The sequence below is a fragment of the Oncorhynchus mykiss genome, chromosome 20, assembly GCF_057628025.1.
Source record: "Oncorhynchus mykiss isolate SJ-2025 chromosome 20, ASM5762802v1, whole genome shotgun sequence".
Taxonomy (NCBI): Eukaryota; Metazoa; Chordata; class Actinopteri; order Salmoniformes; family Salmonidae; genus Oncorhynchus; species Oncorhynchus mykiss.
The window spans coordinates 8,445,028-8,558,117 of record NC_143041.1 but is presented as its reverse complement, the minus strand read 5'-3'; the positions used below and the strand labels follow the sequence as shown (position 1 = coordinate 8,558,117).

The 113,090-nt window shown below is 44.1% G+C and overlaps 7 protein-coding genes and 1 long non-coding RNA gene across 35 annotated transcripts; 4 read left to right on the top strand and 4 right to left on the bottom strand.

Moving 5' to 3' along the window:
- The first annotated feature begins 38,276 nt into the window (after nt 1–38,276).
- On the top strand, nt 38,277–45,373 carry LOC110499213 (neuronal pentraxin-2-like). Its single transcript, XM_021576200.3, has 5 exons — nt 38,277–39,079; nt 40,168–40,387; nt 41,953–42,197; nt 42,482–42,661; nt 44,117–45,373. Exons 1-5 carry the CDS (start codon nt 38,624–38,626, stop codon nt 44,351–44,353), a joined length of 1,338 nt encoding a protein of 445 aa, XP_021431875.1. The 5' UTR covers nt 38,277–38,623; the 3' UTR covers nt 44,354–45,373.
- Nucleotides 45,374–49,175: 3,802 nt separating this feature from the next.
- On the bottom strand, nt 49,176–51,425 carry LOC110499222 (protein VCF1). Its single transcript, XM_021576214.3, has 3 exons — nt 50,576–51,425; nt 49,947–50,070; nt 49,176–49,858 (listed from the first exon to the last, which is right to left on the bottom strand). Exons 1-3 carry the CDS (start codon nt 50,590–50,592, stop codon nt 49,622–49,624), a joined length of 378 nt encoding a protein of 125 aa, XP_021431889.1. The 5' UTR covers nt 50,593–51,425; the 3' UTR covers nt 49,176–49,621.
- Nucleotides 51,426–54,743: 3,318 nt separating this feature from the next.
- On the top strand, nt 54,744–56,168 carry LOC149974333 (uncharacterized). The gene is made up of 2 exons (XR_016489300.1): nt 54,744–55,837; nt 55,944–56,168. It is a non-coding gene; the product is annotated as an uncharacterized LOC149974333 (long non-coding RNA).
- Nucleotides 56,169–57,835: 1,667 nt separating this feature from the next.
- LOC149974332 (monocarboxylate transporter 7-like) lies at nt 57,836–69,543 on the bottom strand. 2 transcript variants are annotated; one of them, XM_090212073.1, is made up of 7 exons: nt 69,353–69,506; nt 69,021–69,124; nt 62,067–62,321; nt 61,517–61,660; nt 61,285–61,413; nt 60,049–61,062; nt 57,836–59,860 (listed from the first exon to the last, which is right to left on the bottom strand). In XM_090212073.1, the coding sequence occupies exons 2-7, from the start codon at nt 69,076–69,078 to the stop codon at nt 59,550–59,552; spliced, it is 1,911 nt and encodes a 636-aa protein (XP_090068199.1). In that variant the 5' UTR covers nt 69,079–69,124; nt 69,353–69,506; the 3' UTR covers nt 57,836–59,549. The 2 variants fall into 2 exon arrangements, with proteins under 2 accessions (XP_090068199.1, XP_090068200.1); XM_090212074.1 differs by lacking the exon at nt 69,021–69,124 and having other exon boundaries at nt 69,353–69,543.
- LOC110499210 (arylsulfatase G) lies at nt 62,641–79,522 on the top strand. 21 transcript variants are annotated; one of them, XM_090212089.1, is made up of 14 exons: nt 68,633–68,903; nt 69,027–69,159; nt 69,854–70,096; nt 70,382–70,569; nt 70,698–70,745; nt 70,886–71,003; nt 76,273–76,419; nt 76,719–76,773; nt 77,087–77,283; nt 77,367–77,447; nt 77,566–77,674; nt 77,827–77,947; nt 78,081–78,171; nt 78,347–79,522. In XM_090212089.1, exons 7-14 carry the CDS (start codon nt 76,401–76,403, stop codon nt 78,625–78,627), a joined length of 954 nt encoding a protein of 317 aa, XP_090068215.1. In that variant the 5' UTR covers nt 68,633–68,903; nt 69,027–69,159; nt 69,854–70,096; nt 70,382–70,569; nt 70,698–70,745; nt 70,886–71,003; nt 76,273–76,400; the 3' UTR covers nt 78,628–79,522. The 21 variants fall into 21 exon arrangements, 19 of the variants coding, with proteins under 19 accessions (XP_021431872.3, XP_036811942.2, XP_090068207.1 ...); XM_090212084.1 differs by having other exon boundaries at nt 68,724–68,903; nt 76,677–76,773; XM_090212085.1 differs by lacking the exons at nt 68,633–68,903; nt 69,027–69,159 and adding an exon at nt 62,678–62,741 and having other exon boundaries at nt 76,677–76,773.
- On the bottom strand, nt 79,366–88,744 carry LOC110499214 (WD repeat domain phosphoinositide-interacting protein 1). Of its 3 annotated transcripts, none has more exons than XR_016489299.1 (13): nt 87,440–88,744; nt 83,965–84,047; nt 83,127–83,296; nt 82,906–83,002; nt 82,714–82,811; nt 82,380–82,472; nt 81,877–82,249; nt 81,716–81,786; nt 81,464–81,571; nt 81,132–81,296; nt 80,925–81,032; nt 80,532–80,680; nt 79,366–80,382 (listed from the first exon to the last, which is right to left on the bottom strand). XR_016489299.1 is itself a non-coding variant. In XM_021576201.3 (12 exons), exons 1-12 carry the CDS (start codon nt 87,514–87,516, stop codon nt 80,264–80,266), a joined length of 1,338 nt encoding a protein of 445 aa, XP_021431876.3. In that variant the 5' UTR covers nt 87,517–88,744; the 3' UTR covers nt 79,366–80,263. The 3 variants fall into 3 exon arrangements, 1 of the variants encoding a protein (XP_021431876.3); XR_016489298.1 differs by having other exon boundaries at nt 82,104–82,249; XM_021576201.3 differs by lacking the exon at nt 81,877–82,249.
- prkar1ab (protein kinase, cAMP-dependent, regulatory, type I, alpha (tissue specific extinguisher 1) b) lies at nt 86,727–97,961 on the top strand. 3 transcript variants are annotated; one of them, XM_021576203.3, is made up of 11 exons: nt 86,727–86,887; nt 90,432–90,669; nt 90,865–91,032; nt 91,278–91,369; nt 91,504–91,565; nt 91,672–91,718; nt 92,136–92,294; nt 92,561–92,621; nt 94,959–95,080; nt 95,162–95,243; nt 95,483–97,961. In XM_021576203.3, exons 2-11 carry the CDS (start codon nt 90,496–90,498, stop codon nt 95,653–95,655), a joined length of 1,140 nt encoding a protein of 379 aa, XP_021431878.1. In that variant the 5' UTR covers nt 86,727–86,887; nt 90,432–90,495; the 3' UTR covers nt 95,656–97,961. The 3 variants fall into 3 exon arrangements, with proteins under 3 accessions (XP_021431878.1, XP_090068218.1, XP_021431877.1); XM_090212092.1 differs by lacking the exon at nt 86,727–86,887 and adding an exon at nt 88,829–88,932; XM_021576202.3 differs by lacking the exon at nt 86,727–86,887 and adding an exon at nt 88,831–89,002.
- A 1,262-nt stretch (nt 97,962–99,223) lies between these two features.
- Nucleotides 99,224–108,719, bottom strand: LOC110499209 (FAM20A golgi associated secretory pathway pseudokinase). 3 transcript variants are annotated; one of them, XM_021576193.3, is made up of 12 exons: nt 108,573–108,719; nt 106,994–107,477; nt 105,118–105,296; nt 104,903–104,953; nt 102,876–102,954; nt 102,661–102,753; nt 101,383–101,498; nt 101,029–101,209; nt 100,718–100,827; nt 100,434–100,515; nt 100,285–100,344; nt 99,224–100,091 (listed from the first exon to the last, which is right to left on the bottom strand). In XM_021576193.3, the coding sequence occupies exons 2-12, from the start codon at nt 107,386–107,388 to the stop codon at nt 99,812–99,814; spliced, it is 1,626 nt and encodes a 541-aa protein (XP_021431868.1). In that variant the 5' UTR covers nt 107,389–107,477; nt 108,573–108,719; the 3' UTR covers nt 99,224–99,811. The 3 variants fall into 3 exon arrangements, with proteins under 3 accessions (XP_021431868.1, XP_090068201.1, XP_021431867.1); XM_090212075.1 differs by having other exon boundaries at nt 106,994–107,301; nt 108,573–108,658; XM_021576192.3 differs by lacking the exon at nt 108,573–108,719 and having other exon boundaries at nt 106,994–108,502.
- Between the last annotated feature and the right edge of the window lie 4,371 nt (nt 108,720–113,090).

Genomic DNA, 113,090 nt, shown 5'->3' with positions numbered 1-113,090 from the left:
GTTCAGCATGTCTCTCAGGACATCATTGACTAATGCCTGAAAGACAGCTGGAGCGTTAGCGAGGCCGAAAGGAAGAACCCGGTATTCAAAGTGCCCTAACGGAGTGTTAAACGCCGTCTTCCACTCGTCCCCCTCCCTGATGCGCACGAGATGGTAAGCGTTACGAAGGTCCAACTTAGTGAAAAACCTGGCTCCCTGCAGGATCTCGAAGGCTGAAGACATAAGAGGAAGCGGATAACGATTCTTCACTGTTATGTCATTCAGCCCTCGATAATCTATGCAGGGGCGCAGAGACCCGTCCTTCTTCTTGACAAAAAAAAACCCCGCTCCGGCGGGAGAGGAGGAGGGGACTATGGTACCGGCGTCAAGAGCTACAGACAAATAATCTTCGAGAGCCTTACGTTCGGGAGCCGACAGAGAGTATAGTCTACCCCGGGGGGGGGTGGTTCCCGGAAGGAGATCAATACTACAATCATACGACCGGTGTGGAGGAAGAGAGGTGGCCCTGGACCGACTGAACACCGTGCGCAGATCGTGATATTCCTCCGGCACCCCTGTCAAATCACCAGGCTCCTCCTGTGAAGAAGAGACAGAGGAAACAGGAGGGATAGCAGACATTAAACATTTCACATGACAAGAGACGTTCCAGGAGAGGATAGAATTACTAGACCAATTAATGGAAGGATTATGACAAACTAGCCAGGGATGGCCCAAAACAACAGGTGTAAAAGGTGAACGAAAAATTAAAAAAGAAATGGTTTCACTATGATTACCAGAAACAGTGAGGGTTAAAGGTAGCGTCTCACGCTGAATCCTGGGGAGAGGACTACCATCCAGGGCGAACAAGGCCGTGGGCTCCTTTAACTGTCTGAGAGGAATGTCATGTTCCCGAGCCCAGGTCTCGTCCATAAAACAGCCCTCCGCCCCAGAGTCTATTAAGGCACTGCAGGAAGCTGACGAACCGGTCCAGCGTAGATGGACCGACAAGGTAGTGCAGGATCTTGAAGGAGAGACAGGAGTAGTAGCGCTCACCAGTAGCCCTCCGCTTACTGACGAGCTCTGGCCTTTTACTGGACATGAAGTGACAAAATGACCAGCGGAACCGCAATAGAGACAGAGGCGGTTGGTGATTCTCCGTTCCCTCTCCTCAGTCGAGATGCGGATACCTCCCAGCTGCATGGGCTCAGCACCCGAGCCGGCAGAGGAAGATGGTAGTGATGCGGAGAGGGAGGCGACGGAGAGCGCGAGCTCCTTTCCACGAGCTCGGTGACGAAGATCAACCCGTCGCTCAATGCGAATAGCGAGTTCAATCAAGGAATCCACGCTGGAAGGAACCTCCCGGGAGAGAATCTCATCCTTTACCTCTGCGCGGAAACCCTCCAGAAGACGAGCGAGCAAGGCCGGCTCGTTCCAGCCACTGGAGACAGCAAGAGTGCGAAACTCAATAGAGTAGTCTGTTATGGATCGATTGCCTTGACATAGGGAAGACAGGGCCCTGGAAGCCTCCTCCCCAAAAACAGATCGATCAAAAACCCGTATCATCTCCTCCTTAAAGTCTTGATACTGGTTAGTACACTCAGCCCTTGCCTCCCAGATTGCCGTGCCCCACTCACGAGCCCGTCCAATAAGGAGAGATATGACGTAGGCGACACGAGCAGTGCTCCTGGAGTAAGTGTTGGGCTGGAGAGAAAACACAATATCACACTGGGTGAGGAACGAGCGGCATTCAGTGGGCTCCCCAGAGTAACACGGCGGGTTATTGATTCTGGGCTCCGGAGATTCGAGAGCCCTGGAAGTGGCCGGTGGATCGAGGCGGAGATGGTGAACCTGTTCTGTGAGGTTGGAGACTTGGGTGGCCAGGGTCTCAACGGCATGTCGAGCAGCAGACAATTCCTGCTCGTGTCTGCCTAGCATCGCTCCCTGGATCTCGACGGCTGAGTGGAGAGGATCCGAAGTCGCTGGGTCCATTCTTGGTCGGATTCTTCTGTTACAGTGCGTGAATGAGGACCCAAAAGCGAATCAACTTAAACAGAGCTTCTTTAATTACCAAGCATAGGTAGGCTCAGATGGACCGGCAGATTCCGACAGGACAGGACAAGGTTACAGCAAACATGACGACAGTCTGGTTCAGGCATGAATGACACAAACAAACAAGAATCCGACAAGGACAGGAGCAGAAACAGAGAGAGATATAGGGACCTAATCAGAGGGAAAAAAGGGAACAGGTGGGGAACGGGGTGAATGGGTAGTTAGAGGAGACAAGGGACAGCTGGGGGAAAGCGGGGGAGAAAAGGTAACCTAACACGACCAGCAGAGGGAGACAGGGTGAAGGGAAAGGACAGAGGCAGGACAACATGACAGTACATGACAATTACAGATTTGAACAATGCAACATACAGTACATGTTCCTCAATGAGGATCGGCCAGCCCCCCCACTCAATCACCATCAGACAGCACATCACATCTAGCACCTTCTTACAGTTTCCCACCACTCTCTCAATGTGTTCTGCCCTGGTCAGCCTAGTGTCAAAATACACTCCAAGGAACCTGAAGGCCCCCACCCTCTCCAAGTTTCTCCTATATAACCTCAAGCGTACCTCATCTACCACCTTCCTCCTGATGAAGAACACTTTACTTTACTGACTTTATTGTCCCCCTATGGGGAAATTGTGTTGCAGTGTCATGTACACGTTTAAAGTGGCGTTTAAATAACAAAACAAATTGACAATACAACTTTCATAACAGTTACATAACAATAAAAAGAGACTAGCCTCACTGGGTCGATAGGAACATTAGCCCGAGCTATTTAGGAGGGATTTCACACCTGGCACAAATGATTGTCTAGTTCTGTTTTTCCTGCCGAGGGGTGCCCTAAACCTGCGCCCAGAGGGGAGTAGTTCAAAGTCCAGGTACAGGGAGTGGCTTGGGTCTAAAATGATTTTGTGAGCCTTGAGGAGGGCCCTGACCTTAAAGACCTCATCCAGGCCTGTATGTTTGACTCCAAGTACCTTGCTTGCTGTGGTAATAATCCTTCTCAGCATATTTCTCTAGCTGACAGTGAAATTGCCAAACCAACAAACAATACAAAAAGTTAAAATACTCTAAATGAAAGATTTGTAAAACAGAGTCAGTATAGGACAATTAACATGAAAAGAGCTCAGCTTTTTGAGAAAGTACAGTCTCTGTTGACTCTTTTTGTGGATCAGGTCTGTACATTTACTCCACTGAAGCTTCTTGTCCAAGAGGACACCCACATATTTGCATTCCTCTACAATCTCTATGTTCTGACCTCTGATAGATGTTGCCGAGGTAAGTGTTGTATGCTTCCTTACTGGTATTGAGGACCAAGAGTGATTGGTCACACCACTCTACAAAGTAATTTAGGACCGGGCCATGGTGTTCCTCGTTATCATGCAACAGGCTGATCAAGGCAGTGTCATCAGTGAACTTAACGAGGTGTCTGTCAGGATGGAAACTAGTACAACTATTAGTGTACAAGAGGAGAGGGGACAAAACACATCCCTGAGGAGAGCCTGTGTGGGTGTTGCGTATGTCCGACGCGTGGGGACGTATTTTGACCCGCTGTGACCATTGGCTCAGGAAGTCCAACAGCCACAAAACCAGCCCCCCCATCTAAGGGGAAGTCTCGAAAGAGTCTGTGCCAGAATGTAAGGCTGGATTGTGTTGAAGGCAGAAGAAAAGGCAACAAACAAAACCCTGACATTGGATTTGGCACCCTCTTGATGTCTGTAAACCATGTTGAGGAGAGTAAGAATGGCATCATCAACTCCTCTGCTGGGCTTCACAATTTTCTCAAGGCATTTCATTTCTAAGGATGTCAAGGCGAAAGGGTAGTCATTCAGCACAGATGGATTAGATGTGATTAGACACGGTCTGAGTTCTCTACAGAGAACCTGAATCCTGACATTAATGCCCATCGCTCTACCTCATCAATTGCTTCCTGTACCTTCCTGACTATGTATGGCACATTTCTTCCCCTCTTCTGTAAGGCGCCTTCATCTGCAAATGTTTTATTTTTTTATTTGATTTATTTCACCAGGTAGGCAAGTTGAGAACAAGTTCTCATTTACAATTGCCAAGATAAAGCAAAGCACATACGACACATACAACGACACAGAGTTACACATGGAGTAAAACAAACATGCAGTCAATAATACAGTAGAAACAAGCAACATTTATTGGATGCCAACCGCAGTTAAACCTCACGAAGAAGAAGAACGGGATGGCAAAATCATAGTAATATTCAAGGAATGACTGGCTTTCCTTCAAAACGTTGGTGCTATTTACAAATAAAAACACTATGAAAAATAATATTTTGATATGTGGATATGTCACATTTTGCAGGAACAGTAAATAGTTTTGTATATTCCATTACGCCCACTGTTTACTGTACCACTACAGCAGCCTAACTAACGTTAGAATGCTAGCACATTGTATGACATCACAGTCACTGAACAGAAATCGTATGTCATCGTCAGACTAGACTTGAGCTTTACAGTCCGTTGATATGATTTCTTTCACACTGTATCACCACGGACCCACCCTGTGTGTCCTGTTTGTGCTAAAGACAAAATTGATGCTTTGGCCTCCCGAGTGGTGCAGTGGTCTAAAAGAACTGCATCACAGTGCTTGAGGTGTCACTACAGACCTGGTGTTTGATCCCAGGCTGTGTCACAGCCAGCCGTAACCAGGAGACCCATGAGGCGGAGCACAATCGGAGTACAGTGTTTTCCGGGTTAGGGGAGGGTTTGGCTGGCCGGGATTTCCTTGTCCCATTGCGCTCTAGCTACTCCTTGTGGCGGGCCGGGGGCCTGCAAGCTGAACGGTGTTTCCTCCGACCCGTTGGTGCGGTTCGTTTCCGGGTTAAGCGAGCAGTGTGTCAAGAAGCAGTGTGGCTTGGAAGGGTCGTGTTTCAGAGGACGCATGGCTCTCAACCTTCGCCTCTCCTGAGTCCGTAGGGGAGTTGCAGCGATGGGGCAAGACTGTAACTACCAATTGGGGAGAATTGTTTTTTTTTATATAATTGAGGCTATGACATGACAGCAATCCTTGCTAAATGTTCTATTCTGGGCTTCACCTGGCCATGCCTGATGATATCTCTCTCTCTCAGGTTCCCACTCTGATGAAAGCAACAGCAGATGATGAATCGCCTTGTCCTGGCTACCTCTTTGAAGAAATCGGAAGTATCCTTTTAACCCATGTTGGGCATGGCTGGCCATGATGATATCAGCACTGTGTTCTGATATGAAAAATAATTTAGTAAGATTCACCTCTTTTCAAAGTCAACTCAAAGACAGTACAGTTTGCATCCTTTACCCTCCTGGCTGTGTAGAAATCTCCCAGGAGTCCACTGGGTGTGGTCAGTTCCTGTTGGAGTACCTGTTGAAGAGGCTGGAGGTAGAATCCTGCCATGTCAAAATAAAGGTGAGCTCAGCTAGCCAGGTTAGCAGGATTTCACCTGCATTAAGAAACCCCAAACCCTGAATTTTACCATAGTTTGTTAACTGAGGCTGAAGAGGAATCATGTAGAAGAATGAAGCTAATCTTCACCATATATAATATAATCTATTTATCTGTTCCTCCTGAGCCTTATCCCTCTTCCATTTCCATCGTTTCTGTCCTTCCAGGTTCTGAAGATCTTCGTCCATCTCTGTGGCCACGGATTGCCTCACTTTCTGACAGAACTTGGACGGAAATCCACCTTCATCCAGCAGGCCTCAGGTGAGATGATGGACATGACGATGATGATATGACCAGTAACACACCTCACTGTCTCCATTTCATCTTTCTATTTCTGACAGTAGCATTTCAGATAGCTATGAGTGTTATACTGAATGTGTTTTTCCCTTCAATTTAGTGGTCCCCCTGATCCCATACATGGCATTGCTCTGTATCAGAAAGTGAGGGCCACAGCACAGGTGGCCAAGAGAATGAGAGACACTGTCTAAGCCAATCACTATCCCTCTATGTATCTCACACACACACACAATGCTAATCCTGTCATTATCTGTCTCCAGGACATAGACAGGTTACTTTTCACAGACACAGCCTCTCCCCAGAGCAGCAAACTAGCCATGCCCAACATGGGTGAGTACATTATATTGTTGTTATTCCATGTTCTGCATGTCTACCTTACATTTACATGTTAGTCATTTAGCAGGTGCTCTTATCCAGCACTACTAACAATTAGTGCATTCATCTTAAGATAGCTAGGTGTGACAACCACACATCTCAGTCATAGTAAGTAAGATTTTCCTCAATAAAGTAGCTATCAGCAAGGTAAAAGTTAGTAAGGGGGGAGCTGTGCGATTATTTAAGATAAAATCAAATCAAATTTTATTGGTCACATACACGTGTTTAACAGATGTTACTACGAGTGTAGCGAAATGCTTGTGTTTCTAGCTCCGACAGTGCAGTAATATCTAACCATTTCCCAACATATACCCAATGCACACAAATATAAGTAAGGAATGGAATTAAGAATATAAACATATATGGATGAGCAATGTCAGAGAGACTAAGATACAGTAGAATAGTATAGAATACAGTATCTACAGTGGGACAAAAAAGTATTTAGTCAGCTACCAATTGTGCAAGTTCTCCTACTTAAAAAGATGAGAGAGGCCTGCTTTTTCATCATAGGTACACTTCAACTATGACAGACAAAATGAGGGAAAAAAATCCAGAAAATCACATTGTAGAATTTTTTATGAATTTATTTGCAAATTATGATGGAAAATAAGTATTTGGTCACCTACCAACAAACAAGATTTCTGGCTCTCACAGACCTGTAACTTCTTCTTTAAGAGGCTCCTCTGTCCTCCACTCGTTACCTGTATTAATGGCACCTGTTTGAACTTGTTATCAGTATAAAAGACACCTGTCCACAACCTCAAACAGTCACACTCCAAACTCCACTATGGCCAAGACCAAAGAGCTGTCAAAGGACACCAGAAACAAAATTGTAGACCTGCACCAGGCTGGGAAGACTGAATCTGCAATAGGTAAGCAGCTTGGTTTGAAGAAATCAACTGTGGGAGCAATTATTAGGAAATGGAAGACATACAAGACCACTGATAATCTCCCTCGATCTGGGGCTCCACGCAAGATCTCACCCCGTGGGGTCAAAATTATCACAAGAACAGTGAGCAAAAATCCCAGAAGCACACGGGGGGACCTAGTGAATGACCCGCAGAGAGCTGGGACCAAAGTAACAAAGCCTACCATCAGTAACACACTACGCCACCAGGGACTCAAATCCTGCAGTGCCAGAAGTGTCCCCCTGCTTAAGCCAGTACATGTCCAGGCCCGTCTGAAGTTTGCTAGAGAGCATTTGGATAATCCAGAAGAAGATTGGGAGAATGTCATATGGTCAGATGAAACCAAAATATAACTTTTTGGTAAAAACTCAACTCGTCGTATTTGGAGGACAAAGAATGCTGAGTTGCATCCAAAGAACACCATACCTACTGTGAAGCATGGGGGTGGAAACATCATGCTTTGGGGCTGTTTTTCAGCAAAGGGACCAGGACGACTGATCCATGTAAAGGAAAGAATGAATGGGGCCATGTATCGGGAGATTTTGAGTGAAAACCTCCTTCCATCAGCAAGGGCATTGAAGATGAAACGTGGCTGGGTCTTTTAGCATGACAATCATCCCAAACACACCACCCGGGCAACGAAGGAGTGGCTTCGTAAGAAGCATTTCAAGGTCCTGGAGTGGCCTAGCCAGTCTCCAGATCTCAACCCCATAGAAAATCTTTGGAGGGAGTTGAAAGTCCGTGTTGCCCAGCAACAGCCCCAAAACATCACTGCTCTAGAGGAGATCTGCATGGAGTAATGGGCCAAAATACCAGCAACAGTGTGTGAAAACCTTGTGAAGACTTACAGAAAACATTTGACCTCTGTCATTGCCAACAAAGGGTATATAACAAAGTATTCAGATAAACTTTTGTTATTGACCAAATACTTATTTTCCACCATAATTTGCAAATAAATTAATTAAAAATCCTATAAATGTGATTTTCTGGATTTTTTTTCTCATTTTGTCTGTCATAGTTGAAGTGTACCTATGATGAAAATTACAGGCCTCTCTCATCTTTTTACGTGGGAGAACTTGCACAATTGGTGGCTGACTAAATACTTTTTTGCCCCACTGTACATATAAGATGAGTAATGCAAGATACGTAAACATTATTAAAGTGACGAGTGTTCCATTTATTAAAACGGCCAGTAATTTCAAGTCTGTCACACCCTGATCTGCCTCACCTGTCCTTGTGCTTGTCTCCACCCCATCATGGTGTCACCCATCTTCCCCATTATCCCCTGGGTATTTATACCTGTGTTTTTTGTCTGTCTGTGCCAGTTTGTCTCGTTTTGTCAAGTCAACCAGCGTGTTACTCCATGCGCCTACTTTTTCCTTTTCTCTGTTTTTTGCTAGTCATCCCGGTTTTGACCCTTGCCTGCCTCGACTCTGTACCCGCCTGCCTGACCATACTGCCTGCCTGACCATACTGCCTGCCCTGACCATACTGCCTGCCCTGACCTCGAGCCTGCCTGCCACTCTGTACCTCCTGGACTCTAACCTTGTTATGACCTTTTGCCTGTCCACGACCATTCTCTTGCCTGCCCCATGGATACTAATAAACATTAGGAATCTGCCTCCCGTGTCTGCATCTGGGTCTCACCCTGTGCCCTTATAGTCTATGTATATAGGCAGCAGCCTCTAACTGCTAGTGATGGCTATTTAACAGTCTTGAGATCGAGAGACTGAAAAACATCTGTCCCGGCTTTGATGCACCTGTACTGACCTTGCCTTCTGGATGATAGTGGGGTGAACAGGCTGTGGCTTGGGTGGTTGTTGTCCTTGATTTTTTTGACCTTCCTGTGACATCGGGTGGTGTAGGTGTCCTGGAGGGCAGGTAGTTTGCCCCCGGTGATGCTTTGGGCAGATCGCACCACCATCTGGAGAGCCCTGCAGTTACGGGAAGTGCAGTTGCTGTTAGTGATACAGCCCGACAGGATGCTCTCAATTGTAAAGGTTTGTGAGGGTTTTGGGTGCCAAGCCAAATTTCTTCAGAGGTTGAAGAGGCTCTGGTGCACCTTCTTCTCTATGCTGTATGTGTGGGTGGACCATTTCAGTTTGTCAGTGATCTGTACGCATAGGAACTTGAAGCTTTCCACCTTCTCCACTGCAGTCCCGTCGATGCTGTTTCCTTAGGTCCACGATCATCTCCTTTCTTTTGTTGATGTTGAGTGTGAGGTTATTTTCCTGGCTCCCAGAGCCATCATCTCCTCCCTGTAGGTTGTCTCATCATTGTTGGTAATCAAGCCTACTACTGTTGTGTCATCTGCAAACTTGATAATTGAGTTGGAGACGTGCTTGGCCACCCAGTCATGGGTGAACAGGGAGTACAGGAGGGGGTTGAGCACGCACCCTTGTGGGGCCCCAGTGCTGAGGATCAGCGGAGTGGAGGTGTTGTTTCCTACCTTCACCACCTGGGGGCGGCCCATCAGAAAGTCCAGGACCCAGTTGCACAGGACTCAATGAGGAGAACAGGGCCACAAACTTAATGATGAGCTTGGAGGGTACTATGGTGTTGATTGCTGAGCTATAGTCAATGAACAGCATTCTTACGTAGGTATTCCCCTTGTCCAGATGGGATAGGGCAGTGTGCAGTGTGATTGCATCGTCTGTGGATCAATTGTGGCGGTAAGCAAATTGAAGTGGGTCTAGGGCGTCAGGTAAGGTAGAGGTGATATGATTCTTGACTAGTCTCTCAAAGCACTTCATGATGACAGAAGTGGGTGCTACGGGGCGATAGTCATTTAGTTCAGTTACCTTCGCTTTTTGGATACAGGAACAATGGTGGCCATCTAAAGCATGTGGGGACCAGTGATGGGTCATTCACGAACGATTCGGCTCTAAGAGCCGGCTCTTGTAGGTGAATGTTGGGAGCCGGCTCGCATATCAGAAGAGCCTAATCTATTTATAAAAAAATTAAGATATGAATAATCAAAATATTTAAATGAATAGAATTAACTAATGCAAAGAGCAACATTTTTTGTAATAATTATATAGGCCTAAATGCTCAAGCGCGCACACACATTCTTTCTAACTGTCTGCTCAGACTAAAAGCCCCACCTGTTGTTCCTGTCAGACATGCAGTGTCAACCAATGAACCAAATATGCCGAGCCAATTCACTCAGTCACACACTTAGCAGCCGATGAGAGAGAGGAAGGACAGCTGTGAAAACAACAGCTAGAAAATGAATCAGAAGCACAGTAGCATTTGGATGCATTTTAATAATGTAGACAATATTAGAGCAGAGTGTAGAATTTGCCAAAACAAAATCTCATATAAAGCCGGTTCTACGCTCAACCTAGACCGGCATATGCGAACTGTGCACCCAACTGTGAAGCTAGCTGTAGCGGAGCTTCGAGAAACTAGCGGGCCTGCTAGTGATAGTGGTGGAGCCAGCACCTTCACACGTGGAGATGTATCCACTCAGTCAAGTAGGCCTACTAGTGATAGTGGTGGAGCCAGCACCTTCACACGTGGAGACGTATCCACTCAGTCAAGTAGGCCTACTCCGCGACCCACAGCAACGCAGTCTTCTATGGACCAGTTTATGCCAAAGTCTATGTCTGTAGAAAAACAAGGCCAAATTGCTATTGCATTGGCTAAAATTATTGCCACCGATTTCCAGCAATTTTCGACCGTGGAGGACAGAGGTATTAGAAATTATAGCAATAGTCTAAATCCAATATACACAATTACAAGCAGGAAAACCCTTTCAAAATCACTTATTCCACAACTGTATGAGAGGACACAGGCTTCAGTGCGGGAAAGAGTCCAAAAAGCTACTGCAGTTTGCCTTACCACTGACTGCTGGACATCAGGGGTAACCACTTCTTACATGTCAGTTACATGTCACTTCATTGAAGATTTTTCAATGTCTAGCTGTCTTCTGGACTGCTTTGAGTTCACAGACAGACACACCTCAGAGAACGTGGCAGAGGAACTGTTGAGAGTGGCAAGTAGATGGGAAAAGTGGTCTGTTGTGTTAGCAACAATGAGGCTAACATAACCAAAGTCATGAACATTTTTAAATGGACCCATCATCCATGTCAATCAACCTGATTGTAAGAGATGCTCTGAAGGTGATGAAGCCCACTGTGGACAAAGTGAAAGCAGCTGTGGAATACTTCCACAGGAGCACAGTAGGTGCTAAAAAACTAAAGTCTACACAACGCCAGATGGGGATGCCTGAGCTGAGGCCTAAACAAGACTGCACTACAAGGTGGAATTCAACATTTTATATGTTGAAGCGGTTTCTTGAGTCAAAGGATGTCATCATCTCTTCCCTGGCCATTGTCAATGCACCTGTTGATACTCTAACCCAAGAGGAATAGGAGGTGGTGGAGGAGGTGTGCAGAGTCCTGGAACCCTTTGAGCAGGTCACTGTGGAGATCAGTGGAGAGAGGTACAGTAAGCAGTTATTACTACATCATTATTTAATCCAGTATTGTATATGAGCAGTAGATGAGAATGTAGTATCACTAGACAAAACATGAACCTGAACTAATAAGTTACTGTTCTCGCTCTTCAGCTATGTGACAGCCTCAAAAATGATACTCCTGTGTAAGGGTCTGCAGCGAATCACAGCCAGCCGCCAGAGGGAAGCAAATGTAACCACAGGACATGTGACAGAGTTAATGCACACCCTATGTTCATCAATGGACAGAAAGTTCCACAGAATGGAATATAATCACGTGCTATCAGAAACCACTACACTTGACCCCAGGTTTAAGAAGTTAGCCTTCAGTGTTGCCAGAGCGATTAAGGCTCTTCAAAGAATAGCCTCAGCAGTAGGGAGGGACAGCCCCAGCAGTCAAGCTGGCTCAGGCACCAGGGCAACGGGAAGAAGAGGGATCAGATGGAGCAGAAGCTCCAGCAGTATTGCCACACACATCTGCTGTTTGGATGCTGTTTGACGAGAGAGCAACTGGGGATGCAGCACGAAGGATCACTCAGCAGATGCAATAATGGAGGTCCGATCCTATTTGGAGGAGTCCAAAGATCTGCAGATCCTCTGAGCTGGTGGAAGAACAAGGCCTCTGTCTAGCCACGGCTTACTAAAGTCATGACAGGGAGACTCTGCATAGCGGCCACATCCGTTCCCTCTGAGAGGGTCTTCTCGAAAGCAGGACAAATAATTACTGAGAGAAGAAACCGCATCAGCCCCTCGAAAGTGAGGCAGCTTGCATTTCTGAATTCAAATCTCTCATAAAAGCTAAATATGGTCAGCATTGCTGTCTGCTGCTGGTTATAACATGGCAATAAAGAAGACAGGGAAAAGAAGGACCAGTGGAATATTTTAAGTGGGATGCTGCAGTTTTGCACATTGCAATTTATTTTTCTTTGATATGGTGCAATATTCTATTATGTTGTTCAGATTATATTCATTTTGAATGGTTAGATTTATATGCTCTTTGTTTATAAACTGTCACGACTCCCACCGGTCCCAAAGGAGCGTGGTCGAGGGCCTTGTAGGCATCCCGGAAGTTGTAGTAACAGTGGTCGAGTGTTTTAGCAGCGCAAGTACTACAGTCGATATGTTGATAGAACTTCGGCAGCCTTTTTCTCAAATTTGCTTTGTTAAAATCCCCAGGGACAATACATTTAGCCTCAGGATATGCAGTTTCCAATTTGCATACAGTTCAGTGAAGTTCTTTGAGGACCGTCCTGGTATGTGCTTGAGGGCGGATATAAATTCAGCAAAAAAAAGAAACGGCCCTTTTTCAGGACCCTGCCTTTGAAAGATAATTAGTAAAAATCAAAATAACTTCACAGATCTTCATTGAAAAGAGTTTAAACACTGTTTCCCATGCTTGTTCAATGAACCATAAACAATGAATGAACATGCACCTGTGGAACGGTCGCTAAGACACTAACAGCTTACAGACGGACGGCAATTAAGGTCACAGTTTTGAAAACTTAGGACACTAAAGAGGCCTTTCTACTGACTCTGAAAAACACCAAAAGAAAGATGCCCAGGGTCCCTGCTCATCTGCGTAAAAGTGCCTTAGGCTTGCTGCAAGGAGGCATGAGGACTGCAGATGTGGCCAGAGCAATGAATTGCAATGTCCGTACTGTGAGACGCCTAAGACAGCGCTACAGGGAGACAGGACGGACAGCTTATCATCCTTGCAGTGGCAGACCACGTGTAACAACACCTGCACAGGATAGGTACATCCGAACAACACCTGGGGGACAGTTACAGGATGGCAACAACAACTGCCCGAGTTACACCAGGAACGCACAGTCCCTCCATCAGTGCTCAGACTGTCCGCAATAGGCTGAGAAAGGCTGGACTGAGTGCTTGTAGGATGTTGTAAGGCAGGTCCTCACCAGACATCACCGGCAACAACGTCGCCTATGGGCACAAACTCACCATCGCTGGACCAGACAGGACTGGCAAAAGTGCTCTTCACCGATGAGTCGCGGTTTTGTCTCACCAGGGGTGATGGTCGGATTTGCGTTTATCATTCAAGGAATGAGCGTTACTTCCTGCAGGCTCGTCTTGACCTAACCCTCCAGCATGACAATGCCACCAGTCATACTGCTCGTTCTGTACGTGATTTCCTGAAATACAGGAATGTCAGTGTTCTGCAATGACCAGAGAAGAGCCCGGATCTCAGGGACACATTATTCCATTTATGTTAGTCACATGTCTGTGGAACTTGTTCAGTTTATGTCAGTTGTTGAATCTTGTTATGTCCATACAAATATTTACACATGTTAAGTCAGCTGAAAATAAACGCAGTTGACAGTGAGAGGACGTTTCTTTTTTTGCTGAGTTTACATGGCCGTGACTATATCCAAAGAAAATTATCTTGGGAGATAATACGGTCGGCATTTGAATGTGAGGTATTCTCGGGTGAACAAAAGGACCTGAGTTCCTGTATGTTATCACAATAACACCATCAATTACATGTATTTATTAAGTCCTTTTCACCTCAGCCGATGTCAGAATGTGCTATACAGAAACCCAGCCTAAAACCCCAAACAGCAAGCACGTAGAAGCACGGTGGCTAGGAAAAACTCCCTAGAAAGGCAGGAACCTAGGAAGAAACCTAGAGGGGAACCAGGCTCTGAGGGGTGGCCAGTCCTCTTCTGGCTGTGTCAGGTGGAGATTATAACAGTACATGGCCAATATGTTCAAACGTTCATAGGTGACCAGCAGGGTCAAATAATAATAATCACAGTGGTTGTAAAGGGTGCAACAGGAGTAAATGTCAGTTGGCTTTTCATAGCCAATCATTCAGAGAGAGAGTCGAAAACAACAGGTCCAGGACAAGGTAGCACATCCAGTGAATAGGTCAGGGTTCTATAGCCGCAGGCAGAACAGTTGAAACTGGAGCAGCAGCTCGAACAGGTGGACTGGGGACAGCAAGGAGTCATCAGGCCAGGTAGTCCTGAGGCATGGACCTAGGGCTCAGGTCCTCCGAGAGAAGAGAGAAAGAGAGAAAATTAGAGGAAGCATACTTAAATTCACACAGGACACTAGATAACACAGGAGAAATTCTCCAGATATAATAACAGACTGACACTAGTCCCCCGACACAAACTATTGCAGCATAAATACTGGAGGCTGAGACAGGGGTGGGTCCGGAGACAGCGATGTTACCCCCGGACAGGGCCAACCATGCAGGATATAACCCCACCCACTTTACCAAGCATAGCCCACACACCACTAGAGGGATATCTTTAAACCACCAACGTACTACCCTGAGACAAGGCCAAGTATAGCCCACGAAGATCTCCCCCACGGCACGAAACCGAGGGGGGAGGCACCAACCCGGACAGGAAGATCACGCCAGTGACTCAACCCACTCAAGTGACACACACTAGAAATTGTAGGGACAATAAGGAGGCCTGCGTCTTGTGACCGTATCATGAAACATACACCCCTGCCCTTCTTCTTCCCAGGGAGATACTTATTCCTGTCAGCGCAATGAACTGGGAACCCTGCTGGCTGGACCGACTCAGACAGTACATGCCGAGAGAGCCATGTTTCCGTGAAACAGAGAATGTTACAATCCCTGATGTCTCTCTGGAAAGAAACCCTCGCCCTGAGCTTGTCAACATTATTATCCAGAGACTGAACATTAGAGAGTAATATACTCAGAAGCGGTGGGTGGTATGTGCGCTTTGCCTAGAAGACCACTCTGAGTACCTCGCCTAAGCCGGCATTGTTTTGGGTCGGCCTCTGGAATCAGTTCAATTGTCCTGGGGGGTGCGAACAAAGGATCCGCTTCGGGAAAGTTGTATTCCTGGTCATAATGCTGGTAGTGCTGGTGAGTTACCGTCGCTCTGATATCCAATAGTTTTTCCCTGCTGTATGTAATAACACAAAACATTTTCTGGGCTAACAATATAAGAAATAATACATAAAAAAACTAAATACTATAAAGTTTCCTAAGAGCTAGAAGTGAGGCAGCCCTCTCTGTCGGTGCCATTTCCACTCTACTCTTTGAAGTGGTAGGGTTTCAGATGTTTTTGGAAGATGGGCAGGGACTCTACTGTCCTAGCCTCAGGGGGAAGCTGGTTCCACCATTGAGGTGCCACTGCATTGATGTTTGCAGAGAACGACAGGGTGTTGTACTTTGCGCTCTGGGAGGGGGACACCGTGGAGTTGTCAACCTGATGGAGAGGTCTTGGAGCGGGCAGGCCTTACCCGGAATGAAGAGTAGCTCCGCCTTGTTGAGCTTGAGGTGGTGGGCCAACATCCAATCTGAGATATCTGCCAGGAACGCAGAGAATCGTGCTGCCACTTGGTGTCAGAAGAGGGGAAGGAGAAAAGTAGGTGTGTCATCCACATGAGAATGATAGGAGAGTGTTGTTGTTTTACGTGTGTGTTGTAACTCAAGCTTTTTACGACGTGTGTGAATATGAGTTTATGACTCAGTGACCGTCACACTCTTAACACACTCCTTAAATCACACCTCTACTTTTATCTCCTCTGGACGAACAGACAGGAAGATAGCGCTATTACCCACAGCCACACACACACACACACCCTCTGGCTCATAGACCCCCACAGCGCACATTTGTTCTTTAACGGTATCCGTTAGTCTGTGTGCTGTAATAATGCCCTAGATGTGAAGGTTGGGGTTAGGTTGAATGATTTTTCATCTTGTGTGGTAAGGCTAGGGGAGGGAGGGGTTGGGTCAGGAGGAGGATGGCATTGGTACTGGCTTGAAACACAGGTTCTGTAAGTGAAGCTTGTACTAGATTAGATCAGGGGTGTGTATGTTTGTGCTTCATTTGGGACAGGGCCATGGGCAAGATGGGTTGAAAGATGGTGTGGAGATACTGACTTCTGATTGAACAGGAAGGCTAAGCCCTGTCTCTGTACTGTATGTATGGTGTGGAGGTGCAGGAAGAGGTGGAGAGAAAGATGAGAGCGGATGAGGACTGTTAGCCTGGCTGACGCACAGACCCACGTGGTACACTGTCAGCTAGAGTATGTCGCTTTAGCCAACCAAGGGATTGTGTGTAACTAAATGTTTCTCTATGATCTTATGTCTGTAGTGGAGACCATCCTGGGACTGACTGGAGCCACCATGGGCTCCCTCATCTGCTTCATCTGCCCCGCACTCATCTACAGAAAAATACAGAAGAATGGACTCACTGCACAGGTACCACACACACACACACTATATTGTAATTACTTCACCACCATGGCCTATTTATTGCCTTACCTCCCTTATCCTACCTTATTTGCACACACTGTATACAGACTTTTTCTACTGTATTATTGACTGTGTTTGTTTATTCCATGTGTAACTCTGTTGTTGTATGTGTCGAACTGCTTTGCTTTATCTTGGCCAGGTCGCAGTTGTAAATGAGAACTTGTTCTCAACTAGTCTACCTGGTTAAATAATTGAAAAACACACACACACAATCCCTACTAACCCCATCACTGTCCAAAATACCTCTCTCTCTCTCTTTCTGGTGGTCTTCTGTAGCTCAGTTGATAGACCATAGCGCTTGCAACAACAGGATAGCGTGTTTGATTCCTGGGACCACCCATATGTAAAATGTATACACACCTTTGGATAAGCGTCTGCTAAATGGTATATTTTATTATTATATAATCTTTCTCTCTCTCCCTCTATAGCTGATGTTATGGGTGGGGTTAGGCATCCTGCTGGTCAGCACCCTTACCACGTTGTCAATCTCAGCCAGTGAATCCACCCCCAAGCAGGCCCCTCCTCCCCCTGCATCGGGGTCCTTCCTGATATTCCTGATTTACGGAACAGTACAGCCCACATATTACTATTATAGCCACAGGCCATGTTCCATCGCCGAGTGAACTTTCCATTCTATTCTGTTCTTTGTTATTCTATTCTAATCAGTTCCAAATCTGCAATGTTCAAAACTCCAAAGTTCACATTTTGATGTCATTGTTGGAGAGAGAGGTGCAGAAAAGTGAGAGTATAGAGAACAAGAGCCAAAAGGTGAAAGCAATCTTAAAACAAAGAAATATGGAACCGCAGATAAATGGGGGAATATATTGGGTTTTTGACTGACAGACAGCTAGACAGACTGACAGACGGGGGTAGAGGATAACCACTTGATAATATCGAAGAGAAGCAGGGTTTGACATTGATGGAGCCAGAATGATGCCCTTCAAACTCCAGTGGTTTCTCATCTTCCCCTTATCCCCCCACTCTCTCCCCCTTTCCTTCTCACCTACTCCCTCTCCTCTTCCCCCTTTCCTGGGCAGCTGAAATGCCTGCTAGCTCTTTCCTGTAACAGTGGTATCAGATGGAGGTGGCATGGAGGGAGGGGTTGAGAGGTACAGACAGAGGAAATGAGGGGAGAGATGAGTGAGACAGGAGGGCTGGGGTTAGGGGCTTGAGGGGTTTTGGTAGGAGGAGAAGAGGGGGATCGTAAAAATTAGAAAGAGCTCTACACATAGGAGCGAGGACAGTTCACACAGCCCCATTCTCTGCCTTCTGTTTTCCTCTTTCTACCTCTTCCTCTCTCTCTCACTCCCTCTGACTGATAGTCACACACTTCCTTCCAAACCTGGTTCCTGTTTGTTGAAGATAAGTGAGGCCAGTGGAACAGTTTCTCTCTCTCTCTCTCTCTGTACCCTCTCGTAATTTTCTCTCCATTCTCTCCTGATTTTCTCTTAGACTGTACTGTAGCAGGTATTGTATTTATTGCATTAGTGTTGCATCTCTTTATAGTTTAGATCTCTGCTACCCTCTAGTGGATCTCACACTCACAAATATTAGTATATAGATAAAAAATTATGTTCTACATTCTCTCTCTCTATCTCTAATTTCTCTCCCCCTCTCAGCAGTAGAGAAGCCAGTGGCAGTGAAACAGCCTGAGGTGAAGCCTGTGTTGGCGGAGAGGCCTAATGCCCCAGCTGCAGTAGAGCCAGACCGTCCAGTGGAGAGACAGCAGGAACAGGCTGAGGCCCCCCAGATCAAAGCACCTGAACAAGCAGTAACAGACATTAAAAAGAAGGAGGGACAGCTGGACAGCCCAAAGCAGGTTTGGAACCAGGGAGAACCCGTTGGAACCATGGAGAATCTGTTAGAACCCTATGGAACCAGGCAGAATCCAGTAGACTAGAACATACAAGAAAACCAGTAATCTATAAGTGATAGATTTTTTCAGTTTATTCCGGAATACTATTTACATCAATATCTGAAGACCCATGTGTTATACCTGTTTGTGAATTCCCTCTCCTCCCTCCCTTAAGGTGTGGTGGTGCCTGAGGTGGAGACTCATCGGCACGAGCCGCCCATCCACCATGACGAGGTCCAGATAGAGAAGAGGAAGAACGTTGCTGAGCTGGAGGATGCTGCACAGCTATTTTCAGGTCTCTCCAGAGATTTTCGATTGGGCTCAAGTCCGGGCTCTGGCTGGGTCACTCAAGGACATTGAGTCTTGTCCCGAAGCCATTTCTGCATCGTCTTGGCTGTGTGCTTAGGGTCGTTGTCTTGTTGGAATGTGAACCTTCGCCCGCAGTCTGAGGTCCCGAGCAGGTTTTCATTAAGGATCTCTCTGTACTTCGCTCCGTTAATCTTTCTTTCAATCCTGACTAGCCTCCCAGTCCCTGCCGCTAAAAAACATCCCCACAGACAGGAGGGCAGCTCTGGCAGCTCCGGACAGGAGGGCAGGCTCTGGCAGCTCCGGACAGGAGGGAAAGCTCTGGCAGATCCGGACAGGAGGGCAGGCTCTGGCAGCTCTGGACAGGAGGGCAGGCTCTGGCAGCTCCGGACAGGAGGGCAGGCTCTGGCAGCTCCGGACAGGAGAGCGGCTCTGGCAGCTCCGGACAGGAGGGCGGCTCTGGCAGCTCCGGACTGGAGGGCGGCTCTGGCAGATCCGGACTGGAGGGCGGCTCTGGCAGATCCGGACTGGAGGGAGACTTGGTTCTGGGAGCAGGCACAGGACTCACCAGGCTGGGGAGACCTACAGGCGGCCTCTTCCTTGGCCTAGGCACTGGATGCACTGGGCCGTGGAGGCGCACTGGAGGTCTCGAGCAATGAGCCTGCACAACCCGTCCTGGCTGGATACCCCCTGTAGCCCGGCAAGTGCGGAGAGTTGGAACAGGCTGCACTGGGCTGTGCTGGTGAACCGGGGACACTGTGCGTAGAGCTGGTGCCGTATAACCCGGCCCGAGGAGACGCACTGGAGACCAGATGCGCTGAGCCGGCTTCATCCCTCCTGGCTCGATGCCCACTCTAGCCCGGCCGATTCGAGGAGCTGTGAATGTAACGTACCAGGCTGTGAATGTGCACTGGAGACACCGTGAGCTCCACCGCATAACACGGTGCCTGACCAATACAACACTCCACCCGGTAAGCACGGGGAGTTGGCTCAAAAAAATTCTGGGTCTGCCTCTCGTGCACTTTTCCTTGAGCCAACTCCTCCTCGTAGCGTCGCCGCTCCGCTTTGGCTTCCTCCAGCTCTTCTTTAGGACGACGATACTCTCCCGGCTGTGCCCATTGTCCCTTGCCGTCAAAGATTTCCTCCCATGTCCAGGAGTCCATTCTTCCACGCTGCTTGGTCCTTTGGTGGTGGGTAGTTCTGTAACGACTCTCCTCTTCGTCTGATGATGAGGAATAGGAATCATCGGACCAACACGCAGCGTGGTAAGTGTTCAATGTCAATTTAAACTAATATCCAATAAATGTCCAATAAATGTCCAATAAATAAATCCAATAAATGTCGTTCCACTTCATGATTGTGTCCCACTTGTTGTTGATTCTTCACAAAAAAATACAGTTTTATATCTTTATGTTTGAAGCCTGAAATGTGGCAAAAGGTCGCAAAGTTCAAGGGGGCCGAATACTTTCGCAAGGCACTGTTCACATATAGTCACTGTTCTATTACCAATGGCAGTTCGGATAGGTAATTTCTGACACACAAACAGGTACAATGTTGAAGTTTAAATAGGTCAGATAAAACCTACCCAATTATGGTCCCTCCATCAAACAACTGAGGCTGCAGTCTGGCATCTACAGTCTATCTGTATAAATAGGCAGAGTTGAGGCAGAGTTTACCAGTGACACATGGAATGAAAAGAGTGTACTGGATATTTCTGCTGTACTGTATTATTAGTAATCACTTTCAGTCGCACATTGTGGATGTGTTGAGTGCCAGGTCTCTCTCGACTCAGAGACGTCAGTCTCAAGCCTGTCTGTTTGTCAGGACTCTGTCACATCCTCTTGCAAGTCTCCAAGTGCTGGCTCCATAGATTCTATATATTAATGTTTTATTTAACCTTTATTTAACTAGGCAAGTCAGTTAAGAACAAATTCTTATTTACAATGACGGCCTATCAAAGGCAAAAGGCCTCATGCGGGGATGGGCTCTGGGATTAAATAAAAATATAAATAAATACAATATAAATATAGACACACATCACAGCAAGAGAGACTGGTAAAATGTTAAACACAGTGATCAGACTGGTTCCACTAGGCTAGGTTATGAAGGTGAATTGGGATAAAACTACAGGTCAACTGTCACCAACCCGACTCAAGTGTCCTCCCTCTTCCATTTATAGGAATGCTCACAGCGAGGCCATGTCTGCGTGATGCTGAGGGGCCCCTTACTGGTCTTCTCTATGTTGCAAACAATAGACAGCCAAGTGGTAAATTGCATTTTGTTATTAAGAAAGGCAAATGCTTTTTGATACCGCACTTCACAACCAAAATGACTCTACTACTTGTATCTGCTTGTTTGGGTAATTACCCTACTAATTTATCAAACCGTGTATTTTTTATGCAACGTTTCACATAACAGACATTACCGTTGTTGATGAAGCCATATGTGTCTTCATGGCAGTAACTCAGGTCAAGCTAATTCTAGGTCGTCACTAATTATCACAGCAAAGTCATAAATGTGATTTTAAATGTAACCGTTGCCCACCAAGCTAGTGTTAATGTTGCAGAGTTGGAGACCGACGAACTACCACCACTTTTCCGCATGTGTCACGCCCTGACCTTAGAGAGGTTTTTTATTTCTCTATTTGGTTAGGTCAGGTTGTGATTAGGGTGGGCATTCTAGGTTTTCTGTTTCTATGTTGGTGTGTTTGATTCCCAATCGGAGGCAGCTGTCTATCGTTGTCTCTGATTGGGAATCAGATATAAGTTGTCAGTTTCCTTTTGGGTTTTGTGGGATCTTGTCTTTGTTTGTTGCTTTATGCACGACTAGCTTTACGTTCGGTTTGTGTTCATTGGTTTTTTCCCGGTGTTACGTTTTCAAATGAAGAGAGAATGTACGCCTACCACGCTGCACCTTGGTCCGGTCATTTATCAACCGACGACGAGCGCAACAGGTCCTTCAGCAGGGCTTGCAAGACATAGAACTTTGTCTGTGGAGGCATGCTCAATCCGTATAGGGCTTTTCAGTATTAAACGGCCATGATCCTTTGAACGCATTAGGGCAATGAAACAACAGAGCCCCGTTCAATGAAGGAAAGCGAAGTGGGCAGAGACAATTTGCCCATGGACCTTGGCCAAAAGGAGCACAATTTGTTGACATAATTGTAATCCATAATTGTAATCCAAACCCAACCTTCAACCTTCCCCGCTCTGCCCTTTCATCGCCTTTTACCCGCTCTCCTGATCAATTGCTTTATGCCTCTCTCTAATGTCAATGTGCCTTGTCTACTGCTGTCTTGGCTAGTTTTTATTTCTTTATTTCACTGTAGAGCCCTCAGTACCGCTCAAAATGCCCTTAGATAGCTCTTTCGTCCCACCCCACACACATGCAGAGACCTCACCTATGTTAATTGATGCCTCCAGAGACGAAACCTCTCTCATCGTCACGTAACGCGTAGGTTTACCTCCACTGTACTCACATCCTACCACACCCTTGTCTGTACATTATGCCTTGAATCTATTCTACCATGCCCAGAAATCTGCTCCTTTTATTCTCTGTCCCCAACGCACTAGACAACCAGTTCTTAAAGCCTTTAGCCGTACCCTTATCCTACTCCTCCTCAGTTCCTCTGGTGATGTAGAGGTTAACCCAGACCCTGTAGCCTCCAGTTGCAGTCCTATTCCCCAGGCGCTATCATTTGTTGACTTCTGTCAATGCATGTTAACATCAGAAGCCTCCTCCGTAAGTTTGTTTTATTCACTGCTTTAGCACACTCCGCCTACCCTGATGTCCTAGCCGTGTCTGAATCCTGGCTTAGAAAGGCCACCAAGAATTCTGAAATGTCCATCCCCAACTATAAAATTTTACGTCAAGATGGAACTGCCAAAGGGGGTGGAGTTGCAATCTACTGCAGAAACAACCTGCAGAGTTCTGTCATGCTATCCAGGTCTGTGCCCAAACAGTTCGAGCTTCTACTTTTAAAAATCCACCTTTCCAGAAATAAGTCTCTCACTGTTGCCACTTGTTACAGACCCCTTCAGCCCCCAGCTGTACCCTGGACACTATATGTGAATTAATGGCCCCCCATTAATCTTCAGAGTTTTACTGATAGGTGACCTAAACTGGGATATGCTTGACACCCCGGCCGTCCTACAATCTAAGCCAGATTCCCTCAATCTCACCCAAATGATCATGGAACCTACCAGGAACAACCCCAAATCCGTAAACTTGGGCACTCTCAAAGATTCCATCCTGCCCAACCTGCCCTCTAAATACACCTCTGCTGTCTTCAACCAGGATCTTAGCAATCACTGCCTCATTGCCTGCATCCGTAATGGGTCCGCAATGGGTAGGCGGTCAAATGACCACCCTTCATCACAGTCAAACGCTCCCTAAAACACTTCAGCGAGCTGGCCTTTCTAATCGACCTGGCCCGGGTATCCTGGAGCTGGTCATGGGTGCACCTCAGCGAAGCTCAAGGTCCTAAACGATATCATAACCGCCATCGACAAAAGACAATACTGTGCAGCCAAATTCATTGACCTGACCAAGGCTTTAACTCTGTCAATTTCAGCATTCTTATCGGCAGACTCAACAGCCTTGGTTTCTCAATTGACTGCCTTAATAACTGGTTCACCAACTACTTCGGAGGGCCTGTTGTCTGGACCTCTGGCAGCCTCGGTGGGCCTGTTGTCTGGACCTCTGGCAGCCTCTATGGGGGTGCCACAGGGTTCAATCCTTGGGCCAACTCTTTTCTCTGTATATATCAATGATGTCGCTCTTGCGGCTGGTGATTCTCTGATCCACCTCTACGCAGACGACACCATTCTGTATGTCAATTCTTTGGACACTGTGTTAACTAACTTCCAGATGAGCATCAATGCCATACAACACTCCTTACATGGCCTCCAACTGCTCTTCAATGCAAGTAAAACTAAATGCATGCTCTTCAACCGATCGCTGCCCGCACCTGCCCGCACCTGCCCGCTCGCCTAGCATCACTACTCTGGACGGTTCTGACTTAGAATACGTGGACAACTACAAATACCCAGGTGTCTGGTTAGACTGTAAACTCTCCTTCCAGACTCATACTAAGCATCTCCAATACAAAATGAAATCTAGAATCGGCTTCCTATTTCGCAACAAAGCATCCTTCACCCATGCTGCCAAACATACCCTTGTAAAACTGACTATCCTACCGATCCTTGACTTCGGCGATGTCATTGTAACGGTTTTCCTGTTGTGAAGGAGAGGCGGACCAAAATGCAGCGTGGTGGTTATTCATGTTCTTTAATTTATAAAGACACTATACATGAAATAACTAAACAAAACAAGAAAAGTGAAAACCTAAACAGTCCTATCTGGTGCAAACACAGAGACAGGAACAATCACCCACAAACACACAGTGAAACCCAGGCTACCTAAATATGGTTCCCAATCAGAGACAATGACTAACACCTGCCTCTGATTGAGAACCATCAGACATAGAAATAGACATACAAGACATCCAACATAGAATGCCCACTCAGATCACACCCTGACCAACCAAAACATAGAAACATACAAAGCAAACTATGGTCAGGGTGTGACCTGCGCTGGAGAGGAGGAAGGCTCTGGCAGCGCTGGAGAGGCGGGAGACTCCGGCAGCGCTGGAGAAGAGGAAGGCTCCGGCAGCGCTGGACAGGCGGGAGCCCCTGTAAGGATGAGCCGGAGAGACAGCCTGGTGCGGGGGGCTGCCACCGGAGGGCTGGTGCGTGGAGGTGGTGACGGATAGACCGGACCGTGCAGGCGCACTGGAGCTCTTGAGCACCGAGCCTGCCCAACCTTACCCGGTTGAATGGTCCCGGTCGCCCTGCCAGTGCGGTGAGGTGGAATAGCCCGCACTGGGCTATGCAGGCGAACCGGGGACACCGTGCGCAAGGCTGGTGCCATGTAAGCCGGCCCAAGGAGACGCACTGGAGACCAGATGCCAGCCTAAAACCCCAAACAGCAAGCAATGCAGGTGTAGAAGCACGGTGGAAAGGAAAAACTCCCTAGAAAGGCCAAAACCTAGGAAGAAACCTAGAGAGGAACCAAGCTATGAGGGGTGGCCAGTCCTCTTCTGGCTGTGCGGGTGGAGATTATAACAGAACATGGCCAAGATGTTCAAATGTTCATAAATGACCAGCATGGTCAAATAATAATACTCAGTAGTTGTCGGGGGTGCAACAAGTCAGCACCTCAGGAGTAAATGTCAGTTGGCTTTTGTCAGTTGAGTATCTCTACCGCTCCTGCTGTCTCTAGAGAGTTAAAAACAGCAGGTAACACGTCCGGGGGACAGGTAACATGTCCGGTGAACAGGTCAGGGTTCCATAGCTGCAGGCAGAACAGTTGAAACTGGAGCAGCAGCACAGCCAGGTGGAATGGGGACAGCAAGGAGTCATCATGCCAGGTAGTCCTGAGGCATGGCCCTAGGGCTCAGGTCCTCTGAGAGAGAGAAAGAAAGAAAGAAAGAAAGAAAGAAAGAAAGAAAGAAAGAAAGAAAGAAAGAAAGAAAGAAAGAAAGAGAATTAGAGAGAGCATACTTAAATTCACACAGGACACAGAGATGGCCGCCTCGCTTCGCGTTCCTAGGAAACTATGCAGTTTTTTGTTTTTTTACGTGTTATTTCTCACATTAGTACCCCAGGTCATCTTAGGTTTCATTACATACAGTCGAGAAGAACTACTGAATATAAGATCAGCGTCAACTCACCATCAGTACGACCAAGAACATGTTTTTCGTGACGCGGATCCTGTGTTCTGCCTCACAAACAGGACAACGGAGTGGATACTATGCAGCAACCCAAAAAAACGACTCCGAAAGAGAGGGAAACGAGGCGGTCTTCTGGTCAGACTCCGGAGACGAGCACACCGTGCACCACTCCCTAGCATTCTTCTTGCCAATGTCCAGTCTCTTGACAACAAGGTTGATGAAATCCGAGCAAGGGTAGCATTCCAGAGGGACATCAGAGACTGTAACGTCCTTTGCTTCACTGAAACATGGCTCACTGGAGAGACTCTATCCGAAGCGGTGCAGCCAACGGGTTTCTCCACGCATCGCGCTGACAGAAACAAACATCTTTCTGGTAAGAAGAGGGGCGGGGGCGTATGCCTCATGGCCAACGTGACATGGTGTGATGAAAGATACATACAGGAACTCAAATCCTTCTGTTCACCTGATTTAGAATTCCTCACAATCAAATGTAGACCGCATTATCTACCAAGAGAATAAGAATAAGAATAAGAATAATTCGATTATAATCACAGCCGTATATATCCCCCCCCAAGCAGACACATCGATGGCTCTGAACGAACTTTATTTAACTCTCTGCAAACTGGAAACTATTTATCCGGAGGCTGCATTCATTGTAGCTGGGGATTTTAACAAGGCTAATCTGAAAACAAGACTCCCTAAATTTTATCAGCATATCGATTGCGCAACCAGGGGTGGAAAGACCTTGGATCATTGTTACTCTAACTTCCGCGACGCATATAAGGCCCTGCCCCGCCCCCCTTTCGGAAAAGCTGACCATGACTCCATTTTGTTGATCCCTGCCTACAGACAGAAACTAAAACAAGAGGCTCCCACGCTGAGGTCTGTCCAACGCTGGTCCGACCAAGCTGACTCCACACTCCAAGACTGCTTCCATCACGTGAACTGGGAGATGTTTCGTATTGCGTCAGATAACAACATTGACGAATACGCTGATTCGGTGTGCGAGTTCATTAGAACGTGCGTTGAAGATGTTGTTCCCATAGCAACGATTAAAACATTCCCTAACCAGAAACCGTGGATTGATGGCAGCATTCGTGTGAAACTGAAAGCGCAAACCACTGCTTTTAATCAGGGCAAGGTGTCTGGTAACATGACCGAATACAAACAGTGCAGCTATTCCCTCCGCAAGGCTATCAAACAAGCTAAGCGCCAGTACAGAGACAAAGTAGAATCTCAATTCAACGGCTCAGACACAAGAGGCATGTGGCAGGGTCTACAGTCAATCACGGACTACAAGAAGAAATCCAGCCCAGTCACGGACCAGGATGTCTTGCTCCCAGGCAGACTAAATAACTTTTTTGCCCGCTTTGAGGACAATACAGTGCCACTGACACGGCCTGCAACGAAAACATGCGGTCTCTCCTTCACTGCAGCCGAGGTGAGTAAGACATTTAAACGTGTTAACCCTCGCAAGGCTGCAGGCCCAGACGGCATCCCCAGCCGCGCCGTCAGAGCATGCGCAGACCAGCTGGCCGGTGTGTTTACGGACATATTCAATCAATCCCTATACCAGTCTGCTGTTCCCACATGCTTCAAGAGGGCCACCATTGTTCCTGTTCCCAAGAAAGCTAAGGTAACTGAGCTAAACGACTACCGCCCCGTAGCACTCACATCCGTCATCATGAAGTGCTTTGAGAGACTAGTCAAGGACCATATCACCTCCACCCTACCTGACACCCTAGACCCACTCCAATTTGCTTACCGCCCAAATAGGTCCACAGACGATGCAATCTCAACCACACTGCACACTGCCCTAACCCTGGAAAAGAGGAATACCTATGTGAGAATGCTGTTCATCGACTACAGCTCGGCATTCAACACCATAGTACCCTCCAAGCTCGTCATCAAGCTCGAGACCCTGGGTCTCGACCCCGCCCTGTGCAACTGGGTACTGGACTTCCTGACGGGCCGCCCCCAGGTGGTGAGGGTAGGCAACAACATCTCCTCCCCGCTGATCCTCAACACTGGGGCCCCACAAGGGTGCGTTCTGAGCCCTCTCCTGTACTCCCTGTTCACCCACGACTGCGTGGCCACGCACGCCTCCAACTCAATCATCAAGTTTGCGGACGACACAACAGTGGTAGGCTTGATTACCAACAACGACGAGACGGCCTACAGGGAGGAGGTGAAGGGCCCTCAGAGTGTGGTGTCAGGAAAATAACCTCACACTCAACGTCAACAAAACTAAGGAGATGATTGTGGACTTCAGGAAACAGCAGAGGGAACACCCCCTATCCACATCGATGGAACAGTAGTGGAGAGGGTAGCAAGTTTTAAGTTCCTCGGCATACACATCATAGACAAACTGAATTGGTCCACTCACACAGACAGCATCGTGAAGAAGGCGCAGCAGCGCCTCTTCAACCTCAGGAGGCTGAAGAAATTCGGCTTGTCACCAAAAGCACTCACAAACTTCTACAGATGCACAATCGAGAGCATCCTGGCGGGCTGTATCACCGCCTGGTATGGCAACTGCACCGCCCTCAACCATAAGGCTCTCCAGAGGGTAGTGAGGTCTGCACAACGCATCACCGGGGGCAAACTACCTGCCCTCCAGGACACCTACACCACCCGATGTCACAGGAAGGCCATAAAGATCATCAAGGACATCAACCACCCGAGCCACTTCCTGTTCACCCCGCTATCATCCAGAAGGCGAGGTCAGTACAGGTGCATCAAAGCTGGGACCAAGAGACTGAAAAACAGCTTCTATCTCAAGGCCATCAGACTGTTAAACAGCCACCACTAACACTGAGTGGCTGCTGCCAACACACTGACACTGACTCAACTCCAGCCACTTTAATAATGGGAATTGATGGGAAATGATGTAAATATATCACTAGCCACTTTAAACAATGCTACCTTATATAATGTTACTTACCCTACATTATTCATCTCATATGCATACGTATATACTGTACTCTATATCATCGACTGTATCCTTATGTAATACATTTATCACTAGCCACTTTAAACTATGCCACTTTGTTTACATACTCATCTCATTTGTACATACTGTACTCGATACCATCTACTGTATCTTGCCTATGCTGCTCTGTACTATCCCCTTACACTGTGTACAAGACAGTAGTTTTGGAATTGTTAGTTAGATTACTTGTTATTACTGCATTGTCGGAACTAGAAGCACAAGCATTTCGCTACACTCGCATTAACATCTGCTAACCATGTGTATGTGACAAATAAAATTTGATTTGATTTGATTTGGATAAGACAGGAGAAAGACTCCAGATATAACAGACTGACCCTAGCCCCCGACACAAACTACTGCAGCATAAATACTGGAGCCTGAGACAGGAGGGGTCAGGAGACACTGTGGCCCCATTCGATGATACCCCCGGACAGGGCCAAACAGGCAGGATATAACCCCACCCACTTTGCCAAAGCACAGCCCCCACACCACTAGAGGGATATCTTTAGCCCACAAAGACCTCTGCCACCTTTCCGTTCACCTTCACACTCCTGGGCCAGACTACACTCAATCATATGACCTACTGAAAAGATGAGTCTTCAGTAAAGACTTAAAGGTTGAGACCGAGTCTGCGTCTCTCACATGGGTAGGCAGACCATTCCATAAAAATGGAGCTCTATAGGAGAAAGCCCTGCCTCCAGCTGTTTGCTTAGAAATTCTAGGGACAGTGTAGGTATGTACGGCAGGACCAAATCGGAAAGATAGGTAGGAGCAAGCCCATGTAATGCTTTGTAGGTTAGCAGTAAAACCTTGAAATCAGCCCTTGCCTTAACAGGAAGCCAGTGTAGGGAGGCTAGCACTGGAGTAATATGATCAAATGTTTTGGTTCTAGCAGCTGTATTTAGCACTAACTGAAGTTGATTTAGTGTTTTATCCGGGTAGCCGGAAAGTAGAGCATTGCAGTAGTCTAACCTAGAAGTAACAAAAGCATGGATACATTTTTATGCATCATTTTTGGACAGAAAGTTTCTGATTTTTGCAATGATACGTAGATGGAAAAAAGCTGTCCTTGAAACAGTCTTGATATGTTCGTCAAAAGAGAGATCAGGGTCCAGAGTAACGCCGAGGTCCTTCACAGACGACTGTACAACCATCAAGATTAATTGTCAGATTCAACAGAAGATCTCTTTGTTTCTTGGGACCTAGAACAGGCATCTCTGTTTTGTCTGAGTTTAAAAGTAGAAAGTTTGCAGCCATCCACTTCCTTATGTCTGAAACACAGGCTTCTAGCGAGGGCAATTTTGGGGCTTCACCATGTTTCATTGAAATGTACAGCTGTGTGTCATCCGCATAGCAGTGAAAGTTAACATTATGTTTTCGAATGACATCCCCAAGAGGTAAAATATAGAGTGAAAACAATAGTGGTCTTAAAATGGAACCTTGAGGAACACCGTCATTTACAGTTGATTTGTCAGAGGACAAACCATTCACAGAGACAAATTTAAACTTTGCAGTCAATTTTGACACTAGAATAAGTATTTCTGACTCATATCAATGCCACATGTAGGCCATTTAAAAGGGATTATTTGCCTTTTAGGGGCACTTGCTCTTGAAGTATTTTTTCTCCAATTTATGCTTTGGCCACAAATACGAGCATTATTTGGGTATGAGTTAACAGAATATGAACTTTTAGTGTGATTTTCCCTTGACAGTTACTGTACTTTAAAATCAAAGAACCCATTAATTATTTGAAATAGCCTACAAACAGTCATTTCAAGGGTTAGGCCTACACCAAGAACCTGGTTGTTACATACAGTGGTGTAAAGTACTACTTAAGTCGTTTTTTGGGGTATATGTACTTTACTTCACCGTTTATATTTCTGACTACTTTTTATTTTACTACACTACATTCATAAGGAAAATTATGTACTTTTTACTCCATACATTTTCCCTAACACCCAAAAGTACTAGTTACAATTTGAATACTTAGCAGTACAGGAAAAAGGTCCAATCCACACACTCATCAAGAGAATGTCCCTGGTCATCTCTACTACCTCTGATCTGGTGGACTCACTAAACATAAATGCTTCCTTTGTAAATTATGTCTGTGTTGGAGTTGGCCCTAGCTGTCAAAAAAAAGGAAAACCGAATGGAAATTGTGTATGAGTATGACAATTTAGTACTTTTTCCACCACCATACTTAAGTACATTTAAAATGTGATACTTTTAGACTTTTACTGAAGTAGTATTTTACTGGGTTACTTTTACTTGAGTCATTTTATATTAAGGTCTCTTTAATTTTAGCATGACAATTGAGTACTTTTTCCACCTCTGGTTAGATATTTATATTAGCCATCATCCACCATCAAGCCATTGATGTATGCTACAGTATCTACCAGTAATTAATAGATTTTTGAAAGGGGATGATCTTTGTCTTGAGCATGGTTCCACTGCATGTGCCTTTTCTAAATGGTTTTTGTATCTGGCTTTGTGAATGGCTATTTAATTAGTCTGAATGTACAATCGCATCTGTTTTAGTGCAGTGGAGGAGGCCTCGGACTCAGCACACAGGCTTCAAATGGATTTTAGTTCAGGATCCATTCAGCACTTTTCCAGGCGTGGATGGGCTGTCGGTGCACAGAGAAATAACAAGGTTTGGGGGGGGAGTCCTATGAATGAATGTGAACCATAGGGCCTAATATGGTTTTATATAACATTGACTAACTTTAACAGTGATGTCGACCTGTAAAGATCTTTGACTGAAGCTCATTGTGGTGTTGTGCTCAGCTCATCTCATCTCATAATGAGACTTGTTGTGAAGGCCCTAACCTACCTGGAGTGGGTGATTCAATAGCTCGCTATCCATCTGCTCTCAAAAAACACTCATCACTCCATTACATTAGTGCACCTTTTCAGTGTGCAATAGCCTATATACCCTCTGGTGAGTAGGCCTATGGGATAACCTTGTAGCTGTCTCTCTTGTTGAAAGACTCTGCTCAGCTTCGATCCCCTGAGTGATGTCATCCTGAAAGGCTTCTTGTGTGCTCAATCATTCATGTGCACTGTGCACATCTCATACAGATATGGCAGTGTCTACACTAGATTTCTTATGTGTGGTTTTTCTGAACAACTTTTTCCTAGCGGCTTTTCTTTTCTCTCCGTCTCTGAGGTGTTATTTTTCCATCCATAAATGATTGGCAGAAGGCAGCTCTGACTGACCCTGATGCCCCCCTCACCCCATAAGTAACTGTTGGTTGTCGACTCTGTGCAATGACTAGGTGTTGAGGACAGAGGAGAGACTCAAAACAGGAGTAATAATTGGTCAGCAGCCAATCCCCAGTTGCTAGAACTAGGCCTATACCTACCTGATTGTCTCTTCCTCACCTTGTGAAGCCAAGGTGTTGATGGCGGACCACTGTAGCTATAGCAAGGTCCTCCTGTACTTGCTCTGCCAATCACTTCACTGTGTCATTTTCTTGATATTTTCTCTGTGCTTTTTGGCAGATAAGATATTTTACCAAATATATACAGTGGGGCAAAAAAGTATTTAGTCAGCCACCAATTGTGCAAGTTCTCCCACTTAAAAAGATGAGAGAGGCCTGTAATTTTCATCATAGGTACACTTCAACTACGACAGACAAAATGAGGAAATAAAATCCAGAAAAACCCATTGTAGGATTTTTTATGAATTTATTTGCATATTATGCTGTTCAGCAACGTTCCCCATCCAACCTGACAGAGCTTGAGAGGATCTGCAGAGAAGAATGGGAGAAATTCTCAAAATACAGGTGAGCCAAGCTTATGACGTCATACCTAAGAAGACTCAAGGCTGTAATCGCTGCTAAATGTGCTTCAACAAAGTACAGAGTAAAGGGTCTGAATACTTATGTAAATGTGATATTTCTGTTTTTTTATATATAAATAAGCAAACACGTCTAAAAACCTGTTTTTGCTTTGATATTATATTATTATTATATATTATGTTTGCAGATGGATGAGGGGGAAAAAATAATTGAACAAATTTTAGAATACGATTGTAACCTAACAAAGTGTGGAAAAAGTCAAGGTGTCTGAATACTTTCCGAAGGTACTAATATGTATATATCAAATCAAATCAAATCCAACTATTTGTCACATGCGCCGAATACAACAAGTGTAGACCTTACTGTGAAATGCTTACTTACAAGCCCTTAACCAACAGTGCAGTTCAAGAAGAGTTAAGAGAATATTGGGTGCTGGTCAGTCAAAAATAATGACAATATTTTTTATTTATTTTTTATTTCACCTTTATTTAACCAGGTAGGCTAGTTGAGAACAAGTTCTCATTTGCAACTGCGACCTGGCCAAGATAAAGCGTAGCAATTCGACACATACAACAACACAGAGTTACACATGGAATAAACAAAACATACAGTCAATAATACAGTAGAACAAAAGAAAACAAAAAGTCTATATACAGTGAGTGCAAATTAGGTAAGGAAATAAATAGGCCATGGTGGCGAAGTAATTACAATATAGCAATTACAAACTGGAATGGTAGATGTGCAGAAGATGGATGTGCAGGTAGAGATACTGGGGTGCAAAGGAGCAAAATAAATAAATACCAGTATGGGGATGAGGTAGGTAGATAGATGGGCTGTTTACAGATGGGCTATGTACAGGTGCAGTGATCTGTAAGCTGCTCTGACAGCTGGTGCTTAAAGCTAGTGAGGGAGATGTGAGTCTCCAGCTTCAGAGATTTTTGCAATTTGTTCCAGTCATGGGCAGCAGAGAACTGGAAGGAAAGACGACCAAAGGAGGAATTGGCTTTGGGGGTGACCAGTGAGATATACCTGCTGGAGCGCGTGCTACGAGTGGGTGCTGCTATGGTGACCAGTGAGCTGAGATAAGACGGGGCTTTACCTAGCAGAGACTTGTAGATAACCTGTAGCCAGTGGATTTGGCGACGAGTATGAAGCGAGGGCCAACCAAGGAGAGGGTACAGGTTGCAATGGTGGGTAGTGTATGGGACTTTGGTGACAAAACGGATGGCACTGTGATAGACTGCATCCAGTTTGTTGAGTAGAGTGTTGGAGGCTATTTTATAGATGACATCGCCAAAGTCGAGGATCGGTAGGATGGTCAGTTTTACGAGGGTATGTTTGGCAGCATGAGTGAAGGATGTTTGTTGTGATATAGGAAGCCGATTCTAGATTTAATTTTGGATTGGAGATGCTTAATGTGAGTCTGGAAGGAGAGTTTACAGTTTATCCAGACACCAAAGTATTAGTAGTTGTCCACATATTCTAAGTCAGAACCGTCCAGAGTAGTGATGCTGGACGGGCGGGCAGGTGCAGGCAGTGATCGGTTGAAGAGCATGCATTTAGTTTTATTTGCGTTTAAGGGCAGTTGGAGGCCACGGAAGGAGAGTTGTATGGCATTGAAGCTTGTCTGGAGGTTAGTGAACACAGTGTCCAAGGAGGGGCCAGAAGTATACAGAATGGTGTCGTCTGCATAGAGGTGGATGAGAGAATCACCAGCAGCAAGAGCATCATTGATGTATACAGAAAAGAGAGTCTGTCCGAGAATTGAACCCTGTGGCACACCCATAGAGACTGTCAGAGGACCGGACAACAGATCCTCCGATTTGACACACTGAACTCTATCAGAGAAGTAGTTGGTAAACCAGGCGAGGCAATCATTTGAGAAACCAAGGCTGTTGAGTCTGCCAATAAGAATGTTGTGAGTGACAGACAGAGTCGAAAGCCTTGGCCAGGTCGATGAATACGGGTGCACAGTAATGTCTCTTATCGATGGCGGTTATGGTGTCATTTAGAACCTTGAGCGTGGCTGAGGTGCACCCATGACCAGCTCTGAAACCAGATTGCATAGCGGAGAAGGAATGGTGGGATTCGAAATGGTCAGTAATCTGTTTGTTAACTTGGCTTTCGAAGACCTTAGAAAGACAGGGTAGGATAGATATAGGTCTATAGCAGTTTGGGTCTAGAGTGTCACCCCCTTTGAAGAGGGGGATGACCGCGGCAGCTTTCCAATCTTTGGGAATCTCAGACAATACGAAAAAGAGGTTGAACAGGCTAGTAATAGGGGTTGCAACAATTTCAGCAGATATTTTTTAGAAAGAGAGGGTCCAGATTGTCTAGCCCGGCTGATTTGTAGGGGTCCAGATTTTGCAGCTCTTTCAGAACATCAGCTATCTGGATTTGGGTAAAGGAGAAATGGTGGGGGCTTTGGCGGGTTGCTGTGGAGGGTGCCAGGCAGTTGACCAGGGTAGGGGTAGCCAAGTGGAAAGCATGGCCAGACGTAGAGAAATGCTTATTGAAATTTTCAATTATAGTGGATTTATCGGTGGTGACAGTGTTTCCTTGCCTCAGAGCAGTGGGCAGCTGGGAGGAGGTGCTCTTATTCTCCATGGACTTTAGTGTCCTAGAACTTTTTTGAGTTAGTACTACAGGATGCAAATTTCTGTTTGAAAAAGCTTGCCTTAGCTTTTCTAACTGCCTGTGTATATTTGTTCCTAACTTCCCTGAAAAGTTGCATATCAAGGGGGCTATTCGATGCTAATGTAACGGATGTGAAACAGCTAGCTAGTTAGCGGTGGTACGCGCTAAATAGCGTTTCAATCGGTGACGTCACTTGCTCTGAGACCTTGAAGTAGTAGTTCCCCTTGCTCTGCAAGGGCCATGGCTTTTGTGGAGCGATGGGTAACGATGCTTCGTGGGTGACTTGTTGATGTGTGCAGAGGGTCCCTGGTTCACGCCCGGGTATGGGCGAGGGGACGGTTTATCAGTTATACTGTTACACTAATGCAGAACGCCACAGGATGTTTTTGTGCTGGTCAAGGGCAGACAGGTCTGGAGTGAACCAAGGACTATATTTATTCCTAGTTCTACATTTTTTGAGAGGGGCATGCTTATTTAAGATGTTGAGGAAGGCATCTACTTCATGAGGATATCTACTTCATGAGTTTGAATCAAGACTGTCACATTTACGGCAAGCTTTCCATGATTGAGGTAGTAACTGATGGTAGTGTCTTCATATATATATATATATATACTGAACAGAAATATGAACACAACATGCAACAATTTCAAAGATTCTAATGAGTTAGAGTTTATATAAGGAAATCGGTAATTTGAAATGAATTCATTAGGCCCTAATATGTGGATTTCACATGAGTGTGAATACCAATATGTATCTGTTGGTCACAGATACCTTTAAAAAAAAGGTAGGAACGTGGATCAGAAAACCGGTCAGTATCTGGTGTGACCACCATTTGCCTCATGAAGCATGACACATCTCCTTTGCATAGAGTTGATCATTCTGTTGACTGTGGCCTGTGGAATGTTGTCCCACTCCTCTTTAATGGCTATGCGAATTTTCTGGATATTGGCTGGAACTGGAACACGCGGTCGTACACGTCAATGTTCAATGGGTAGCATGTCTGGTGAGAATGCAGAGCATGGAACTGGGACATGTTCAGCTTTCAGGAATTGTGTACAGATCCTGAAACATGGGGCCGTACATTATCATGCTGAAACATGAGGTGATGGATGAACGGCACAACAATGGACTTCAGGATCTCGCCACTGTATCTCTGTGCATTAAATTGCATTGACAAAATGCAATTGTGTTCGTAGGCCGTAGCTTATACCTGCCAATACCATAACCCCACCACCACCATGGGGAACCCTGTTTACAATGTTGACATCAGCAAACCTCTGTCCCACACAACGTCTGCCATCTGTCCGGTACAGTTGAAACAGGGTTCATACCACGAAGATCACATTTCTCCAGTGTGCCAGTGACCATCGAAGGTGAGCATGTTCCACTGAAGTCGGTTACGATGCTGACCTGCAGTCAGGTCAAGACCCTGGTGTAACGGTCGTCTGTGGTGGAAGAAGGTGAGGACCAAAGCGCAGCGTGGTAAGTGTTTATATTTTTTATAAAATAACTGAACACTGAACAAAACAATAAACGACAAACGAACAGTCCCGTAAGGTGAATGGAAAAAACACTAAACAGGAAATAATCACCCACAAAACACAGGTGAGAAAAGGCTACCTAAGTATGATTCTCAATCAGAGACAACGAACAACACCTGCCTCTGATTGAGAACCATACCAGGACAAACACAAAACCACAACATAAAAAAAAGTTTAAAAAAAGACTACCCACCCCAACTCACGCCCTGACCAACCTAAAACAAAGACATAACAAAGGAACTAAGGTCAGAACGTGACACCTGGTGAGGACGACGAGCACGCAGATGAGCTTCCCTAAGACGGTTTCTGACAGTTTGAGCAGGACTTTTTTGGTTGTGCAAACCCAGAGTTTCATCAGCTTTCCGGGTGGCTGGTCTCAGATGATCCCGCAGGTGAATAAGCCGGATGTGGAGGTCCTGGGCTGGATTAGAGTGGCCTTTTATTGTCCTCAGCATTATAAATAAATAATATTTTTGTGTGTATGGAACATTTTTGGGTTCTTGTATTTCAGTTTATGAAACATTGGACCAACACTTCACATGTTGCGCTTACATTTTTGTTCAGTATATATACAAAGATTTTCTATCTTCACCAGCTGAGCTCTGAACCATAATGTCAGTATGCCACACTGTGTCATAGATCACTAATTGGCTGGTTAGTGACTGTTTTGGATGCCACATTCAAAGCCAATCCCACCCGTGGTACATAGCTTCCTGTCTTCCTGTCCGTGCTCCTCTCTTGCTGTTAAGGTGCTATTGCCTTTCAGATTTCTCAGTCAGACGAGGCATGTGATTCTGCTAATTGTTGTCCTGTGTAGCACAGTTGGTAGAGCATGGCGCCAGGATTGTGGGTTCGAGTCCCACAGGGGACCAGTACAAAAAAAATATTAAAATCAATGCAGGCGCTCTGGGTAATTGTGTTTGCTAAATGACGTAAATGTAATGGTTTACCCGCACATCCTTTGTCATGAACATTGGTAGATCACCAGTGTTCTTAAGGCAGGCTGACATAATCAGTGTGGATGGTGGCAATGCTAAACGAGCAACAGTGTATATCCTTCTATAGTCCGGTTAGACATCTGTTCCCTTGTCAACTCTACTCACCTCGTTTTCCATCATTCCATCGACTTTCCTATCCTCCTTTCCATCATCTTTCCGGCAGTGTCTAGTTTTATCACACCAGGCGGTTCTCGATTTGTCCATGGGTGGTATCAAGATTATTCATAACCCTCTCGCTGTGCCTGTCTGTATAACAAACTACCTATCCTTTCACCCGTGGCCCCAGCAGCATGTAAGTCAAAAACTTTCCTCCAATCAGGAACTGGAGGAAGTAACCGTCTAAGCGCAGGGTTATTAGGCTATTGGATAAAGAGCCTGCCAGTACAGGTTTGATGGAACTGAACCATATATGTGAAGCCTTTTCCTAATTTATTTAATACTATTGTTTTTCTAAGGATATAGAATGTTGGACTAGTGGACATTGTTTAGCTCATCTATTTCAATTGATTGGTCAATGATAATCTAGTACCAGGTAAACACACAACTCAAAAATTACCTGTCCATCATACAGACCCTACCTTTATGGACTGTAGTTACGTCAACATGCTACAACCAATCCAATCGCGCCATATGTCTGAAGGTATTCTTCTTAACACACGGTCGCTGTCCTTTCAGCACTAACGTGCGTAAAGCCAGGGATACTTAATGTAAACCCAGACTTCAGGTGGTTTTACCATTTCCTAAAACTTTATTTTTCAGAATTTTCTGTCGTATGGATTGAGAACGTTTTGAAACTAAATATATCGATTAATCCGAGATTGACTATGGTATTCCTAGAAGATTCTAGTAGACACCGCTTTCTCGGTGTGCTTTACGCACCGGATTTGAAACGCTTAATCATCGGTTAGGTGTCCCCGCGATTACCCAATAACCTTATTTCACTAAAGCTTAACGACCAAAATACTGCCGCAGGTATGTTATTTCTTTTGAGATTGTTGTGTTTTTACGCACTGGGACTGGGCTATGGGAAGCTTGTACGTGGACAGGATGACACCCCGGGCACGGGAACCCGGCTCCTATGCCGAGTCATCCCAGTCGGCGCCGACACTTGTTTGGTCCCCGTAGGTCCCGAACCCAACGCAGCGGCACAGGAGGAAGAGTTGAGGAACACAGTCATGCAGCTCCGGGAAACGATTCTCCAACAGAAAGAGAATATAGTCAACCAACTTGGGACCATAAACGAGCTGACCGCAAAGCTCTCCCTTTGTGAGTCTGCCTCAGATGGAGGGAAGTATGATAACGGTGGATCTTGGAGTAAAAGCAAAGATAACCAGAACACAATGGGAGATTTACCCAGAGATCCCAATGATACAATCGACAACCTCGGGAAGACCATGCAGAGTCTGAAGGACCGACTAGAAAACCTAGAGGTAAGGCGCATGAGTGGATAGTAACCACATGACTCTGGTTCCTAAATAATGGAAAGGGAATGCTGAAAATGATCGGTGTGAATTAAATACATCTGAAATAGGCCTAATGTTTGTTTTACATTGTTGGCCCTTGCTTGATTGTCTGCTTATTAAGTCATTGAATCTAAAGTAAACACCGGTTCCTGTGGTCAGCGTTGAGTAGCCATTAACTTTGCTCCTATTTTGACCTGTAGCCTATCCATCTATTTTTGCCACCATGTGGAGGCGTACCCTAAATGGATTAGCCTTCTATCTCATTTACCCTCCAGTGATTAAGTTCCCTATGTCACCTTAATCAACAAATGTTGTATTTCCTCTTAATGGCACAGTAACAACTACAGTGAACAAAATATGTAAACACAACAAATAAAGTGTTGGTCCCATGTTTGATGAGCTAAAAACAAAGATGGAAAATAGAAAGGAAAACACCACACACTGCTGCTCAAGCTCCCTGGTGATATTTATTTATAACAATGTTTCGAACATTAGGCCTTCATCAGGCATCCATGTCCCAGGTTGGGGTGGAAGGTCCTATATATAGGGGCAGTACTCAATGACATCACTTCCTGAAACAGGAGGTAAAAAATATATAACATAGGTTCCCAATATTAACATTCAATCTATCAAATTATATGTTCATGCACAAGGAATGTGATCAATATTTACAGTAATATACATATATATATACACATACAATATTCAATTAGGATTTTAAAAAAAGACAATCGTTTGGACATTTTGAAACTATAAAAACGGTTTTACGTTTAACTCCTCGTTAAGGCCAAGAGGAGACAGTGTGTTGAGCCTGTAGATCCAAAAAGATTCCCTTTGAAGAACTTTCCTGTCAATGTCCCCTCCAGTTTTCCCTTGTCAGTTTATGTGGCCCTTTTGAAGACATACTGGTCTACACACAGTGCACTCGATTTCCACTCAGCCAATGATCTTTGAAAATTACACTCTTTGCATAAACCTCTGCTGATTGTCTTTGACCAACTTGCGTTTCCTCCACTTATTTAATTGTTTTGTGACATCTTCATCTTCCTCCACAGCAACAGCAGCAGAGAGCCAACACATCGGGAACGTCATTCCCCAGCGAACTCAGAGACATGCTGCAGAGCAGGCTGGGAGATCTGGAGAAACAGCTTCTCAGTAAGGTCAACAACCTGGAGGAAGAGAAGTCTCTGCTCTACAACGAGACCGCAGCCCACAGGCAGAAGACTGAGAGCACCCTCAACTCCCTGCTGACCAGGATTAACGAGCTGGAGAAAGGTAAATAACTGGAAATATATGACAGACCCACTCACACATGACTGGAAGCATACCACCCTGCATGGCTTGCCTCTGAAGCTAAGCAGGGTTGGTCCCGGTTGGTCCCTGGATGGGAGACCAGATGCTGATGGAAATGGTATTGGATGGTAGGTAGGGGACAATGCCCTGAGTAGGGTGCCATCTTTTGGATGGGATGTTAAATGGGTATCCTGTCTCTATGTGGTCATTCATCTTCTTTGGGATCAGTGTCCCTTCCACGGGATGGTTGAGCTAACATATGCTAATGTGATTAGCATGAGGTTGTAAGTAACAAGAACATTTCCCAGGACATAGACATATCTGATATTGGCAGAAAGCTTCAAATCATGTTAATCTAACTGCACTGTCCAATTTACAGTAGCTATTACAGTGAAATAATATCATGCTACTGTTTGAGCAGAGTGCACTATTTGAACATGAAAAGTTATTAATAAACATATTAGGCACATTTGGGCAGTCTTGATACAACATTTTGAACAGAAATGCAATGGTTCATTGGATCAGTCTAAAACATATTACATGCAATGCTGCCATATAGTGGCCAAAATATAAATTGCACCTGGGCTGGAATAATACATTATGGCCTATCTCTTGCATTTCAAATATGATGTTACAAAAAAAGGCAAAAAACTTTTTTTTTTCTTTTTTGTATTATCTTTTACCAGATCTATTATGTTGTATTCTCCTACATTCCTTTCACATTTCCACACATTTCAAAGTGTTTCCTTTCAAATGGTACCAAGAACATGCATTTCATTGTTTCAGGACCTGAGCTACAGACAGTTAGATTTGGGTATGTCATTTCAGGCTAAAATTTAAAAAAAGGGGCGGATCCTTAATGATCCCATGTCACGTTTTGTAAGAGTAGGGGTCTTAACCCCGGTGTCCTGGCTAAATTCCCCACCTGACCATCATGGGCACTGAATCATCCCCAGCTTCCAATTGGCTCATTTATCCCTCCTCTCCCATGTAACTATTCCCCAGGTTGTTGCTGTAAAAGATAATGTGTTTTCAGTCACCTTACCGGGTAAAAATAAAACGCACAAACGTCTGTGTACACAATCAGATGACAGGAGTACACACACATGCAGCAGAAACAGGAAGACTCACATATTGTAAACACAATGAGTCATTCAATCTACTTTCAATTTACCTGCTTACTAACTGTCACTCACTTACTAGTAGAAGTAGTAGAAGACTGAGGCTTTAGATCAAATCTGACAAACATTGGCTTAGCATTTTGTTCTCTTATACCAGCATTTCACAAACTAAGTCTTCGGGAGCCCAAGGGGTGCAAGTTTTGGTTTTTGCCCTAACTACACAGCTGAATTAAATGATCAAAGCTTGATGACTAGTTGACAGGTTGAATCAGCTGTAGTGCTAGGGGAAAAAACTAAATGTGCAGCCCTTGTGGTCCCGAGGCCCGAGTTTGGGAAACCCTGTCTTCTACTGTCTTACTACATGCATACTGCGTATACAGTATAGAGTTGACTTCATAGACAGCTCTCCCATTGCTTTCTCTGTAGGTGGCGGTGGTTTCAAGTCCCCTGAGCAGTTTAAGTTGGTCCTCCCCCTGCGTACTAACTACTTGTACGGCCGCATGACCAAGAGCCTTCCTGAGATGTACGCCTTCACGCTCTGCATGTGGCTCCGGTCCAGCGCCGGCCCTGGCATAGGCACCCCATTCTCCTACGGGGTGCCAGGACAGGCCAATGAGATTGTGCTCATCGAGTGGGGCAACAACCCCATAGAACTGCTCATCAATGACAAGGTATGGGCACTCTAAAAGACTCTCTGTGTTCATCAGTAGTGCTGATATTTGAGGGGGAGCTTACCTTGCTTGACAGGAGTCTTAGTTCTTACTTTTAAACTAGATCTGGCTTTAATGAGGTTGCATATTTTTGGTTTTTGCATGCATGGTCTAAAACAGTGTCTGGTGTTTTATACGACCTTTACCAAACCCTAACCTTTCTCCCTCTAATATGCACTTCTTCTTTCTGTTTGTAAGCATTGTTACCTTCCTTACACTTCTCTGCTATTTTGTTACCTGTCCAGGTGGCTCAGCTGCCTCTGGCGGTGCGTGACGGTAGGTGGCACCACATCTGTATCACCTGGACCACCAGGGATGGTCTGTGGGAAGCCTACCAGGATGGTCAGAGGCTGGGGGCAGGGGACAACCTGGCCCCCTGGCACCCCATCAAGCCTGGAGGAGCCATCATACTGGGGCAGGAACAGGTGAATCTGCTGGCTAGTGCCTCCTATCTGTAGTATATATTATTTGTATGTAAAATATTTTTACCTATTTTACTCTTGGTTTACTAAACTGCATCCTCAGGTTTTCACAGATTTTAATTGTATAGTAGCTTAGCCATGACCATGAGTCCTGGGCTCAGACTGACCATCAGATGCTCTCTCCCCTCAGACTGACCATCAGATGCTCTCTCCCCTCAGACTGACCATCAGATGCTCCCTCCCCTCAGACTGACCATCAGATGCTCTCTCCCCTCAGACTGACCATCAGATGCTCCCTCCCCTCAGACTGACCATCAGATGCTCCCTCCCCTCAGACTGACCATCAGATGCTCCCTCCCCTCAGACTGACCATCAGATGCTCCCTCCCCTCAGACTGACCATCAGATGCTCCCTCCCCTCAGACTGACCATCAGATGCTCCCTCCCCTCAGACTGACCATCAGATGCTCCCTCCCCTCAGACTGACCATCAGATGCTCCCTCCCCTCAGACTGACCATCAGATGCTCCCTCCCCTCAGACTGACCATCAGATGCTCCCTCCCCTCAGACTGACCATCAGATGCTCCCTCCCCTCAGACTGACCATCAGATGCTCCCTCCCCTCAGACTGACCATCAGATGCTCCCTCCCCTCAGACTGACCATCAGATGCTCCCTCCCCTCAGACTGACCATCAGATGCTCCCTCCCCTCAGACTGACCATCAGATGCTCCCTCCCCTCAGACTGACCATCAGATGCTCTCTCCCCTCAGACTGACCATCAGATGCTCCCTCCCCTCAGACTGACCATCAGATGCTCCCTCCCCTCAGACTGACCATCAGATGCAGGCCATCAGTCCAGTAAAATTAAAAAAGCAAATGATGATGTACACTCAGCTGTGCCTCACAAGTAATACGACAAATGATCTATTACCTGAGTTACCTAACATGTTGAAATATGATTTCAAAATGGTCTGAGAAGAACAACATTGGCAGGGCAATTCAAGCATAGCCAATATGCAGTGATAATAATTGGGCCTATAGCCTACTGCACAAACTTTATTGCTACAGAACTGTTTTGAATATGTTAATGTTGCATAGGCTTATGTTTGTAAGTCCTGTTTAAATAAATACATCTGAGTGGTAGATATCGGCTTGCTTTTGGACCCAGAAAGTTATCTTGACTCATAAAAGGTTGGTGACCACAGCTGAATAGCAACCCTTGAGCAGATGGTAAGGGGGTGGCTACCTATTAGGAAACCGTGCTGTAGAGTGTAGTCCAAATATGAATAGCCCAATCGCTAATAAAATTCTAACCATCAGTGACTTGAAAGCAAAACATTGTCTAGAGAGTACAGCATCCTTGAGTGTGACAGGTTGAGCCTGGTGGTACACAGCGAATAGGAGGATGATGTTATTATTGTTGTTTTTAACGAGGCCTGTCGTTTATGGCCTCAACAGGACATAGTGGGCGGGCGCTTTGACGCCACGCAGGCCTTTGTGGGTGAGCTGAGCCAGGTTAACATCTGGGACAATGTCCTGAAGCCAGCCGACATCCTCACCATGGCCAACTGCTCCTCCTACACCCCCGGGAACGTGGTGTCCTGGCTGGACAGTGACGTGGAGGTGTTTGGTGGTGGAGCAGCCAAACTGCCTCTAGAGCTATGCCAGGACCGGCTGTCTGAGACTGAGTCTTAGGATGGTTGTCTCAGTCTGTCTGTGACTTGTTCAGATTCATGTTCTTGATTTGACGCATACTGTACATGTTACGTGTAATGCTTGTCATGTTTTGTTTGGCTGTTCGTGTAAGGAAAGGCTTTGATTGACCTAATTCGAGATGATTCTACAACACCGAGACAGTTATACTCACACACGTGTTGACACTCACATACAGATTTACACACCGGCAGACACAGACTTAATTACACTGGATTTGACATGTGAGGCTGGCTAAGGCTTGCGTGTTGTGTGGGCGGTGTAAGGCACAGATTAGCAGTCCCAGGACTCACATACAGTACAGTAGCCTAAGTCTCCTGGTCTCCTAATAGAGGTCAATATAGCCTCTCCACCTTGACCGGAGACAGCCTAAGCAGATCTAGGCAAATATCAAATCAAACTTGGAAGCCAGGTTTCCATGGTACAACCTATAGCAGAGATGATCAGTGACTAGCTATGATCTTTGAGTTAGTACTGGTAAACATTTCATAGTTATGTGTGGAAGTTGGTGTTCTTGTACTTGTGGCATGTCTGTTGTACTATAATGTTAATAAAGTTTTATTTTCCATTATTACCCATACTGTTTTCAAAACCCCAAGTCCACCTCAATGCCTGCAGCAGGACATGCTGTTGTCTCACAAAACTATTCCATAATTATCATATTGTTGTTTGTGACACGTTGGTTTGTTTAGGTCTACAATGTGTGCAGTGCATAGTTTAAGAACAAACAAAGCATTGTTACTGTTAAATGTGTACATGTCATTTTTTATGCAGATAAGAACAATTTATGTATGATATGAACAATACGTTAATGTGTACAAGTGTTTCTTTCCATGAAAACAATGTTGGGTGTGTAATGTGTGTAAAGCTGCTGACTTTTCATGTGGCCTTCTTTTAAGGATTTTGTGCCAGATGTGCTTTACAAACCTAACCTTTGCTTTGCCAATGAAAATTAAAAAGAATGTGAAAAATGTAGGAAAAATAAAACACTATTGAAAAGCAGTCTACTGTTTATATAGCAGTTACATTTCATAGACCAGTAGCCTTAACCAACAAGTGACCAAAGCCTAGGTGGCATTAGTAATGCTTAATTAAGACATGACAGCAGCTCAAAGATCAACGGTGACATCACAATCATTTAGGTACACTCCTACACACCAACTCCTACCGACTCATACAAACTAATGTGAAAACATCTCCCTGACTCTTCAGCAAAATAAATGGAATATGGTTGTGAATAGAAGTGGGACAGGGTCAGTGTCCACACAGTCTTCACTGTATCCACATGTTCATGCAATGCAGTCATGTATTACTTATCAAAATCATTCACTTTTTATTCTATTCTACCAGAGACTATTTAGTTGAAGGCCAGTTTCTGTCTGGAATTCAAAGTCAGGGTAAGCAGCATTACTGAAGTACAAATCAAGTTACTTGATGGCATTGTAAGATACAATTCAAATACATATGTTTAGGTACAGTTGTAAGTAACAAGATACATATAGAGAAATAACAGCCACAGAGGTCTATTGCCTAACAAATACATACATTTTGGGGAACATAAGCTTGTAAATATAACAAGTTAAATTGCTAACAAAGAATTGATTTGTTTAGATGTTCTGCTCCATAAAAACATGTGTTATTGTGTTGGTGAGTCACACCCAACCCCAAATTCGAATTCAGGTGCTGCAATAAAATGGTGCATCTCAATCAAGTCCATGTCTTTCAGCTCGAGGTCATTAGTCATGTGGCTGATGAATTAATCTCTGGTGCTCTGTAGCCCAGACAGAGAGGTGGCTGGCTGCTGTGCTGGTGGGGCCTTTAGGTAACAGCCATTAGGACCGTTCCCTACAGTGTTACTGGCAGCTCTCATCTATCATCATAGGTGGATCCAATCCTCTAAAATACCCTGGATGGATACTTTGTTTTAGGGGTCAGACTTCTGGCTGGGTCTTGGGATCATTAAGGCAAATAGTAAAATGCACACAAACAGAGGAAATGTAAACTGCAGTGGTATCAAGTTATAATGAATGACTCAATAGTTCAATGTTACATTATTCATCCTGAACTATCCATTTCTAACAAATGATCAATATTTGACTTGAATCAGACAAGCAAAGCCCGAATAAAAAGTGTGTACATGAAGACTAGTTGTGGTACAAGTAGGCGTCAGCTCTAGTCCCGTGCTGCAACAGAAGGTTTTGGACCTCTCCTTTCTCTGCCCTGGACACATACAGTTGAAGTGGGAAGTTTACATACATCTTAGCCAAATATATTTAAACTCAGTTTTTCACAATTTCTGACATTTAATCCTAGTAAAAATTCCCTGTCTTAGATCAGTTAGAGAATCACCACTTTATTTTAAGAATGTGAAATGTCAGAATAATAGTAGAGAGAATGATTTATTTCAGCTTTCATCACATTCCCACTGGGTCAGAAGTTTACATACACTCAGTTAGTATTTGGTAGCATTGCCTCTAAATTGTTTAACTTGGGTCAAACGTTTCAGGTAGCCTTCCACAAGCTTCCCACAATAAGTTAGGTGCATTTTAGCCTATTCCTCCTGACAGAGCTGGTGTAACTGAGTTAGGTTTGTAGGCCTCCTTGCTCGCACATGCTTTTTCAGTTCTGCCCACAAATTTTCTATAGGATTGAGGTCGGGGCTTTGTGATGGCCCTTCCAATACCTTGACTTTGTTGTCTTGAAGCCATTTTGCCATAACTTTGGAAGTATGCTTGGGGTCATTGTCCATTTGGAAGACCCATTTGCGACCAAGCTTTAACTGATGTCTTGAGATGTTGCTTCAATATATCCTCATGATGCTATCTATTTTGTGAAGTACACCAGTCCCTCCCGCAGCAAAGCACCCCCACAACATGATGCTGCCACCCCCGGGATGGTGTTCTTCAGCTTGCAAGCCTCCCCCTTTTCCTCCAAACATAGCGATGGTCATTATGGCCAAACAGTTCTATTTTTGTTTCATCAGACCAGAGGACATTTCTCCAGAAAGTACGATCTTTGTCCCCATGTGCAGTTGCAAACCGTAGTCTGGCTTTTTTATGGTGATTTTGGAGCGGTGGCTTCTTCCTTGCTGAGCGGCCTTTCAGGTTATGTCGATATAGGACTCGTTTTACTGTGGATTTAGATACTTTTGTACCTGTTCCCTCCAGCATCTTCACAAGGTCCTTTGCTGTTGTCTGGGATTGATTTGCACTTTTCGCACCAAAGCACGTTCATCTCTAGGAGACAGAACGCATCTCCTTCCTGAGCGGTAAGACGGCTGTGTGGTCCCATGGTGTTTATACTTGTGTACTATTGTTTGTACGGGTGAACATGGTACCTTCAGGCGTTTGGAAACTGAGTTATAAGTTAAATAATCTGTTTGTAAACAATTATTGGAAAAATTACTTTTGTCATGCACAAAGTAGATGTCCTAACCGACTTGCCAAAACTATAGTTTGTTAACAAGAAATTTGTTGAGAGGTTGAAAAACAAGTTTCAATGACTCCAACCTAAGTGTATGTAAACTTCCCACTTAAACTGTTCAGATCACTACTGATATCAGGGATGTCCTGATGGGGCTGCAGTTCCAGTTTAATGCTGGAGTAAGTGGCGTTACTGTACGCAGACATCTGTAACATAATAAATTGTGTCATAGCAATTTCAAACTGAACAAGTACATACACTGCGAAATTGTCACTTGACAGGGCTGATGACTGCAGCCATCCTTAAGTCTAGGTATAGATTGCCCCCTTGTGGATAGTGTAGTAATCAAGCAGTGACTTTACTTGAAGAGAGGAAGAAAGTATGCTTTTTTCAAAGTTTTCAAACAGGGCCAAACATTTTTCAATATGACCAGAGATGTCAGTCTCCCAACTTTGTTTTGTTGTTTACTTTCCTAGGGTGACTGGCTACAACAGTGATGTGCCTAGATGATCCCAGCACAGGGAAGGATAAAGAAAAGGTTATTGGAGGCTGTATGAAAACAAACTCAAAGGCCCCTGCAACTCAATGTTTGTGATGGTATCTGGAAAATAGCAGAGGTATGGCAAAATGTAGATTTTGTCTCGTTACAGTGAACCCACTGACCTTCCCACAGACTGACCCACACCCCTGGGTCTGAGGCATATACTATTGAGTGGTGTGTGTTCCATTAAACAATGTGGTAGAGAGAAACAAAAAAATACCATTTCCATTGGAACATTCTGTAATGTTCAATTCACTCCCCTGAACAATGGAGAATGTGGCCTGTTATTGTCATAGATAAATGTATTCTGTGCAAGTGAGTGTACTCATGGTTCCCTCTACTTTTTTCGTGGTGGAAGGGTGAGCAGTTCATGGTCACTGCAGCTGCTGGAAATGCCAGTTCCACAGAAACCTGCCGACATGTGTCCACAAGGACAAACCAAAACTTCAGCCTTTATTCTGCAAATAACCTCACCTTATCAGTGCAAGAAGCTTGGCAGTGTGGCTTGAAATTCTCTTTCTGGATTTCCTCAAGGCCAATGTGATGATTTGGGGCGGCAGGGTAGCCTAGTGGTTAGAGCGTTGGGCTAGTAATCAAAAGAACAACTAATTTGTCGTTCTGCCCACCTGAACAAGGCAGTTAACCCACTGTTCCTAGGCCGTCATTGAAAATAAGAATTTGTTCTTAACTGGACTTGCCTAGTAAAATAAAGGTTAAAAAAAATATATATAAAAAAATAGAAAGTAACCACAGAGACTAATCAACACCAACTCACACTCAGCTATGCATAGAAACAGCATGATAAGTACTGGGCTAGACAAGAAAATATAACAGGCAGGATAAAGTGCTTCACTTTATTAATTAGGCTACAGCAAGCACTTAAGACACTCATATGTCTGTCTGTAGTAGATAGCACCAGTGGCGATGATAATGTCCAACAACTCACTCATGTAAGGAGACCACCACAGAATAGTAGACCCCTCAGTAAAGTGCTGGAGTACATACATACTGCATATAGTAGTACCACAGTGGGTGGGCCATTGGATATGTAGGTGTGCTTTATGTATGGCACATTTCAAGGTGTACAGCACAGGGACAATGGTATGGATTGGGTCCAGAGCCCAAAGGATATTTTGCCACATCCTGAATCCAGGTAGGATGAAGTTGCTCCTGGACACAAATCTGGGGTACGTTTATTCTAGATTTGAGCCTATGGGCAACTTCTTCCTGGATCCTACCCAGGGGCTTGTTCCAGTGGGGTAACAAGGGTCTGGGGTGGGGTGATGTCACGTAGATCCTGGTTGACCTCTGGTTTGCAGACTGCTGAAGTGGGCCTCCCTCAGGACACTGTTGATGTGGTCATAGGGGGTGTCGTTGCCATAAAGACTCAACGAGGAAATGGAAGGGTCTTCTGGCAAGGGTCTGAGGAGACCCTGGGATGTGCGGTTCTTCGTGTATGTGCTACCTCCTCCCGTTGCCCTCTCAGGACTACTGATACCACTACTGCTGTCACTGCTGGACGACTGGAGGACAGAAAGAGAAGAACAGGTATGACTTACAGAAAATACTTGTTGCCCAAACCATCACAAGTATGTGTGTGTGTTCTGTCACCTCAGAGTCCCAAACGTCTTGGCCCAGCTTGGACACCATGACGTGACCCTCCTGCCCCCCTCCTGACCTTTTGGCCTGGGGGTTCAGCTGGTCCCCCTCATTGTCTCCACCACGCCGCCGCTTCCTGTACACAGTGAGAGAGTGAGAGTGGCCAGGGAGTAAAAAGTGAGAGAGTGACCATCTTAGAGTGAAAGAGAGGAAGTCTGTGGTCTGTGTGGCTCAGTCGGAAGATCACGGTGCTTGCAACAAAGGCCATGGGTTTGATTCCCACTGGTGCCACCCACACTTCAAATGTATACTGTAAGTCCCTTTGGATAAAAGCGTCTACTAAATGGCATATATTATTAGGACTATTTTGAGAGAGCAGGTGTATGTGTGAGAGAACGCCAAGTACCCAAAATAGAGAAATAGGCGATCTCAGACACAGCCTAGTTACAGGAGCAGACGTGCTCAAATTATCAGCCATGGGTATGACAACTTATTGATCAGTACACAGGGAAGAAAACCACCAAGTGAGATATTAAACTGATACGGTGAGATCAGTTAGCTGTATTTGTCTCTCTTGTAGCCGAACAGTCACTGAGGTCGATAGTAATTCAATAAGGCGTTATTTTAAGAAAGAAACTCACCTGTTTTCTGTCAACATTTGGGAGACGATTGTCTATGGCTTCTTTTTAGTGAGAAAGACGTTCGTTAAGGCCCCTGCCCTGGACACGTCTGAATGAAAACAACTCCTCTCCCTGGAAGCTTTCAGCCTGGCAGAAAATCTATTATCGAACGCACAGCAGCTCTCCCCAAACTTACCGCACAAGCTCAGTCAGGGCATTCTGAACTATCTGAATGCTAACGTTATATTGTTGAATAGCCTCCCTGCCCTGGTTAGCAAGGTAACAACTCTTGACTGGTTGAGAATTGATCATTCACTGTCCCAGAATATGGATGCTAATTATGTCAGTAAACTAGCTTCTCTCTCAGTTAACCTTATGCAATGAAGTCTATTTCCAGTGTCTCTCTGCTAGAGTTGGCTACCGTTCACCGTTGTTAGCTAGCTAACGTATAGCCTACGCTACTTTGCTAACAAGCTAGTATAGCAAACTGGCTAAACTATAACGAAACGAGAGATTCCTTCAAACCGTCAATTTAACTCGAGTGTTGAGTTTGACTGATCTCAAATTAGACTATCATTCCGTCTTGGTGAAATGACAGATCCGAAAGAAGTACAGTACCAGGAATCCAAGCTAGCGAGTGAGCTGCTGCTGCTAGGAAAAAGACCCAGCTGATAGTATTTACATGACGTTCGATGACGTTCGATCCACTTGAAGCAGAAATCGACCGAATGCCATCTGCAAAATCTATAGTACCTTTTGCAAATCACATATAATACCAAATATATTTTTTAGAACTAACCCTCATTGTTCTATCTACCTGGGTCACCGACGAAAAATAATGACTGTGTCATTTTGTGTTGTATGTGTTACTGGTGGTTGCAAAAGTTGACATTTAGAAGTTACTTTTATTCCTCCACCAGTTCTAGAATTATAGGGGCCATAATTTGATTTTTGCGTATCTGAATTATATGATTTTTGCATAGTGCAGCTTTAAAAACAAAAAAGTCCGGAGGCGTTCCCAGCTAGCACATTTGGTTCCTTGGAAGTTGTGGGAACGTATGTTTTTTGCTTCGCGTTGGTTGTGGGAACGACGTCATGCATTTCCTGACTAAAAAATATATAGGTTTTACCAAACATTCTGAGAACAGAAGTTAACATTTTGTCTGGGACTTATTTTTTTCAGTTGCAGGAACGTTTTACTCTGGTTCCTTGAAAGTTTTCCTTGGAGGTTTTATTAGCGCTCTGAGAACAGGTATTATAGGTTCTTTGGAGATTTATAACTTCCCTAAACATTTTATTGAATGTTTCAATAAGCCTTTTAATAACACTGCTATCTTATTTTGGGCTAACGCCAAGCATAGATAGGACCAATGGAAATTAATTTCCTTATGCATGAATAATGCAAACACATTTATTGCGACCCTGCATCAATCTTTGTCCACTTAAAAAGGTCATACAAGAAGTGTTGTGGTGCTTCCTATGTTGTTGATGTAAAGAATATTTCTTGGTCCGTGGTGTGTAATGAGGAGCAAACCGATACTGCGCTTCACACATTTATGAAATTGCTTATTCCAGTTACACTACCAGTGGATCTCCTAGTTTTACTTGCATTCTGAGCCAGGCACAAACACCACAGAAACAGCATTCAGGGCTACAGTACAAACACCAGAATGTTCCATTGAACCCATTTTACAGAGCTATGTGGGAGAGGATATGCAAGGTTAAACATTGAGTGGTACCATTCAGCTGATTTCACCCATCTATGGGTTATTTCACAGGTTCCTATGGGGAGGGAGAGACAGGCCAGTACGTGGAGTGGCTGAGGGACTACTGCCAGGCCTTCTTTGGGCTGATGGTTAAGCTATTGCCTCCGGTGACCACTGCCGCCATGGTCTGTGCATTCAGGGTCAACTGCAGTTCACGCAACCTACAGATCCACACAGGTGAGAGAAACCACCTCATGGCATACCCAGGGCATGGGCCAGGGTTCCCCTTTGGGGATGTTTCCAGGTGCAATGGCCCCCAAAGGGTCACTTTGAGTACAAAATATACTGAAATAAATTAACATTTGTCATATCCTCACATGGCCTCTCCTATCATTGCTATGCGGAAGACACTCACCTACTCTACTCCTTTCCCCCTTCATACACCCAGGTGGCAACACACATCTCTGTGTGCCTGGCAGACATCTCAGCTTGGATGTCAGCCCACAACCTTAAGCTCAACCTCGAAAAAATGGAGCTGCTCTTCCTCTCGGGAAAGGCCTGCCCACTCCAAGACCTTTCCACCACGGTTGATAACTCCACAGTGATGGGGAAACAAAGCTTCCTGAAGCGTTGAGGTTTTCCAGCCAAGTGTGTCAAAAAGGTTCATTACTCAAGGCTTTAATCAATCAACACAGTGTACACTAGTGGCACCTGCTGGTCAAAATAATTTAGAGTAGCCAAATTATTATAGATGACTTACCACCACGTAGCGTGTGCGCAGCATAGTCTTTTACCAAACCAATACCAATCCAATCAGGTGGTTGTTAGACTAAACAAAGCTCCGGATGTCATTGATCACGTGCTTCTGATAAAGTGATGCAGGCATCGGAACACCGCTTCTAAGTACACTGCTGTGCGTGCCTTGGAGCTCCGGCATAAGAGGTAACGTCGCTAAATCCATGGTGTCCCCCTTCCAGAGTGCAAAGAAACTTGGCATGACCCTGGACAACATCCTTTAGTTCTCTGCAAACATCAAAGCAGTGAGTCGCTCTTGCTGGTTAATGCGCTAGAACAGGTGTATTCAAATCTTACCTTACAAGGTCCTGCTCGTTTTCTTTTCTACCTGATACTAAATTGCACCCACCTGGTGTCCCAGGTAAAAATAAGTCCCTGATTAGGTGGGAACATCAAAACCCTGCAACTTATCCAGAATGCCACAGCCTGCCTGGTGTTCAACCTTAAGTTCTCTCATGTCACTCCACTCCTTCGAGGTGGAGCAATTACAGATCCTGGAGCATTGACAGGTTTTTCACTTTGTCAGCTTGTTGATTTGAACTGGCGACCATTCGGTTACTGGCCCAATGCTCTAACTGCTAGGCTACTTGCTGCTTCCACATTTATGTCTATTCCTACCCTATGTTTGCTTCCTGACGGTCACCCATGAGATAGGGCAAATATTTGCAGTGTGTCATGCAGGGCTCCAACCACCTGGAGGAGTCAGACACCCAGCCCATGGACCCCTGCCCACTCTGCCTCCGCAAGGTAAGCACATAATTTGCATAAACTTTGATACACTACTATATTCTGTAGCCTGGTTGCAAATCTATTTCCCAAGGTACAGTATAATGAGGTGACTTGTCTCTCTCAGGCCTTGCTGCAATGGATAGAGGAGGAGGGAGCAGCTAGCCATGGACACCTCACTGTCTTCCAGTTCCTTATGCATGAATAATGCAAACACATTTATTGCGACCCTGCATCAATCTTTGTCCACTTAAAAAGGTCATACAAGAAGTGTTGTGGTGCTTCCTATGTTGTTGATGTAAAGAATATTTCTTGGTCCGTGGTGTGTAATGAGGAGCAAACCGATACTGCGCTTCACACATTTATGAAATTGCTTATTCCAGTTACACTACCAGTGGATCTCCTAGTTTTACTTGCATTCTGAGCCAGGCACAAACACCACAGAAACAGCATTCAGGGCTACAGTACAAACACCAGAATGTTCCATTGAACCCATTTTACAGAGCTATGTGGGAGAGGATATGCAAGGTTAAACATTGAGTGGTACCATTCAGCTGATTTCACCCATCTATGGGTTATTTCACAGGTTCCTATGGGGAGGGAGAGACAGGCCAGTACGTGGAGTGGCTGAGGGACTACTGCCAGGCCTTCTTTGGGCTGATGGTTAAGCTATTGCCTCCGGTGACCACTGCCGCCATGGTCTGTGCATTCAGGGTCAACTGCAGTTCACGCAACCTACAGATCCACACAGGTGAGAGAAACCACCTCATGGCATACCCAGGGCATGGGCCAGGGTTCCCCTTTGGGGATGTTTCCAGGTGCAATGGCCCCCAAAGGGTCACTTTGAGTACAAAATATACTGAAATAAATTAACATTTGTCATATCCTCACATGGCCTCTCCTATCATTGCTATGCGGAAGACACTCACCTACTCTACTCCTTTCCCCCTTCATACACCCAGGTGGCAACACACATCTCTGTGTGCCTGGCAGACATCTCAGCTTGGATGTCAGCCCACAACCTTAAGCTCAACCTCGAAAAAATGGAGCTGCTCTTCCTCTCGGGAAAGGCCTGCCCACTCCAAGACCTTTCCACCACGGTTGATAACTCCACAGTGATGGGGAAACAAAGCTTCCTGAAGCGTTGAGGTTTTCCAGCCAAGTGTGTCAAAAAGGTTCATTACTCAAGGCTTTAATCAATCAACACAGTGTACACTAGTGGCACCTGCTGGTCAAAATAATTTAGAGTAGCCAAATTATTATAGATGACTTACCACCACGTAGCGTGTGCGCAGCATAGTCTTTTACCAAACCAATACCAATCCAATCAGGTGGTTGTTAGACTAAACAAAGCTCCGGATGTCATTGATCACGTGCTTCTGATAAAGTGATGCAGGCATCGGAACACCGCTTCTAAGTACACTGCTGTGCGTGCCTTGGAGCTCCGGCATAAGAGGTAACGTCGCTAAATCCATGGTGTCCCCCTTCCAGAGTGCAAAGAAACTTGGCATGACCCTGGACAACATCCTTTAGTTCTCTGCAAAAATCAAAGCAGTGAGTCGCTCTTGCTGGTTAATGCGCTAGAACAGGTGTATTCAAATCTTACCTTACAAGGTCCTGCTCGTTTTCTTTTCTACCTGATACTAAATTGCACCCACCTGGTGTCCCAGGTAAAAATAAGTCCCTGATTAGGTGGGAACATCAAAACCCTGCAACTTATCCAGAATGCCACAGCCTGCCTGGTGTTCAACCTTAAGTTCTCTCATGTCACTCCACTCCTTCGAGGTGGAGCAATTACAGATCCTGGAGCATTGACAGGTTTTTCACTTTGTCAGCTTGTTGATTTGAACTGGCGACCATTCGGTTACTGGCCCAATGCTCTAACTGCTAGGCTACTTGCTGCTTCCACATTTATGTCTATTCCTACCCTATGTTTGCTTCCTGACGGTCACCCATGAGATAGGGCAAATATTTGCAGTGTGTCATGCAGGGCTCCAACCACCTGGAGGAGTCAGACACCCAGCCCATGGACCCCTGCCCACTCTGCCTCCGCAAGGTAAGCACATAATTTGCATAAACTTTGATACACTACTATATTCTGTAGCCTGGTTGCAAATCTATTTCCCAAGGTACAGTATAATGAGGTGACTTGTCTCTCTCAGGCCTTGCTGCAATGGATAGAGGAGGAGGGAGCAGCTAGCCATGGACACCTCACTGTCTTCCAGTCTGACTCTGAGCCACATTGTCCCAAACCCACCATGGCCTTCCAGACCTCCAGACAGTGGCAGATTTACCTCTAGATTCTAGAATGGTCACACTGCTTTACTGACTTTACACACTATTGTGATAGTTTTGTACAAATAAAATATATTATGACTCTCACGTTATTTAATTGTCTAGAAAACAAACAGTTAATATTCAAAAGTAAATACAACAATGTCATGATTCGTCATTCTCCTGCATTGTAAAACATATTTTTTACCAAATGCTTAATCAGTGTTATTCTGCCAGTTGAGTGGACTTCAAATGGACAAGCATTTGAGCAAATGTGTTAAAGAGCAGATGCCCCTAAGAAGCAACTTCCCATTTTGAAAATTGCCTATGTTTCATCAATATGAGTCAAAAACATTTATTCTAGTGTCATAGGATAATTTTGGTCATAAAGTCTCGTCCAAAACTGAGATTTGCGAGATGATAGGAAAAATAGTATGTCATAGAAGAAAGGGTAAGTAACAGTTTTCTGTGGATTGTGTTTATTTTAATTCTGTCCTCAGCTGACAGTACACAAGTAATTTTCAATTCCCAGTGCAGCTGCAAGTGATCTGATCATAATGCCCATGGTCAATTTTGTTTGACATTTGATATCCCTATGGAGCTAGTTAGGGACCATCAGTAAATTACACAGTGTACATGGGACAATATTTTACAAGGTCAATAGCTCCAGATTTCAATGACCTCAAACCAACTAGAAATTGTAGAAATTAATATACAAAAATTGAAAGCATTTAATGAGACAACAAAATATGTGCAACATGAAAATGCTGTCCTATTTACATTGTCATTTATTGACCGTCGCTAACTATACCCAGAGATGGGCTATCCAAAGTGAAACCAATTTCGCTATGGTCGCATACCAACCGGCTGAAGCTAATTGGCTAAATCATTTAGCTAACTTTTCCCACCTGTGAACACACAGGAGACATCCACGTCAAATCATGTCCTACGTTTTAAATTCAGTCATGGCTGCTATCTTTTCTTAATTAGCCAAATCTAAAACGAGGCCAACTCAGGAAGAGCAGTCACCCTTTAAAGTTTGTTCACTCACAAACTCGAAGTGAGCTGAATTTAAAAAAACCTTTTGAGTAAAATGTGAAATTCATGTTTGCCTTTGGAAGGCAGCACTGTATGTTGGTTCAGCTATATGCCCAAATGTTGAGCAAACTCCCAATCCTGTTGCAGCTGGTTGCCTTACAGTTGTACATTGATTCAAAAAATTATCCTTGAAGTGAGCTGAATTTGAACAAGCTTGTTGAGTAAAATTATTAACTTGTTTGCTCAAAACCACTCAACCATGCCCATCATTATCACATTTCCCAGCATGCTCTATTGCAGGTTGAATTTCAGAATTGTTTGTTTCAATACCTGTTTTTGCATGTTGATTAATCTTATGACACACAAACATAACATTTCTAAACTAATTCAATCTGTTAGTGGTTGGACTTTTTGACCCATTACTGAGGTGGTTGTTCCAGTTTATATGATTTAGGTTGTCTCACTTAACAATCTTACTTATGCTGGCAGTCATTCTGAACGCAGGTGATTAAAAGTTCCAGTTGTTGGCTATCCTTTGCAAGTCAGCATAATGTGAATTGCAGACGTAGCCTGTAAACCAGAAGTTTCAAACCACTGCTTTAGTGTGTAATTAGGCCCTCAAAGAAAGGCGTTGTGATTAATGTATTGTCATATTTCCTAGTGTAAAATTAAACTGCGAATAGGGTAGAATACATTCTCAAGTTGAATTGTATCCTGAACAAAAATATAAACTCAACATGGAACGATTTCACATGTTTTATTGAGTTACAGTTCATATAAGGAAATCAGTCAATTGAAATAAATGAATTAGGCCCTATTCTATATGCATCTGTTGGTCACAGATACCTTAAAAAAAATAGGGTGCTTGGATCAGAAAACCAGTTATTATCTGGTGTGACCACCATTTGTCTCAGGCAGTGCGACAGATCTCCTTCTCATAGAATTGATCAGGCTGTTGATTGTGGCCTGTGGAATGTTGTCCCACTCCTCTTCAATGGCTGTGCAAAGTTATATTTGATATTGTCTAGAACTGGAACACGCTGTCGTACACGTCAATCCAGAACATCCCAAACCTGCTCAATGGGTGACATGTTTGGTGAGTATGCAGGCCATGGAAGAACTGGGACATTTTCAGCTTCCAGGAATTGTACACAGATCCTTGTGACATGGGGCCGTGCATTATCACGTTGAAACATGAGGTGATGACGGCAGATTAATTGCACGACAATGGGCCTCAGGATCTCGTCACGGTATCTCTGTTTATTCAAATTGCCATCAATAAAATGCAATTGTGTTTGTTTTCTGTAGCTTGTGCCTGCCCATACCATAACCCCACCACAACCATGGGGCACTCTGTTTACAACGTTGACATCAGAAAACTGCTCGCCCACACAATGCCATAAACATGGTCTGCGGTTGTGAGGCCGGTTGGACCTACTGCCAAATTCTCTAAAACAATGCTGGAGGTGGCTTATGGTGGAGAAATAACATGACATTCTCTGGCAACAGCTCTGGTGGACATTCCTGCAGGCAGCATGCCAATTGCACGCTCCCTCAACTTGAGACATCTGTGGCATTGTGTTGTGTGACAAAACGGCACATTTTAGAGTGGCCTTTTATTGTCCCCAGGGTGCACCTGTGTAATGATCATGATGTTTAATCAGCTTCTTGTTATGCCACACCTGTCAGGTGGATGGATTATCTTGGCAAAGGAGAAATTCTCACTAATAGGAATGTAAACATTTGTGCACAACATTTTAGAGAAATAAGCTTTTTGTGCGTATGGACAATTTAGGAGATCTTTTATTTCAGCTCATGAAACATGGGCTTTACACTTTACATGTTGCGTTTATATTTTTGTTCAGCGTATGTTCACTCAACCTAAAATTAAAAGTTCAGTGAGCATACAATTCAACTTGAGAATGTATGTTTGTTCAGCTTTACTCCCAAATGAGATACAATTGTAAGTTGAATCAACTTTAATGTTATTTTTGGGAGGAAACTCAAAATCCTATTGCCTTACTATTGACCTTTGAAATCAAGTGTGAGCGTAATAAGGTTTCCCAGCTGACTTCATAAATGTAATAACTGGCCTCTACATATTGTTTGTGTATCCTCTCTAACAGTACCATGAGCTAAAACACAGTGTTTTGATATTCAGGGAAGCAATAATAACATTGTTGTCTCAGTTTACAACAAGGTTTGTAGTGCTAATTTCACCCCTTACATCCAGGATGTTCAGTATGCCCTTTCCTTTGTTCAGTGTGAGTGACTGGAGATATGAAACCTTGCCAGACACCCGAAACAAGATCTGAAATCACACGATAGAGATTCCTTATCCGTCCATGGCATTCTTTATTCACATATTTGTCTGATTTGTCTCAATCAGCACTAGCTTAGCCAAGACTTCAGTTCAGACTCTTATGGGGTTTCCTTCTGAGCTGTGTGATGTCTTTTCAAGTAGAGATTGTCATCAGTTGGCCTTTTTCAGTAATGATTTCCTGTTTCTGGTCCAAATCAAGGTCAACTTCTAGGAAGTCCTGAAGACTGTCTCTGTCCTGGGCCTCCTTCCCCTCTCGCTGAGGTACAGGGTTCCCTGGCCCCATCTGCAGGGGTTCTGGGCAATTTTGAGGCCCCCTCTTGCTGCAGCAGGGCAAGCCTCTCTTGGCTGGTCGTACCAGTCCCAGGAACACAGCTCCCAAACCCATACCCACCGCACAGGAGTAGAAAGCTGAGCCGTAGTTCTGAGTCAGGTCCACCAGAACACCTGAGATAATACCATTTTTAAAAGTTAAACGAATTCATAAAAATGATGCACAAATTAATCAAGTTATTTAATTAGATGATAATGAAAATAAAACCAATATCATTAGTGAGAGAGAGAGAGATAGAGAAAAAGAGACATGCCATGACAGAGAGCTGTGAATAAATATGAGACCTGAATGCATCTCTTACCTCCTAGAGGTGGTCCGGCCAGCCCAGCGAAGCTCTGTATAAACACATAGACTCCCGCAGCCGACGCCATCCTCTCTATGCCCACCACATCTTTCTCTGCCAGCATGGGTATATGCGTTGATGACACAGTGCCCATAAAAAAACCATAGAACCCACAACATATCGCCAGGCCCCAGAACTCCCACACCAGGGTAAAGGCCACCAGCACCAGGCACAGCAGGATTACACATCCTAGCAGCACCAAGGGCTTCCTGCCTCTAAACAGTTTCCTGCCTAGCACCCAACCAATGGAGAGGCGACCAAAGATCTCTGCAACCGCCATGGCGGAGAGCATGTAGGTTGCACGGTCACGCTCCACGCCACGGCTCACGCTCAGCTCAATGATGTAGAGCTGAGGGGCAAAGAAACCCAATGTGGCGAAGAGGCCGAAGAGAGCATAGCAAATGAAGCTGCCTTCTCTCAGCACAGAGAAGTCAAGGAGTTTGGGCTTTTGGGCGGATACTGTCCGTGTCTGCTCCTCGTCCTTCTCCATCTCCTTCTTACTTCCTAAGCACAGCTGTGAAGACACCTCCTTCTCTCTTCTCTCTTTTCCCTCCTTTTCTCCCTTCTCCTCTTTCCCATTCAGAGGAATATCCATCCCTGCCTTGCTACCATCATCCAGGACCTGGTGATGGAGGGACTGGACCCCAGAGTCCTCAGACTCTCCAGAGCTCAGGGAGTAACAATGAGTCAGCTTGTTCTCCTGAGAGTAGGAACTCTGCGGTGTGTAATAGCTGTCCTTAGCATATGAAATGTCCTTAGTGTACAGTCTCTCCTTAGTGTAGGACTCCTCCTGTGTGTTCAGAGCCTTCAGCTCTTGGTCAGCCAGTCCACCTGTCTCTGTCTCCGTGGCTGGTCCAGGTCTAATGAAGATGGGTCTTAGCAAAACTCCACAAATGATGATGATGCCCTGCAGAGCTCCGATCACCACCAGAGTGTAACGCCAGCCGATACAGTCCCTCAGAGCAGAGAATGCTGAGGAGCAGATGGGGGAGAACAAAGAGGAGAGTGTTTGAAATATAGTGGTCAGGGTTTGCAATCCAACCTCAAATTAAATGCGGGTTAATTTTAAAAGAAAAAGCAATTGAGAAAAGTGCGATTAAGGTAATGGGAAGGTTGGTAAACTGAAACATTGTATTTTTTAAAGAGAAACTTTGCTAGTAAGCAGAGGCTTTTAGTCCCACTGTGACCTCTTACCTGGGGCGAGGGCGAACACGGAGAAGGACTCTCCCGTGGAGGCGACAGCTGTGACCAGGGAACGTCGCTGGGAAAAGTACTGAGACAGTAGGGTGACGGTGGGCAGGAAGGTCAGACAGTACCCCAGGCCTGTGGAGGGGAGAGGACACACATGCACACGCACTGGTGACAACACTGGTGCCACTGTGACAGTTATGATGGTCAATATCCTGTGTGTATTTGTTTGTCTTACCTGCAACGAGTCCGATGGTGATGTACATCTCGTTGATGGAGTTGGTGAAGCCACTGGCGATGGTTCCTATGGAGATGAGGAGTCCACCAATCATAACAACTGGCCGGAACCCAAATCGGTTGGTCATTATAGAAGCAAGAGGAGCTGTGAGGAGAGAGGGGATAGGTATCTCTTGTTAGCACTAAGATATGACACACTATAGAGCATCTGACCATTTTCAGTTAATATCACCCAAAAAAGGTATTATGAGATCAAGGAGTCTGGCACAGTAACACAAGCCTTCACACTCAGCAGCTCTTCAGAACCAGAATTGCCCTGGACTAGGGTTTCTTAAACTATGGGTCTGGACCCAAAGTGGGCTCTGGGCATGTGAGAGGTGGGTCACAAGTTATGAGAATACATCTATAATCATGCACTATGTCTTCTTAATTTGGAGAACCATTTGGCTCACGAGAGGACAGTCAATTTCTCATTTGGGTCTTGATCTGAAAAAGCTTAAGAACCCCTGCCTTAGACCCTCTCATCCCCCATCCCCCATCGCCAGTCTCACCAGTGAAGCTCATAGTGAAGACGCAGATGGAGATGATCCAAGAGACTCGGCTGTTGCTCTCCCCAAACTCCCCCATCAGGTCCTGGAGGAAGATACCCAAGCTCTTGATGACTCCGTAGGTGAACACTTCCACCAGGAAGAAGGAGACCGCCACCACCCAGCCCCAGCCACCATCTGGGGGAGCCGTGTAGACGTTAGGCCCCATGTAGCGCTTCACTCTGGACCCCCACACTGTCATAGTTGGAGCAGAAGATGCTGTAGGGAAGGGGGCAATAGAGAACTTTTAGAAAAGGTAACAAGTAAACAACGCTTGTGATTGGGAAGAAAATAAATACATAGTTAATAATGTCAATGTTATTGGTATGGTATAAGGTGAATATATTAACATTAACGTTTGTGTGTGTGTGTGTGTGTGTGTGTGTGTGTGTGTGTGTGTGTGTGTGTGTGTGTGTGTGTGTGTGTGTGTGTGTGTGTGTGTATAAGGCTAGGATTAGCTGATTTATGAAGAGCAAATAATTTTTTTTGCAGTTTACATGTGACTTTCTGAGTCAGTCCCTCCCAACTGTAACGAACCCTCTGGTAACTGTGGGTATGTGTGAACGCGCATTTTTGGCGTGAACGTGCACGTTCTTCGAGTCTGCAATAACTCTGCAAGCAAGACGTCACTGTAAAGCGGTAATACAATCACTGTTACCTGTGGATTACATGGAAAAATTTCAATAAAACGTATCCTTTATCAATTTCATATGTTAGGTACATAGTTGCAGCTTGCAAACTATATTCGTTTTAGGTAATGTTATGATGAAAGTTGTTGCTGCTTACATCCGGAACAATGTAGCTTTTCAGGACACGTTGCTTGCTGTATCAACGCAACTGTTACTTTGTATCAAGGATCCTAATCGGTCCTGCAGCGTAATTAGCACATCTTTAATTACGCAACAATAACCACAATTCACACACACATAAACCTGTTTCACTCACTGCCTTTTTATTGTCGTTCCACATATCCAGTTTGCCTTTTCTCAACGAATGAATTAGCAATGCCGAATAGCCTATGGCATTGGTAACTCATCCATTCCAACGGTCATTACCTATGCTGCGCTTGTCTTCTCTGACTTGTCTGTCTTATAACCAAAAGTGTGTGTATAGATCTGTGGGTCGACCAACACCAATGTTTAATGTGCCAACATGTTATCTCATTCAGCCAGAGGTGGCCAAAGGAAAGACAAACAGCAGATAAAGTTAGGCCCTCTATAGACTTGACTCAGCCTAAAGTACAACACCAATACTACTTTACTTGTCTTATCCCATGGCATTATGTTCTCTTACATTCTAGGGCCTTCTAGATATTTTGTATCTAACCGATTTGGCTATAAGCTGTAAGCTATAAGCTGCCCAAGTATTTTAATCAGTAATTAATGTTAGACCACAATTTAAATTATTATAACTAGGCTACAGAGGTGATTATTGGGCCTCTTGAAAAACCTGTATTTACAGTAGGGAAATGGGAGAGGGTCATGCTTTTTCAATTTCAGTCAAGGGGGGGGGGGGGGGGTTAGTATTATTTAAATCTAGTCCAGGGGAAGGAAGGGTCATGTCATTAATTACATTTCAATATTTCGGGGTGTTTTATAATGAGTTGATTATTAGGCTACATATAGATGTGTGCATAAAACAAGGCTGCATTACACACATCAATGGATATTCAAACCCTGAGTCCGGCCTGCTCTGCTGAGCAAAAACGGTTTTGTGTGCTGCTTAACCAATGGCTGCACTGTGTAATGCTACGTGGCAGTTTACGAGGAGAGTCAAAGTTTTCTTCTAAAATAATTTTTGATTAGGTCTAGTCCAAAAAATGTGCATGGACTAGCCTATAGCCCAGGGATAATCAACTAGATTCAACTGCGGACCGATTTTTTTTCTTGAGAGGATGGTCGGGGCCAGAACATAATTATAAATCATTTGTAGACTGCAAATTGACTGCAAGAAGCCAAAACATATATACAGTTGAAGTTAGACGTTTACATACACTTAGGTTGGAGTCATTAAAACTTGTTTTTCAACCACTCCACACATTTCTTGTAAACAAACTATAGTTTGGCAAGTCAGTTAGGACATCTACTTTGTACATGACACAAGTCATTTTTCCAACAATTGTTTACAGACAGATTATTTCACTTATAAATCACTGTATCACAATTCCAGTGGGTCAGAACTTTACAATCACTAAATTGACCGTGCCTTTAAACAGCTTGGAAAATTCCAGAAAATGATGTCATGGCTTTAGAAGCTTCTGGTAGGCTAATTGACATAATTTGAGTCAATTGGAGGTGTACCTGTGGATGTATTTCAAGGCCTACCTTCAAATTCAGTGCCTCTTTGCTTGACATCATGGGGAAATCAGCAAAGACCTCAGAAAAAAATGGTAGACCTCCACAAGTCTGGTTCATCCTTGGGAGCAATTTCCAAACGCCTGAAAGTACCACGTTCATCTGTACGAACAATAGTACGCAAGTATAAACACCATGGGACCACGCAGCCGTCATACCGCTCAGGAAGGATACGCGTTCTGTATCCTAGAGATGAACATCAATCCCAGAACAACAGGAAAGGACCATGTGAAGATGCTGGAGGAAACAGGTGCAAAAGTATCTATATCCGCAGTAAAACTAGTCCTATATCGGGAGGGTAGAAAGGCCGCTCAGCAAGGAAGAAGCCACTGCTCCGAACCGCCATAAAATATCCAGACTACGGTTTGCAACTGCACATGGGGACAAAGATCATACTTTTTGGAGAAATGTCCTCTGGTCTGATGAAACAAAAATAGAACTGTTTGGCCATAATGACCATCGTTATGTTTGGAGGAAAAAGGGGGAGGCTTGCAAGCCGAAGAACACCATCCCAACCGTGAAGCACGGGAGTGGCAGCATCATGTTGTGGGGGTTTTTGCTGCAGGAGGGACTGGTGTACTTCACAAAATAGATGAGGAAGGAAAATGATGTGGATATATTGAAGCAACATTTCAAGATATTAGTCAGGAAGATAAAGCTTGGTCGCAAATGGGTCTTCCAAATGGACAATGACCCCAAGCATACTTCCAAAGTTGTGGCAAAATGGCTTAAGGACAGCAAAGCCAAGGTATTAGATTGGCCATCACAAAGCCCTGACCTCAATCCTATAGAAAATGTGTGGGCAGAACTGAAAAAGCATGTGCGAGCAAGGAGGCCTACAAACCTGACCAAAATTCACCCAACTTATTGTGGAAAGCTTGTGGAAGGCTACCTGAGACATTTGACCCAAGTTAAACAATTTAGAGGCAATGCTACCGAATGCTAATTTAGTATATGTAAACTTCTGACCCAGTGGGAACGTGATGAAAGAAATGACTGTTATTCTGATATTTTCACATTCTTAAAATAAAGTGGTGTTCCTAACTTACCTAAGACAGGGAATTTTTACTAGGATTAAATGTCAGGAATTGTGAAAAACTGAGTTTTTAAATACATTGGAAATGTACAATTGTACACTGTCCGAATTGGACATGCTCAAATATACTACAGAAATGCCCAATTGAATGGCTCGTTGAACTCAGGATGGCCGAGCAGTGATAGACGTTCCTGAGTTTCAAGTCTTTACGTTAAGAACTGACTGATTTATAGAGGGTTGAATGCAGTGTTTTTCACTAACTACAGGTTGTGAAATCAAAACCACTTTTAGGGTGAATTTCAACACTCCCGGTTGCTCCAGGAAGCTTAGAATCAACACAGGTAATCATCATAGTGGCCTGATGGATTGACATTGAAGACAGTTTGATTTGGCAATCATAACCCACGTAAACAACAGGTTGAATTTAGGGAAGGAGGCAATGTATTCCTATGGGGAGAGATGTCATTGCAAACTGTCAGAAGAAAACACCCTGTTTTCACTGTTAAGGGTTAATACTACATGGTCAATGTTAGGTTTGCGCAGATCGGGAGGACCTTAGGAACGTTCCTGTGGTTGAATTGTGTTTCTAGCCTCAACGGTTCTGCCGCTGTCACCCAAAAGCACCTCAAATTTAGGTCAGGCTTCATTTTGCACGGTCACTGCAGTCAGACCGAGTGAGCTACGGTCAAGTGGGGCATCTCGTTGGACTCGGCATGGCCTAGAGACTATGGTGATGCCATTTGTTTTCCTTTTTGTGATGATTTAAGCCTCCCCATTTGATGGTGAAGTTCACATTTCCCCTTTAGGATATGAAGGGGACTATTCAATTCAATCTTTTTATGTTTATCTATAGAGATACAGGTGACCCTGAACACGTGGCAAAATAAATTTTGAAAATGGCCTGCACTGAAGAAAAGTTAGAGCATAACCTGTAAACCCATGTTGTCCTTAGGGAGCAACTCGAATGTGTCAGACTACATGAACCAGCGAGCGCAGCTAGAATAACTCTGTGGCTTATCCATCCCAACCTCCCCCCGAAGAGCCCATCAAAAATGGCGTGTCTCTGTATGACCAGGAGGCCGCAATATGTCCAAAGCATGTTAAAATCACTACTAGTCAGGCTTCATTCCGGGCCTACATTCTGCAACGTCGCTGCGGTCAGGCTGAGCGAGCTTCGGGCAAGTGGCGCATCTCCTTGAACTCGGCACGGCCTAGAGACTACGGTGATGCATTTTGCCAACACTTTTAGTGTTGATTTCAGTCTGTCCATTTGGTGATGGTTCATCACTGTTTAAACTTATTGGAAACAGACAAAAGTCAGCCATCAAGTCAGCGTCCATCAGTCAATAAGATATCATTCTGACACCAAACTGATACATACTGACACCAAACCCACTTTGTCCAACTCGTTTAGAAGCCAACTATCACATATTTCAGAGCCGGCTCAAAATTCACAGTGCCTTCTGTTAAAACCATTAAAAAAAATAATTTAACACGTAGTTCTAGCTGCGGGTTCAGTTCTGACAGAGCATAAATGCAATGGAAAATTTAAAAAAAGGGGCGGATTCTTAAGAGGTTATTAATGAGGGATTTAACATCACCAAATGCACAGGCTGAAATCAACACCAATGAGCAGTGTGAACATGCTCTTCTGCAAGTTGACAGTGTCCATTGCCAATGTATATCCAAGGACTTCCCATTACGAAATGGACATGCTGAATCAACATCAATGAGAAATTCTTACTTCCTATGATCAAACATGTCAACTAAACCCTCTAGGTTGATTCAGGGCTTAACATAGTGATATATATAATTTAGTCAGCATATATGCCATTTGGACATTTCTTATGCCATTTGGACATGGTACACTGACTTTTTGGTTCGGAAGCCGACTTCCTATGATCATATATTGCAAATGGACAAAACATAGGCCTTATGGACAAACTCAATAAAATAAGACAAATGTGTGGCCGTACGGTTACTACATATGTATAATTGACCATAAAATATGAATAATTGGCAAAAAAAACACACTTTTTATGAGGTTTTAACATTTTGAAAAAATTGAGATTTAGAAAATTTCACCCTTGGGACCTGACTTTGTGAACATTTCCCATATGAAAATCTATGGGAATTTTGGTTTATCACACTTGACATTTGCAATGTTCCCGGTTGCAGTATGGTTTTGATGAACTGCCGTCCATTTGAGTGGTATTTGTGATTGTGTATATGGTTCTCCCAATGCCAATAAGTTGCCATTAATTTTTTTCCATTTCATGGGGGTCTTACTAACAATACAGTGTTTTGTGTTGGAGCCTATTCCTTCCTATTTTAAGAAATAATAGGTAGGCCTTCATGTTTAGGCTATTGGCTGCTATATCCATAGATTTGTTGGTCAATTCCTTCACCCACCATAAAACTAAGAGTCAAATTGAGGAGGTATGATGAGAGGATATGCCATACGTTTTATTACTGAAAATGGCAAATGATTTTGAAGAATATCAAATGTATCCGATTATATAAAGTGATCTATAACAGCGCTTTGGTCTGCGATGCTTTATGTTAGAAACAAGCTGTAAAATACCCAGGAAAGACGTGACTCCGATGCAAATGGGGATATCATTGTTTCGTTTCGTTGACCTTCAGAGGCTGACTTTGCTTGGGAAGTAATCTAATCCTTTCACTATCAATTGATTAATCTATTAACTTTCTGTACAGTAGAAGATGTTTAAACCCAGACAGCTTTTAGGGAAACACTTGTGACCTTCCCTCGTTGGGTTAAGCCACGGAAGAAGAGTAGCCAGCAGTTAAAGCTTACACTTTTCTGTGTCGGTGGGTTTACTCTGTCTGGGTTAGAAATGTAGGCCTAACTTTTGAAAGTACCATGCTCAGATTCCTAATGACGTCTTGGATGTAATTATTTGCAAACGGACAGTTTTGTTGCAAACAAGACAGACTGATTTGGCATGGGAGAAATGTGATAAAATGAACACATAGGCCTATTTCTCTGTCCATTCTTAGGCTGTAATTTCGGAAATTTGTGTGTTATAAAAAAAGATTCCTCTAATATGTCAAATTAATTAGAAAATGCATTTTTTCTACATATGATGATAGATTATTGCAATGCTTTTACTATAAAGGAGATCTTTGCATCCCTACTCATGTCCACGGCGGTCTGCGTACCCACAACCTCCTGACCCGCAGCCCGGTGCACTATCAAAATTCCACATTGCCATGTAGGCTACAGGACGAAGAACAGTTTCTCATAAATGAGGCTCTGCCTGGTCTGTCCAAGAAGTGCGGGTAAATGCCGTCCACTTTTGTGTTAATTATTAATTTAGCTGTAGGGGAGGGTCTTCTTATTTTTTTAAACTATATTTTGCTGAAGAGAGGACCATCCATTTTCTACAGGTAAACCTTATTATAAATAACATTCACTTTCTAACTGAAAAATCTCACTAATTTGGAACTGTCCGAATAATTATTATAATGAGAACAGAACTTTAGGCTCCTAACCTTATTCCTCACCTTTAGTGGACCGAATAACCACCGGTGAAAGCAAATACCCCGGGTGGGCCTCTGCCATATTGCTGCCACTTCTCCAATATTTTGAAGAATTAAGGAGAGGAGAGCTGAGGAGAAGAAAGCCCACGTCTTGAATTTAAAGGTAGCACGAGTTTGTGAAGGACAGCGTTGAACTACCCATTGTATAGGTCTCATGCTGTTGGCAACGTGGATTGTAGATAACTGTAGGTTTACTCTTTGCCAGCTCACTTGTTGCTCCTTTTCAATCAATACTTCTCAGTCAGATACAGCATATTTACTTCAAGATAGTAAAATGAGTATTGCATAAATCTTACCTGTTTTTCAGTTTTAGAGATAAAAGATCTGTCTCTATCCCAAATGTTTTTCACATTGTGCTGTGTGGTAATCCTGTGTGTGGTTCAGTTTATGACCGGTGAAACCAGTGACAACCTTACTGTGGCACTCACTTTCTCTCTCTCTCTCTCTCTCTCTCTCTCTCTCTCTCTCTCTCTCTTTCTCCTCTCTCTCGCTCTCTCTCACAGTCTCTCTCTCTCTCTCACATACTCTCTCACTCACACACACACACACACTCATGAGGAAACACAGGGGTTAAGGGGATTGGGTTACAATCAGTCAGCTCGGTCCTATATCAGTCTACTGCAGCCCCCTGCACCTAATAACTGTCTGAGTGCTGTCTGTGTGCAGTTGACCATGATTGTTATAATTGTTATAATAATGAATAATACATTGTTCAACCCAAAGCTGCTATAAAAGTGTCTCTTGGGACCTTAGTTTTGATCAGTTCTTTGCCTTGTCTTACTCTGTCACTCTCCCAGGTCTTGAACCAGAATGTCAGGGAGTGTCTTCCTGCTCCTATTAGCTGGGACCCTGCTCTGTGGGCTACTGTTCCACACAGTGAGCCATAATGAAGCTGGGGACAGGACCCGCACCAAGAGACCCAACTTCATCATCATTCTGGCAGATGATATTGGATGGGGAGACCTAGGTGCCAACCAGCAGGCAGGTCAGAGTTCAAGCCAGACCCCTCATCTGGATCTGATGGCCCAGCAAGGAATGAGGTACAGCTCTTGTTAGCCTGTTCACTAACCAACTAGCCTAACTTAAAGTAGGCTTTTTCTCACAGGATAGAACTGTCATGGATAACTGCAACAGGAGGTGGAGGCTTTAGTTCCAGTCCTGGTGTCAAATACCTTTATTGAATCATGAGCTACACATTTCTTACTTATGTATTGTATTTGCACACCCTGTAACTGTCTAGTCTAGAACCAGTGTTGGTCACCACCACTTTATTTGTTTAAAACACCATTTTGTCCTCCATAACCCCTTTCATCTGTATCCTCCAGGTTGACAGACTTCCACTCCCCAGCCTCCACCTGCTCCCCGTCCCGTGCTGCTCTCCTCACAGGCCGACACGGCCTGCGGAACGGGGTCACACACAACTTCGCTGTGGGGTCCGTGGGGGGGCTACCCCTCTCTGAGACCACCCTGGCCGAGATACTGCACCAGGGTGGATACTACACAGCCATGATTGGTGAGAGACAAAGAGACCTCTTCTATTTTATTCTATTCCATATTTGATTATGTTTTGTTCTATTCTATCCTGCTCTATTCTATTTTATTCTGTTCTAACCCGTTGTGTTTTCTCTGTTGTAAGTGTAGGTAAATGGCATCTAGGGCACAATGGTCCATACAGTCCCACCAACAGAGGTAAGAGCCATTGAGTTCTTGAGTTAAATGGTTGACATATTATATCTACTATATCTATCTGCATGAAGCCACAGTAGTGCAGGTGTTAGAGTGAATGTGAGGTCTAAAACAATGAGTTTCTTATTGCTTTCTGTGGGGAGGTTTTGACTACTACCTGGGGATCCCATACAGTAATGATATGGGCTGTACAGACCTGCCTGGGTACGACCTGCCCTCCTGCCCTCCCTGTTACCCTGGACCACAGATACTACACAACAGGTGGGGGTCGTATGCTCATGGTTAACACAGGTACACAAACATACACAAGGGTCTTTGCTTGCTCTCATAGACAGATGAGTTTATACAGACTGAGCCAGATTCTAATTTGAGACCCAGAAATATTATTTTTCCTGCATGAATCATACATTTCCTTGCCAGAACTAGGGCTGTGGTGGCCACAAAATATTGTCTTCCACAGCCTACAAGCCGCTGATGCAGACCTTTGGAGCATCTACATTTTAACAAGTCTAATAAATCCAGGTAATATAGCCTACACCTTCACAATAAAGCCAGTATATTGTAGGCTATTAAGATGGCGCTGGAGAAGAAGGCAGACGTTTTACGTGTCCCCAACTGATTGTGTTTTTTTGTTAGTTTATTTGTGTTGTTTGTAACTTATTTTGTACATAATGTTGCCGCTACCATCTCTTATGACCGAAAATAACTTCTGGACATCAGGACTGCGATTACTCACCACGTACTGGCAGAGTCTGACGAGGCCAACGCGAACGATATACTGCTTTCTCGGGAACAGGCCCAAATCCCAGTTATCTGCATGAAGAGGAGGCGGAGAAAAGGGGGCAGGAGAACTGGCTGGCCGCTGAGAATTCATAGGCGATTGAATAAACCCCCACTTCCTTCCATTCTGCTAGCAAATGTGCAGTCTTTGGACAATAAAATAGATGACCTACGCGGAAGATTAGACTACCAACAGGACATTCAAAACTGTAATATCTTATGTTTCACGGAGACGTGGCTGAACGACGACACTATCAACATACTGGTTATACGCTGCACCGGCAGGATAGAAAAGCGGCGTCTGGTAAGACAAGGGGCGGCGGACTATGTTTTTGTAAATAACAGCTGGTGCACGATATCTAAGGCAGTCTCAAACTATTGCTCGCCTGAGGTAGAATATGATAAGCTGTAGACAACACTACCTATCTAGAGAGTTTTCATCTGTATTTTTACATACCACCACAGTCAGAGGCTGGCACTAAGACTGCATTGAATGAGCTGTATTCCGCCATAAGCCAACAAGAAAAAGCTCACCAGAGGCGGCGCTCCTAGTACCCGGGGACTTTAACTTCTCTAGGGTAGGGGGCAGCATTTGGAATTTTGGATGAAAACCTAGCCCAAATTAAACTGCCTTCTACTCAGGCCCAGAAGATAGGATATGCATATTGGTAGATTTGGATAGAAAACACTCTAAAGTTTCCAAAACTGTTAAAATAGTGTCTGTGAGTATAACAGAACTGATTTGGCAGGTGAAAACCTGAGAAAAATCCATTCAGGAAGTAGGATTTTTTGTGTGTAGTTTTCTATTCAATGCCATTACAGTATCCATTGACTTAGGACTCAAATTGCAGTTACTATGCCTTCCACTAGATGTCAACAGTCTTTAGAAATAGTTTCAGGCTTTTATTCTGAAAAATGAGGGAGTAAGAGCAGTCTGAATGAGTGGACCCTGCCGTGTCACAGAGCTTTTTCATGCACACGACCGAGAGAGTGCCTTTCTTGTTTACCTTTTATATTGACGACTTTATTGTCCTGTTGAAATATTATTGATTATTCAGGCTAAAAAACAACCTGAGGATTGAATATAAACATCGTTCGAAATGTTTCTACGAACTTTACGGATACTATTTGGATTTGGACAAAAGGAACATTTATTGAATAAATGAATGTCTTCTGAGTGCAACCATATGAAGATCATCAAAGGTAAGTGATTAATTTTATCTCTATTTCTGACTTGTGTAACTCTTCTACTTGTCTGGTTACTGTTTGTAATGATTTGTCTGCTGGGCGATGTTCTCAAATAGTTGTAAGGTATGCTTTCGCGTAAAGCATTTTAAAAATCTGACACTGTGGTTGGATTCACAAGAAGTTAATCTTTAAACCTATGTTTAAAAAAAATAGTTGTATCTTTTCTGAATTATTAAAATGAGTATTTCTGTATTTGAATTTGGCGCTCTGCAATCTCACTGGATGTTGGCCAGGTGGGACGCTAGCGTCCCACATACCCTAGAGAGGTTAATGCAGGGGAACTTAAATCCATTTTACCAAATTTCAATCAGCATTTTAAATGTGCAACCAGAGGAAAAAAACTTTACTCCACACACAGAGACGCATACAAAGCTCTCCCTCACCCTCAATTTGGTAAATCTGACCATAATCCTCGCTTTGGGGCAAATATCACTGAAACATGCATGAGAGCACCAGTTGTTCTGGATTACTGTGTGATCACGCTCTTTGCGGCTGATGTGAGTAAGACCTTTAAACAGGTCTACATTCACAAGGCCGCAGAGCCAGACGGATTACCAGGACGTGTACTGCGAGCATGCGCTGACCAACTGGCAAGTGTCTTCACTGACATTTTCAACCTCTCCCTGTCTGAGTCTGTAATACCTACATGTTTTAAGCAGACCACCATAGTGTCTGTGCCCAAGAACACTAAGGTAACCTGCCTAAACGAATACCGACCCGTAGCTCTCACGTCTTTAGCCATGAAGTACTTTGAAAGGCTGGTCATGGCTCACTTCAACACCATTATCCCAGAAACCCTAGACCCACTCCAATTTGCATACCGCCCCAACAGATCCAAGGATGATGCAATCTCTATTGCACTCCACACTGCCCTTTCCCACCCGGACAAAAGGAACACCTATGTGAGAATGCTATTCATTGAATACAGCTCAGCTAGTGCCTCAGCTAGTCCCTCAAAGCTCATCAATAAGCTTAGGACCCTGGGACTGAACATCTCCCTCTGCAACTGGATCCTGGACTTCCTGATGGGCCGCCACCAGGTGGTAAGGGTAGGTAACAACACATCCGCCACGCTGATCCTCAACACAGGGGTCCCTCAGGGGTGCGTGCTCAGTCCTCTCCTGTTCACTCATGACTGCACAGCCAGGCACGACTTCAACACCATCCTTAAGTTTGCCGATGACACAACAGTGGTAGGCCTGATCACCGACAACGACGAAGCAGACTATAGGGAGGAGGTCAGAGACCTGGCCGTGTGGTGCCAGAACAACAACCTCTCCCTCAACGTGATCAAGACAAAGGAGATGATTGTGGACTACAGGAAAAGAGGACCGAGCACGCCCCCATTCTCATCGACAGGGATGCAGTGGAGCAGGTTGAGAGCTTCAAATTCCTTGGTGTCCACATCACCAACAAACTAACATGGTCCAAACACACCAAGCCGTGAAGAGGGCTTGATAAAACCTATTCCCCCTCAGGAGACTGAAAAGATTTGCCATGGGTCCTCAGATCCTCAAAAGGTTCTACAGCTCCACCATCGAGAGTATCCTGACTGGTTGCATCACTGCCTGGTATGGTAACTGCTCGGCCTCCGACCGCAAGGCACTACAGAGGGTAGTGCGAACAGCCCAGTACATCACTGTGGCCAAGCTTCCTGCCATCCAGGACCTCTATACCAGGCGGTGTCAGAGAAAGGCCCTAAACATTGTCAAAGACTCCAGCCACCCTTGTCATAGACTGTTCTCTCTGCTACCACACGGCAAGTGGTACCGGAGTGCCAAGTCTATGTTCAAGAGGCTTCTAAACATTTTCTACCCTTAAGCCATAAGAGTCCTGAACACCTAATCAAATGGCTACCCAGACTCTTTGCATTGCCTCCCCCTCTTTTACACCGCTGCTACTCTTTGTTGTTATCATGTATGCCTAGTCACTTTAATAACTCTACCTACATGTACATATTACCTCAACTAACTGGTGCCCCCACACATTGACTCTGTACCGGTACCCCCCTGTATATAGTCTCGCCATTGTTATTTTACTGCTGCTCTTTAATTACTTTTATTTCTTATTCTTATCTCTATTTCTTTTTAACTGCGTTGTTGGTTAAGGGCTCGTAAGTAAGCATTTCACTATAAGTATTTGTATTTGGCGTATGTGACTAATACAATTTGATTCGATTATTTATTTTAGACAGGTCTAAGGCTCTATCACAACCGGCCGTGACTGGGAGTCCCATAGGGCAGCGCACAATTGGCTCAGCGTCGTCCGGGTTTGGCCGGTGTAGGCCATCATTGTAAATAAGAATTTGTTCTTAACTGACTTGCCTAGTTAAATAAAGGTTACATTTACAACAAAAAAAATAAACATTATATGAAGAAAATGTAGTCTATTTCAGACAATATTTGCTAAGAATTCCATGGCATTATTTTATATTATTTTATAGCATGAAGAATACAATTGAACAAAGCTGAATAAAATAGGAAGGATATTTTCTCCAAACGATCTGAGGGAGTGAACACATGCGGCTATTCTGTGTTGAGCAGTTAACAAAGAAACAGCTACTCCTATATGCTTCATTTAGAGTTATTCATGTAACTTTAGTTGTGATACAAACATTGGGCTATATGTTTATACATTCTAAGGCTGAATGATGTTTATACATTCTAAGGCTGCATGATGCGACTCTAGTGATGTTTGGAAAAAAGTAGCATGAAAGGCATGAGCTCTGCTTAGTTTTTTTGCGCAGGCTGTACACACTTCATCAGTCTCTCATTCACAATTTGACAAACATTTCATAATGCCTCGAATTTCCCGGCGGCATCCCCTTTGACTCTAATCCCCCCCCCAAAAAATCTATGCATTTTGTGGCCAGTGGCCATTGTGCCCTTGGGCTGGATATAATCATTTTAATTCCCTTCTCCCTATGTGCTGCTTGCTCCGAATCACCTCTCACTCACATGGCTCGTAACGTGATCGGGTCGTTCTCACAGGCTACAAGTGATGACAGACACATCGGGGACTCAACTGGAACAGCTGTCCACATTTAATTGTTGTCAGCCAACAAGATGAGTAGGCCTAACGAACAGCAAAAGCACTAGCCTATGTCAATCTACTATCCCCCATAGTATAAGAGTTGAACTATTCTATTCTGTGCGAGAAATAAATATTCCAAACATAGTCTGGGACAGTTGTGGGATGTGACATCCCAAATGAATACAACCACTAGCATAAAAAAATGTAACCAATGAGGCTGATGCAACAGATCAGAACTTTTAGCTTAAATGTTGATAAACTATAAGGCTATTTCTTCACATTATAAGCGCAGCAATGAGCACATGGCAGTAGGCTATTAGCGGGAATGTTCCACTAAACGGTCACGTGGAATTTGACTGCCTTCATGACTCTTGACCGCTGGTGTGGAGGTAATACGGTCACCGTAACAGCCCTAGTCAGAGCTCTGTATTCTCCTAATACTGAATATTTGTGTTGTCTACTTAACCAGATTGAAGAGGAGTGGTTACAGCAGCTGTTACACCAAAGTGGCTCTGCCTCTGTTTGAGAACAGGACCATTGTAGAGCAGCCTCTGGACCTGTGGAGGCTAACGCAGCGATACACATCCACTGCACTCAATGTCATACACACAGCCAGGTAAAATATGCCCATAAAAACATATATGTGACAGGAAAAAAACATCCAGCTATTTAATAGAACAAAAGCCTCATATGCAGCACTGTAACTTGGGTTGCTGCTGTTGATATAGCCTACATACTCAGTGAGACAGTTGTATGTTGGTCACGGCGTGATATGTTTACAGTTTAGTGCAAAGGGAACATAGTTCTGAATGAATGTAGCCCAGATTGTTAGAACAACATGTTTTTGTCAGTGCACGTGCTGTTTATTTTCAGAACCCAATTTCACAATCGGTCTGTGCCAACATTCTGATTCAGAAAGCAAAGATGGTGTTCCATTCCCGCATTCTCGCAGAGCACAGCTGCCTAAACAGTAAGAAATGTGTGTTAAGAGGGGGTTATTTGGGCTGAACAATATTCTGTAAGTCTGACTCTCTCTCGTTTTGCATCACACCTGTTTGAAGTGCCCATCGCTTACAGTATCAGGTTTCGTAACGGCTTAATACATTCTCACTCTGCCAAAGAGAAGAGCTTGCCCTTTCTCTAGCAAGTCAAGTGGCTATCTATAGGCATATACAGTAGCCTACCATACTCATAGCTCAAATATACCTTTCTTCACAGTGCTCAAAAGTTTAAATGTGGGATCTTTTATGTTATCAATATCATGATATCATGTTTCTTCATAGGGAACGGGGACAACCTTTTCTGCTCTATGTAGCTCTGGCACACATGCACGTCCCCCTGTCCCCCCCTTCCTACGCCCCCCACCCCTCAGAGGGCGGTGTGTACGCTGCCAGTCTGCGGGAGATGGACGGTCTGGTGGGGGCAATAAAGAATGCATCTGATGCCTCAGACAAGGAGAACACTCTCATCTGGTTCACTGGTGAGTGATCACTAACTACCAGCGATCATGTTTCCATTTGGATCATTAAACATCACTGTATTTTTTTATGTGTTTTTCTTCAGGTGATAATGGCCCCTGGGAGCAAAAGTGCCAGTATGCAGGAAGTGTGGGTCCTTTCCTGGGGAAGTGGCAGACCAGCAGAGGTAAGTTCTTCCTGGGTCAGCACTTGCATTCTAGTGCATCAACTCACTGAACTAAATTACGAACCTTATGGATATTGACATCAATGGTCCATGTATTGGTCTGTTACCTGTCTGTCAGGTGGGGGCTCTGCCAAGCGGACCACTTGGGAGGGGGGGCACAGGGTGCCCACAGTGTCGTACTGGCCTGGCAGAGTACCAGCCAACAGCACCAGCTCTGCCCTGCTCAGGTTTGGTCATCAATACAGTAGATATATCTGAAGCTACCCCCAGCTCAGATACAAAACACAGGTGAATGAGTGTTACACTTTTGCGTTATTCGTGCAAACTTGACCCCCTCTTTCTCCTGATCTCCCTCCCTCTTCCCTCTCCATTCTCCAAGTGGTCTGGATATCTTCCCCACCCTCCTCTCCCTAGCTGGAGTGAACCCCCCATCAGACAGACGCTATGACGGTATTGACGCCACAGACGTCCTCCTACACGGCAAAGAAACAGGAAATGAGGTATGACCCACTGAGCTATCAGAGCTAGTCTTAACACAAATGTAGTGACGTAGAACTACTCTGAAACAGGAATATGATCGGATGGATTTCTGGAACGAGTCTCTCTCATTTGTCTTCCTCTCCCTACCTGCAGTTCCTCTTCCACCCAAACAGTGGCGCTGCAGGGAAGTATGGGGACCTGCAGACTGTCAGACTGGGGCGCCACAAGGCCTTCTACATCACGGGTAATACAGACGTTAAAGTAACGGCTAAAAGGGATCTAGATAAACTTCATTGGTATGCTTGGTCAGGTGCAGTGAGTGACTGACTGAGATTTGATTGGTCTGCTTTAGTATTGGTAGTTTAGTGAAATAGTAGTATTGATAGTTTAGTTTACTGTAGTACATGTTGCCCCTACAGGTGCGGCTGAGGCGTGTGGGGGGTCTAAAGGGAGGCAGGAGCTCCACGACCCCCCTATGATATTTGACCTGTCTGGGGACAAGGGCGAGGAGACACCCCTGGACCCCACCACGGAGGAGTACAAGGAGGTGGATGAGAGGGTGAGGAGGTGGAGGGAGGCGCTGCTCTATGACATTGCCACTGACCAATCAGTGTCCACGGCCGACTACGCCACAGACCAATCAGCAGCCCCCTGCTGTGACCCCCGGCACACAGCCTGCCGCTGCCTCACCCTGGGCTGAGGACACACACATTCAGTGTTACACACAGTTTGACATTCACAGAAAGCCCGACTGACACGCAGACACACACACACTTTAGTTTTAGTCCAATAATTGTTTGCTCTTGGAGGTATATGCGTGCCCATGGGAATGTAGAAATCACAGACCTGTAGCCTACATCTGGGTTAATGTAAACAACCCCAGAGACCAACCAGAAACATTTGCCAGAGTGAAGAAGAAAAGCAAATATTAGAACTAGCATCAGCCTGTTGTGAGGAGGCCGGACTGTGGGTCATTCTCCTGGAGGTCAGTACTGGGGATTGACTGAGACACATTGCTCACTGCTGCTCTGAGGGGAAACATGGGAAGACAGCTGCTGTTGCGTAGCAAGGACAATTTACTGTATTATTACCAATATTAAGTGTTTTCCTGTACACAGGCTTTTTGTACAGTTATATAACAGAGGCTTCTGGGTTGCCCTAGCACTCTCTGGTGGGGAGTATATGACCATGCAATAAGTAGGATGAAGTTGCCAATACACTGATCTAAGACCAGTTTAGTTTGTCCCACGAATAACTTCACTTTAACCCAAAATCAAAACATCCGAAGAACAAAAAGCACCACCCTTTGGCAAATCAGTCACAGGATCATAACAATAGGTGTGCTATCTACATACTATATGTATAAATGTATATATAAACAAACAATAAAAAATCACTTTCCGCCAAAACCAAAAGATCTATTGATGAATAATACTAATTTCATTTTCCAAAAGAGTATTTAATACAAGTCAACATAGTTTTTTTACAAAGTAAAAACATCTGTTATGTCTGAAATGTTACAATATTCAATATTATGTTGTCAATGGTGTTAATAATGAAATCAATTAAATAAAAGGACCTGTACGATCCTATAATACAGTTCTCTATTCAGTTTTTCACATTTCAGTATTTGACTCTTTTTTTCTTAGCGCTGGTCGAAAACTATCGCTTCAGACATGATAGAAGCCCCCCCTCTTTCTTTCTCTTCCCTCCCCCTTCTCTCTCAGGGCGTGCCACAGCTAGAGACCACTGATAAGCCTCAGTCTCTGGGCCCCTCTCTGCCACCCTACACTGGGTTCTAGCCAATCTGCATCAAGCAGCAGAATAGGACTCAGACTTCACTATCCAGTCAGTATTATATATCACTTAACGATACTAAGAGGTTATAAAAGTACAATTGAATGGTTTTGCCTCTTCCCCTTTTGACAATGTTAAGCACTTTGAACACTTATCGATAGCTGTGTATGAATGCAATTAAATATTAAAGTCCCCTTTTAACCATGTTAATATTGGTTAATATTAGACTAGAGGTAGGCTACAACTTCAGTGCCCAGACCTCCTTTCCTTCTGATAGTTAGGGAATGAAATGTTTGTATTCATATTGACCTTCAGGGCCAGGTATAAGACAATGTACAGAGACAGGTCTACTGTCTATCCATACTCTACTTCTGAGTGGCGCATGATAGTAACCAATCACCATTGTGGCTTCTACATTTCTCCCATCTGATTGCCTCATTGGGGACATGGGGGTGGGACCTGGGGTGGGAGTTCTCTGAATACTGATATCCCTTCTAGCTTGAATGGCTCCAGTTGATTGGTTCCCGGGAAAAGTCGGGTCAGTTGCTCTGGTTGTTGACTGGAGGAAACTCGTTCTTGTCATCCAGACAGACGGGTCCCTTGGTAAACTCATGTTCAGGAATCACATCACCTTTCTTAGCCCCTCCATCTAAGTAGCCTGGGAGGAGGATTGAGGGATGGAGAAGAAGAAGATAGAAAGAGAGGAGAGATGACAAAGGGTCACATCACCAGACTAAATTACACAAGGTAAGACAGACACAAACCATACACACAAACCATACACATAACCAAACATCCACATAATACCTGTGAGAGTGGTAGAAGAGGGTGGGGTCGAGGGGAGAGCCACAGTGGCAGCGTATGATAAGCTGTTTAACGGTGGGAGGGACCTTCTATCCTCAAGCTCCTCCTCTTCCTGTTGTTCTTCCTGTGGCTCCTTATCTCCTTCAAATAGTCTGGAGAAAACAAAAAGAGCCTGAGAGCAAATATACACGCACAGAAGCGCATATACAAACATGCTTCCACACACACAAGGGTTGGGGTATATTCTATTTAAATTCCAGTCAATTCAGAAAGTAAACCAAATTTCTGATTGAAAAGCAATGAAGAGAAATGAAATGGGACTTTCAGTGTACTTCCTGAAATGACTGGAATTGAAATGGAATTGATCCCAACCCTGAGGCTCACACACTTATTCACCTATGTTTCCTGACCAACACACACTCTCCTCCCTCCTGTGTGTCAATGTTATAGATGTAGATATGTCCATCTGATGACGCCACCAGCAGACGAGGCAGCTTCTGAACCCTGAAAATCATAACAAATAGGACTGTCAAATAAAGAGTTACCAAACATCGAAATGCACACAGACACACACCATCCCCCCGCAAACACACACAAACTTACGTGGCCAAGGCGCAGATGTTCTTGAGACCGAACATGTTAAGTCGTACAGTGGCGAAGGCCCGGTCCTGGTGCATCATGTCAGATACCTGGGAGGGAAGGTAGGTGCTGGCTGCTGTGAACATCTTTCCCACGTATGCACCCCACGTAGGACATTCCCCCTCTCGACTAGACAGGCAGAAGAGACATAGTCACACTCAACAAGTCAATCACACTCCTCTTCCCAACTGACTACAAAGACAACTGTAACACAAAACCTCTTCCACTCCTGACAACTAGCCACTGAGGACCAGAAAGGGCCAGGTTGTAACACAATCAAGGTAAACAGTGTGTACCTGGGGCTGTGACGCTCCAGTTTGAAGATATGGACCGTTTCGGTGTTGCTGGAGGCACAGAGGAACTGGGCGTCTGAACTAAAGGACAATGAGCTGATACTCACGTACCTGAGACAAACACACATGGTAAAAGTCATCATCCTCAAGAGACCAAACCTACCCCTACAAAACCTTGTTGAGACATTCTAAAGTATTGTGTCTATCGGCTGTACTATTGTGTGTGTTTCTGTAGTCTGTCTGTCATAAACTGACCTCTTCATCCCTCTGCGGAACTCAAACAGTCTTTGTCCCTCTGGGATGGTGAACACTCGAATCACTGTACCCTGGGGAGGAGGAGGAAGAGATGGTCAGACAGAACTATTGTACACAGAGAAAGGGAGTGACACACTGAGTATACAAAACATTAAGAACACCTGCTCTTTCCATGACCAGGTGAACGTTAGGATCCCTTATTGATGTCACTTGTTAAATCCACTTCAATCAGTGTAGATGAAGAGCAGGAGACAGGTTAAATAATGATTTTTAAGCCTTGAGACAATTGGGGCATGGCTTGTGTATGTGTGCCATTCAGGGGGTGAATTGGCAAGACAAAAGACTTAAGTGCCTTTGAACAGGGTATGGAAGTAGGTTCCAGGCGCACCGGTTTGTGTCAAGAACTGCAACGTTGCTGGGTATTTCATGCTCAACAGTTTCCTGTGTGTATCAAGAATGGTCCACCACCCAAAGGACATCCAGCGAACTTGACACAACTGTGGGAAGCATTGTAGTCAACATGGGCCAGCATCCCTGTGGAATGCAACTCAATATTAGGAAGGTGTTCCTAATGCTTGGTATACTCAGTGTATATATAGAGAGATACAGTAGAAAGACATGCAGAGATAAACAGAAAGACAGAGGGAGGAACAGTCAGACTCACCCTCTCGGAGGCGCTGGCCAGTTTGGTTCCTGACACGTTGAATGTGAGAGCTGCAAGGGGACTGTCATGGGCTGGGATCATCGTCACCGTGCTCTGAGGAACACACAGGTCATACGTCATTGACATTAACCTGTGACCACTTCAACAGCTGTGACATGCAATGACTGTACTCCATGTACTCAAAAGTATTAAGGCATTTCCACTACCACTGCAAACACTCTACAACCTAATCGCAAGCTGTCATTGAGATCAACATGAATCCCCCCTGCGTTGTGCTGTGTAGACTGACTTGAATAGCAGCGGTGGCAGAAGAAGTTTGAATGTCAGGTCTTACCAGGTTGTTGGCGTCATAAACCATGATCTCCCCGATGGTCTGACTACCAGGGTACGCCAGGTAGGAGTTACCATGGTTCACAGAGAGGGCACAGAGACCTGACGGGTTGGAGGGTGTGTCTGTGTTTAAGAACTAAGCATAGTTGAGGGTACGCATCGTGTGTGTGTGTGTGCCTACGTGTGTATTCACTACCTGAAGGGTTGTGTGGTATGTTGAGCAGCGTCTTGAGCAACTTCATGTCTTTGATGTTGTGGATGTAGACTGACTCCTCCAGACACACTACCATCCTCTACAGGGGACGGAGAGAGAAACGTTACTGCAGAGCTATAAGGTTTGGAATGGGAATCCCTCTCAGGTGGGCCTCAATCTGGGGTGAGGAGTGGGTTTGGAATGGGGCCTCCGATGGCCATTACCTGTCTGTTGAGCCTGACTGAGAGGATGTTGTTGGAGTAGCTATAGTTGCAGATCTCTGTTCCTCTCTTGAAGTGGTAGACGTTCATACGTCGGGGCATGGAGAGACTGACCACCACCACCAGACTGCTGGAGAACAACCGCTCCACGATGTACACGTCTGGAGACTCCGCTGGGAAAGGGAGGGAAGAAAGTGGGCGGGAAGGGTTAAATCACATAGATGTGCTTATATAAAAACAACACTTTGCGTAGAATACACACACACACACAGGTAAACATGTGCATAGAGCACACATGCACAGACACGCAAATACGTACACACTCCGCAGGCGCACATTCCATCACATTCATTTCATAGTTTAATATTTTCTGAACTTTTATTTTTCTTAAAACGGCGTTGTTGGTTAAGGGCATGTAAGTAAGCATTTCACGGTAAGGTCTACTACGCCTGCTGTATTTGGCGCATGTGACAAAATTGTATTTGATTTATTTATTTGACACTCAAGCCAAAACATTAATACGCTGACACTTTCCTCTCACCGTGATAGGAAACACTGATAAAATACTTGTAGAATGCATTACTGGGAACAGGTTTATGGTGTAACACATTACTCACAACCATTGTTTACATACGTGGGAGAGGGTGGACTGTGTCAGCTTAGAACAACTTGTTCTCTGGTTACAGAGACTACTGTACAACCACGCTGGTTGACCTGACCACAGCTTACTAGGTGCTTGTTTTGTCCCTGTCCTTATGATACCAGTTTAGTGAACATCTGCCAGTGTTTCATTGTAGTTACTAGCTACCAGTACACACAGGCTATAAGGAAACTCACTCACCTCCTTCATGGATGCAGTCCATCTTGTCCACCGAGGTGACAGAGAAGAGTCTGTAGCCTGACTTAGTGCCCACTGATAGAGACCTGAGACACAAAGAGACCCAACTGTTATTACACATCCATGATGGCGCCCACTATGTGTTTACTCTTTATCAGAGTTTCCCAAACTAAAGTAGCCACCCTTTGCCTTGACAGCTTTGCACACTCTTGGCATTCTCTCAAACAGCTTCATGAGATAGTCACCTGGAATGCATTTCAATTAACAGGTGTGCCTTGTTAATTTGTGGAATTTCTTTCCTTCTTAATGCATTTAAGCCAATCCTTTGTGTTGTGACAAGGAAGGGGTGGTATACAAAAGATAGCCCTATTTGGTAAGAGACCAAGTCCATATTATGGCAAGAACAGCTCATAGTGATAGAGTGCTGCATCAGAAGACCTGGGATGAGTTGGGCCGCAGAGTGAAGGAAAAGCAGCCAACAAGTGCTTAGCATATATGGGAACTCCTTCAAGACTGTTGGAAAAGCATTCCTCATGAAGCTGGTTGAGAGAGTGTGAAAAGATGTCATCAAGGCAAAAGGGTGGCTACTTTGAAGGATCTAAAATCTATTTTAATTTGTTTAACACTTTTTTGGTTACTACATGATTCAATGTGTTATTTCATAGTTTTGATGTCTTAACTATTATTCTACAATGTAGAAAATAGTAAAAAATAAAGAAAAACCCTTGAATGAGTAGGTGTCCAAACTTTTGACGGGTACTGTAGATGTTAATTTGTGGTGCCATAATCTATGTAAATCATATACCTTAGGGGTCTTAAGCTACGGAGATAAATGCACATATAACAGAAAAACCATACAATAAAAAATGAGATGACACAATGTTTATGAGTGGAAAGGCTGACTGGACCAAGGCTGATTGTACCACTGAAGGCAGAGGATGTTGTTTTCTAAGGACAGTCATACACACACTCGGCTAACCGGGAAGTGTAGGCAATACGTGCAATGCCTCACTACCCAGTGAGCTATATATAGCAGTCATGGGGAAATTAAGGATACAGTGTGCTGTATAGCCAACACAACAAGAGTTGAATCAGGTCATGTATTATTATTATATTTTTTTTTAGGATCCCCATTCGCTGTTGCGAAAGGATGTGATCGCCCTAAGCACTTCAAACAGCACTGATAATCAAGCACACTATCTATGGGCATACACAGAAATACTGTGTAGAGAAAAGGAGGGGCAGGCATCTGTCAACAGATGGAATAGGATGGAGTAGGATGATATAGGATATTCATTCTAGAATAGACACTGATTTAAGATTAGTTTAATGTTTTCCTCCCTTATGGTTTAGGTTACACTATCGGGAGGGTGAGCTGATCCTAGATGTGTGCCTGAGGGCAACCGCTACCCAGAGTTGATCAGGTGTGTGGTTCAGTGGGATATAGGCTTGCCCAGCCAGGCAACAAATAGCCTAACTGCTGAGAATGATTGAAAATGGGAGAGAGTTAATATCAATGTGTCTGTTTGACCACCTGGATTGTTTATGACACCAGACCCCAGCCAAAAAGCTGCTATTACACCTGTAATTGACCTGTAGATCAACAATGTCTGGATGCTCCGTTCTCACTCACACTAATGTTGCCATAATCCAATACATCCAACCGCCCCATGCATGCAGTTGTGATAGCCTAAGTAATTGACAGTTCCAAAACCCATTGCATATGTCCTCATCTGAGACAAATACCAGACTTGCACAATACACACAAAAAATGTGGGTTCCTCAAGTGTTCTTGGCGAAGAGTGATGGTTCTATGTGAAACCATACTGACCCAAAGAACCCTTTGAGCCCTTCAATAGTTATTTGCTGTCCAAAAAAAGTTTATTTCTTTTTTTTGTGATAATTAAAATGTAGGGATGGCAGCTAATTTGAATCTTTTGGGGCTTGGTTTGCTCACAGATATTTCTGTGCAACCGTGAGTGAGTGTCATTGCAGTTTATCTAAAATGTTGTGTTATGCTATCATATGTTATACAGTGTATGACTTAGGCCAGTGACCATGTTTTATGAACAGTTGACTAAGTCAGTAGTTCTCAATTCTCTCCCCAGGGACCCCCAGCAGTTCCACAGCTAGCACACCTAATTCAACTTGTTAATAAACATAATAAAAACTGTGGAATTTTTATTATATAATATGGCTATTAAACCAAAACGTAAAAAACTTGTACGGCTCTAAAATTGAAATAAGAATGAATAGAACAGGCGTCTCCATTCAAGTAAATTACAGCATAAAAGAGTACCACAGTAAGAGTCATAATGCCCATAAAACATAGCAGTCAAATAGGGAAATGGTTCCAATCGTTTTTCCACCATTCATTTTTCCCCATAGGGTATTTTATAAACACTTAAAATAAGGGCTGTGTTTCGCGTAGGCTTACCCTGGCTTGACATTTTGATAACCACGTAAATCTCTCCAGGGCAAGGTGACTTTTATCAAGATTGCATGATATTGCCCCCCCATAAAAAAAAACATTAAATGCTGATTAGCTGCTAATGTGGCTATCATAAAGAACTAAAAATGCCATGATGATCTGGACAACAAGACTGCCGAATCGAGACCAAGGTAAGAATCTCTGGATTAACTATCTAATATGTTAGCTAATGTATTAATCAATACATTGATTACATTTCTTTACATGGAAAATTCTGTGAACTGTCTCGTGCAAGTTTTAAATTGACAAAATACATGTTAGCAAAAGTGTCAACTAGAGATGACGTGCAGGAGCTTACATGGATTTGTAGTTTTGCATGATGTCTCTTTTGATGCTAATTAGCATTTTCGAATCTGAGAGTAAATACAGACTAATATATTGATAAATCACCTTATCCGAGAGAGATTTACATGGTTATCAAAACGTCACGCCAGGGTAAGTCTACAGGAAACACAGCCCTTATTTTAAGTGATTCTGAAATCCCTTATCCCCTTTCTAATGGCGCACATATTAATTATGATAATGCACGAGCGTGGAGTTGTATCCATAGTTTCCGCGTTTGGCTTCCGTGTTTTAAAAGCGTTCGAGAATGAGGTGGATATGTTAGAAGGCAAATAACCCTGATTTGGCATTATATAGAACCATGTGTTTTTAGTGTGTAGTCTGCTGACCAGTATCTCCACTGTAGGTCAAATCTAGATTGGCTACTTTTCTCTGGCTATCAATAGGCCTTCGTAGTGTGGTGGCCTACTTCACAAGCTAGTAACCTATATTTTAGGAACAGTGTTGAAGAGACACCATGGGACAATTGGATTAACAGCGATAAACAAATTGCACAAGTGGGTGAGGTTGGAAGATACAATTCACACACTAACATATTTCTGCTACAGACCATATTATAGCTGGAAGCATAAGGATTTACTTCGGCCCTAGATTATGCAATTAGAATATATCTAGCAGTATGACAAGGAGAATCCGCTAGATTACGTGGTGTCCTGGTTGAACGAGGAGCTGATCAAGTCTTGAGGCCCTCCTGGACCGTCGAAGGTCTCCCGGTCCTCCATCTCGTCCACGGTTATTCTCCAGCTCCACTGCCCTAGTTTGGAGAGCTGGGTCCTGATCGATCACTCTGTAACCCAGCTCCTCTACACACGTATGCGCTAGAGATGAGTTAATACAATGTAATAAATGCTATACAAATTAAAAACAGTTGGTTTGAATCCTGAAACTATAATTCCCTGTTATTGTTTTTTACTTTTTGAGGAAGGCCCTTGTATTGCTCTGTTTTTATCCTTAACATCAGTAGTTAACAGGAGACCGACAAGTGAAACAAAACCCGCTGAGGGCTGTATCCGTGACTTTTGCCTCGTTTTCTATTGGCTGGTTAGAACATTACCTCTGCATCACTCAGATTGGCCGACCTTTTCATAGCTTGTATCTGATTGGTTTACAAGAAAACGGTGCAGAGAGCACCGCCCATTACACGATTGCGATTGGTTCACTTTACCTTCTTCGGGCACGAGGAATTGTTTTGATTGTTTTGATTGGATGGACCCATCAAGTGTTTTGCTGACCGCATCTTTGCTACATCTCTCTGTGAAGTTTTGCAGAGTTTGCACAAAAGCAATACATACATATATAGGATTTTACTTAAATTGATCACTGTTTTGTTGCAGAGATTTTTCCTGCTATGCAGGAAATGCACATTTGTAGTGTATTTGAGTTTTAAAAAGGCTTCTAAAGTTTGTAATTTCCACTTTGAAATGTCAGACTTGATGTGCCCTAACGAAAGGGTGTCTGTCGACCCCTACAAAAATGTACTTGAATTATAATCCACTGAATAATTAACATTTCCTGTTGCTCCAGGATTATTTTACTGCTGTAGCAAACTGGCTCTAATTAAGATCCTACATCTGTACAACACTGCATTTTACATATTCCTTGGCTGATCAGTCATTAAACATAATCTAATCCAATGGCACTGCAATCAGCCATCTATTTATATTAAGGTTAAACTGCTGAAGCACAATGTGCAGAACATTTATCTTCATAAAACAACAATATCCTCCCAAAATATTCATGCATCGAGTACTGTAACGACCCTCTGTTTATAAGCGCGGAAATCGACCCTGCCGCAGGAGCATGCTTTTGCGGCACAGTCGATAGCGCGCCGGACCTCGGGCTAGAAGGTCCGAGGGTTCGAGACCTGCTCCCTGTCTGTTTCATTACAGTACTATTTGAATAGAGGACGCTCCACCGTTCATGGGAAATTAATATGAGGCTATCAGGTCCTTATATCTGCTATTGATTTCCCATTGACGTCATGATTTCCATGCGTTCCCCTTTAATGTTGCCAAGGGTTACGGCTCACGTGTCAGATTGAGGCGAATTGACGTCAATGACGGCTCGTGATTGGTTCTAAACCCATATCCGGTGGGGCAGCGGTCCAAGTTTTTGGAAAAATCGAAGGGAGATATTTGGTGAGCTTGTGGAAATAACATCCAAATCCGAGTTAGTGTCAAAGGGCTCGCCAATAATTTGCGGATTCTTGTAAGTATTGCGCCACATAGTTTGAAATTGATGCCATTGCGATCGCGGGATATGTAGCCTCCGCCTTGTATTTGTTTATGATAGAGCTCAAGATGGCGTCATTGGCAAGACTGGCCAGAACTGAAGTATCTCTGGATTGACTGGCTTTGCAGGCCAAAATGCCAACTAGGTTTCTAGCTACCTAGCTGGTTGATAGATTTGATATCCATCAATACAGTTTTAGCAAGCTAGCTTCGTCATGATTATGTTTATTTAAGTTAGCTAACGTACCAGTAAGGTGCGATCAAACAGCCATCTGATGCGTACTAACTATAGTAACGTTAGATGGCTAACGGTAGAGTATTATAGGCCAGGGCAGTTAGGTATTGGTTGCTGTCATCTCTTATGCTCCTAGCTAACGTAGCGTTGTATCTTTAACAGCTATATTATCAGAGTTGCCTGGCTAGCTAGCATTGATGCCACCGAAATGTATCTTGTTTTCCATGTTTGTTGGTAGCCAACCATAGTTTGCCTTCTAATTTAACGAAGTTGTAACGTTACTGCTCCAGTCAACGTTTTGAAAGCAAGGTCATTTTGAATGTTTTTCTTTTTGGTGGGGGATCTGTCATATTATTCCAGGAGACAATTCATGGGCAGTATTGAAAACGCCAGAGCAAAAAGCATTGATAGATAGCAGGACGTTCAAGAACTGTCTGAAATCAGCAGTAGCTCGGTTAACTATTTATTTTATTGATACTTGATGTAAATGGTTGTTTCTATCATTTGACTCTTCATGATCTGTACTTAGGTACACCACCAAAGGGTTGCATTGTACACTAACGTGACCAATGCACCAGATCCTCTCGTTTGTAGTAAAGCAGCATGTCATACTTGCTACTGGCTCCATTTTTTTTGTCAATATTATAAATCTAAATCTACTTTGACAGATTAGTAATGACATGGTTCTATTTAAATGGCATATGATATACAGTAATCCAGACCTCAGCATGATGAAACTGATAAGAAATGTAACCTTTCTTCTCCCATCAAACAAGGATACAGTTTGTTTTGTTGTTTGGGTCTATCTGTTTACCACCACTTAAGACTTAATCACATCATATGACCAAGTTACCCTCAAGCATCCCTGAAATGCCTATCTCTTTTTCTTTCTGTCTCACACTCTCCCTCCCTTCCTCTAATCCCTTCCAATTAGTCCCTCCCTTTCTTCCTCTCTCTTACATCTGCATTTTAGCCAGTTATCAGATGTTATAAGACTATAACAACCACATTAGAAGAAGATTGTGGCTATTTAAAAAAAAAAAATATATATATATATATATATATATATATATATATATATATATATATATATATATATATATATATATATATACGCGTAATATAAGTACGCGTTATAGAAGCAATCCAAGTTGTCTCCCTCAATCTCTAGTTTCGAGGCCAGAATTCGCCAGTTCACCAGGTCGTAGCAGAGCAGTAGCGCGTCTTCAATTGTGATGGCGTCGGGCAGTACGAGCAGCGAGGAGGAGAGGAGTCTGAGGGAGTGTGAGCTGTACGTGCAGAAACACAACATCCAGCAGCTGCTGAAGGACTGCATCGTCCAGCTGTGTACCTCTAGGCCTGACAGACCCATGGCCTTCCTCAGAGAGTACTTCGAGAGGCTGGAGAAGGTGAGTCTGGGCGGGTAGTGTGTAGTGTGTGTCCAACTGTGGGCATCATCCAGCTGTGTGCTTCATCCAGCTGTGTGCCTCCAGGCCCATGGCCTTACATGAAACTAGTTTTATAATTGTAGTGCCTTTACATTGTAAAGTCTTGCCCTGGCAGCTGATTGGCTGTGTGTGACCTCTGACCTGTGAACCATGCAGGAGGAGGCCAAGCAAATCCTGAACCAGCAGAAGGCCAGCAGCCGTTCTGACTCCCGGGATGAGGAGGTATCTCCTCCCATGAACCCTGTTGTCAAGGGTCGCCGGCGGAGAGGAGCCATCAGTGCTGAGGTCTACACAGAGGAGGACGCTGCATCCTATGTCAGAAAGGTGAGGATGCACACACACTCATACAACATACCGTACGCATACATCACACAACTGCACACATAAAAACTTACATCATCTTGAAACGCATGGCTCTACTAAAGCAACAAAGCATCTGACAAAATGCAGTCATTTAGACCAGCCCACAAAACAATATTCTCTACTTATAGTCATATCTATAGGCTGGCTGGAGATTTTGTGAATACTTAGGGTGATTTGCTTAAACATGGAGGGTTTTTGTTTTCAAGGTCATTCCTAAAGACTACAAAACAATGGCTGCCCTAGCTAAAGCTATCGAAAAGAATGTGCTTTTCTCTCACTTGGATGACAACGAGAGGAGGTATGTTGTTAACAGGCTTTGTTGTTAATTTTCCTTGATTTGTCTGTAATGATTGGTTGTCAATGTGAGTTTAGATCAGTCCCACTGATCATGACACAAACCTGAAACTTTACAAACACAATCTTTATTCACAGCGACATCTTTGACGCCATGTTTTCAGTTACCTACATCGCTGGAGAGACTGTTATTATGCAAGGTACAGTAGGTTCTCATTGTCCTTTAGATTCAGTGGAAATTCAAGTAGACCTGAAGTGTCTTTTTATTCCAGAGAAAAGATGAACAATGTCTTCCTTCTCTCTCAGGTGATGAGGGAGATAATTTCTACGTCATCGACCAAGGAGAGACGGATGTAAGTCTCTTGATGTATTTTAGGAACACACACATTTTTTTGCACAATGACTTGTATTAATAAACCAACATTCTCACACAAGCATTCCAGTTTGATAGAAAACAGGCCCCCAAGTTGAAAGCTTGCCTTGTTTTTTTTCCCTCCTGAATGTGACAGGCTTATTTTTGCAACTGTCTTTTTAGACTGTTTTTTTTGTTGTCATATGTTACTTTGCTATTCAGATCCCTATTATCTGTTACCTTAGCGATGCCTCCTCTCATAGATCTAGCATTCTAATTATATGGCTACGTCACATTATTTCTATATAATACAAGAAACAACTTACACATAGGCAGTGAACAACATCTTATAGAGACAGTAACACGCCGACGTTACCCGATCTTAATGTCTAAATACTCTTCTCCCCCTTCCTGCCAGGTGTATGTGAACAACGAGTGTGTGACCAGTATCGGGGAGGGGGGCAGCTTCGGAGAGTTGGCCCTGATCTACGGCACCCCCAGGGCTGCCACTGTCCGAGCCAAGAGCAACGTCAAACTGTGGGGCATCGACAGAGACAGCTACAGGAGGATACTCATGGTGAGCCTCGCCCTGCTCTGCTCTGACACTTCACCTGACTGACATGCTTTGGTTTACATTTGGAGTGATTAACGATGAGTAGAGGGACATGTAGAATTGCTGCGATTTTTAAATTGTATTTTTATAACTGCTGGATTTTACGAATTGAAAATACAGACAACTACAAAAGGTTAGCCGTATGACCAGTTTATGCATGATGTTTGAAGGTTTACAACAATTGTCAGAACTCAGGAATAAACATTATGACTTGTTGTTATTCTTTGCAGGGAAGCACTTTGAGGAAGAGGAAGATGTACGAGGAGTTCCTCAGCAAAGTTTCCATCTTAGGTAAGGTTCACTGTTTATTTAGCTTTTTGACATTTCTGCTCATAATAATAATAATAATAATAATAATAATAATAATAATAATAGCCACTGTTAAAAAAAATGGTCCACCAGCCACTGGCATGTACAGTGCATTCAGACACCGTGACTTTCAACATTGTGTTATGTTACAGCCTTATTCTAAAATTGTCTACACACAATAGCCCATAATGACAATGTGAAAACAGGTTTTTAGAAATTTTAGCAAATTTATTAAAAATAAAAAAACTGATATTTACATAAGTATTCAGACCCTTTGCTATGAGATGTGAAATTGAACTCCGGTGCATCCTGTTTCCATTTATCATCCTTGAGATGTTTCTACAACTTGATTTGAGTCCACCTGTAAATTCAGTTGATTGGATATGATTTGGAAAGGTACACACCTGTTTATATAAGATCCCACAGTTGACAGTGCATGTCAGAGCAAAAACTAAGCCATGGGGTCAACGGAATAGTCCGTAGAGCTCCGAGAGAGGATTGTGTCTAGGCACGGATCTGGGGAAGGGTACCAACAAATTCTGCAACATTGAAGGTCCCCAAGAACACATTGTCTTCCATCATTCTTAAATGGAAGAAGTTTGGAACCACCAAGACTCTTCCTAGAGCTGGCCACCCGGCCAAACCGAGCAATCGCGGGACAAGGGCCTTGGTCAGGGAGGTGACCAAAAACCTGATGGCCACTCTGACAGAGCTCCAGAGTTCCTCTGTGGAGATGGTTGTCCTTCTGGAAGGTTCTCCCATCTTTGCAGCACTCCACCAATCAGGCCTTTATGGTAGAGTGGCCAGACAGAAGCCACTCCTCAGTAAAAGGCACATGAAAGTCCACTTGGAGTTTGCCAAAGGCACCTAAAGGACTTTCAGACCATGAGAAACAAGATTCTCTGGTCTGATGAAACCAAGATTGAACTCTTTGACCTGAATGCCAAGCATCGCATCTGGAGGAAACCTGGCACCATCTCTACGGTGAAGCATGTGGTGGCAGTATCATGATGTGGGGATGTTTTTCAACAACAGGGACTGGAAGACTAGTCAAGATCGAGGCAAAGATGAACGGAGCAAAGTACAGAGAGCTCCTTGATGGAAAAAGCACTCGGACTGGGGTGACGGTTCAACTTCCAACAGGACAACGACCCTAAGCACACAGCCAAGCCACTCCTGCGTTGTCTTCGGACAGGTCTCTGAATGTCCTTGAGTGGTCCAACCAGAGCCCGGATTTGAACCCGATTCGAAAATCTCTGGAAAAACCTGAAAATAGCTGTGCAGCGACGCTCCCCATCCAACAGAACGGAGTTTGAGAAGATCTGCAGAGAAGAATGGGAGAAACTCCCCAAATACAGGTGTGCCAAGCTTGTAGCATCATACCCAATAATTTTTAAAAACATTTTTTAATCTAACTTTCACTCAGATTTTTTACCAGCCAAAATATATAATTTTCTGCTAAAGTTACACACAAAAAAACAGATGAGCATGCTTTGTAATGTTTCTAAAATAATACATGTATTATTTTAGAAACATTACAACATTACAAAGAAATGTGGTATTTGTTTCATAAAATTGTTTGCGACCTGAGTCTTTTAACCAAAATATTAGATGACACAAAAAGGCAGGATGTTACCGTGGTAATGCAACTCCAGTCATGTTTGTGCCTGTGAGATTGAGTCTGACAGATAATAACGTTATCTTCTCTTCCCTAGCAGTTGAAACTCAAACATTGGAAAAACAACCCCAGCTTGTGAACAAAACTATGTAAATAGCCAAGAAACACAATGACAAAGTCTCACTTCAGTAGACTTTCGTTTCAAGTAAATTAGACCAACTTTTATGCCTGCGCTTCTAAAAATGAATATTTGACTCAGCTCTTCATGTGCTTACAGCCCCCAGCCAGGCAGTGTTGCAGCGCGAGGTGGGATAGGCTATATAGGATTCATAGTACTTTTACTTTTTGTAGTTATTTTCCCCATCTATGAAACATGGCAGAAATACTTTGATAACAGCTACTGCAGCATTTGACTATAAATGTGATCATACTTGACCATTTTTATTCACAAATGCAAGTGAAATGCTTGCATTGTGGAGGACTGACCACCCGGCAACGTGATTAGTGACATCTAACCCACCAATGCCAAAATCTACCCTCCATTTAGCAGTTGGTGGATGTTAATTTTAGGCCCTGATTATAGCCACATGCAAACAGTGGCTTTCAAGACTCTTCGTCCACCACCTAGGTGTACTGTACAGTGTGTGGTTTCTTTATTGTGATGTCACTTATGTCCCTGTCTTGTGATTCCATCCCCTTAGAGTCTCTGGACAAATGGGAGCGTCTGACGGTGGCTGATTCTCTGGAGCCGGTGCAGTTTGATGACGGACAGAAGATTGTGGTGCAGGGAGAGCCTGGCGACGAGTTCTTCATCATACTGGAGGTATGTACTTCACTCTAGGCTTTCATTTAGTTTGTTTCAGTTCTCCCTACTGAACACTACCCTGATGTTCGTTTTCTGTAGGGCTCTGCAGCTGTGTTGCAGCGTCGCTCTGAGAACGAGGAGTTTGTGGAGGTTGGGAGATTACAACCTTCTGACTACTTTGGTAAGAAGAACCTGCTCAGGCTTCAGCTCTCCCTCTCTTCTCATCAACTTTCTTTCTTCATTTGTTTGTATATGCACTATATAAGCCTGAATCTCACATTTTTAAGGTGATATGATGAGAAAAGCACAAGGCTCTCACCTGATTTGACAAGCCTCTTACATATTTAGATGTTATATTAGCAGAAATTAAGCCAATTTGTGAAGCCTGTTTTGTACTGACCATGTACTCCGTTCGTCCAGGTGAGATTGCCCTGCTGATGAACCGTCCCCGTGCTGCCACTGTGGTCGCCCGCGGTCCTCTGAAGTGTGTGAAGCTGGACCGACCACGGTTCGAACGCGTCCTAGGACCCTGCTCGGACATTCTCAAACGCAACATCCAACAGTACAACAGCTTTGTTTCACTGTCTGTCTGAGGGGTTTCCCCTCCCCCTAAACCCCTGTAACCCCTAATCCCCTATATAACCCCCCCTCTTTTAGACCCAGGGTCCACCAATGCAATTTTACTTCAATGTCAATTAATTTGGTCATCCGTTTGCTTCAGCTTTTAAAAAAAACTCATATTCATTTTATGCTACCCATCAGCTAGCCATCCTAGTCACCCATACAGGAACAGTTATGTTACCGTTTGTTACATATACCAGCTTAAAACAGTATGCCTTCACTGCATTCACTGATATTTATATATATTTTTTACTCTTAATTTAAACACGAACGGTGATTAGTAGGGGATTGGCCGAGTTTAGGACAGGCCAGTGATAAGATGGGACAATCAAACATGGTGAAGTAAGGATCCATGATGAATATTATGCAGATATTTTGGTTCCATATAAAAGTGTCAAGTTTGGCATTCTCACAAAATTATCAAATTTTTCCTTTCAGAATGAAAAGAATGCTGGAAGCATAAGGATTCCATCTAATTTCTTATGTAGCTTTCATGTTATGATCTCCTGTTTATCCTCCATTGCTACATTAAATCAAATGTATTTTTTTACATTTCTCATATTGTTTCAATTGATTGTGCCATCAATCTAATTCACTATTGTTTTATCTAGTTTGAGAGTGTTTGTACAACTTAATGCAACCAGAAAGTTTTCTGTTGTACAGCTATCAAACTAGAGCCAAATGTTGATAATTCTTTTCACAACTCGGAACCCATAGAAGATTCTTATTCTATAGTCCGAAACAGTGGAACTCAAAACAGGAAGTATCTATCACCATGTTAACACTCACCTCTGTTTGGTTGGTACATTATTGGCTACAATGGGGGGGAAAACATGGAGTATTAGTGTATTTCAGTATTCATAATTTTTCAGTATACACCAAATAATTTAATCACTAAAATTCTTTAAACAGAATTATTCTATAGTTATTACATTATTATTAAAGGTATTATTATCTTTATTGACTGAACAAACTAATGTTACGCTATGGTTTGGAGTGATGGTAATCTTAAGTACGTTTTAAATGTCTTTTTGTAAATGCTTATTTTTCCATAAATTCTATTTTAGGTGTTCAGTGCCACAGCGTAAATAAATGCTTCTTGTCAACTGACAAAACAGTATGTAGTTGTATTGTGAAAAATGTCATGGGTTAACCTATTAAAAGTAGGCGAAAGGGCTTTAAAATAATTAGCATTTTAAGTCTCCAAATTGTAGATTGTTTTATGGGTTTAAGGCTTTCAATTATTTATGTATTTGAGCGCTGAAGTTAAACAAGCCAAAATAATCCCAGTGACTGGTGACTCAGACATCAGATTAAATTGTCTTGCGTTTTAAGATGATATATTTATTTTAAAGCGGCTTGGCTGTTAAAGCTTTGTGATAATTATTTGAATGTGTTTTTGAAGCAATCTGTGATCTACTTTATGCTCACCTACAGCATAATGTAAGGTGATGAGATGGTGTGAATGAAAGTGTATTCTCAAACTGGTATTCCCTGTGTTGGTCAAACAGTTTCACCCCTTCAATCTTAAGAATGCAATATAATTCTGACAAATGCATTTAGCATTTTTTTTTTTCTCTTAACTCCTGCAGAAATATATAGTCTCAATGTTTTATTCCTTTGCACTCCTGCCCCACAGCTTGCCCCTCACCCCCTTCTTACAGAAAGTACCTTTACATACGGTAATGCTATTATCCCTTTCTGAGGTGTTCTCCTTGTTTAGGCTCTGTCATGTTTCCAATCGAAATCTTGTGTACAAAACAGTATGGCTGATTGGATGGATGGATTGACTTGTGTAACCGTTTGTTTGTATGTCCAAACCAATCAACATGATCCTGAGTCGATTGCAGTGTTGCCCACTTGGTCCAAAACTTTTGTCGTGCTTTCAGATTCCCGTTGATGTTGTGGCGTTTTGCAGTCGTCTATTTGCTGCCTGTTCAAACTCCCACCAATGATTTGCTTGTGTTTCTTCTGTCACATAGAAGTACTGACGTGGTAAAACACATCACCACAAGATTACTACTAACTAGTAGGCACACTGCAATTGACCCAGTTTGCCTTAGCTTATGTAACCTGGGCGTAGGCACTCCTGCTAGCCCTTCAGCAAGTTTGTGCGGCCTGCAGCAGGCTCTGAGAGCTGCAGGTCATCTGAGGACCATTCTTTTTATATTCTACCCAATGACTGTACTCGGTTTGACTTCCTGTATGTGCAAAGACATTTATCCTTTTGGTATAGATTGTTCCAGATGGCAGTTTAAGCAATAAAAGGTAAAATCACCGGCTGAGTCATTTACTCATTGGTTGTCTGAATATGTCCATACGATAAAATTAATGAATAGTCCTAACTCTGGAGGGCAGTGTAGTACCTCTTCTCAATATTCTGCATTGGATTTGTGGTTTCCTTTACTCACTATACCCACGTTGATCCGACAGAACAGGACAGGTGAAGGTAAATCTCCAGGAGGGCCTCTTGACATTCTGTTTTATTGGTTCAGTGCATATGAAGAAAATACATGAGAAAATGACTCCACTGTAGCCTATTGGTGTTTGGTGAAATTAGATGTTTAACTGTCGGTGGATGAAAGAAAGCCACCCACTTCATTGGAGAGCTCATAAAGTTAGTAAACCCAGAACCCACTCCTGCATGCATTTAAGATCAGTCACTGTTGCACAACCAATAAATGTTCTGAGCGTTTTTGCTGCTGACACCTTATAAAACAGTCTTCCATAAGCTCCCTCCGGCATTGTTGGACAGAAGCCCAACTTCATTTGGTGTGATTTCACTCACTCAGGCTCTTTAAAATAGTTGTGGTTATTCTCCCTCTTCAAAAACATCAGGATGCATTGGATTTGTAGTCAGGACAACAATGAGAACAGCTCGGAGCAAAAGGTCCAGACGTGTTGAGATGAAATGGCATCAAACAGAATGTTGTTTGAAGACAATACTTTGTTTCAGACTAGTCAGAACAAAGTATAAGCTGCATGTACACATACAGTACAGTAGCTGTGATGATGATGAGGTATTTATGGCAGGGTGTGTTATGGTTGTGAAAGTGCTTAAAGGGCAGACAGACAGATACCTGATTAAATAGACAGACACCTCTTGATGAGACAGAAAGACACCTGATGAGACAGACAGACAGACAGACACCTCCTGATGAGACAGTCAGAAAGACAGACAGACAGACACCTCCTGATGAGACAGAAAGACACCTGATGAGACAGTCAGAAAGACAGACAGACACCTCCTGATGAGACAGACAGACGGGCATTAGACGTCTACGTGCTATCTGGAAAAACCATGGGCCGTTTAAATGGAGGTTTAATAGGTGACACTTTCCTGTAGGAGGAAACACTTCATACACACACTTTCTTTTTCATCCATGCACTTTCTCTCAGTTTGTCTTTCCTTTTAACTTTCACTATGTGTGTCTAACGTGAATCCAGATCAATCAAAACAGTTACACAACAGAAAGCAGTAGAAATGTAAGGAGTATTGAAGTGTCATCATTTCTTCGTATTAAAGTTTTGTTCAATGGATCACCCCAAATCATAACCTTTATTTACAAATGTATATTTGATTAAATATCTGTTGGCACAAGGTTACTTCACAGAACTGATGTGCAATCATTGAAATGAAATTGAAATGACAGAGTACTGAAGAAGGGTGTGAAATCCTGAAAAAGCAGAAATCATCTTAAATTATCCAGTGCTTCTTCCACAGTCATTTGGCTCCTTTGACGCACTGATACAGTAGGTCCATTTCAATGCACTGCAAGGCAGAGGGGATCTCCAGAGAGGGTGGAAGGTGACCTCAGGTGACCTCATAGCCCAAGGCCATGTGTGACATTTTGACAGTGCAGGAAAGCAGTGCTGCTGTCTATTGTCAAAGCTGACCGTATCATTCCAAAGGTTTGACTTCAAAGACTAGTTCGGAATGCATTACTCGGTGAGAGGGACCAGACCCTGTGGTTCCTGCTTTTACAGGACGAGGTCACCTGCCATCATGGTCCTCAGGCTGTCCTTGGTCTTATGTTACCTCCCCTTGTAGGACTTGGGGATACGTCCAAAATGTCATCCTATTCCCCTATTATAGTGCACTTCTTTTGAATTCCTTGTTAACCTTAGTTACCTCTCCTTGTTGGGCGCAGACACTGGTTTAACAGACTCAGGCATGACGGAGGTATCAACAAAGTCTGTGGTGATCACCTGAGCCTCTCCCAGCCTGCGCACACACCTGTGGACTGTCTTCAGGACGCGCTGCAGCCGGCGGTCCAGGGCCTGCAGGTGGGGCTCAGTAAGGACCGGCTGCAGTGCGTCTCCTCCCAGGGACTCCCTCATCACATCACTGAGCCTATAGCGGTCCTGGGAGAGGAGCTGCAGCCGCATTAACGTGGAACGCTTTATACTGAGAGGTGAGGAGAGGGGGTAGAGGGAGGGGAGGGATGGAGGTGAAGAGGGGGAGATAGAATGAGGGAGAGATAGGCAGAGAGTGAGACTTGACTCGAGAGTTGCCATGCCAAGTTAAATATGAATACAGGTTCAATGTTGGTGTTAGTTCATCTGTGTTAGTGACTATAGTGTATGCTCTCCATATTTACATGCAGCACTGTGACAGTGGAGCCAGTATGGACATCTCATCTTGAGAATGCTTCCCAAACCTGAAACACAGGAAGTGATGTCATCATAAGGGAACTAGAAATATTCCATTGTGCAATGACTGAAGTTATAAAGCAACTCTAGTACCCACCCTCTGGCGTTGTCAAAGTGAAGAAGAAAACCTTCATCGCCAAACTTGGTGAAGATCTCATAATGGTGCCTGTCCATGTTACCTGAGGGAGAGTGCCAAGAACAAATATTCACTCACATAGGGCTACAGACAAAAGTAGTGCACTGTAATTGGGAATAGGGAGTCATTTGTGACATAGCGTGTTTATTCAATGTATAGACAAAGGCAGTGCACTACATAGGGAATAGGGTGTCATATGGAACAAGGACAGGGATCCATCAGGGGTGATGGGTGGTCGTACATACCAATAAGGAAGTCAAAGATGGCCATGTCTATGATGTTGAGCAGTCGGTTCCCTGAGTTGTAGGGATACAGCTGCTTTATGGTGTCACAGTACAAGGGGTTCACCTCCCACCTGGTAGAGACAGACACATGCAGATTGTAACAAGATAGTATAACAAGATATTCATTGTACCAAGATGTTCAGTCTGCCATATTACCTTATCAAAATACAGTCAAATGGATAACTTTCAAAATGGAAATGAGAGGCTCCAAAATGGCATTATGGGAAGAGATGACAGTAGGTCTCAGGGTTAAGTAAGGGTTGTATGCATACTCCTCCCTGCCAGTGAAGGTGTATGATCGTATCCACGGGTTGGGGATGGAGATACGAGGGGCGATGCTGAGACCGGGGAGGTAGGCTGACATGGAGCCCTCCAGCAGGTCAGGGCTCCCACACACTGCATACTCCGTCTTACACACGTACAGACACTTAGCAAAGAAACACGTGTTGTTCGCTGTTTGAAAGAGAATATACATAGATATAGTGTAGATTAGTTTAAACGATCAGTATTCATCCTCGCCTTTTAATCACAGACTGATTCATTAAGATCTAAGTAGCAGGTGTGTAGACTCTCAAGCCAAATTGTCTTATTATGGAACCATATTTCTCTAGTAGGGTAATGCCTACCTGGAGAGGTAAAGAACACACTCCTTAGGTCCTCATTGTGAGTGGTCAGGAGAATCTCCCCCGTCAAATTCACCAGCCTGCCCACCACCGGCGGTACCCTCCGGAAGTCCAGGATTCTAGGTGAGAGAAAGACAAGAGTCCCATTCTGATGAACGCAAACTCATACATCTTCTACTACTCAGAGTTCGAGAAGAAAGAGTTCCATTCTGAACAGAACAAACAATAGAAAGTCAGATGAACTCATAGCTCCTGCAATCTCTCACCTCAGTTGACATACTCAAAAGTCACAGGAATTTAATTCAACTTTACAGATTTTTATCCATAATAACGCCTATGTATTTGCCTCTGTTCCCCGCGGTGTAGTCTAGCAGTTGTTGATGTGTGGCAACAGCCCCCAGGGCCATATTTACAGTCTGACAGAATTGTATGTCTCAGTAACAGTCATCAGTGTGTGTATCTGAGACTAAATACTGGAGATGTTATTGAGGTGCTGCATATCTCACCTGCTGATTGGGCCTTATAATGATAAAGCCTCTGGTACAACACAGAGACAGAGACACAACACACAGACATACTAGACATACAGTATCTAGTCTTAGACAGTACAGTAGTGTACAGTCACAGTGTTCAATTCATGAATGATAACCCGAGCATTTAGTCTTTGTTTTATTTCTCTTCCTTTCCACTTCGTGAAATTCGAAATGGACTAAATGGTATATTGTGAGGTAAAAATGTATGGAACGTAATAACTTGATAACTTCTTTGAGCTTTATTAGCCGACACCCATGTACACCCATCCATAATGTTGTCGTGCGTTAAGGTATATCAACCACGTTGACTTGCTGTCTTGTGTGGTTATGGGTTGATAAGCTGTGACTCAAATGACTGTATGTGACTGATGACTCACTTCAGTTAATGTGCAGTAACCTGGAGGCATGGAGGTTAGAGAGGCTTTACAGTAGACAGCAGTAATTACACCTAAGTCTGTGGAAATGAAATGCTTGGCTTGGGAAGGAGACATGTTGAAATAGTGGAAAGGCCTTAATCTCCCCAAGGACACTCTTTCACAGTCAAAGGTATACAGAGGTACACATTTTAGGATCTGTTTGTTGGGAGGCAACTTGGGAAATGCAGTATGCTTGAAAATCATTCAATTTGAAGGGTTCTTATATGCTTTCTCAGAAAATAGATTGAATCGGCGAGAGAGTTCCAGGTAAGATAAGGTTGAATAAAACAAAATTAAATAAATATGAAGAGAGTACAGGTTGCCAAGGTTACCTGTCCAGGTGAAAGGCAGCAATCTCAGCATTGTGTCTCTGGAAGTCGACGAAGTAGAACAAATCATCAGGAGTCTCCTGGTCTCTCTGCTGTCTGAGAGAAGGAGATGAGAGGAGAGAGTTGCTAACGAGTGGTTCATATAACTACAGTACTGTTCAAAATATCACTACAAACCAGAGCACTCCCCCTGATTGATTTCCTCAAAAAACAGTCACCTCATGGGTTTGAACATGGCCTTGCCATAGTTCTGCATCTTCAGGGCCAGCTTGAGGTGGTATCCACTGGGCTTTACCACTGATACCGGGAAAGAGAGAGAAAGAGATCGAGAAAGAACATGAAAGATAAAGAGAGAGAGACAGTGATGGATCGGAAATTAAATTAACTAAACGAGGCCTTTTCTCTAACCAACCACTCAGCCAACCACCTGCCCTCAGTTTCTGTGTCTCTCTCGGCAGCTCTTCGTCTCGTACAGAGAGAAAGCTTGGCAAAGCTAAGCTCGCTAAAAATCCTATCCAAAAAACACATAGTTGGCCGGAAATCTGACCCAAGTTTATTTTGCAGCTCGAATCCTTGGCGTTTCTATTTGATTCTGTTGGATATTATTTTCTCTGCTCTAGATCTGTTTCAGCCTGGACCTGTTCCCAGTGATAAGACCATGACAGAGGCTGTAATGGTTCCACAGATGGAGAACTACACTCAGTAGGGTCTCTCTAGTATGTCAGGGTATTTAGCATACCGTGGCAGAAAGCAAGGCTAACCAGTAACCATAAAGATACACACTTCTCCTCCTGATTCCAGCTGACTCAGCTCAGTCTTCTGAAGTTCTGGCTTATTAATAGTTTACAATCTCTTTCCGCTGTGTTTAACTGCAGGGAAATCAAACAGACACAAACAGGCTTTGAAGTGCAAAGGGAACATTGTCGCTATTTCAACTGTTCAAGAAGAAGTGGTTGAAAAAGTATTTTTAAATTATTATTTTTTTAAAGCGGGACAGAGGAATAGAGGGATTTTGGGTTCTTGGAAGTGTGTTTGTGTTGTTGCTGAGGTTGGAGACACCTGTGTGTTTTTAGGGAGTGTGGTTGGAAGCTCTACAAATCTTGGAATGCAGCTGGCTGCAGGCCCTGTTAGATGAGATTGCTGTGTGTGTGTGTCTGTCTGTCTCTCTGTGAGCCTGTGAGTGTGTATCCATGGTCTGAGTTGTTTGTTGCTGGAAGGTATAGCAAAGCTGTGGAGATTGCCGGTGTGTGGGCTGTTGTAACAACTCCCCACTCTCCTGCTTCATGAGATAAAGCTTTTTAAAGAACACTCTCCCTTTGAACTAAATGAGTCGGTCTCTGCTCTCTGTCTCCAGGGATGTGACTTATGAAGATCTGGAGAGTGTGAGAAATTAAAATGATGCTAATTTATGGGGCTTGGAACCAGATGAAAACAAAAGTCTTGTCAGTCCTGCGACTGGGTGTTCGGTTCTGATAGCACGGCTGAGCACCAAAGGAAATAACAGAGGGAGCAAAACTACAAAAGAACCAGTCATGAAGATGACTGTGTCAACTGATTCTCTTTTTTCTCTCCCTTTTCTCTCCCTGTCCTCATGGGAAACTTTTTAAGCAAATGGAATGCATCTTAGAACTGTGGTAGCAGGATTGTAAGATGATGTTATATTTATGCACCAAATGGTTGTTTTATTTAATAGAGTAAGGTTCTCTCTCCTTTCTGAGTTAACTGAGAGGAGCCTTTATGGAGCTTGGGCTGGCAACTGATTAAGTGATGGCTTGGTGATAAAAACCTACAGCTGGCGTTCCACAGATCAGATGTGGTGGGTGTCACTGAGATAGAGATAGCCCTGGAGGAACAGAACAAATGCCTCAGTAGTCCTAATTATCCTGGCATCTGGGAGATAATACCAGAAGCAGGTGACCACAGGATGAACCCAAAGTGCTTTATGGTGCACCCAATCTATATGGGGGGAGTTGAACCAGCTATGACTGAGCAATCTTGGTATCTGGTATATAAGGAACAGCATGGTCTGTAAAGGGTACGATCTCGACCCAACAGTCAAGATTGTTGAGTCGACGGTTTAATTATTGCAATAATTAATCGATATTGAATAAAGATGATTGTTTGAAGAAATGACCAAGTCTCTATCACTTGAATAGAATATTCCTCCACAGAACACAAAACAGAGCATAAACCATAGAGGAACAAAACAGAGCAGATACGTAGACAAGACAGCACTGGACCTTACCCCGGGTACAGTCACACGCTCCTTTGAGGGCCTTTTCGTCTTGAGTGTAATCTGCATAAAGACATTTCTGCAATCAATACCTATAACAATCATATAAATGGTTCAAGCTTCGGGTCCTATAGCACCTGCATGCACTGTTGACAGTGACTATAATGCAACACTCATATGAATACCGCTTATATGAATGGTTATAACGCTCATACAACAGGTCCAACCTGCGCTGATGACGGCGTTGGACTGCATGTCCTTCAGCAGGCGGGTGATTGTGGGGTCCTCGCGGGCATACAGAGCGTAGCGATTAATGCCCAGGTGGAACTTCAGCCAGCTGGCCTCAGGGTCAAAGGTCGCTTGGTGTTCCAGCAACGTTGCTGCCTCGCTGTACAGCTTCATATGCCTGGGGGAGAAGAGGGGTGTTACAGTGGTGTTAAGGTTGTGCATAGCCTTGCCGTTGCTGCACAACGTCATAATGTATGCCTGAGGGGGTGAGAGAAGCGGTCAAAATGAGGTCAGAGTTAGGGTATGCAAAACAGTGGAGTTATCCTTGAAAGCCTGTGATACACATACAGTATCAAATCAAATAAAACTTTATTGAAAGCGCCTTTAAAAATACACTTGCAACAACCATGGCGAGGACAACAGTTCCTTCACCGAACAAACAATCATCCAAATCTTTAGGGTATCTCCACAGAGGAGAATAGAGTCAGCGGTAATCAGTCAAAGACACATGCAGATTATTCTCAGAGGAAAACATTTGTAGTGGCAGCATTCCAGACAAACTAAAGCCTAGTAAACAGTCGCCACCTCTCTCTTGGACTCTCTGACTCCCTCTCGAAGCTTCCGAGCTGTTCGCCCTCACTTAGAAATCCCCCTTCCTTCCTCTCCTCCTCTCCTGACACTTCCCCACACAAACATACTTAAAGTAAGGGCAGGAATCACCCCGGATCCAAAGCAAACATTCAAACCATTAAGGAGGTTTGGGAAGCATGTGGCATTGGTGCACCGTTGTGCCAGTTCTGACCGCGGTGGGTGGGAGGGTTGGTTGCTTCTCTACGCTCAAACATCATCAGTTGCTGTGGTCAGATGACAGGAGGGGTCGTCACAGGAAGGCTGACCACAGACCACAACCAGAGACCACAAACCCAGAAACTAGAAACTAGGAACCAAGCAGCTGGCTGCAACACCACATCGCCTTCCTCTTTCAGTGGTCTTGATTCAAACTATTGTTGTATGCCACACACACACACACGCACACACACACACACACACACACACACACACACACACACACACCATAAATCGTAGTGGTTGACTTGTAAAGCCAGTAAACTAGAACGGCTCTATTTCAGCCTCCAAATAAAACAGTCAAACTTTCCCCAGAAGTCCCTATGAAAACCATCCATCCTCTTGTTAAGTCCATTTCTCTTCTGTTAACAGGCTGCTGCAAGATTTTTGCAAGACCCTAAGCCCTGGGGTATCTATTGTTATGTGCCATTTAGAAGTAAGCCAAGGGGGTAGAAATCTCTCTTCATATTTCTTCTGTTTTTCCACCAGTGAAGCCCAAACAGGATCTCTCTGAGGGGAATGCACTGAGCTGTGATGGACACTGTTAGACAGGAGCCAAGACAGCTACAGTCTGTTCAGCTCTCACAGGTTTAAAGGATTTCATCATGTTTAAGGGTCTTGTTTACCTAGCACAGGGAGATCCAGACATAGGCTCTCAAATGATGTTTGAGTGCTGGTTCCAGACCACCATTAAATGTTGTTTACAACATCGACTTTAAAGACATTTTATGGGGTTAGTCTTTATGGAAAAAGTGCTTGCCTAAGAGAAAACGTTGACGTGCTTATGCTTGAGTGTCTGTGCGTGTGTGTGTGAGAGAATAAGAGAAAGAGGAAGAAAGAGAACGGTGTGTTTATGCATGTGCCAGGGATCCACAGCCGTAATGTCAGGGACCCTACCCCTCTACCACATCGAAGCCACAGTAGGGAAACACACGTCTCCTAACATGTCTAGTCCCACCAAAACTAAATCACAACCATAACAAAACATTGAGATTTATCTAAACTCAGGGCTGTGTGTAGTGTACTCACCTCTCCCAGCGTGAGACCTTCCTCCTGTAATACCCCATTACCTCTTCAGACTGTAACAGCCTCTCTTCTAGCACCAGCTCCGGTGTCTGGATGTTATACAGGGGTTGAGCAAACAGCCTCTCCAGCTTCGAGCCCAACTCTGTAAGGTTGTCCGTAGCTCTGACCCCCATCCCCTGGAGGTCCATGGAGGTGGTGTTGGAGGGCCAGGGGGTGGTGAGGCCGCTGTACCCAGCAAGGGTGAAGTTAGTCCCCCTGGAGGAGGGACAAATGCAGCCTCCATCATCTGGTCCTGGTTGTCTGTGGCGGAGCTTGGGGAGCAGGACGAAGTAGAGGTCAGCAGTGAAGATGGCTGTGAGGGTCACAGACAGGAGCAGACGGTCTCTCCTCAGCATCATAGCGGGAGGATGTGAGGAGACAGAGAGGGAGATGGAGGGGAGAGACAGAAGCGAGACTAGAGAGAAAGACTGGAGGAGAGAGATAGTGGCTAGGGAGAGACACGGGAGAGAACAAGAAGATGGAGAGAGTAACCAAAGAAGTCTTAAAAGACAGAAGAGAGAGACAAATATAATAAACTAGACAGTGAGGCCAAAGAACGAGACCATGTGAGGAGCGAGACCAGAGAGAACAGAGAAATAGAGTAGGTGCTGCTCCACAGTAGACAAGCCGTCACACCGCCAGCCACAGGCTGCAGGTGAGAGGTCAGAGGCTAGATCCGGGTCTCTGTCTGTGTGCAATCCTCCTGGATGAAGGTGGTCAAAGCCCAAAGCATGTGCTGGACACAGTCAATGTTCTAGGTTCCAGGTGCTTGGTTCCGTTCTGGCTCAGATCAGATGAGAGACAGTGTGTTACTCCAAGTGACAGGTTGTTTAGTGGCTCCAAGCAGAGGTCCTTGGCTGTGTGAAGAGAGCGCGTGTCTATCTCTTGTCACAGCAGAATGTAGAGTGCAGTCCAGCTTCTGTCCTCCTGGTCTTGCTCTGACGGTGTGTGTGTGTGTGTGTGTGTTTGTGTGTGTGTGTGTGTGTGTGTGTGTGTGTGTGTGTGTTTGTTACACGCCTGTTGGTGGGAGATTGCAGGTCCAAGTCCAGTGTGTGTTTCCTGGTCGCCTCTCGTCCTCCTGAACACAATCCTCTTCATCTGGACCTGGCAAACAGTGTTCTCTGAGAAAAGTGAAAGTCTGTGTGTGTTTGTCTGTGTGTTTGCTTGTACATGTGTCTGAACAGATTTACAAGTCTTTGTGCATGTGGCTGAGTTGCTCTCTTTAGGTGTATGTGTGGTGTGTGTGTGTGTGTGTGTGTGGTGTATATGTGGTATGTGTGTGTGGCATGTGTGTGTGTTGGTGGGTGTGTTAAGTCAACCGTCTCAGTGGGATTGCCTTGTCTCTGGTCATCTGTCTCCTGCTCTCTTCTCTTCCGTTGGGTGAGTCGGGTGTGAACACAACACTCTCAACACCCTCTCTCCTCTTTTCTCCTCCATTCTCTCTCCTCTCCACCTCTCTCTCGTCTCTCTCCACTCCTCCCCCTTTCCACCTCTTTTATTCGATTATTCTCCACCCATCTCCTGTAATCTCAACTCCTCTCACCTGTTCCTCAGTCAGATCCACTCCCCCTCTTCCTCTCCCCTCTGCTCCTCTCGGTCTTTCTCTCCTTTACTCCTCTGTTCTAGACTGCTCCCTCCCGCCCTCTTCCTCTCCTCTCCATTGCTCCCGCCCTCTTCCTCTCCTCTACACTGCTCCCGCCCTCTTCCTCTCCTCTACACTGCTGCCGCACTCTTCCTCTCCTCTACACACCTCCCTCCTTTCGTCTCTGCTTCACTATGTTCAGCTCCTAGGCACTGTTCCAACAGCACTTTCCTCCCCATCCTACTTCCCATGAACACACACACACACACGGACACACTCCTCCCTTACTCTGTCATACTTGCAAGAGGGAGAGAGGGAGACAGAGAGAGAGAGAGAGAGAGCATGGTGAAGAGAGCTAGAATACGTCTACCCACACAGAGTAAGGCAGCGTTGACAGACACTCACACTCATACACTCTTTTTTATGCTTCTGCTGTTTCAGTGGGTGAAAAGGTTCTTCAATGGCACCACTAAAAGTCACAGTAGACGACATTTGTTATTCTAATTCCCTGAGCAGCAAGAAACTCAGAGGGTATTTCCCAGACTCCATCTGCGTGTTGTTGTTACTGTGGTATTTTAGAAACATCTGTCGTGTGTTTGGGTGTGTGTGTGTGGGGAACTCATTCTCTGAGGTTTTTCACTCTCTCTCTGAGAAGGAGAAAATGGACCCAGACTCTCCTTGATTGATGTTGGAAATTAGCGAAACGCGTCCGTGTTAATGTGCTTCTGTGTGAAGACACTAAAATGAGTGAAGTGAACACTCCCTAGAAGTGCTAGGAATACCACAACTATGAAAATATGAGCAGCTATTGTTGTTCTAACAAACCTAAATGTTTGATGTAAAAATAAGCATTTTATTTAGACAGACGACGACCACTCTTTTTCATAACAGACTGAGCTTTCCATTTAATTAAACTGTTGTTTGCATGTGACTCCTTAAAAGGCTATTGTCACAGTCCCCCTAAAATAAACCTTGGTAGCCTGACAATGATAGAGAGAAATCCTTTTTTAAATTATCATATGAGTTCAATTCATAATACCTCCAGATTATCATCTGATAATTCCTGAAATCAACATACAATGTCTGTGTTAGTATGAACCGTGAGTTGTTTACTTGCTTTAAGATAACCCTGTCTGTTTGTGTTCCATCCCCGACACAAACACTGCTCTGCGCCTACTAGAAATGTCCTTTCCCTCTCTCTCCAGAAAACCAAGTGTAAAATAGCACAACTTTGGCTTTGGGGAAATACACAAGGAGGACACACGAAGGCAATTAATAGGGGGAAAATAGAATAAGAAAACAAAACAAAAAAACTACCCCAGGTTGTACATCATTGTTTTTACTTCTATAATTAAAATGTGCCGTGATGAGGATGGGATGGATAATATTGTAAAACATGTAATTGTGCTGATAAAGGTTTAGTCTCTTTTCTTCTTACACAGTGAAGCCTGCGCACTGGGCACACACTGGTTGAATCAACGTTGTTTCCACGTCCTTTCAATGAAATTGCGTTGAACCAACGTGGAATAGACATTGAATTGACGTCTGTGCCCAGTGGGTGCTGTATTTTATGTACACCTGTCATCACAACTCATCCTGATTCCTGTTATTTGGTCGTTGCGATGATGTCATGAGAACCAGAACATGTTGTGGGAGATGATAGTGCCAAACAGGTCAGACAGAGAGATGGGAAAAATATGGGAGGGGGGAGGAAGAAGGGGTGGAAGAGAGAGAGAGGGAGGGAGCGAGAGAGGGATAGAGGGAGAGAGAGAGAAAGAGATAAGAGAGTGGGGGAAGAAAGAGACAGAGAAATGGGACAGATAAAAACCAATGAAGAAGTAGAGAAAGGACAAGAGAGGAGAAAAAAATAACACAGCGACTGACCTTGGATGCTCTAGAGTTCCTTGCAGTAGTTTAGTCAAAGTGGTATCGCATGACCCTTTATGGACGCCAGCCCTGCCCAAGCATAGTAACGTTACCCTGTGACGTGCAGTAAGGATAGACTGTGTTTACCCTGTGATAATCTAATAAAAAAAGCCAAAGCCAAATATTTTTTACATTATATAACACATTTGAATTCTTTATGGTTTATTTCATTTTTTTTGATTCTGGTCGTTTTTATGAAGAAAAATAAATCTAAAAATGTGCTTAAACTGCATTAAAGAAATGAGTACTAGACTGTCCACTTGTCTGAAAAGTCATTATCAGTTAATACTTTTTACCCAGACTTTTACACATCTTGGACATTTACTTTTGCTTTGTGGACTTAAGGAATGGGAATTACCTTTTGTGTCAGTGTCAAGTGTGAACCTCGTATTTCCATTCACAAAGTGGAGAGAGCTTGCTAGCTAGCTAAATGTAGGGTTTAAAAACCGACCGGCTGAAAAGGTAAGACATATCTTACATATCTTGCTAGATATTTAAGTGATATGTTGCGTTTGCTATTTAGTTGTAAATATGTATGTGAGTGTTATAGCTACTATGGAATACTTGTTTTGATTGTTGTTTTCAGACCACGTTAGCAGCCAGCTAGCTGACTATGCCATGCATTGGTTTGTTTCATTTGAATGTAACATTTCGCTTAGCTATTTAGTTGTAACTCGCAATATCTATATGTATCCTGGACGTTGTGTTATATTTATAATGCCTGTGATCTGAAAGCCATGCATCAAATTAGCTACTTCACTTCACACTAGTGGCACGGAAAAGCCATGATCATTGGCTCATAGGCAAATCCTCCGGTTAGAACACCTGACAGTCCTGGGAGTGAAGGATGACAGGGAAGAGGGAGAAAAAGAGGGGAGGAGGGTAAAGGAGGTGAAGAGTGATATGGGGATGAGAGGGAATGGGAGGAGGTTAAAGGAAGAGTGTGAGGTTCAAAGTTCAGGTTGAGAATACATTTGTCATGCAGGCTGAGGACTGACGTTCGAAGAACAAAACATTTCTGCCATTCTTTGTTGGAATAATTCCCTCTAAGCCTGAGAATCTTTTCAAACCTCTCTTTATCTTGCTCTTTCCATTCCTCCCTCACTGACCATCACTGAGTCAGCAGGTCAAAATCCCTCACTTTAGGCAGAGCATGGCAACAGACACACAACAAACACAGGGAGACAGAGTGAAATAGAGGGAGAGACAAATAGAGGAAGAGAGAGAGGAGAAATAAAGAAATATGGTGAGAGAGAAGAAACTGCATCCAAACTCCGTCGCTATGTAACGGTGCAGAAAAAATACATTTTCTCCCCAAAAACCTCTCCGAAATAGAACAGAAATGTTCTTCCTCCTCCTCCTCTTCTACTCCAGTCCTTCTGATCACGGAATATTTGCCTAAAGGATGTGGAGTTATGCTGTAAAATTCCTTCTGCATTGATCATTGGTATTTTTCAGTTATATTACTGGTAATAGCTATTGTAATACTGGTGTAAGTAACCCAGATGTAAATGTCAAGTCCCTTAGCAACCAAATGTGTATAAACCCAGTAACAATACAATGTAATGCAATACATTTATCAACTATAGCTCGGAGGGAATGCTGGTTTGTGACATTTGACCTTGACTCACCTGCACTGCCAGGGCTTGGAAGGTCGTGCACACACCCCCAAACACTTGCCTCCTCTCGCCTTCATCATCCTCTGGATGTCCCCATACAGCTGGTGACACAGAGACACCTGGGGGAGAGGGACAGGAGGGAGGGAAATAAGGTTCTGGTTGTAAATGGCAAACAGAGAGAGAGAGAGAGAGAGAGAGAGGACAGTGAATGAGAGAGAAAGAGAGTGGTGGGAGAGAGAGAGATTTCCAAGCTCCTTTGTGTCAGGCTGTGTCTGTAGTGCTGTTATTGTTTGTTACTAGTGTATGTTTCAGTGTCAGTATCAGTGTGTGTCAGTGTCAGTATCAGTGTGTGTCAGTGTCAGTGTCAGTATCAGTGTGTGTCAGTGTCAGTATCAGTGTGTGTCAGTGTGTGTCAGTGTTAGTATCAGTGTATGTCAGTGTCAGTATCAGTGTGTGTCAGTGTGTGTCAGTGTCAGTGTGTGTCGGCGTCAGTGTGTGTCAGTCTGTGTCTGTGTCAGTATCAGAGTGTGTCAGTGTGTGTCAGTGTCAGTGTCATTATTTGTGTGTGTCAGTGTGTGTCAATATCAGTGTGTGTCAGTGTCAGTGTGTGTCAATATCAGTGTGTGTCAGTGTCAGTGTGTGTCAGTGTCAGTGTCAGTGTGTTTATCAGTGTGTGTCGGTGTCAGTGTGTGTCAGTGTCAGTGTCATTGTGTGAAAGTGTCAGTGTGTGTCAGTGTCAGTATGAGTGTGTGTCAGTATCAATCTGTGTCTGTGTCAGTATCAGTGTGTGTCAGTGTGTGTCAGTGTCAATATCAGTCTGTGTTAGTGTCAATATCAGTGTGTCAGTGTCAGTGTCAGTGTGTGTCAGTGTCAGTGTGTGTCAGTGTCAGTGTCAGTGTGTGTCAGTATTAGTGTGTGTCAGTGTGTGTCAGTG

Coding starts and splice junctions, on each gene's coding strand:
- LOC110499213 (XM_021576200.3), top strand. CDS start 38,624: ATGTTATTTCTTTTGAGATTGTTGTGTTTTTACGCACTGGGACTGGGC. Junction 40,388..41,952: donor GATTAACGAGCTGGAGAAAG/GTAAATAACTGG, acceptor CTTTCTCTGTAG/GTGGCGGTGGTTTCAAGTCC. Junction 42,198..42,481: donor AACTGCTCATCAATGACAAG/GTATGGGCACTC, acceptor TTACCTGTCCAG/GTGGCTCAGCTGCCTCTGGC.
- LOC110499222 (XM_021576214.3), bottom strand. Junction 49,859..49,946: donor AAGACGTTTGGGACTCTGAG/GTGACAGAACAC, acceptor TCTGTCCTCCAG/TCGTCCAGCAGTGACAGCAG.
- LOC149974332 (XM_090212073.1), bottom strand. CDS start 69,078: ATGGCAGAGGCCCACCCGGGGTATTTGCTTTCACCGGTGGTTATTCGG. Junction 61,414..61,516: donor CACCATCGGACTCGTTGCAG/GTAAGACAAACA, acceptor TCCCCTCCACAG/GCCTGGGGTACTGTCTGACC. Junction 59,861..60,048: donor GGCCGGACCACCTCTAGGAG/GTAAGAGATGCA, acceptor GTATTATCTCAG/GTGTTCTGGTGGACCTGACT.
- LOC110499210 (XM_021576197.3), top strand. CDS start 69,867: ATGTCAGGGAGTGTCTTCCTGCTCCTATTAGCTGGGACCCTGCTCTGT. Junction 71,004..76,272: donor CCACAGATACTACACAACAG/GTGGGGGTCGTA, acceptor CTACTTAACCAG/ATTGAAGAGGAGTGGTTACA. Junction 76,420..77,086: donor AATGTCATACACACAGCCAG/GTAAAATATGCC, acceptor GTTTCTTCATAG/GGAACGGGGACAACCTTTTC.
- LOC110499214 (XM_021576201.3), bottom strand. CDS start 87,516: ATGGAGGACCGGGAGACCTTCGACGGTCCAGGAGGGCCTCAAGACTTG. Junction 83,297..83,964: donor GGACTGCATCCATGAAGGAG/GTGAGTGAGTTT, acceptor TCCCTTTCCCAG/CGGAGTCTCCAGACGTGTAC. Junction 82,812..82,905: donor CATACCACACAACCCTTCAG/GTAGTGAATACA, acceptor CCAACCCGTCAG/GTCTCTGTGCCCTCTCTGTG.
- prkar1ab (XM_021576203.3), top strand. CDS start 90,496: ATGGCGTCGGGCAGTACGAGCAGCGAGGAGGAGAGGAGTCTGAGGGAG. Junction 92,295..92,560: donor GCTACAGGAGGATACTCATG/GTGAGCCTCGCC, acceptor TATTCTTTGCAG/GGAAGCACTTTGAGGAAGAG. Junction 92,622..94,958: donor CAGCAAAGTTTCCATCTTAG/GTAAGGTTCACT, acceptor CCATCCCCTTAG/AGTCTCTGGACAAATGGGAG.
- LOC110499209 (XM_021576193.3), bottom strand. CDS start 107,388: ATGATGCTGAGGAGAGACCGTCTGCTCCTGTCTGTGACCCTCACAGCC. Junction 104,954..105,117: donor CAACGCCGTCATCAGCGCAG/GTTGGACCTGTT, acceptor GTCTTTATGCAG/ATTACACTCAAGACGAAAAG. Junction 100,345..100,433: donor CACTTTGACAACGCCAGAGG/GTGGGTACTAGA, acceptor CCTGTGTTTCAG/GTTTGGGAAGCATTCTCAAG.